Source organism: Bidens hawaiensis, unplaced genomic scaffold, assembly GCF_021521415.1.
Source record: "Bidens hawaiensis isolate Kalapana, Puna unplaced genomic scaffold, B.hawaiensis_p1.1 tig00001382_1, whole genome shotgun sequence".
NCBI classification, from domain to species: Eukaryota; Viridiplantae; Streptophyta; class Magnoliopsida; order Asterales; family Asteraceae; genus Bidens; species Bidens hawaiensis.
This window is the reverse complement of record NW_027491078.1, coordinates 3803194-3947372: the sequence shown is the minus strand read 5'-3', so window position 1 is coordinate 3947372 and position 144179 is coordinate 3803194. Positions and strand designations below refer to the sequence as shown.

Below are 144179 nucleotides of genomic sequence, written 5' to 3'. Positions count from 1 at the left end.
GGTATGGCAGATTTAAACTTTGAAGGTGAGCCACAAGATCTAATCGAAGTCGGTAATGTGCATGTTCATCTTATAGAAAATAAAAACTGTGAAAATATGTTTGAGTAGAGAAGATGGTTTTGGATAGTGTGATTAAAAATAATATTACGATATATATTATGTATTTATAAGGTAATAAGGATATACATTTTTTAATTAAAATCACAAAACCACGGGTAGCTTGACCAACCCAACGGCTAGTTTTGGTTCGGTAGTAGTACTCGTTTAGGGTACTCAATTTCACCATTAAACCACCAGCGACAATGTTTGCTGCGTGAGTACCCTACCCGAATATTGATTACCCACAAACGTCCCCACCTCCCTAAGTGTTTCTTTATTACTATATAAGATAAAAAAAATGTCGTCTTTTTATGAAGTCTGAATCAATTAACTCACTTATTAGCATCATGGGTGCTTTTTATCCAGTTGGGAACCATTTTTCTTCAATATGTTACATTATCTTTAGGATTACGGCGCCGGCGGGTGGCCCATGTCATAATCACTTCTACATTTACAAATAGCAAATACATTTTTTTATCTTGGAAGAAGATAAAGAAATATTGTGTAAATAGTTACAAAATTATTGGAGCATATCCATAATAGTTGTTTGTGTGACATTTGTGGCCCGCGACATTTGACCCCGTTTATCATTATTGGATTGATTTTAGGCATCACGTTTAGGATGTATGGATAACATAAAAAAGTATATGTCAAATAATCAGTTATTTGGATTGTTTGAATTGGAAACCGTGGCGGCTTTAAAAATTCACGTATCTCGATGAAGCTGGAAAAATATGTTCCTTAGGCCTTAATGAACTAAATAGTGGAAACAAAATTTTTTTTAAAACAGCAATCAAAGTTATGCAATAAACATAACAATTAGCAAATTCACGGTATTAGAATGTGACGGCAATGTGTTTATAAGTGTTCGGGCATTTCTAAAAATATATATAATATTGGGAAAATTTTAAATGCCTCATAGTGTTTCGGTGGGAGTGATTCATTAAAATCCATTGGGTGGAGTTGGAGAAAAACTATTATATGAGGAAGAGATAATGATTGTTTCGGATTTGGAGTGTGTGTAAGAATGGAGAACTGTAACTTTCACCATGAGAATGATAACTGGACCATGATGATCATTATCTCATCATGATAGGCTGATTCTCAGTGCAATCGCTAAATGGATTATATTTTGGTCAATCGGATTCCTATTACCATTAACGTTGGTATCTTCACGTGGAAGCTTATGTAAAACAAGATTCATGTTTCTTCGAACCTAATGATTAGAGGTATCAAAGTTCAATCGAATGGGTGTCAATTGTGCCCCCTGGAGATTGAATCGAGTAGAAGGCCTATACAACCAAAGCCCAAACGAGTCATGTGGGCTATATGAGATCTATTCGAGTGGAGGCCATACGACTAGTATTGACCATTAGAGGTGTTCAAAAGTATCCGAATCCAAATCCGTATCTGAATTATCCGATTATCCGTATCCGAAATTTCGGATATTCGAAACCCGGATATCCGAAGATTCGGATTCGGATTCGGATAGCATTTTTGAGATTTTTCGGATAGTTCAGATATCCGATATCCGAAGATTTTATTTATAAATTTTTATTATTTATTATATATAATTATATTTATATGATTTATGAGTTGTAAAGTAAACTGTTTGCATTCCCAATTCCTAACCTCCTCTCTACCAACTATGAGGGTGTTTGGCCTAGCTTTTTTTAATATGCTTATAGCTTTTTTTAGCTTTTTTTACAATTACTTTGGTGTTTGTTTTAGCTTTTAAACTTATGCTTATAAGTTTATATAAGCTAATTTTAAGAAGATAGTTGGAAGATGGTTTTTAAGCTTATTTAAGGAAGCTTATTTGTGTAAAAGTGTAAGTTACTCATTAGCCCTCAAAGAAAATGGTTTAATCCATTTAACTCCATTTCACTCATATTAATTTTTAACAAATCAATTAGTAATTAATACATAATTAATGCATATTGTTTATTTTAACCCGTAAAAAGCATATTTAAAGTGTCATTTCATCCTAACCTATGTTGGACGTTAGAGTATACCCCAGGGCCTAAGAGGCAAATGGTGGATAATTAATAAGAGACAATTTATTACTGTAACAATTTAACAAATTATTGACGCATAATTAATAAGAGGTAAATGATGAATTTTCGGAGAAGAAGCAAGTTGGTGGATTTAAATATCCATCTACACTTTTTGTCCCTATTTAATAAGTTGGTGGAGAGGTATACGTTGTTGGTGGATTAATTGAAGCCTACTTGTGCAGGTATTAGTTGTTGGTGGTAAATTGTGCTAGCATCTATGGCGATTCATAATTATATTAGAAAAAAAAGATACATGTGATGATTGATTTAACAAGGCGTAACAAGAATCTTACACTCCAAACAATGGTATTGATAGTCGAGGGTCTAGTGACATTAATTAAATAGATGAAAACACGAGTACACAACGTAGAATAGATGATTTATACATGAGTGTAGTTAGATATATGATTGCAGAAGATCTAGCCAAACAAAGATGAATGTTTATTGAATATTAATGTATTTTTGTAGAAATTTTACGTCATTCTCGATATAAATATATCCAAAAATGATGGTATAACTCATAAAAATAAAGTAAATACATATAAAATATAAGTTATGTGATAATATGTAACCATGTCCCTTTTAGTCATTTTTCTAATATAAGCTAAATAAAAAAAGCTAGCGCAAACACTTAAAAAGAGCTTATCAACTTGTAGAATATAAGCTAATCCAAACGTATAAAAAGAGCTTATCAAATGGTTATAAATAAGTTATAAGCTTCCATACAATATAAGCATAAGCTAAAAAATAAAAGCTAGGCCAAACACCCCCTATTTCTTTTACTCATGATCCAAAATCCAAACACACCGGAATCCAGCCAGGCAGCCACCACCGCATCGTCTCCGTTCACAAGCCCCAAACTTAGTTTACCATCACCTCCCTCAGCCGTCACAACGAGTTACTCTGGTAACAGATCTGGACCGCCTTCACTGCAACAGATCTGGAATGGAAACGGAGACGGAGATGGGGAACGACGGTGGTTGGTGGCTGACGGTTGTTAATGGCTGTCTCCATAGATAAATTTGCGACCTTTGTTATTAAAAGATTGAAATGAGGCATTTTCATGCTTGTAATTTGCTGTATCATTGAATAAATAAAATCATTAGATTAAATTGTTTTTTTTTTCTAGATTTTCAGGTATCCGTTTCACTATCCGAAAACGGATATCCAAACTTCGGTTAGTAAAATCCACTATCCGAAATGTTCGGATATCCGATTTTGAACACCCATACGAGACAATTAAATTTTCATATACGAGTGGAGGCCATACAAGTTATATGGGACTATGGGCTACAAGATGACAGTTTTTTGAAGCTATACGAGTCATTTGAAGGGTGCCTAAATTTTGAAGTTGGGCGTATATTGATGAAAATTGCTAGATGAGTGGTCATTTTTTCATCTTAGCACAATATATGGTTATCTTCAGATTGAATTTTCAATATTAACCTTGATGCTAATGCTTTGCGTATTTGATCATCATACGAAAAAAAATCCAAATAGACATTCACCATTAAAAGTTCAAATTGCCTGAATACGAACAAGACCAGCAGTAGGGATAAGAGAATGAATATTAACTTTATTAAAAGGATTCAAGTAAAAGTAAAATAATATTTATGAACAAAAATGGTTTAGGGACAAAACTATTGGTATTTATCTGTCAGTATCATGCCCACTACTTTTGATGACGTAGTCACGTATAGAGGTGCACACACAACCCGGTGAACCGGTTTCTAACCGGTTCGTATCTGAAATTGTAATCGGTTACTAACCGGTCCAATCCTAACCGTTTACTAACCGATTCTAACTGCCGGTTAGTTACCGATTTATATTATTGATTTCAAAACCGGTTAACTGATTTTTTTATTATTATTTTATTAAAAACCAGTTTTTTCCGAATACTAGCCGGTTAACTGATTTTTTTATTATTATTTTATTAAAAACCAGTTTTTTCCGAATACTAGCCGGTTAACTGATTTTTTTATTATTATTTTATTAAAAACCAATTTTTTCCGAATACTAACCGGTTAACTGATTTGATCTAGCCGGTCAAACTGTTTCTCTAACCGATCAAAAACCGGTTAGTAACCAACCCGAAAGGTCTAACCGGTTAATTTTTGGGAAAAGAAAAAAACGGTTAGCATTAACCGGTTAATGGTTAACCTTAACTGATTTGTGCACCTCTGGACCTCTAGTCACGTAACCCCATATTGAGCTTAACGTCTTGGCCCATGCCAAGAAAGTCTTGATCCATTGGGCCGGCCCACACTCTACTCTTTAGCCACTTGATGAAAGGCCTCTCCGGCTCTCCCCGAGGACCCCGATTCCCCTTTTTACCAAGGATTTTATATACTGACAACATTAATATATATATATTAAAAAGATGATTTCATCCTCCTGATAAACATACTATTTATTTTACTATTTAATATTTTAATGTATAATTATTTAAACAACACATCAAAACTAGTCCTTTATGTTTGCACGTTTTTTCAGTGGTTGTCATTTGACAAACTTAATGGCAAAAAACATTCTTTATACTTAAGAACTCTATCACGCTACGTCCTTTGACACTAACCCAGTTAAATTTTTTTGTTAAATCCGGTCATATGCCTTGCACATGAGGGTAGGTTTGTAATTTTATAAATAAGTTAATAATAAAAACTAAAAAACTAAAAACATATAAAACACTCATCCACCCACACACACACACACACACACACTCTCTCTCTCTCTCTCTCTCTCTCTCTCTCTCTCTCTCTCTCTCTCTCTCTCTCTCTCTCTCTCTCTCTCAACAACCTCCATCTCCGTCTCCATCCATCTCCAACCAAATAACCACCACCTGCCGTGACCACCTACCCCAAATCCCCTTTCCTCACCGACACCGTTGTCACCACCACCACTACGGCTGTCACCGTCGACACCGTTGATTGTGTAAAATTGGGATGATATGTGAGGGTTAGGGTTTATAATTTGGAGGTTATGGTTAGGGTTAGGGTTTGCAATCTTGAAAGAGATAGAAGAGAAAGAGTAGAGAGAGAGAGAGAATGGATGGATGGATGGATGGAATAAAAAAAGAAGAGAGAGATTTATTTTGTAATATCATTTAATTTTTAATTTTAAGTAAAAAGACTAAATTACCCTCATGTGCCTTGCACATGATCGAATTTAACGAGAAAAGTTAACTAGGTTAGGATCAAAGGACATAACGTGATAGAGTTTTAAAGCAAAAAGGTTGTTTTTTGCCATTAAGTTTGCGAAAGGACAACCATTGAAAAAACGTGCAAACATAAAGGACTAGTTTTGATGTTTTGTCAATTATTTATAACCACAAATTGTTATCCATAAGTTCATAAATACTATTCAATATTCTAATATATAATTGTTTATAACCACTAATTATTATCCATAAGTTTGTAAATAAAAATGATGGCTTTATTTTTTTTATTTTACTTTTTGTTTAAACTAATTAAAATGTTTAACAAATTATATTTGTAAACACTAAATTTGGGAGAGTGTCGGCTTTACATGTTCTATTTTTTCGGTTAAATGATTTTTCTTAAACGTTGCTTTCATATTTCTTGTAGTCCGTCGTCACAATGACCGAAAATTTTTTGATAATTAAAAATATCCCATCTTCGTATGGTTTTATATCCGCGTTTCAACGCTTGATACCTCGCTTTAAAATATTGTTTTGGCTTACTAATTTATGTTTACATATTTGTGTTGGTACCGCTAATACTAACCGAATTTGTGTTGGTTCGCAGCTGTAACTCGCCGGTTTTTTTTGTTCTACATATGATATAATTTTTTGTATTTTGCCATTGACGGGTTTATTTCTTTTGTTTAGTTTCAATGTCGTAACCTGATACAGACTGATTTCGTGTCGACTTGCAACGAGTTTATAGTTTAACTTTTTTTACTTATGTGTTTTTGTTCGATTTAACGATCCCGTCGGGAAGCGCGGGTTCGAAATCCTAGTTCTAATAAATTAAGGGTCCTATAAGGGACATCCCCTTATACGCCTCATATAGGGCTATATGAGGGCTTATACGGTGTAACACCCCGGCTAAAGCGGTAGACGCCCGAGTGTGACGTACAGATTGCTCAAACACACATGGCACTATTAAGTGACCATAATAACATTAATTCATTAAATAGCCAAGTAACACAAGTTCGAAAGTAACAATACAAGTTCAAACCAAAACATAGTGATAACAATAATTCTTTTTATTGAAATACCCTAAGTAATCTAAGTGTCTTCTATACTTCAACCACTAATCACGGTATCTGTAACATATGTATAAAATATGGTCAGCTATAAATATAGCTGGTGAGTTTCCACATTTTAAATACGTACTTAAAAACCATACAATTCATAGACATGTGATAAACGAGCAAGTAAGTCCTTTCTGTGACATCTGACCCGATCCGACCCGACCCAGGTACCCGTTTCCCTTATCCGATCTCTTTCTTTTATGATTTAATATTTATTTATACTTATACTTTATTTTTAATAATAATATTTTCCTTCCCGCCTCTACCTCTCTTTTCCTTTCCGCCGTCCCGTCCCTCTTCTTCTCTCTTTCCGCCTTCTTTTCTCTCTTGTCGCCGTCCCGCCCTAAAGCCTTGAACCCCTTCTCTTATTTTTGTCCTTTGTTTCTTCCCGCCTAAGGTTGTCTGCGCAGCTCCACGCGCCAGACTCCTTACAAGGAAGCCTGCGCGAAGACCAGTTGTTCCTGCGATACGCGAGGCGAACTGTTCCCGCAGCGCGCTAAGAATTGTAGTTCTTCTCGCAGCGCGCTAAGAACGGTAGTTCTTCCCGCGACGCGCTAAGAATTGTAGTTCTTCTCGCAGCGCGCTAAGAATGGTAATTCTTCCCGCGGCGCGCTAAGGATAATAGTTCTTCCCGCGGCGCGCTAAGGTTTGTTCTGTCAGCCTTCGCCCCCGCGCGTGCGCTCGAGCCTTCTCGCGCTAAACCCTTTGAGTTTCCTTCTGTTTAATCTAGCCGTTTGCTTTTATGTTGTCTTAACTTCTGTGCTGTTGACCTAACCTGCCTTATGTCTGAAAAGTTACTTTCGGCGCAGCATGCGCACCAACCCCATTGGTTGACAGAAAAAGTGACTGACATTATCTTTTGAGATCTGCTTTTTCCATGCTTGACCAGTACCTTTATCTGAACCGCCCATGCTTTTACTGTTACCTGTCAGCTTTTCCCTTGTCCCCTGCAGCTGCCATATCTTTCGCTTTTGTTTTCTTATGCTTTTTGATATCTTTTGCTTTTGGAATCTTTTACTTTTTGGAGATCTTTTCCCCTTTTCTAGGGATTGTGTTCCCTAGGGTTTCCCTATAAATAATAATGTTATTTTCTTAACACATCGCACACAAACACTTAATTTAACCTCCTCCTTGCTCTCTCTGCCGCCTCCCTCTCTGCCTCCGTCTTCCTCTCTGTTCTGCCCTGCTTTTCCGGTAATATATATATTATATATAATAATTTACTTATTAATTATGCTAACTTATAATCAAGACTTAAATCAAATCATTAAAACAATAATCTTATTTATAGGTTAACTTGTGCTTGTTTAAAGTTGGTTCTTGCTTTATCTTTCACCGCACCGTTTATCAAGTGAGTAATCTCGTACCTAATCCCTTTTTATTTTTAATGTTTTGGGATGTTCATGTGTTCATACAAACTTAGAGTCTTAAACTTGTTTATGAACTTTAGTCGCGCAGTATCCCATGTGTTGAGGACGTAGACTTGACTGTTTATTTGTATGTGTGGATCATTAACCGTCTTGTCGGTCTATTCCGCAGTTTTCATGGTACCATTAGATGAACACGGGAGAACAATCGTTTATGATTTCTCTTTTGTTTACACTTGCACAGTTTTCTTGTTTTATGCTCAATTGGGAGCACAGATTGACTATGAGCTATGAATCTTAGACTTGATCCCGATCTGATTACACCCTTGTTGAAAACCAGACATACACATGTTGCGCGCAGATTTATTGTTATCTATGTATTGTATTAAACTTGATTTCTCACCAACACGCAAGTGTTTGACGTTTTATTTTAACACATGTTCAGGTTTGCTGTAGCTACATTTGGAGCTCGTGGACACGTAGAACGTTTTTACTTTTGGACCTAGATTAAAATGTATCAAGACAAGTTATTGTTGTTCGAATATTTTGCCTTATAATATATTGAATTATGTTGCTTTATGTTATCTTGTGTTTACGCTGCGCGTGCGCGAATGAATGTATTTATTAAATATTGACACCCAATAGTGTCACGAGTAATGAAACAATATGTGGCGCCCCGATGTATAATCCGCCTTTGGTCGGGGTGTTACACTTTCCAGTTGGTACAACCAACGTACTTGGATAATCGCGCAAGTAAGGTCCTTTCCAATTGGTAACAACCAACGTACTTGGATAATGAGGCCCTTTTCCACTCGATACAAATGGATCGGAGTGCAAAGGGGGGCGTATGATCATACTTAATGAGGCTTACCAATCGTGCAAGTAATATTCGTGCAAGTAATACAAGTAGCACACAAGTCCATATACGAATTGTAGTTTTGTAATAAAAGAAACAATGCTTGAATTTTTTATAAGGATACATATGCTACCCCAAAATATTAAAACATTAAAAAGGGGTGATGAAAAATTCACCTTATGAATAAGGTAATAAAAGAACTTTTTAAGCGTTGAAGTATGCAAACAACCGACCGCGTCACGAAAGCCGGAATGTGTGATCTAAAATAAGTAAGAACAAGACTTAATCGATAACCTTACGGGATTGTATTTATTGTAAAACTTGTAATGAACATTTTATATTATTTTCTATTATTTGATTACAATATTATTATTTAAGCTTTAACGAAAGATCGGTTATTAATACAATTTAAGCACTTTAATGGCGAGGAAACGAAGTTTATATGTTCGAAAAGCTTGAACTATTGTTTATAAGTTATATTTATATTTATTGTGTTGACGAAACAATTTTTAGAAGTTTAAAGTTTACTTTACATTTATTAAACGATTTTTAAATACGATTTACGAAAACGGAAAACTTGGTTTTTAAATGTAAAATAGTGAGATTTATTTTATAGTTAATTTACCTAATTTTTATTTAATTTAAAAAAAAGGTTTTTATAAATTTATTTTGATTTTTAATTGATTAAAAGTTAATTTAAATAAACTGAATTTAATATAAAAAAATGGGGTTTGACCCAGGTCCTTACTAAGTAAACGAAGTGTATTAACCATGTGATTTGGGGAAGGATATCCAACAAGTATGGTTTTCTATTTGTTTTAAATATTACCAAGTTCATTTTAATAATAATAATAATAATATATGCATGTAGCTCAAAAAGAAAATAGCGCATGACCCGGGTCTCTCACGTGTTAACCCTTATGTCTAACTAGTTGAGCTGAGTGTTCATTCGTTTTAGGTATAAGAATAATTATATATAAATAGTATTTCAGGTTCTTCTTGTTCAAGAAGAACCCTAGATTTAGCAATTGATGATTCTGCTCCATGTTTGCTCAAAGAGGTTTAGGGTTTTGTTTGTTGGATCAAAACTAATCAAAAGTATATAACAATTACCTTATATTGTTTTGTTTTGACCGAAACCCAGTTACCGGAAAATAAAGTATAGAAATCTCCCCAATTACAGACAAATCTGTGTATTAGAGGGAAGTGTGAGCGAGCTGTGACGAAGGTTTGGGTTCTATTTATACTACGAATAGGAACGTGTACGCATTAAAGTTTTGATTTGGTTTCCGGATTTTCCGACGGGATCGCGGGTTTGATTAACGCGGCTAAAGGTTGTTATATCGCAATTAATTGGTTTGTTATGATTTTATATCGAAGGAAATAAGTTTTATAATATTTAATTTAGTTTAAAAACGAGTTCATGGAAATAACTTTATAATTAAATTTTATAGTTTTCGGTTTTGGATATTTGCGAGTTTAACTCGCGCAGCTCGATTATCGTTAAGGCTCGGGAATTTAAAATTAAATAACATGCTTTACAATGAATATTGAACAATAAATGTCAGGAATACTTTATTAATGGTAGAAATATACATCGAAACGACCCAATGGGTCGGGTTTACAAATAGAAATCCGAATCGAAAATTGACAAATGTCACATACGGGCATGGTATATCCTCCCGTATAGCCCTATTCAAGTCGTATAAAAAGTATTTAGTGTTCCTAGATTACCCCTAAATTAACATTCAGTAATTGCTAGCCAGTGAGACTTGTTTTGATGACGCATCACAATTTCACACATGATCGATTATGCACACATTACCAATATCAAACTTAAATGCCATCTTTTAAAATTGAGCAATTCTCTTTAAAAGAGCTAGAAATCATAAAGTGAACCTCTTTTAGGGGTGAGCAGAAAACCGAATTAACCGAATCGAAATCGAATTAACTGAAAAAACCGAACCGAAGCATTAACCGAAAGGTTAATTTTTTGTTTTTTTTAAAAACCGAAATTTGTTTTGATTCGGTTATCCATTTTTAAAAAACCAAAAAAAAAACCGAACCGAACCGATTGATGATCTAAAAATTATCAAGATGATGAGGAATGAACTAAACTTTTAATATAAATAAATAATATGATGAATGAAGATCGAGACTAAACTTTGAATGCTTTTTAATTTTCAAACTCTATTTAGCAACTTTGTATTATATAGTTCTACTGCATAACACGTGCCTATTTTTGCCTTTTGAATTCAATATATATGTGGACTATGGTACTCTAACACGTTCTTATACAAGCTTAAAATACGCATCTTCGGTTTTTATTTTTTTTTAATTTTTTTTTGCAATGTCAACATGTAATTGAAAAAAACACTTAAAATAACCGAACCGAAAATGAAATTAACCGAAAAACTAGAAACCAAAAAACCAGAAAACCAAACGGTTTGCATATTTAAATAACCAATTACTTCGATTTCGGTTTGAATTTCGCCTAATAACCAAACCAAACCGAACCGTGCTCAGCCCTATTTGGTAGGCAGGTTTATATCATGAAAACATAGAGTCTCAGTCTTAGAAAAATGTAAAGCTTCTAAATATCTATAATCTTCATGGACTCAATAGTTTTTTATCCCAATTTTCTTGCATCAAATCTTGTTTTTCATGAGCGGCTTCTTGTCTCTATGCCATAGCAGATCCATATCTTGAAACAATCAGAATTTTAGACTCATCAACTTTGAACACAAGGCCACATCAATTGGCTACCATTAACATAAGAGTTTGTAGCTTCTTAGCATATTCATTTGACTCCGAATCCTTTCGATATCCTTCTCTTCTCCATATATGCTTGCTTAAACAGATTTATTCTAGTTATCATAACATTCACAAAGAAAAACAAATGTTAAGAAGAGTAAATATCATTAGCAACAATGGCAAACAAATTTAGGGTTTAAGTTTACATATAACTTTGGACAAATAATAAAAATTATATTGTTTGAATTAACATAACTTTTCATTTACATTAGGTTATAATATTAATTTTTCTTTATGACTCGGTACGTTGAAGAAAAATCTAAAGTGTAATTACAGAATGTGTTAAAACTGACCGAAAATATATACACTGCTAGCTAAGTTACCACCGCCACTAGTATTGGCACCAGCTTGTCTACTCACGAGCGAAGCTCGAGCTTTAAATTGAAAAGCTTTACCATCGTCACAGGAAGTTCAGAAACCTTTCCAAACCTCTCATTCACTTTAACTAATAATATAAAATATAAAATAATAACATTAATCAGTGTGACCAGAGATAATTTGTAATTCACTTCCTGAAAAATGACACATACTACAAGTTTAGTAAACTTTGATTACTATTCACAGTAGTAACAAAATTAACAGATAAGCAAAGTAGGGAGCTCCCTTCAGTCCAAGCGTGACACCAACGGCTAAGCTTCCAACTCCTGCTTCATTGGATCAATAGCACATTCATCCTACTAACTTGAATGTGTTGTTGAACCAATGACTCAGCAGTTGAGCAATTAGCCGTTAAGGTTGTCTCGGAATGGACCGAGGGAGCTCCTTTCTCTACTTATTTTCTTTCAAAACCCTAAAGATTTAAACTTCTTCACAAGGCTTGTTTTTATGGTTTGTTTCTTGAAGCAAACTAATTAATGTGTGTGTGGAGAGAAGATATGGGTAAGAGACTATTGGATTGTTGTGTCAAGAATTTATGAGGCTTTTGTACTACGTTGTGGTGTATTATATAGCAATAGTAGTTGCTGAACCAGCTGTTTACTACATCCCACTTAAAGTAGATGTGAAAACTAGGTGTCCAGTTATTGAATTGTATATGAGGCCATATAAGTTGTTTTTAAGGTCTGATATTTGTCACACCTTTTATAGAATATAGAAATAAAGAAAGCTGTTTCTTAATTTTGTCACATGATTATAGGTTTCCAAAACTATCAAAGCTTATAGTCATAATGTATATGATTTTCTTACACAATATTACCACCCAAAAACTTTTACGAAAAAATAGACTTCAATGACAAAATTGTCGAAAGCTATAATTCAAACGGTATTCAACGTTTAGCAAGAAAAAAAAATTGAAACAACTGAAAATTCACTCTGATTGATGAGTAACTGCCTGAAACGGTCTAGTCTTTACAAGTGATTTTTATTTATTGTTGATGATTATATGAATTGAGTTGGGTGCATTTTATGCAAACGATATCCGACACCTTTAATAAGTTTAAAACATTGAAGGCCATGGTTGAGAAAGAATCACACAAAAGTCATGTAACCTTAAGAAATGATCATCATGATGGGGAGTTATGCTCAAAAGCATCCTATCAGTTTTATGTGGGAAGACAATGGATTTATCAAGAATTGATAACCCTATGCATACCATGATACAACGGTGTTGTTGAGCGCAAGAACATAGTCGTCATAGAAATGGCTCTAACCTCTTTTATATAAAAATGTCATCACATTATTTTATGTTACCTTTTCAAAATATAATTGTGTGTTCTTTTATATTTTAAAATTTTAAATTTAATACAGTATTTATATGTAATGTAATATTGAAATACATTTATTTATTTTTGTAATTTGTTATGACTATTTGATTTGATTTTTTGTTTGGTTCGACCGATCCAGCAATGAATCATTGACACAGTTTGTTTGATTACCAGTCCAATTGTGAAAACATTGATAACAACGTTCGTAAAGGATGAAAGATCGGTATTTCGATAAAATGATTGTATTTTTGAATTTATGACTTATGGTAATGAAGGATATGGTTGCCATTAGTAATAAGTGTCGACACATGAAAGTGGGAAATGATATTAAAGATATTTTCCACATATACATCTCTATGTTTCCTCGCTAAGAAACAAGAAAGTAAAACCATGTGGCATTGGTGACTTCTGAGTTGCCACCATATTCCAAACTGCCCCTTTTTGTAGAAATTTTATCTTTCAAGTGAGTATCCTCGTCCGAAAGCTTAAAAAATCCATTGTTTATAAAAGAAGGTATAACAATTAACCATTTCAAGAACTTATAGAAAAATAGTAAAAAAGTATTTGGTAATTGAAGGACCGGATACCAAGGGCCTCAAATTTAACTTGTAAAAGAATAATTTATCAGATTTTCTAGATACGCCATCTAATTGCTAAAACACCGGCTTATACGTCGTGTATAGGTCTATACGCGGCGTATAGGCCGGTGTTTCTAGAAAATCCAACCAATTTTGTCTTATTATGTTTTTTTTTTGTTTTTTTTCTTTGTTATTTTGTTATTATTATTATTATATATTGATTAATTATTTATTTATTATTTAATATCCTTTCGGTGAAAAACAGTTAACATATATATATACCAAAAATCATTGTTAAATCTGTACAAATAAAAGAAAATACGACAACTAAAACATAAAATCTACGTGAAGTCCCCCATGTCCATGCCCATGTCGTCGTCGTGGCCCACAAGCCCCCTGAACGCGACGCCAACGTCGGCGTCGTCCTCTCCCCTGCGCCTCGGCCCCGAACCGTCCGGGGCATCCACGTCGTCGCCCCGTCCGCGTCTCACGCCAGACGTGCTCGCCTCACGGTCAAAACAGGGGGTAGTGGCGGTGGCACGTGTACTGCTGTCCAGACAGCTCCGCTACCCGACTGGCAACAAGCCAGTCGATCTGGCGCGACATCTGGCTCATCCGCCAGTCCGTCTGGCGTGACATCCGCCTCATCTCCAACTTTAGGGCCTCCAACCTAGCGTCGGTGGCGGGACCCAGATGCACCGCGCGATATGTGCGTGGAACGTGCTGCGTCGGCCCCTAACAACAAAACCACAGAAATACGTTTAATACAAAGTCGAATTAAAAGAAACGATAAAACGATAATATATTAAAACGTACGTGAGATGCGGCCAGATCCTCACGTCCGATAACACCGTCGTCCGAATCCCCGCCGCCCCTTCCCCCGCGTCGACAGGCTCATGGACAAGCTCCACCTCCGGTGCCACGATCGGGGGAGGCTCGACTAAAGGCACCGGAACGTAAGGCGCACGTGCCCCCGCCCCGGCCATCAGTCGGTCCCGCGGGCCATGGGGCCCGAGGAACGAACGCACAATGTGCATGCCGCCACAACGCTGGCGGTCCAGTGGGCAGAGAGGGGTCGGAGTGATACGTAGGCCGTCCACCAGGTCCCCATGGCCCAGAGATATCGCAAGCTGGGTGACGTACCCGCCACCCATCAAGGACCCTCTTCCCTGCCTAAACTGGTAAGCGACAAAATAGTCTGCAAACCCCCTAGCGAGGTTGCAGTGCCTATGAGTCAGCAGACACCTAAAAAAAAAGGTCACGTAGGCTGCAGTGATCCGCGTCCTGATTGCGACCGCAATGGGCATCGCAATCAGCCTGTGAAGATACCTGTGTAATATAAGATAATATAATTTATTAACAACAATAATAATTATATTATATTATATTATATTATATTATATTATATTATATTATATTATATTATATTATATTATATTATATTATATTATATTATATTATATTATATTATATTATATTATATTATATTATTAATATATATTACGTTATACTAAACAATATAATACATTTTAAGAACGAACCTGTGTAGCGGGTCCCTAATAGACGAGACCTTGGAACTGGTGCCCAAGGTCCTATCCCCGAAGTCGTGATCGCTAATGGCCCGCCACCATACCCGCAGCTCGTCCTCCGGCATCTGGTGGATGCTCTCCGTGTATATCGGGCTGTATACCTCCTGCATGGTGTATAAGCCCAGAGCAACCGCGAACTCCTCCATCGAGAGATGGACGTCATGCCCGAACATGCGGAAGTAAACCTCCAACTGTGTCGTATCGGCGCCTGGCACCCTTATCTCAATCTCTGGCGTACCAGGCGCGCGGGGCCTGCAATAATATAATATAATATAATATAATATAATATAATATAATATAATATAATATAATATAATATAATATAATATAATATAATATAATATAATATAATATAATATAATATAATATAAATATAACAATGTGGAGTAAACTTACGTAACGCGTATCATGGAGTAAACCTCCAGTGTCAGCTCCCGGTGAGCTGATAGTGGTATACTGAAGCATCGGCTCCAGGGCGTATCCTGTCCAATGTACTCGGCCACCCGCTGGTGCGCGTCACAGGACTTCAAAAACAACTAGGAAATAATCGTGCTAGGAAACGGGTACATCTGGCGTAGGCGAATGTATCGTGTGTGGGCGTCCGAACCCTCAGCGAACTGCACATGAGGGTAGGTGAGCAACACGTTGTTGCCCTTGGGGGTCAGTGGCCCCGCCTCTGGCCCTGGGCCCCGCCCCTCGCCCTGCCCGAGCTGCTCGAGCTCGTGCTCAATCTCGTCGTCCACAAACTATAATAATAAAAAATAATAATAATAATTAAAACAATATCAATTACAATAATAACAATAAATACTAATAATAAATATTTATAATAATATTTATAATAACATTTACAACAAATAATAATAATAATTATAATAAAAATATTAATAATAACAATAAATACTAATAATAAATATTATTAATAATATTTATAACAAATAATAATAATTATTATAATAAAAATATTAATAATAATAATAAATACTAATAATAAATATTAATAATAATATTATTATTATTATTAATAAAAATAAACAGAAAAAAATTATATCAGACGTGGCGTATAGGGCTATACGCCGCGTCTGACACTCCATGTAAACCGACGGCCGGACTCCGTCCATTTTACGGCCGGACTCCGGTCAACAGTTTTATCCATCCAAACAACATAATCAACATCATCACATCATCAAAAACACATCTTAATCATCATGTTAACCTAATCATCATCACTAATATAATATTAAAAAATTACCTCCATATCGTGTCGGTGTCGGGTGAAATTTTGCCGGCTCGTTTGGTATTCCGGTCGCCGTCTGATATAGGCTCGTGTGTGGATGCTCGATTATTCGCGCGGGAGTTTTGAAATTTGAAAGTGTGGCGTATGAGTAGGCGTCTGCTGATAATAAGGGGTCCTAGACGCCACGTATAGCCCTATACGTGGCGTCTTAGGCCTAAGTCTGGTAGCTGAGCAGATGTCTGCTGATATAAGGGGTCCTAAACGCCACGTATAGTCCTATACGTGGCGTCTTAGGCCTATTATTTTTATTTAATTATAATTATTTATTAGTATTTATTATTTATTAGTTATTAATATTAATATTAATTTGTTATATAGTTATTATTATTTATTATTTATTATTATTATTTTTATTATTTTTTTATATTATTTATTTATTAATGTTAATATTTGTTTGTTATTTAATTATTATTATTTATTATTATTAAAATTATTGTTATTTATTATTTAATATTTATTATTATTATAGATTTTTTTGTCCATTGATACTATACGTGGCGTCTTAGCCCTATATTTTTTATTTAATTATCATTCTTTATTAGTATTTATTATTTATTAGTTATTAATATTACTATTAATTTGTTATTTAGTTTTTATTATTTATTATTATTATTGTTATTATTATTATTATTATTATTATTTTTATTATTTTTTATATTATTTAGTTATTAATATTAATATTAGTTTGTTATTTAATTATTGTTATTTATTATTTATTATTTAATATTTATTATTATTATTATTATTATTATTATTATTATATACTTTTTTGTCCATTGATACAATGTCTTCTATAAGCTGTCTAGATCTACGTTAAAGGATTCCCTTCGCCAACCTTGGCGTATGTCTTCGTACTCCTTCAAACGTTGTCTGAACCGTGTTTTCCATTTGAGCGCCGTCGGTACGGCGCTTCTTTCCCAATTAGGGTTTGGCCTAGGCATTGGGAAATCCCCTACCAGGTTTATATATATCCAGTGATCACCTCCCCAGGTACGGCCAAACTTTCTCATGTATCCCCATACCCACTGCAATTGATCGAAAACCGCAGTTACCGTCTGGGCGTGCGTTTTTGATATCTGCGACGAACGGCTGGGCCCAGCTAGGAATGACGCTCCTAAACGTTTCTATCGCTAGTACTTGCGCAGGCGAAACCATCAAAGGAAACCCGAGGTGAGCTCCCGTAGGTCGTCCACGAGGAGTTTTAAACCGCGACGCTGACTGGGACAACGAACGAGTCAGCGAGGATGGGGTGGGGTTTTCTTGGCTGGGCCCCTGTGACGAGGATGGGTTGTAGGAGATGTGTCTGGGGAGATCTGGAGCGAGGGTGTATGCGCTATACCTAAGGGGATCTGGTTTTTTGGGACGCCCTCGAGGATCCTCTCTTTTTTCTGGCTCCTTCTTTTTAGATCTCCCTGGAATAGCAGACAAGAGCCTGGCCAAAAAACTTTCTTTTGATTAGGGTCATCTATGGACGATAGCGTATATGTGATATCCCGTAGACTTGCTGCGTAGTCTGGCTCTTCGTTCGGCGGACAGGCTGGATCAAAATTAAGTCTCCTCCAGAATGGGTCAACATCCTCTATTGGGATACACGTGTCGTTAACTATGTATCCCTCAATCCGACAAGCACATGGCAGCCCCGAAGACGAATACAAATGGTGGTCGCATGAAGCGTCGCCGTCACGCATCTTGTGTATCAACCCATACTCGTTCACAAGTAGACCCAGAGCGTGAATCGACACCCTGTTTATTAGCTTCTTCAACCAGACGTGCTGTCGATGTCCTTCCATGACCTTCGAACGGGAGGCTTCAAAAGATTTACCGATTTCTTTCATCTGCGAGTTGACCATTTTAAGGATTTGCCTGGCAATTGTGTCGAGCGAGTTGTTGCTTCCATTGAGGTACATTTTCAGATTTGCGTGCTGGCTCTCAACTCGGTTCGTCGTAATTTCGCCGTAGTTTCGGCGTTCGTCGATCCAGCAGGCTACAAACTTGTGTTTGTATGGATCCAGCCAGCTCTTGCGAATGTATTGCCAGACCTCTGAAAAATAAAAGGAAACATTATTAACACGTATGTTTAGGCTATTAAAAACTGTCAGGTGATACGAAGGACTCACCGGCTCTATCGTCCCGTATCAAATGACGCTCCATGTTGAGGCGACGGTGGTCGTATTCCTGAATCGTCGGCGACTAATACAGAACCATCCACCAGTACGCAAAGTCCGTCCCCATTTGCATGCTATATAGGCCTTTAAATTTTCTCCTTATATTCTCGGATATGTGCCACCTGCATAAATTTTTGGTGGCATTAGGGAAGACCACGTCGCATGCGTTCATGAGGCCCTGGTCCGCATCAGTCAGGATCACGCGTGGCTCCATGCAGTCGTAGAGAATTTGTTTAAGTTTCTCCAGAGCCCGGCCGAAGTTCCTCTGCCGTTCCCTGATCACAAACGCGGCGGCGATACAAAATGACTGTGATGTCGAGGTCACACCGATAAACTGAACCAACGGCTAGTCGTACATGTTGGTGTTGTACGTCGTGTCAACCATCAGTACCTCGGGGAATGCACGCCACATCTTATGCGACTTACTATGACAGAAGAAAATTTCCTCCGTCCTGTCGTCGGTATCACTCTCCCAGGTATAGAACGTGAAACCGTTTCCTGGGAGAAAGTTTTCCAGCGCCTGCATTGGATGAAATAAAACTTTGCTAAATATTACAAGCACGACAAGTACACATTAAAACTACAAGTGTTTTGAACTACCTTCATAGGGGTGTTGCCTAGTAGCCCATCCCTCCTAATCTTGGCGGTGTGGTTGTATATATCTTTTAATACAGGTTGCACACCGGGAAACTTTTCGCGGAGGGCTGCTTCAATTTCTTGCAGCTTCACGCCGGCCCTTTGTAAACTCTCAACCATATCCAGCTGGTCGGTGTTCATTTTTCTAAAAGACGCACACCCCTCCTCGAATTCAACGGGATCGTGGTTGTGAGTCTCGTTTACCACTTGAACCCTCCAACATGCACCCCTCGAGTCATACTTGCCCAGGATCTTAAATGGACAACATTTTTTGATGCTGCCGGTACGTCTCACCGTCGCCTTTATTTTGGGTTCGCCTCCACGATTGCATGCAAGGTCCACGGCGTTTTTCCTTGACCGCTGGACCACAACAACAAACCCATGCTCTCGTCCTCTAACTTTTACCCATTTCTCCAGCTCCTCGCGGCTCTCAAAAATCTGAAACAGTTTTACGCTAATTCTTAAGTCGTTTATTAAATAACATACAAACAAATAATATTAACTTAAACAAAACACACGATGTCTTACAGCATCTGTTTTATATGAAACCTTCACCTCGCGTATGTAGTCGTCATCGTACCCATCTTCGTTATTTGGGTTTGGCCCGTCAAAATCATTTCGCCCGTGGTGTGATGAAGACTCGGTTCCATAAAACGGATCATTTGCTACTGGTGGTTGGTACGATGACGTAGCCTGACCTCCGTAATCCGACCAGGCGACAGATGACGGGTACGAAAGCTGTCTAACGTAATCCGACACGAAGTACTCCTACCATACATAAATTAGAAATTCAAACAACAGTGCCAGTGGTAATAATTAATAATAATAATAATACCTATAATAATATAAAATATAATATTTTAATAATAAATAAGAATATTAAAATAATAATAAGATAACCGTATATTTACAAAAAGACTGTATAAGGAAACCTGGTTCAAGTTTGGCAAGCCCGGCGAGCCAGTGTTACCATAAAACTGTTCGGGCTGGGTATCATACCCGACATACTCCTAACAAAACGTAATGCAGCATGTGTTAGTAAAAAAAACTACCAAATTCATTCTAAATAAATATATAACGAAACCTGGTTCAATTCGGGTAACCACGACGTGCTAGGCTGATCGTTAGCGGCGTAACCCGGGTCCTCCTCTGGAAATAAATGGTTAAACCAAGACATTCTGGGTATATATAGTACAAATGTTTGTGTTGTTTTTCGTTGAACGATGAAACAAACTAACCAACAACGACATTTATAATAAAGAAAGGAAAGGAGGGAAAGGAGAGGAGCCGGCCTCCAATAATTCAGCAACATCAAGACGCCATGTATAGACCTATACGTGGCGTCTAAGGTACGAGTTGACAACCTAGCCCAGCTTTTGCAGGGCAGGTTGTAATCAAACTAAGACGCCACGTATAGACCTCTACGTGGCGTCTTAGTCATAAAAAGACGCCACAGAAAGATCTATACGCGGCCGATAGGGGAGCTTTTCTAGAAAAACCCACCCGCTTGTCTTGTTATGTTTTTTTTTCTTTTCTTTTTTCTTTTTTTTTGTTCTTTATAATAATAATTATTAATATTATTTTAATTATGAATAACATATTATTATTCACAATTCAGCAAAGCGTGTTCGGTAGCAGGCCTTATATGGGAAAATTGACATTGCAAAACGACCATTCAATTTATTGGCTGCTATCGTTATGGACATCTTGAATCAGTTACGGTGATTACCTTGGGAAAAACTAACAGTGCCAAACGAACCCTTTCTTGGATGCTCTCAGCATCGGCACCTCAAACCCGCCTCTTCGATATCTTCAAACTCCAACGATCTTGACCTTCGGCCACCACCGGCAACCGTAGTTGTGTTCACTCAAACACATATCAGGGTCGTCACTAAGCTTAAGTTTAGGCTTGTTATTAGTTTTATTTTTAGTTATGGGTATTCTAAGTTGGTCATGTTGCGTATATTAAAGAATTATCGGCGTATATATATACGTATACATATATAGTATATGTGCGTTATAAGAATTCATTGCACCTACATAACCAGCACCAGATCGAGACGCTAGTTTGATGAGTTTCAATCTCTCGGATCCGCGGTATACGTTAACGGCAGCGAGAACGTGAGCCCATACTTTGGACAGATAAGTGGAAATTCGGTCATTGCTCCAGCTCAACGAGCACCAGACTGAGATATTAGCCTGGACCTACCTGAACCGGTTGACACGTATGCTGACGTGGATTTAGGCTCCGTGCTGGCGTTGATATTAACACGTTTGCATAATACACAATGAAAGCACAAACTCAAACAACAATCCATACAATAGCAATTCTCTTCAACGACCAGTCAAACAAGAAGAAGAGAAAAATAACGAAGATAATTGCTATTATATGGATTGTTGTTTGAGTTTGTGCTTTCATTGTGTATTATGCAAACGTGTCAACGAATGCTGTAAACAAACGTGTTAATATCCGGGTCAGCACCGAACCAAAACCCACGTCTGCATACGTGTCAACCGGTTCAGCTAAGTGCGAACTAATATCTCAATCTGGTGCTCGTTATGTTGGAGCAATGACCGAATTTCCACCTATCTGTCCAAAGTAGGGGCTCCCGTTCTCGCTGCTGTTAGCGGATACCGCGGATCCAAGAGATTCAAACTCATCAAACTAGCGTCTCGATCTGGTACTGGTTATCTCGACGCAATGAATTCTTATACCGCACATTTACTATATATATATATATACGTATATATAAAAGCCGATAATTCTTTAATATACGCAACATGAACAACTTAGAATACCCCCAACTAAAAATAAAACTAATAACAAGCCTAAGCTTAAGCTTAGTGACGACTGATATGTGTTCGAGTGAACACAACTACGGTTGTCAGTGGTGACCGGCGGTCAAGACCGTTGGAGTTCGAAGAAATCGAAGAGCCAGATTTGAGATGTCGATAACGAAAGCAGCCAAGAAATTAAAAGTTCATTTGGAAATGCCAGTTTTCCCAAGTAAGCCACTGTAACTGATTGAAGATGCCCATAACGAAAGCAGCCAATAATTTAAAAGTTCGTTTCGCACTGTCAATTTTCCCAAATATGTCCTGTTACTAAACGCCCTTTATCGAATTTCCAATAATAATATGTTATTGATAATTAAATATTATTAATATTAATAATAATCATAAATAACATTAATAACAAAAAAAGAAAAGAAAAGAAATAAAAAAAAGGAAAAAAAAAACCATAATAAGACAACACTGGTAGGCTTTTCTAGAAAAACTAACTAACATAAATATAACATAATACAATATAACATAATATAATATAATAATATAATAATATTATTATATTTTATTATATTATACAATACGCTATACAAACGTACCTCCGAAAGTCTTGCGTCGCTGCCTAACCCCGACATCTAACACTCTGGCGTACATCGGGTACCTTATAATAATAATATTTTAGCACTAATAATAATAGAAAACTAAATGCTTTAATACTAATAATTATATGTTTAGAATAAAAAAAAATAATATAATAATTAATATTTTAATAGTATTTTACTATAATTATTTTAATAATAATAAAAATATAATAATTTATATTTAAATAGTATTTAAATATTATTATTTTAATAATAATAATACTACTTTTAATAAATACAATAATAGTATTTTATTTTACTAACAATATTATTTTCATAACAACAATATCTTAATAATAGTATTAATATTTTAATAGTAATAATTTAACAAAAATTTTAGCCCTAACAGTAACAATATGGGAAATCTATTTTAAGTTTAGGAGGCCGGCGAACTAGGGTTACCGTCAAACGGTCGGTGCCTCGACAAATTTCTAAAGTAAACCATTCACCAAATCTCTGTCCTAACATCTACAACTATGTCCTAACATGTAAAAAATAAAGATAAAACAAAACCCGGTTTAACTCCGACTGACTGTTAGCGCCGTCCGGCATCTCCTCGTCCGACTCCGGAAACATACATGGTTTAACTCCGACTGACCGTTACCCGTCCGGCATCTCCTCGTTCGACTCCGGAAACATATATGGTTGTTGGTGTTGGTTGAATGAAGAGGGTGAGGGTTAAGAAAAAAAAATAAAGGAAAAAAGAAATGGTGGAGAGGGAAGGGAGGGAGCCGGGCTCCAAAAATATACAAAATTCAATACGCCGCGTATAGCCCGTACGATCCGACAACCCTATGACAGGCCAGGCTAGGACGTCAAATCGTACCCCAAAACGCCGCGTATAGGCCTATACGCGGTGTCACACCCCGACCAAAGGCGGCGGAACATGTCAAGTTCTAACGATTGTCCATAAGCACATGACACTAATTAAAGTGACAGTATTTAATAAACTCATTTCATTTCACAACATCGAAAATGTCACATAACAATTATCCCTAAAATAACCATAAACAAGATATCACAAAATATGACAAATTTGATATTGTTCATTTTTTACTAATATCCTAAGGTCTTTGATGTCGTTTTCTTCACAATCATAAATCAACCAAGATGCAAACCTGCAACATTTCATAAAATAAATTTTGTCAACACAAAGGTTGGTGAGCAATTCATAAGTTTAATCATATTAGTATATAATAAAGATAGCCACAAAACTTGCATACGAAACGATAAATAAAAGTGGTAATTTGGATAAATAGATATCGCTAAACACATTAGCGACAGCTAGCTATAAGGGGACGCCAAATAGTCTAGGATTTTATAGTTATCGTTAATTGCATTACGTTAACGACACCTTGCTATAAGGGGATGCCAAATAGTCTAGGATTTTATAGTTCCACCAACCAAAAGCGATAAACACATAGACATATAAGCATAGAACACCAAATCGAGCAATTATTTAGGTAAAGTATACAACTACGTTTGTGGTTTAAGATTCAAATATAAATCATTTTGTTGAATAAGTATGAAATGTCACCCCCAAAATAAAAGATGGAAAATGGGGTATGAAGTACTCACCTTCAAGTAGTAAACTTGAAAGATGATAATTTGGAGATTTGTCGGAATGACGAGTTTAACGCACAACGCCTAAAAAGAAAAGAAGTCTTGAATTTAGAAAGGTTGTCTTGAAGGTCTTTAAACAAAATAAATGTTGAGAAATGTGAATAATTAAAGTTCAAGGTTTTAAAATGTAACTATTTAAGAATTTATAATAATAACCCTTTAAAAATGTAAGTTTGCTCGAAACCGGGTTAAAGTATCTAACCTTAATATTTACTCAACCTATGTTAAGTAACAAGGTGGGTAAAATGCAAGAATGCAAATCCCTTTGGAATAAAGATACTAACACGGTTTTTTTTATCGAGTGTTCTGGTTGTCGGTTCGGGTCTTGATAATTGGTCAAACCCAAAGTCAACTTTCCAAAATATTGAATGTTATGAGATAACTCAATAAAATTTAATAAGACTTAACCAAGTATGTAGTTCCATTGTTTTAGAACTAACAACGCACGTTAAGCGAGTGTTCGGTTTTGTCGGTCCAAACTTTGTTATGAGATCAAGTTGGATCCAACATTTCAAGTACTTAATAAAATATTTAAAAATTAATTTGTAACTATTTTTAAAGAAATATACAAGTCTTGATGGCTAAAAAAAACACACTTGTGTGTCTTAAACGAGTAAGAATCGGTGTGGTTCGGTTTCCATCTCACAACAAGTTCATAGATGGTTTCCACATGTCCAAACACTAAAGAACGTGTATAATAATGTACAAATAAAATACTTTAAGTTTTACAACCAAAAGTTAACAATAAAGTCTTTAAACAAAAGTTCGGTTTTCGGTTCGGATCGTGTTTCGAGTTAAGACCGAGGTAAGATTCTACAAACCCATAACCATAGAATTTGTTAAAATGATTTTAGAAACTTAGATCTAACAATAAGTATGTTTAAACAATTATTTAACAAAACTAGTAACAAAGTCCGGTTTACGGTTTAGAGCTATTTACGGTTAAACCGAAGCATAGACTCTTAAAAACCCATAACCATGGAACTTGTAAACATAACCAACAAACTAAAATAAGCAAGATTAATATGTATGAACAAGTTATATAGATGTATATATATCAAGTACACGAAGTACTCCATGAAGCCATGCCTTATGAGGTCCGAAACCTCACCGACCGGAATTGGAGAAGTAACTACCAAAGGTAAACAAGGGGTGTATATTATATATATGTTGCACAACCATAAACAAGTATTAATAAGGCTACATAAACTAATTAAGATGAAAGACTAAAACCTTCAAGAACACTTAAGAAGATAACCTTGAGTATTTGATGTTTGAGAGAGTTTTTTTTTTGGAGTTGTAGCAAGGGAAAATGAAGAGGAAAGATGGTGTATATATAGGGTAATGTTGGTGGTCAAATATGGGTGTGAGAAACAAGAGTTTTCATGCAAAATGGATCAAGACAAAAACACAAAACAACAAAATAAATAAAAAAATAAATAAATAAATAAATAATAAATAAAAAATAAAAATAAAAATATGATGTTTTCAAGACCCAACAAGTGTGAAACAATATTGTAACATAAATCCATCATTTTGATTATAACATAAGCTTCGGTTTACAAATCGGGTCGGTTGACATAATAAACAAATACAAAAACGAATATAAACAAGACCCGAAATTGACGAATGTAACACGCGACGCCTAGGATGGTGCTGGGGCAGTGTCCCTAGCAGGAACCTAATTTATGTATCTGTGTTTAACTTATCATCAACTTTGATCACTTACATAACTTGTCATAATAAATTTAGCATTATTGAACTACTTTAATATAAACACAAGTTTTATATAAAGCTAGCGACCTCATAATGAGCGTAAATTGAGTCAAATCACTGTGTATGAAACATTGACGAATATAACATAAGTTGATGGTTAGCTCACGCTCGAAACTGTAAACGAGTCGAACGTTCGGTGAACTGTTCGTGGACCGTTCGGCGAGAAGTTCGTTTATATTCGCTTATTTAATAAACGAACGAGCATGAACACATGTTCCGTTCGTTCATTTATGTTCGTGCACGTTCGTTTATTAATGTTCGTTTATGTCTGTTTATTTATGTTCGTTTATGTATTAATAGAAAATAATTAAAAATTATCTGGATAGGTCATCTGCTTAAATGTTTTATATTTATTCATTTGTGTTCATTTAGGTATTATCATTTAAGTTCATATATGTTTGTTTGTGTTCATTTATATTTGTATATATATGTTCATTATGTTCGTTTATCTTTGTTCAGTTATGTTCATTTAGATTTTAAACAAACGAACATAAACGAAAACAAATGTCCATTTTTAAATAAACGAATATGAACATAAATATTTGTTCGATTAAGTGTATGTGTTCTTTTAAAGTTAAATGAACGAACGCGAACATGCCCTTGTTCGTGTTCATTTGATTCGTTTACAAGCTTTAATTATTCACATTGATGAATACATCAGTCTCAATCTCTAGGCTCTGCCAATTTTATTTATGTTTGTTTGTGTTCGTGAACCGTTCGTGAACACACTAATTTCCTTAATGGACGAACACGAACATAAAATCTCGTTCGGTAAGTGTTCGTGAACACATTATTTTCTTAACAAACGAACATGAACAAGACCTTATTCGTGTTCGTTCGGTTCGTTTACAACCCTACGCTCGCATCATGAAACTTAGTAAAACCCCTAACATAACCCATTTAGATGGGTGTAAGTCATTATAGCTTAACATGAGTTATACGACATAATCTAACATGTTAACACCTAATATGAGCATTCACATCCCTTCTCGCATCTCAAAACCAAAAATTACATTAAAAATTACTACATTTTTTTTTCTCGTTTCAATTAAATAATATTTTTTTATACATTTATCATTACATTTTTTTTCTATACTCACAATCACTTTATAAATAAAAAAATATAGAGTTGCAACAATAACTTTTCAAATATACAGAAAAATAATATATTTTCTATATTATTAAAATAACACAACACCCTAAAACACTTCGTATATTATAAAACTCATAACAAATAATCTACTTATACTATTAAAGTAACAAAATTTTTCCACATCCCATTTAATTAGATGTAAGGCCCCGTAACCGGTGGCCCTACTTTAGCGTTGGATTTACTCATAAACACAGTTCTAAATATCAGAGTTAATTAAAACATTTACGCGGAATATAAAACTTTCATTAAACATTACATAATTCATAACTTGTCTCAAAACATCCATTGTCTTTCAACATTAAAGCATTAAAATTAAAACATCATAAGTCTTCAGATGCCAGACTCTTATTCATTGCCACGTGTCTCCTCAAGCGAGCTGCCTCATCCTACTCACCTGCGTGCATACTAAAAGTCAGCTACGCTGAGTGAGTCCTAGTTAATCATACACTATACAATACACATAAACTCATATTCTTTCATTCATACTTTCATACTTTCTTACTTTCATATCTTACGTTATAAAGAGCATTACGCCCTACATTCCTCGAGTATTATTAGGGCTCGGTACCCTCCTTCCTCGAGTATTATTAGGGCTCGGTACCTTCTTTCCTCGAGTATTATTAGGGCTCGGTACCCTCTTTCCTCGAGTATTATTAGGGCTCGGTCCCTCTTTCCTCGAATATTAGTAGGGTTCGGTTCCCTAGTTCTCGAATATTAGTAGGGTTCGATTCCCTCTTCGTTACCATACAACCATACATCATACCTCGAGTATTATTAGGGCTCGGTACCCTTTTCGTAACCATACAACCGTCATTTCCTTCTTTTATTAACTTTATCACATTCATACACATAAGCATACATATCATACTTACCTTATACAAAGCGCTACAACCTGACAGTACGTGCAATATCCGAAGATCGTTCACGTACCATCAAGCAATCATTCATACATATCATATCATTCACATAAGGCATACACTTATCTCTTAGGATAAGCGTATTAACAAACATATCGAGTATGCACACAGCCCCGAAAACATAACACATAAATGGGGCTAGAAACTCACCTGAACACGGTTACGTTCACCGTTAATCGTAATCCCTTTCTTCAGTTGTGCACGGCTGACTGTATAACAAGTATACGTATCAATTAACTATCACTTCTCATACTGTATTTCTATCTTTATATGACCCACAACGAACGGGGGTCCGGGGGCAGTGCCCCTGGGTCTAGGGGCGGCAGCCCCTAGCAGGGTCCAAGGGGCAAAGCCCCTGGCTGGGGTCGAGCTGTCAGGTCAGCTTGGAAAAATTTTATTTCCATTAACTGTCTTAACACATTTTTCATTAGATTTTTAATTTATTTTCTAATCGAACTTGACTTTAGGCGAAGTTAACCCTCGGGCGAACTTAGCTCTAGGCGAAGTTAACCTTAGGCGAACTTAGCTTTAGGCGAAGTTACCAGCTAGGCGAACTTAGCTTTACAGCGAAGTTGCCATCAGGCGAACTTGGCTTCAGGCGAAGTTGTCATCAGGCGAACTTGGCCTCAGGCGAAGTTACCAGTTAAGCGAACTTAACTTTACAGCGAAGTTGCCATCAGGCGAACTTAGCTTGCAGGCGAAGTTCATCAGGCGAACTTAGCTTGCAGGCGAAGTTCATCGCTTTGAAGGCGAAGTTGCCCAGTTGCAGGCGAAGTTGTCCAGATCAGCCGCTGTTCGGTTTCTGACCAGCATTTCGAGCGATTTTAACACCCATGCTATGGTTCAACATCACCTACTACGCTTCCCGACCATTTTCGGTCGCTTATACACTAAAAAGCTTGGATCTTTAAACTTCAAAGATCAAGAATCATACCTTTTTGAGCTTGTTAGGATCTCGTTTAACTTGTTAACACACTAATCGCTCTCTCTCTCTCGGATCTGCCCGGTTCTTCCCTTGGTCCGGCCGGCGAAGTGTGGTGTGTGGTGTGTGTGTTTTTCTTTTTGGAGTATTAGAAAATGAAAGGAATGAAAGATATCTTGGGTTTAGGGGATATTTATATCCCTTAGATCCCATTCTCATTTAACCCATCTCAATTAATCTAAGTCCATGATCCGCTCCTTACCCGATATTAATTAATAACGCGAAATCACTAAACATAGCTTTCTTTATTCATCATTAAAATTTTAGGATGTTACATTAGATCCTCCACATTACCAAGTGTACAAGTTTCCATTTTTACAATATGTTGTTGATGATAAAATGAAAATATGTTTATGAACTCACAAAATTTTTCCACCTATACTATTAAAGTAACAAATTTTTTCCACATCCCATTCAATTAGATCCTGATCCACATTACCAAGTGTACAAGTTTCATTTTTACAATATGTTGTTGATGATAAAATGAAAAATATGTTTATGAACTCACAACCTTTATGAATGATAAAATGAAAAATATGTTGTTAATAAGAATTGAACTCATTACCCTTCTTTTAAAATGTTTATTACTTGCCAACTCAATTAGAAATAATTAATGTTAGTATTTTTTTTTTAATTGGTATAAATTCACAGCTTTCTATTTTATTTTTAGAAAATTATTTATATCTTATGAACCATAAGATAAGCTAACATGTATATTAATAAATTTAACTTTTTTATTTTACTGTTTAACCATATGTGTATCACACTGGTTCGATCCTAACATATAATATGATGGATAGGATGTAATTAGTCATTCTCCATGATTAAAAGATATCATGGCCCTTAAAGACCCAATATGACTCCTTATTGCATACTTCCCATTATAACAACCCATTTAGACTTAACATGGCCCACTACAACCCAATCTGATCCAACATCGACCTCTCCAGGTTGTCTGAAATTATGAAAGCTACACTATCTTAAGACTAATTAAATATAGACACCTTAACTAAATGTTTTTTTTTTCTATGGCTAATGAAACCACTTTTGACACCAAATCATATTTCACTATTCAATATTTCTGGTGTTGTTACAGTCATAATTCCATCACTCGGGTTATCTGGTCATATCATCACTCACATCATTCGTACTCTCAATCTTACACATACTAGCAGATGGGATTTGAGGCACTCAGTAAATCTAGATGCAGATTTTGGTGCAGCCAGATATATATATATATATATATATACATACATACTGTTAAATTTAGGGTTTGTGAGCTAGACATGAAAAGATATTTGTAGACCTTCCAAATTATTCATATATGATATATCATCTCTTATAGTTGTTTTTGATGTTGTATATGTTGGAAATAACACGTTAATGTGACCTTATGGATTATCTGAGTAACCTTATCAACGTAATATAACTAGTCCCTAATAATTACTTGATTAGCATTGATAATAAGAGTTATAAACTAAGAACATAACGGGAATCAATGACTTCATCGTCATCATAGAAGATCACGTTCCCACTAGTAAGTGTGACTAATTTGATGTCTAAGTTAATGTCCGTTATTGAATCTACATAATTAGGGTTTATGTTTTTGCCTTGTCTTATATTTTTGGCATTCGAATTAGTTTTTAAAGTTGTGATATAGTAATAGCCAGTACAACACCAGCTGTTTTCCTGCATCTAGTCAAACTAGCTGTGATATGTACATAAAATTCATAATATTGCATGTGGCTATATGTATGAATGAAGAGGTCACTCAACAGGCCTGTCTCTTTGTTTTCTGCGAAATAAAAAGGAATCATTATTTGGACGCACATGAACATGATTGTATGTCCAAAGTAGTAAAATCTCTTTTATCTTTTTCTAGTTAGGTCAACCTTGGTTTCACTAATTCATCATTTAGCACTAAGTATTTCATATTAAGTTGTGTTTATACGGGGGCAGGGGTACCTTCAGGTACCCTCACCTGGTTTTTGTTCAGAGTATCCCCAATGCTTCGCTCGCCCTTAAACGTCCTTACTTGTCACGTAATTTGGCACATAATATCCTTATAATTCCTAAAAACCCCAATTCATCTCCAACCCTGTAAATACTCTTCCTCTCTTTAAGTTTCACTTCATTACATACTCATTGTCTAGCGGTTAATGCGAAAAAATATCAGATATCGGTTAAGGACTAATATCTGAGATATCGGTTATCATAATGAGATATCGGTAATTTTAATATCATGTAAAATTCATATTTATAGCAATTTAACACTAATAATTCAGTATAGTCTCCTACCACTAATAAATTAACCTTTTGCAAATTGCAAAACACTAACAATCATAGCAAGTAAGAATTGATTAAGGCTTAAAACACTAACATTGAACACTAAAAGTTGATAATTAAGACTTAAAATACCAATATCGGGAATATCAGTGATATATCGGTCAAATATTAATCCAATATCGGTCAAATGTTGGTCAATATCGCTGATATTATCGATACCGATATTCTGACCGATATTTTTTACTGATATTTCAAAAAGGGATCGATAACCGATATATCACTAATATATCAGTGATATATCAACGATATCGACTGCATAGCTCATTCTACACAATATTTAAATAAAACAATTATTTTTTTTTTACTTTGGGCCCATTTCATTGCATGAACCTAGGAAACCGATGCCCTCTAGGGCTGACAATTTAGAGGATACACGAATACAAGACACAAACCTACACGGCTTTAACAGGTATCAGATATGGCCTTAACAGGTTTCATATACTAAACATGTAATCGACCTGTTAATTTTCGTGTCTAGACAGGTAAAATACCCGTTTATCTGTTAACTATCCGTTAGTACATGATTTGATTTTTCTAATAAATGTAAATACATTAATAATATAATATGCTATATGCCGTAAATAGTTAACCTTAAATTTTTATACCAAAGAACTGAAAACGGCGCACATCATTCCTATCCATCATCAAGCAGATGGCGCACAAACCCTTCTCCGATTCTCCCTTTCTGAATCTCCGGTAGGCCGGTTGTTTCCCTCCACATCTTTGGTAGTCGCAACCCTTTCTCCTATTCTTTAACAGGTTCGTGTATTATCGTGTATACCTGATATTAACAGGTTCGTGTTCGGGTTTGAGATACAAGTACACGATAAGTTTTCGTGTCGTGTACAGGTATATATGTTTCATGTTCGTGTCTTATCGTGTACGATTTTACACGATATGCCAGCCCTAATACCTCATGCAAGGGCATCTCACTAAGGGTTTCTATGGATGGATACTCTTCAATGGTAAGGGCATTGAAGGGCCGTTAAGTATTGATCTTCAAGGGTCTATTGGAGATAGTCTTACATAGCGGCTACACCACCCTTACCAATTCGGGTAGGGGTTGAAACGTCCATTATTGGCTACTATTAACCGATGAAACAAGATGTGTGTGTGTGTGTGTGAGAGAGAGAGAGAGACAGCCATGTGTGCGTGGAGAGGATCGAGAGATAGAATATTAAAATGGTCTAAGGTGTTTAAAGGATGAATGGCGCCACTAAAGATGGGGTTTTATGGTAGTTCAGGATAGCTGATGGATAAAAATGAAGTGATATTATAGGATTGGTGGAGTTCTAGGGTACTCCAAGGTACTCAAGAGAAGCAACCCACCCCTAATCACAAACTCATTTACATTATCCTATGTTAACTCAAAAGTTTATTCGTTTTTGTATATCGTAGAATTTGTTTAGCGTTTTTCATGTTTGGTTTCGTTCTTGTGATATGATTTTAACCTAATTTGCTTGATGGTGTTTTTGATCAAATCATACCCGTTAAAGTAATCGATATTGTATATTAGAGTTAAGCTCGTTAGGGTTTTTGTATATCTTTCTCTATACATACATGTAGATTTGTTTGTTTGAACTCAGAGAACATACAAACCGTTATGGTAAATTAAATCATATTTCATACCATTCCAAACATGTAGGTGATTCAAAACAGTACTAACTAGCTTGTTCCATTTCAACTAGTAATTCCAATCTAATATAACCATAAACAGGAACAGAAGAATAGTATGTGGGCTCTAAATCAATGTTGGAATATAATGGGCTTATATTCTTGTAGGGACATATAATAGGATCATGAGTTTTTAAGAAGGAAACATTGATCATCGAGTATTTGATTTTAAATGAAATGAGAAGTGTGTTGTCCTTTCATTTGTCTATTCATTTCCCTTTTTGCACTGTTACCTCGTTTAGGGTTTTGAATTCATCGTTTTCTGTGTTCTTGATTATTGTTTACATAAATCTCATGAAATGAACCTTTTAATTGTTTATTAGAAGCCGGTTTTAATATTGAAAGTTGAAACTATAGAAAATCTGAATTAATCTAATCTAGCATTCTAAAGTATTAAGAGAAACTATTATAACGTGAAAAACTAATGTAGAACTTCATAATAACGTTGTAACACCTCTCCACCTCCCTCACCTTCACTGATCGGCTTCCTCCCTCACTCTCATCATCATAGCTACATCGGTCTTCTGCATTCGCATAAACTGTTATACACTCTCCCACATCCTGCCACCTCACCCAAAATACACCCCTTCACCTTACCCTCCCCTCCTCGTTCCAGCAAGACACCGAGCACACTTAGAAAACCTAATTTAACTGACGTAAATTGGAAGTACAAAACAAAGAGAATTATCAAAGAAAGTTGTTATATTATTGGAAGTAGATGCTCAATGTTTACATACCCAGTCATCCATCATCTTTATAAGTATTTTAAAAAGAATAGTGGTTTTGGGACACTTTAAAAAAGTGTTGCTAGTGATTAAGGAGTTTGTATGAGAGTTGATGTATAAATGACATGAAAGCGTAAGATTTGTGGAACTCATCGTTAACCTTTTTTGGGAATCATTTAACATTATCGTAAGCTTATCTTTCGTATATAGTGTGTTTATACATTGTGTTATTCTCATGCCCAACTAATTGTGTGACCTGAATTTTAGACATGTAGAATTAATTCCAATGTGATTGCGTAACTCCTATGACGCAGATATAAGCTAGTGTGAAATAGGTGTATAGTACAATAAGTTTTAGCAAATGTTCAAAAAGATAGTACACTAGCTAAGGATAGATGAACCAAGTGTTCATGGAAGAAGACATTCTTTCTCAATCATTGCTTCACCATTTTATTACTTTTTACAAATAAACATAAACAACAGCTAATATGGTAAACTAAAAAAAAACAAAGTTTTGCAAAACCAGGTAAAAAATATCAAAGTTGTCAAAGTCAATATAAAAAACTAATTCATAATCAGAAACACAACGAAAACACACACTTTAGAATGAACTATCGTATTATTATAATTTAAAAACCAACTCAAAATTTGATTAAAATAATCCCTATACAATAACCTTAACTATGGCTATGGATTTATAAGGATAATCAGCAACAATAATACAACATATAATAAAACCTGATTGCAACACCCTTATAAACCCATTATATTATCAAGGTATGCTAGTTTTAAATAATCCCAACTATTACTTTTTGGTAGCTGTCGGTTCTAACTAACAAATGGCTGGTTACAGTCCCATCTTTTAATATGCTTTATTCTAACGATCAACGACTAATAAAGCGTAACTCCATTAGACACCAGTCGTCGGAAAACTCAACCTTTTCATCCCAAACCTCCTTGAAACCTTAGATCAGACCTTTAAGAACCCTTTTTGGTTAAAACCCCGATTATTGAGGTCGCTGGAACCCTAGATGGTGGTCACCGGAAAACCTTTTCAGCGGGAAAAATCGTTTTTCAGGTGGAAGCCGTCGGTGGTGGCATTCAAATAGCGGTGGTCAGCAGTGGTGGTCAACGATGGTGTTCAAGTGGCAGTGGTGGAGTTCAGGTGGTGGTGTTCAAGCGCTGATGGTTGTGTTCAAATAGAGTTTTTCGGCGAAAAAGGATGATTTTCTAGCAGTCGGAGACTAACGGTTACGCTTCCATTAGTCGAGGATCGTTGAAAACAAGCATGTTAAAAGGTGGGATTGCCACAAGCCATTTCGTTAATTGGGACCAACAGTGACCAAAAGGTCATAGATGAGATTATTTAAAACTAATATACCTATTATTAATGAATCATACGTGTTCAAATAGGTTTAACCCGGTCACTTACACGTGACTAACCTATTTTGTGAGAATTATCAACAATCACCCTAATTTCTGACTCGAAGCTAGGAGGTTTTCAATATCAAGAAATGTTCGGATTTTAATAAAACAATAACACTGTTACTTCACGAAGAAATATATATTAACATTGGGCATTCGTCTCCAGACATGCAAAAGGTGCTCCCTTTGCTTGAGGTGTGGGATTTAAACCCTATATTAGACAGGTTAGATGGATTTGTGAGTAGATTATGAATCATTAATTCATAAAAAGAAAAATTCATAAGTTTTTTATTTTTTTTTCAAATGTATACAATAAGTAATTTTATCTGGAAATAAATATATAGATGCAAACAATGGTGAAAATACCAGTTAACCGGTTATTAGGCATTCAGTTATTAACCGACCCAATGATTCGCAACGTATCAAAATCAATTATTCCAATAGCCAATTTTCATATGTAATATATAACTTAGGTAAACAATTAGGTTAATGACGAAACGTGACCTGCATAATACATTTTTTTAAATTAAACCAAATATTAAATACATCTCAAGAAATACATTATATTAGCTAAACATAAACCTTAAAAGAACGAAAATACATTTATTTGATGATATATAATCGTAGTCGTTATCTTCGTTTAGTTTTTAATAAAGGCTCCAAAGCTTTTGTTGATATTTATGCCTCACTAAGATTTTCACCAACTTTCAATGTTTTCCCAAATGAACTCTAAAAATGGAGTTGGACGTGACCCTGAGGAGCATGCTACAATTCTTGCATAGAACCATTTCAGCTTTGTCTTTAACATTAGATATAAATCAAACTTGGTGAAATATAGGTATTCTCTTTGTTTCTAGTATCAATAGTCGTCACCATATTTGCTTCATTTTCCATGTGAACGTTAAAGAACCAAACAAATACACCAAATACGTATTTATACTAACTTATGCGGGGTTATAAAGGCAAAAACCTGGTTTCTAATGGATATATAGTGGTCATAAATGGTCAAACATTTTCATAACATTAATGACCAGCTAACCATTTATTAACCTATTGAAAAAATTTACGATTAACAGATTCCTAAATGGTTTCTAATTTAAAATCCCTAATCAGTCCATAACCTACGGTTTATATACATATCGGTTCTTATTATATTGGTTTCAAACCAGTTTCAGTTTCGGGTCCTAATCGGTTTTGATATCTTAAACGTTTAGAATTTGCATTTTCACATGTAACATGACTATTTGTCTATTTGAGATTCCAATGGTTTCAAATCTTTTTGGTCGAGTATGGGCCAACACTTGAATAATTAGTTGGACATAATTCTTGTCTGTGAATGATACCGTTATGGGCCCAATTCTGGGCCGCGAAATTGTGAATGATACCGTTCATTGAGGCGTTAATATTCGAATATAACTCGTAAACTTTTACTCCAAAAATTCTCAGTTGAATAAAGACTTTAATTAAATATATACAATTATAAAATTACTATATAGTACATAGAAGTATATAAAGTCAATTTAAAAACTGAATTGATATAATTCATAATATAACTAGTATCATTTTATTTATTAAACTTTAGTATATTTGTATTTACTAATTAAAGGTTTTATAAAAGTTTAAAGTACCAAGTCATATTCTACCCGCCGTTTTAAGTACCACTAGATTTTTCCAAATTTGTAATCTTGTAACCCGGTTTGTTATTTTGGTCATATGTAGTGGGGCTTGACCATTAAGTGACCATAAAAAATGGCACTTGGTCACACAACCATCAATCATTTCCACACTACACAAGCCAAGTGTAAAAGGTGCGAGAAAAGATGCGTGACCATGGTCACATATCTGAAGAGAGTTGGGATTCAAAATTAGATTAATTAGAGTGAACCGTTACAAACTAAATTGGAGGTGATAAAATAATGGTCCGTTGCATCTTGCAAACTAAATTGAGGTGTTTTCCAAATAAAGAAAATACTCGATAGTTACATATTTATTTTCAAACGTTTTACCCATTAAAAATTTCAAAACTCTGGTCTACAAACCTCTTTCTTCATACTACAAAATTTTTCTAAAAAAATCTCCAGTCCATGAATTAAGACAACCCCGCGTATTAGTTTTTTTTTTATTTCTTTGAGTGTATTACCTTTTGAATTTAACACATACAATTGTTTTTAATTAATTTTCGTAGAAATGAAAATAACTAAAGCAACTTCTAAAAAAGGAAAAATATAAAAATAAAAAATATAGTTACACAATGTAGAAGTCACAACGATCGAAAACAACTATTCTTATAAAAAAAAACACTGGTTTTATTATGCGCTTTAAGTCTCCAAAAAGATTGAGACGACCTTCGTATGGGAAATGAGCCTATGAGGCTCATATGCTACTATGTTAGTGACCCGAATTGTGCGGATGAGTGAACAAGTTAGAGGGGATCAAATGGATTGGTAGGATTGGATGCTTAAAGTGGTCCAATGATTTGAGACCATTGAACGAGGGTATGGCATGGACCCATGTGAATGGAATCAATGGACTCGGTTTGAAAATCAAAATAGACTCCAACCACTAGGCATGAGCCTTGATTTCATTACATTCCATATCTTTATTCCACAATTCATAACCAACCACTTTTATATCAAGTCATTCCTAGTGACTTTAGAAAGCATCTTGGAATTTTGAAGTAGTGATGTTCTTTTAGAAAGCAATACGAGGTTAACTCATGTAAGTGATGATTATGGTGAGTACATATATATAGTTCTCTTTGGCTGTTAAAAAGAAGGATGATTATGGTGAGTACATAGTTATTTGAATATACATAAATGATCTTAGTAGCAAGTACATTTAGTTTACTTGAAATGATAGTGCTTCGATGTATTTTGAAGCAAACTACACGACAAATCTTGAAACACGTATTAGAAGTTATGATTCAACGTGGTCTTATAGTTGAAAAAATCTTCAAAATGTTCAATTTAGACGTCAATATGACAAAGGAATGTCCATAGTTTCCAAAAGTTCTCAAATTATCCCCTTTATTAACGTAGTCAGTGACGGTTTTACTTGACGGGACGACAACCTTAAAGCCAATGACTAATTTCCACTTGTCATGAATCAAGGCGGCAACGACAGATCTTTGTAGAACACCGATGACGATGACTAGTTTTAGACGGGTTGTGTTACTAGCGGCACAATGGTTGTTGTCGGTGATGGTTTGCTGAAAAAGGGTGAGGAGAATCATTTATAAAATCTAAAACAAAATTAGAATAAAATGGAGATTGAAGAAACACTAAGTGAATTGGGAGTGGTCAACTTAATATCTCGCTTGGGTATTGAAGAAACACTAACCGGACCCCTGACAGATTACTGGTAACCTGGGGGTTAGATACATGTTTCCCACGAGGGGTTAGACCCTTGGAAGATGGTTCTTCTGATAACCTGCAAAACAGACACCGTGAGCTCGTCACTGAGAAGGGGGGGGGGGGGTTCCTCCTTGTGACCACCCTCCGGCGTGAGAATCAGACTAGATTGCTCTTTAAATATAAAAGTATATTAAGAGATTGCTAGAGCAGATATCAGGTATATTATGATGATAATGTGATAATGTATGATGTCCAGATGATCATACCATTTGGGGTATTTATAGCCGAAGGTAGGTTTCCAAGGAGGTATGGCCGGCTGCTACAGTGTTCCTGTTCATCAACAGTAGCCTATGCACGTGCCCTGTTGGTAGTTGGTGGGTAGGCAGCGGCTGATAGTGACCAGGCCTGCTGTGTACTATTCCCTTTCCACCAACTGCCGGCTACGCACGTGGTATGACAGTAGTTGGTGAGTAGGCAGCGGTTAATAGTGATACAGTACAGGAGCATGCTGCTCGCCATACTGTATCAGTGAGCTGTCGTATCTCTGATCAGATCTTTCGCCCATACCTCGTCAGGTACAGTAAAAGATCCTTCAGTATACGGACTGGCTTATTTGGGCGGGAGTATTCCCCCTCCCGCCTCTGTGCGGGATTGCTCCCGGCTTGGCTCATTCCTTTAGGTGACACTGAATGATCGAGAGCTAAGTGCCTTGTGCGTGTAGCCATGCTGCGCGGGTGGCCTTCCCTAATGGCTTGTATCCGAGGCTGCGGGGACAGGCGGAGTCCTTCACCATTGGGAGGCATTTCCTGCGGGACCAGCTTGCGTACTGCGCGTAAGGACGTCACGTCTCTGAGCATGGTTGGTCCTGCGGATCCAGTTGGTCTCTGCGCAGACGTCCCTGTTTAAGGTGAGTCTTGCGGGTCCAACTGGGCTCTGCTGGGACCTACCTCTTCAAGTCCCCCCAGTCCAATGTTCTTCTCCTGAGTGTTTAATAAAGTGAGGTGAACTTTTGGACTTGAGCAAAGGGTTTTGAAAAGGGTTTTGTAAGGTTTTCCATGGGGATTCTTTCCGCGGAAGTCCTTGTCACTTGCAGAAATGCCCGAGTTTCCTGCTTGGTCTTTGGGTATGATGCGGGTAGGTCTGTAACCTCCTCGCAAGTCAGGAGCATTGAGTCCCAGTTGTATGGATTTTCCATGAGGTTTTGGTAGTTTTGAACATAGTGATCAATTATGTTAAGACCACCAATTCCATCCTGGAGCTTCAAACAACGTAGTTCTCGACGTTCCCGCTATGCGGGGATGTTATTTCCGTTTCCGCAAGCATTGCCCAGAAGATCCTTCTTGGTTTCAATTCCCAGCGGAGCGCTAGGTATGTGAAGGGTTTTGCCTTAACACTGTACCTGCGCTCGTCTTACGGTTACTTTACTTCCAAGGTATTCCTGGCGTCAATTCCCTGCGGGTGCTAGGTATGTGAAGGGTTTTGCCTGAACACTGTACCCGCAGCCGTCTTATAGTTACTTGGTTGCCGAGGTACTTGGCTTCAATTCCCTGCGGGTGCTAGGTATGTGAAGGGTTTTGCCTTTACACTGTACCCGCATCCGTCTTACGGTTACTTGTTTGCCAAGGTTTATTTGGCTTCAATTCCCTGCGGGTGCTAGGTATGTGAAGGGTTTTGCCTTTACACTGTACCCGCATCCGTCTTACGGTTACTTGTTTGCCAAGGTTTATTTGGCTTCAATTCCCTGCGGGTGCTAGGTATGTGAAGGGTTTTGCCTTTACACTGTACCCGCATCCGTCTTACGGTTACTTGTTTGCCAAGGGGTAAGGGGTATTTTCCCACTTACTTTTTAATATTTTCAAATTTTTGAATTTTGAAATTCGAAGAGTTGGTGAAAAGATAAGAACAGTCCAAATCTCTGAAACATCGTGCGACGGTTTCTTCTGACTGTGTCAGGACGTGCAGGAAGTTATGGTGACGTGACAGAACATGGTCATTCCAGTCGCTTTTTCAGGCGCGTGGGCGCGATTTTTCGGGCGCGTGGCCGCGAAATTACTGGCATACGTCCTTTCAACAGCTGTTGCCAGCTTGGTTTTTGCCACGTGTCATAGTTTCATTGCACATTCGATTTCTCTCTCCTCCGCATTAATTTCACCGCATTAATTGCGATTACTATATAAAGGGGGGAGAGGGTTACTTTGCAATTCACACTTTTCACTCTTCTCTTCATCTTTAAGGCGATTTCCGGCGAATACTCCTTTATTCAATCGAGCATTCTCTCGAAATCGTTCTCTTCTTTCTCTGCAAGATGTCTTCTCGTGATGCTGAAGCTATAGCTGACGACAGGGGTACTGCTGGCGAGTGCCAGTGTGCTCTGCCCGGCGATCAGTACCGGTATGTTGTCAGGAAGTTCATGCTCGATCATCTCGAGCCTGAGTTTCCTGAATCCCACCAGACCGTGTATGATGCCCCCAGAGGCAAGATCGGGGTTTATGCTGCATTTTTTGTCTATGGGAATCTTAGATTCCCGTTGACAAAATTTGTTTACCGTGTCCTTGAGAGGCACGGTGTTCATTTGACCGAGCTGCACCCCATGGCGATCGCCAAGATTCGCCATTTTGAGTGGGTGTGCCGGATTTTGGGCATCGAGCCCCATGTGGACCGCCTGATGACCTTCTATACCTGGAGGTGCATCCAGGGGTGGTACACCTTGACGACCCGTATTAAGGGTCTGAAGATTTGCGACACCGAGCGCAGTCTTCGCGCGTGGAAGCAGGAATTCTTCTACATTTCTGCCCGCGCCATCCCTCTTGCCATGAAGTTTAAAAATGGCCAAGCGATACCGAGCCTTCACGCCCCCAACTACCAGGAGGCGGAATGGTTTTCGAAGATATCCCGGATCCAATCTCCGGTTTACCGGTTTGCGGAGTCCGGGATGGTCATGTTAGGGATGAGCCGGGTGTGGAAGGATGCGTCTCAGGTTCCCATCCTTCTCGAATACGGTTTGAACTCTATTCCCTATGGTATGTCTTGTCTTTCTTTTTGATACGCGTTTGTCTTCTAACTGTTTATTCTTTCAGAGGGAAATGATTTGGAGTCGCTTCTGTACCCGCGGGAAACCGACGGTCCTGCGCGGATGGGTACTCGTGCTCTGGACGAGGGCGAGTTGCCCAACCTGGAGCAAACGGCGGATCGGTTTGTGGAGGTCTATCCGCTGGGACACGAGATCCTGAGCCACCGGCGGCCAGGTAAGGCGATATTCTTTCCTCAATCCCTCAATGCTGTACCCGCTGCTGGAATTCCTGACCCGTCTTCTTCTGAGGAATCCTCAGATGCTCCTCCGTTGGTGCGGAAGAAGAAGGCTGCTGCCGGCGTGAAGGGGAAGGAGAAGGCCTCCACAGCTGATCCAGTTGTTCTATCTGACTCGGAGTCAGATAGTGAAGAGGTGGCGGGGAAGCCCGGTGGTGAGAAGACCACTGTTCCGGAGGCTACGACCGTTACCTCCGGAGAACCAACGAAGACGACGGTGACCGGTACCAAGAGGCCGGCTCCATCGGGTTCCTCCCCGCCCGTCCATACGTTCAGGGTCAAGAAAACCCGTAAGTACAATCATAATGTCTTTGCAGATTTATTACTTCATAAATTTATCTAACACTTTCTTCTTTGTGCAGGCGTGGATGTTGACGCATTCCGGGGTGAAGCGCAGGGGAGTACCTCCCCGCCAATGACGGTAGGCTCGGTCAGCCTTCCTGAGGCGTCGACCCAGGCGCCTGCGCCTGCATCCGCTGGTCCAGTTGCTCGTTCCTTTGAGCCAACTGTTCCGGCCGAGATGACGTCACCGCCGGCCGTGAGTGCGATTTTTACAGCATCCTTCACGGAGCCGGCGGTTACTGCTGCTGCTGAGGAGGCGGCGACCGCGGCGGCGACCACAACGGCGACCACGGCGGCTGCCACCATGCCCGCGCCACCGGCACCTACGGCCGGACCATCAGGTACGCGCAGGGCTTCCCGCCGATCTTTGCCCCCTTCCCGTCTGCCTGACCTGTTGGATGGATTTCCTTTAGGTTCAGGTGATGGGTTTGGCGGCTATCGGCCTGTCATTGACCCTACAGGTGCGTAGGGTTCCTTTCTTTTTCCCTTATGTTTTTTATCATCTTTTCCTTACTGCCTTTGTTTCTTTTGCAGTGTCGGATTCCAATGAAGTGTATGTTCCGCGATGGAACATACGCCGAGGAACAACCCTTCGTACCCCTGTGGAGTGCGTGGACTGGGCTCGCCACGCTGCTCCTCATGGTGCGTTGGGGGAAGCCATGACTAGCTACCAGGAGGGTAGGCTAACCAATGAGCTTCGGGTTCTCCAAGCCCGGATGCAGCCGCGCGTCGAGCTGCTTTGTCGTGAAAACGACAAGTTGAAAGCAGCTCGCGCCAAGGACGTATCTGAGGCGCGTGCTCTTCGGGAGGAGAACCAACAGCTGGCGGCAGCTGCCGCCGACAAGGAGAAGGCCTTCAAGGCCCTCGAGGTTGAAGTTCATGCGCGACTCGAGGCCCGCTCCAAGGCTGCCCAAGCTGTGAATGAACAGCTTCGGCTGGCCAGGGAGACTGCGCGAAACGCAACCGAGAGGGCTGCCAAGGCTGAAGCCGTTGCTGAGCCTTTGCGTGTGGAGAATGAGGAGCTCAAGGCCAAATTAGAGGCTCTCCAACGCGCTCATGATGCCTTGGCAATGGAAGATGCCAAGAAACTCCAGGAAATCTTGGACCAAAGAGGGGTGCTTGACCACACCGAGCGGAAGCTTAAGGGCGTCGAAGAGGCTGCCGCAAAGGAAGTTTTACTTGCCAACCTTAACAAGAGCAAAGCCGAACGCGCCCATAACGAAGCTCAAGCTGCCCTCCAATGGCTTCTTCGAGAAGCGTTGCCTCAGGTATGTTTAGCTTTATCTTCTCGCTTTTCTTTTGTAAGAAAAGGTTCTAATACTTGTATTTTTTCTTTGTAGGTTGTGCGTCGGGTCTTTTCAGAGACCTCTTACGATGATGCTATGAGCGCAGCCCTCAACGCTTCTCATGAGGATGGGGAAAAGGCCGGCTTCTTGCTTGGTCTAGGGTTTGTTGAGAAAGGCGTCCCGCCTTCCAACTTCCCTTTGTTCGATGTGGATACCGAAGCCATTTATGACCAAGCATTGAACCAATACGCCGCCTTCCCGCATCCAGTGGTGGAAAAGGTGGACGAAGTAGCTGCTGCTGATGATGGGTTAGCTGTCCTCAAAGCGTTCCTCGAACCACCCCGTTCTTCCGACGGAGCGGGTCCAAGTGGAAGCGGCCCTGAAGCTTGATCCTGAAGATCCCTTCCCATTGCTAAGATAGACTTGTATAGTTTTATTCTTTTAGGCGGGTAGTTACCCGGCCATTCTTGTAATATATTCTTGAAATATTAATCTTTTTGTGTATAAGATTGTTATTTCCTTCTTTGGGTTCCTTGCTTTATAAACTTATGACTTGCATACTTAGTTTAAATTAGCAATTTTCCAAGTGTTTAGAATAAGAACCTTTGAACGTGGTTGATAATGGGTTAAAGTTTCGCTTCCTCCTTCGTGATTGTGCGGGTAGAACCGTCACTTGCACTTGGTAGGATGGCTAAACTTTAACCTTCATCTGACCTGCGTGTAGGTTTTCCTTTTCGAAATTTCTAAGGCATTAAGATAAGTTAACCTTTGAACGTGGTTGATAACAGGAAGTCTTGCTTCCTCTTTCGTGATTGTGCGGGTAGAACCGTCACTTGCACTTAGTAGGATGGCAAAACTTTACCCTTATCTGACCTGCGTGTAGGTTTTTCTCATCTTTTTAGGATAAGTTAACCTTTGAACGTGGTTGATAACAGGAAGTCTTGCTTCCTCTTTCGTGATTGTGCGGGTAGAACCGTCACTTGCACTTAGTAGGATGGCAAAACTTTACCCTTATCTGACCTGCGTGTAGGTTTTCCTCACCTTTTGAGGATAAGTTAACCTTTGAACGTGGTTGATAACAGGAAGTCTTGCTTCCTCTTTCGTGATTGTGCGGGTAGAACCGTCACTTGCACTTAGTAGGATGGCAAAACTTTACCCTTATCTGACCTGCGTGTAGGTTTTTCTCATCTTTTGAGGATAAGTTAACCTTTGAACGTGGTTGATAACAGGAAGTCTTGCTTCCTCTTTCGTGATTGTGCGGGTAGAACCGTCACTTGCACTTAGTAGGATGGCAAAACTTTACCCTTATCTGACCTGCGTGAAGGTTTGTCACGTTATTGGGTTCGTGCGGGTAGGACCGCCTTCCCATGCAATGACTTCACGTAATTATGCGGTGAAAACCGGCATATTAGTGTTCAGAAAAGTATGAATGTAAAATCATCAGCTTCGATGTTCTTAAAGAGAATCATTTCCATTAGAAGTGGCTCTTGGCCTTTTCTTTACAAATTGGAATTGATTTACATGCAGACTGTGTAAATGAGCTCCCTTCCATGTTGGGATGGGAGTGCCATCGAGCCGATACGCACCTGGTTCGGGATCTCGTTCTTTACGCAGCATGTAGTCTCGATTTTGAAGCTGGAATTGATTCGTGTCTTCCCAGCTGAGGTTCTATACGCACCCGCCTGCTCAGCCTTTATTGTGCCACGAGGTGTGCGAGCGTCCCATCTCTGACAAATGCTTCGACCATGTCCTTTACGTCTATGCATTCTTCAGTGTTGTGGCCTTTTGTCTTGTGGAAGTCACAGTATTTGCTCCGATCAGCATCGTGACGATGTCGGATTATTGGAGGCTTTGGCCATGGGAGCTCTTTAGTGGCGAATATCTTAGTGACGCTTTTGGTGAGTGGCGTCCATCTGGAGTTCCGGTGCGACTGTACATTATCCCTTCCGCCCACTCGATGTTGCAAGCCGGATGAGGTGTCAAAGTTTACCCTTGACTGCCAAATGCCTAGCTTTCGCTTTTTATTTAGTCTGGCGGTGAGGACGTTGTCTTCTCTCGTCTTCTGAGTGTAGAGGTTTGTGCTCTGTGGGAGATCTCTACCCAGTTGCTTCTCTGTTTACGCATAGCGTTTTGCTGCTGTCATGATGCCATCCCATGTGGATGGCATGCCATCTTTACCCGTTAGGGTGCGGATGAGCTCTGGGTCATGTGCGCCCTGGATGAAGGCAGCGCGAACAAGATCTTCGCTGATATTGCCCAAACTTAGCTTCTTTGAGTTGAAGCGAGTGATGAAGTTTGGCAGAGATTCATCTTCCTCTCGTATGCATTTGAGGATTGTCCATTGCTCCTCGGTATACTTCCGTTGCTGGCTGAAGTGTTGGCTAAACTTCTGCTGGAAGTCTGCCCAGTCGTAGATGTGGTTGACCGGTAGGCGATCAAACCAAGCTCTAGCAGCCCCCACCAGCGTCATTTGGAACATGTAACACCACGTGGGTTCCGTCCAATTGCTGACGGTTGCCCCCGCTATGAACCTGTTCAAATGATCGTCTGGATCAGATATACCGTCATATGTGCCTATGTTGGGTATTTGTTTGGCACTCTTTGGGGCGATTGCTTCAGCAATGTCCCTTGCAAATTTGGACGTTCCTGCATTTGCAACGTTTGGTCTGAACGTTTTAGAGAAGTCTCGTGGACTTCCACCTGTGCCTTTTGGTTTGAAGGCTTGTCCAAAATGCCTTTTCGGTTGGGATTCCGTTTCCTTACGCTTCCCTTTTGCCCTATGGCGAGGGTTCGCGTCGGAGTCGGATTCCTCCGAGTCATCCTCCCAGTATTCGAATTCGTCGGCCTGTTGCACGGAACGCAAGCGTTTGTTCAACTCAGCCTGGAATTCTTTTTGTCGTGCCTCCGCCCATGCCTTAACTTCATCGAGAGTCTGGCGGGGGAGTCTTCGTTTCTCAAACTGGATATCGGTGGATCCCAGTAGGTGATCATTTACTGCACTTGCCCCAGCTTTGGTAAGTGGGGTAGTGTTCGTAAAATTTACTTCACTTGCCCCGGCTTCGGTAGCCGGGGTAGTGTTTGTAAAAACTGTGTTGCCGGTATTCCCTCCAGTAGCTGGGGTTGTGGTTACCGGAATTTCTCTAACCATCTTTGTAAAAGTTTGAAAAAACTGGAGAAAATTGTAGTTCTAGCTTTATGCACGGATGGCGCCAATGAAGAAACACTAACCGAACCCCTGACAGATTACTGGTAACCTGGGGGTTAGATAGATGTTTCCCACGAGGGGTTAGACCCTTGGAAGATGGTTCTTCTGATAACCTGCAAAACAGACACCGTGAGCTCGTCACTGAGAAGGGGGGGGGGTTCCTCCTTGTGACCACCCTCCGGCGTGAGAATCAGACTAGATTGCTCTTTAAATATAAAAGTATATTAAGAGATTGCTAGAGCAGATATCAGGTATATTATGATGATAATGTGATAATGTATGATGTCCAGATGATCATACCATTTGGGGTATTTATAGCCGAAGGTAGGTTTCCAAGGAGGTATGGCCGGCTGCTACAGTGTTCCTGTTCATCAACAGTAGCCTACGCACGTGCCCTGTTGGTAGTTGGTGGGTAGGCAGCGGCTGATAGTGACCAGGCCTGCTGTGTACTATTCCCTTTCCACCAACTGCCGGCTACGCACGTGGTATGACAGTAGTTGGTGAGTAGGCAGCGGCTAATAGTGATACAGTACAGGAGCATGCTGCTCGCCATACTGTATCAGTGAGCTGTCGTATCTCTGATCAGATCTTTCGCCCATACCTCGTCAGGTACAGTAAAAGATCCTTCAGTATACGGACTGGCTTATTTGGGCGGGAGTATTCCCCCTCCCGCCTCTGTGAGGGATTGCTCCCGGCTTGGCTCATTCCTTCAGGTGACACTGAATGATCGAGAGCTAAGTGCCTTGTGCGTGTAGCCATGCTGCGCGGGTGGCCTTCCCTAATGGCTTGTATCTGAGGCTGCGGGGACAGGCGGAGTCCTTCACCATTGGGAGGCATTTCCTGCGGGACCAGCTTGCGTACTGCGCGTAAGGACGTCACGTCTCTGAGCATGGTTGGTCCTGCGGATCCAGTTGGTCTCTGCGCAGACGTCCCTGTTTAAGGTGGGTTTTGGTAGTGGTCCAATGATTTGAGACCATTGAACGAGGGTATGGCATGGACCCATGTGAATGGAATCAATGGACTCGGTTTGAAAATCAAAATAGACTCCAACCACTAGGCATGAGCCTTGATTTCATTACATTCCATATCTTTATTCCACAATTCATAACCAACCACTTTTATATCAAGTCATTCCTAGTGACTTTAGAAAGCATCTTGGAATTTTGAAGTAGTGATGTTCTTTTAGAAAGCAATACGAGGTTAACTCATGTAAGTGATGATTATGGTGAGTACATATATATAGTTCTCTTTGGCTGTTAAAAAGAAGGATGATTATGGTGAGTACATAGTTATTTGAATATACATAAATGATCTTAGTAGCAAGTACATTTAGTTTACTTGAAATGATAGTGCTTCGATGTATTTTGAAGCAAACTACACGACAAATCTTGAAACACGTATTAGAAGTTATGATTCAACGTGGTCTTATAGTTGAAAAAATCTTCAAAATGTTCAATTTAGACGTCAATATGACAAAGGAATGTCCATAGTTTCCAAAAGTTCTCAAATTATCCCCTTTATTAACGTAGTCAGTGACGGTTTTACTTGACGGGACGACAACCTTAAAGCCAATGACTAATTTCCACTTGTCATGAATCAAGGCGGCAACGACAGATCTTTGTAGAACACCGATGACGATGACTAGTTTTAGACGGGTTGTGTTACTAGCGGCACAATGGTTGTTGTCGGTGATGGTTTGCTGAAAAAGGGTGAGGAGAATCATTTATAAAATCTAAAACAAAATTAGAATAAAATGGAGATTGAAGAAACACTAAGTGAATTGGGAGTGGTCAACTTAATATCTCGCTTGGGTATCAAACTACTATCGGATCTTTTAGGGCCCTAATAAGTGATTCCTGTAAAACAGAACACCGTGAGCTCGTTACGAGAAGGAGAATGGGGGGTTCTTCTCGTAACCACCCTCTGGCATGAGAATCAGTATGGTAAGTGATGGATATTGTTGTGAGAGAATAAAATGCCTTTACCGTTGGGTTTTGCCTTCTACTTATAGCCGAAGGTGTGGAGAAGATTTGGCCAGCTGTCACCGTCTTTGAAACGCTCTATTTGTTATGCAGATGCACATTATGGGCCCCTAATTGGGCGAGACGGCTGGGGTATGTATAATGTTTGTCTGCTGATACTACAACGCCGGCCGTTTCTCATAGGCCCATCGTGCATACCTATCCTTTGTGTACTATTTGTCTCCTTGAAGGATTCTAAAATTTGCGTATGGCAACTTTGTTCCCCCATCCGCTTCCGCGGGTTGACGTGTTGTCTGTTATGAACTTTCTGCGAGGCTTGGTTTCACATCCTTCTTGTGAGGTGCCTTACCTCTATAGAGATGGACTTGTTTATTAAATGAGCTTAATTTTATACCCAGAATCGTTTATTAATTTTAGCCTCTTGAATCATGAGCCATTTGGCCGTTTACACACCTATCTATTCAATACATCAGCATCAAACCCTTAAGACCCTGGCATGCTTGAAATCCATGGGTCTGATGTACATATCCCAAGTAAATACGTTGGCTCAATGTATGATAATTATATTATTGCGGGCCCGGCACACTCTTTCAAGAGGCCCATAATTATTAAAAAAAATAAAATGTATATTTTATATATAGTTTTGTTTTAACATAAAAGCATATAAAATGACTCTTTGATTGAATGGAAAGTTTCTTAAACTATGGAAATATAAAGGTTATGTTATGGGTTCAATTCCCACCACTAGCATTTGTTTTTTAATAGAAAAAACTTTAATTTGTTTCATATGAGTTATTTTAGTAACATGTTTATTATTAGTTGTTTGTTTTAGGTTTTTGAAAAACAATCTTATTGGTAAAATTGTCAAGTTATCTATTACATAATTGAAAAGTCGAATATAGAGGCCCATTGATTCACTCGTCCCAGGCCCCAAAATTTCAAGTGGTTCTTGGAAACGCGGCTGTATTATTGTATTATACATATGATAAATATCGATGGTTGGTTGCCAAAAAAGTATCTTTGATATTTTATTTTTGTGTTTTTTTGCTTTTTATGCATATTTTGTTTTTGTTTATTCTTTTATTAGATTTATTAACGCGATGAACGTAATTGATACCGATCGAATTTTTGTCGAGGCACTATTATAAACCCCGAGTGGTATCAAAGGCCTTTTTTTGTGTTTTTTTTCATTTTAAAAAGTTAATTTGGCAAAAAAATTTTGATTTAGTATCAGTGTCCTAACGAATAACGAAGCTAATCGATACCGTCCGAAGAATAATAAATCCGCAGTTGATTAATTCGTCCCAGGATGTTTCACGCTACCATCGGGTTTATTCTTCGGATATGATTCTCCCTATGTTTATTTATTGTCTCCATACAATCCCATAAATCAATACACACCATATCTTCATAACCATCTTTCACATAATAATATAATTATGGCTATAACAATGCCACAAGACGTTACACCCAAAATGTCACAAGACGAATTAAAGAAACTCGCCGCGTACAAAGCGGTCGAGTTCGTCGAGTCGGGTATGGTTGTCGGGTTAGGAACCGGGTCGACCTCAAAGCAAGCGGTTGATCGAATAGGGGAGCTTATTAGCCAAGGAACATTAGAAAACATTATAGGAATCCCTACGTCCGTACAAACGCATGATCATGCTTTGTCGGTTAATATTCCGTTGTCGGATCTTGATACCCACCCGGTTATTGATTTAGCTATCGATGGAGCGGATGAAGTCGACCCGGATTTGAATTTGGTTAAAGGGCGGGGTGGGGCGTTGTTACGTGAAAAAATGATCGAATTTGCGACAAAGAATTTCGTTGTGATTGTCGATGAATCGAAGGTTGTTGATTATATTGGGGCGAGTGGGTTGGCGATGCCGGTTGAGGTTGTTAAGTTTTGTTGGAAATTTACCGCGCAAAGACTTGAAATGTTGTTTAAGGATGCGGGTTGTGTCGCGAAGCTACGAATTTGCGACGAAACAGGCGACCCGTTTGTGACGGATAATGGTAATTATACGGTGGATTTGTATTTTAAGGAAAGTATCGGGGATTTGAAGACGGCCGGGGATGCGATTTTGCAGCTGCCCGGAGTGGTGGAGCATGGGCTGTTTGTTGATATGGCGACGACGGTGATTGTCGCTGGTGACGGTGGTGTCACCGTGAAGAATAAGTTAGAAACATAGACTTTTTTTTTAAAACGACAGCCATATTATAGAAAACTATCTAGAAGAAATTAGATGGATACAAGAAAGAGAAGATATAACATTTTTTTTTTCTTTTTGCACTTTGAGTAGATTAAATATGACAATATTAGGATGTAAAAGTTTAATTATTCATGTTGTTGTGACAGGGTAAAGTTTATAATTAATCTCCATTTTAGTAGTTTTATGCCCTAGTGGGGTTTGTTTACATCAAGATTTTGTTTTCAGTTGTGTGTTTTTAGATGTTGGTTGTATAGTAAATGTTATACTTTTGGAGTTAGTTTAACACATCAAGAATGCAAGAATAGAACACTGGAAAATATGATGTTTGTTGAGGTATTTTAGCTAAAAATGGCCGGGTTGAACCTATTTAACTTTCCAGAGTAAAGATAGAAGGTTTAACATGTGAAAGACTTGTTAGAAAGACAAATGAGGTTGAAACCTGAAAATAATTGTTAATATGTATAAAGATTAATATGATGACCGATTTTGATCTGTTTAGAAGAAAGGAGATTCCTTGTGTAATAGTGGTTTTTGTTATTTTTTTTATATTTATCGAAATGACAGTATTTATTTAAAAAACAACTTCTAGCTAGAAGCAAAGAATTGTCATATGTACATAAGCCGGTTTTTGAGCTACTATATCCAGGAATTTACGATATCGACAACTATATACCATAAAAATGAGAAGTGCTAAATATCATTAAACATTGTCTCTCTCTGGTGTCGTTTCTTCAAATAAACCGGGTTATTTCTTAATCTCCGAATCACTCATCAACTCACGAACAAGACAAACCCGAAAATGACTTTCTTTTAATTCCGCACTTTGAATTTATCGAGCCATCCATCAACAAACCAAAAGATTTATAGACTGGAATTAGCAACCCATGCCAAGCAGCCACTAGATTCCAAATACGAATAGCCATCGAACAACGACACAACAAGCAATCTATTGATTCCCTTTCAACACTACACCAAGGGCATAATAAGAAGGAATATCCAACTATTTATCTTTCGAATTAACTCTTGTTGGAAGCCTATTTATGAGCACCCCGCCATGCTCATATCTTAACCGTCCTAGGAAAAGAAGAAAGCCACTAGGAGAGGAAGATCACCCGATCTTCTTTCCCCATGCTACAAGGATCAGGGAGAGTTGCACGCTTCCAACAGCTTATCGACATTTTTTATAGATCAATTTACAAACCTCTATTTGAATTCTAAATATACTATATAACATTTAGAAGATTTGTCAATGCGGGGCTAGCTCACATAGTAGAGGCACATGTCTTTTAGATGAAAACTCCCAATTTCAAACATGTGCAAGAGAGTAATGTAGATATTTTGGTGTAAAGTAGAGTATGCATAACATTCGTCGTTAAAAAAAAGGAGAAGATTTGCCTACGGTCTATGTGCTTAATTTATATATGTTTTTAAGTTTTAGTTAACCCTTATATTTTGAATAATATACGTTTTTAACCTCTTTATTTTTCGCTCAATTGATAATGTTCGTTAACTTAAAAAAAGAAGAAAAACTTAACATGACTTTGTGCTTTTTTCTCTTTAATTTGCTATAGCGAGTTCCGTTTCCATAACGTAATGAACCAATACTGACCGAATTCACACCACGTCCACAACGAACTTGGTCATATTACAATTCTCTAGTTTTAGGTTTTATCTTTCACTTTCTATAGCGAATACAAACCCCTTCGAGACTATGATTGATATATAGTTCATCCCATTGCGATGCCCTAATTTTAATCTACGTTTGATTATATTAATCTCAAATCATACTAAGTGTGATAATTAATAACTAATCAAACACCTCGCCACAAAATAACTAGTCCTGCAACGAAATCCGGCCTAACATCCTAGTTCTTTAACAACATGGTATCATACATCACAAGCTTGTATAAGATCCACCAATTCCTTCATATGCACATCCACTACACCTTGTTCCTGGAAAGGCCAGTGCACTAAGAACTTGCATAAAAAAGTTTATTATTTTATTTTCTTATAAACAATAAAATTAAAACTGCAACGGGATTAGGAAGATTCTTCCTTCAAATTAATGAATTATATAATGAAACCAAGTACAATCTTTCTGGCTTTCTGCATCATCAAGGTACAGCTTATGTAGTTAATTAATATTTAACACATCATTAAACAAGATTCTATCAAACTTAAGTTTCTTTCAGTTCTTGCTGTATGCATCTTTTTATAACCAACGTACTGATCTCCAACCTTAAGTTCATGGGATATTATATAATAATAAGCAAAAGCACCTGAAACATGCATAAAGCCAATGCACGCATGAATACTATAGTTATCTTTATTTAGTTTCCACAACTAGCATTTTTCTTTTTGATGTGTCATTTTTACATTTTATTCTAAGTGTTAAGTAACTTCATATTTGTTCCGATTTGCTTTCAACCGTTTATGTAATTATGTTTTTTTTGGAGTTTAACAAAGATACACATATATAGATAGAGTGTATATATATAAAGAGGGTTTGCAATTTAGGACAAATAATATATACAATTTTTCTAACGGTGGATATTATATAAGTTACCGACTAGCAAGAAACTAAATAATATATATAATGATTATGCAATATCATAGGGGATCGAAAATTTGAACAAGCGACTCATTGGTGGACCATAACTCACAAAAGATTGGGTTTTGCAATTCAAAAAGAGGTAGCTGCGCAGCTTGTTGCCCGCTTGCCTTCTGTTTCGATGTAATCAAAAACTTATAATTATCTTTAACTCACAATAATAATCATAATAATAATAATAATAATCGTACAAGTAACCTTCTTAATAAATATTGGTTTTTGTTTTAGATGTTAATTCTATTATTTAATTTAATTAAGTCTAGATATTGGCTATGTTGACCGAGCCTAATATTTCGGTTATGGTTTTTTATTTTATTTAGATGGCTTGTTAATATGTAGGTTGAGGTTTCCTTTAAATTATGTTGTCTCTTTAAGGGTAATTCAGGATCACATGGCATATATCTTTTCTTGGATCAAGCCCTGTTTTCAAGTTCAAATGTACATTGTGGCGGTCACTTTGGACATAATTCGATACTACTAATAGGATGAGTGCCTGAAAGTAGTAAAATATCACTAGATCGAATAGGATAAGTAGAAAGCAACCCAACACTAGTTGAATCGGATTAAGACATTTGAATAGAAATTAAGAGGTTGAAAACAGATAGAGAGTACGTGGTTTAATTCGGTTGTGTATAAAATGAATAAAATTATAGAATGTAAATGTCAAAAATTATTATTTTTGTTTAATGCATAACGGTCATATCTCATCTCCTAGCCCCGAGCACTACACCCGGAAACCATGCTCAGTTGCACATCCTACCCAGATGAGGTGGCTGTATGCTAGCCTACTCGCTCAACCTGTAAAGGGGGGGGGGGGGGGGGGGGTTGTTGTCCAAGTAGAACGCCCCACCTTCCCTAAATAGAGATTCATAAGTATTATTACTTAAAAAACAACTTAATTATGATATTTTAATTTTTCTCTCATTTGGGTTTTATCTAAAAGTTTGCTTTAATGCATCTACCATTTTCTTCCGTATTATGATAGGGGAAAATAATTTATACATAACATGTGGTTTTCTGAATCATTTCAGATGTTGGAATGTCTTTTAATATATTACACTTTATTAGGGATACCAAACTGATTATTACCTTCTTATCTGGTGGTCTTTTGGTTCCACCAAAGAGAACACATTTTGCATTCAAAGAAGTAAATTAAAGAGCAAATTATCAAGGCTTGTGAAGCTGTTGGAAAGCTGAAGATGAGGCACAATCCATAGGCTGAAACCCTATTCTCTGCTTCTCCATATCATAAACAACCTCCACATTTTGTTGTTGAAAGCTCCCAAACACCCCAGCTGGTCCATACTCCTCATCATCCATGCTTTGGAACAACAAACACTTGACCACTGTTGAGTTATGTGGTGCACCCATTGCATAAAAGCTGTTTCCTTGAGGCAAAACAAGGCTCACATTGTTCATGAAGTGGAATGTGATTGAAGGAAGAAGATGGTCATCAACATCCATAAGTTCCAAACCATTTGTAATGTTGTTTACACATGGAACCCTATAGCAAAGATCAAACCCCGTTCGCTCCTCAACTTCGGTTGCTCGAGGGTGGATTATGACCGATTCGAGCTCTAACAAAAGCTGAGAGTAGAATGGTTGTGGTAAGTGAGTGTATGTGGTTCCTGAATCTATCAACATACCACCATTGCCTGATGAATCAAAGTCTCTCAAGTTTGTAGGAACTTGGAACAAAGAACCCGAACCAGTTCCTAAACTTATGCCCTCTAATCCGATATAATAATAGTTCGGGTACATCGGATTCGTTAACATTGGAGTGAATTGCATTTGTTCCTTTGAAGAGATTGCAAGATCTCCAACAACTAAAGGGCTTGAAACATTAGGGTTATTAGCAAACTTAAAAGCCAAGAAACAATGAGAGAAACCCTTTTGGATAAACCCTAATTGAGAAGGTAAAGAGAGTGAACCTTTACCGAACCCTGCAATTCCAATAGGCTCCCTATAAGTTGAACCAACACACCCGAATCCGAAATCGGTTACCTCCCTAGTAGCATCAGGGTCCATACTTCCATGGACTCTTAGGGTGTCCCTAGTTAAGGTTCCGGAAACAACACCTTCACCATATGTGTAAACAAATGAAGGACATGGTCTTGAGCAAATGCCCTTAATTAGGGTACTTAATGAGCAACCAGCAATGTTACAAGGGTCATACGAGTTATCGGAGCTATGCACATCAACACAAAACTGGCTGGAGCAAGAATCCCTAACACAAGATGATGAATGTAAAGGCGTGTATCGCGACATGCGCGCAAGATTTGTGTAGTCTTGGCAATCTATGCAATTGAAAGAGAGGTTTCCACAAGGTACCCAAGTGAGATCACTTCCGGTATCCATATACACTTGAATAACTTGTGGAGGTGAGCCTAGGTTTAGAGAAATTATGTATCCATCCCTGAGTTCTCTCAATGGCTCCATCATGTCAAAAGTTTGTGACATCTTGGATAAAACTTTAAGGTTTAAGATTGAGGATTCTTTGGGTAGTTTGATTGTGGTCCTACTATTAGTTAAACCTAGGACTAGAGAGTCTGAGGTTTTTGATTTTGGATGTTGTCTAGCATGGGAATTATTGGCAATGGAGAAAAGAGAGAGGAGTAGAAATAGATAGAAAATGCTATCAAACATGGAAGAATGAGCCATTTTTGTATATTGATGTTAATAAAACAACATGGTATTTATAGACAAGAAATTAACACCTTCATTTGTGTGAAGGGACATATGTCATTTCTAGGGTTTTAGATTAAAAAATGCAACAGCCATCACCTTGACCTTCACACTATTTTCCTTGAGAAAAAGAAAAGATTTAGGTATAGCAATAACATTATGTAAATTGTTAACTGGTTATGGCCTACGCCCTACGGTACGTTCAGTCTCGTATTAAGTTATTAACGTTATGTTATCAAGTCTTTTTTTAAGGAGAAATATGAGAAAAAAAAATGAATGGAAAATGAAAGGCATTCGTGTTTCTAGTTTTTTTAATGGAATGAAATGATGGATGTATTTTCTTCAGTTAACAGTCTTTTAATAAAAGACTTTTATTCATACAGATTTACTCTACATGTTTATAATAGTTTATAATATGTAACTTCTTATAAATCTTGTGGATCTCAATTAAGAAGTGTGATATGTAATTCTGCCTTTTACAAGTGAAAAAAAATGGTAGGAATTTAGTGTCTATTTGGTATGGGGTAATGAAATGGATGATGAAATGGAATATGCGAGGGAATGAAATGAGCAAGATAGTAGAATGGATCATTATTATTCCTTTGACATGTTTGGTTACCAAGTGATAATGGAATGAATTATTAGTTTTTATTTTTTGGTAAGCTAGAAAAGCCGGAATAAAATAATGGTAGTGAGTGACGGTGGGGTGGTGGTGGTGGGTGGAAAGCGGTAATGGTGGTGGTGGGTGGTGGCCATGGTGGGCGACGGTGGCGATGGGGGGAGCCAGGAACGATTGTTGGTGGTGTCAGGTGGTGGTGATAGTGGGTGGTGGTGGCGATAGCGGTGGTAAGCGGGGGGCGGTGGTGTTGATGGCAGGGAGTGATGGTTGGTGGTGGCGGTGGTGGGCGACGTTGGTTGGTGGTGGGTGGTTGGTTGGTGGGGCGGCGGAGGTGGGTGGTGGTGGTGAGAGGATAATGGGTAGTGGTGGAAGTGATATAGTGTGAAAGAGGGATGTAATGAAAAAACCAAAGGGCGAATGGAATGAATTTTAGGTGTTTTATAGAGAATAGAATGCACATGGTAATGGACTAATGGGTGACTCCATTCCATTGACCAACCAAACACATTTTTTTTTTCATTCCATCATCAAGGCCGGCGAAAACAAATTAGGGCTTTAGGCCCACACTTAATTAGGGCCTCCAGGTCCAAAAAAACATTATGTATATATTATAATGATTAAAGTAAATTCAAAGTAATGTATTGATATGGTTGTAGGTTTGGTTGTTAGACCATTCTCATCATATCCCCTAAATTTATGTGAGAGGAATTTATAAATTATAAAGTGAGGTGTAAATAATAGAGAAGAGAGAAAATTAGTGATTTTTTTAAATTGGGGAAACTTTATTTGCCCCTATTTATTTTTTAATGCTTGTTGAATTGGTTATGAGTAGATGAGAGAGAAACCTGTAATAATAAAAGTATAAAAAATATTATTTAATTGAACATGAGAGATAAATGTAGTGTTTTTAGTGTAATTATAGAGATATGTATGAGGGATAGGTTGAGAATGCTCTTACGGAAGTATAGGTCATGAGTTCAAAATTTGTAGTAAACAAAATTTTCTTATCAATTGTCATAAACCCCCCCCCCCAACATTTTATTTCGATTCAGGCATTCACATTTGTTGAACCAACCGTGTCCATCATAATGGTCAATTCCATTTCGCCTCTCATTCAAACATATAAAACGCTACCTTAATTCTTAAATTAGCAATAACTAATGTTTTATCTGACGCGTTACGCCAGACCAATTGGAATCTGTTTATGTAGCCAAACGTTAAATTCCTAAAAATACTTGCGTAAAGCTAACATATAAAAATATAAAATGTTGTGCCTATAAAAAATAAAATATTAAAAACGACGTTTATTCACTCGGTAAAACCCGAGTGTTGTGGTGGTGAACAGGTAAAATCGGGCATTGGTAAAACCTGACCATTGCTGGTTTCGAGCATTGTGGAAGTCAGTCGACGCAAATTTTGTTGGTTTCAGTGACGTTCGTAACAATACCGGAACTAAACAAAAACGGACGGTAAAACCCGAGCATTGCTGCGATGTGTCGGTAAAACCCATATGTTGGTAAAACTCGAGCGTCGCCGTTCCCGGTCATTGTGGCGTTAAGCCGCTAAAACTCAGGTGTTGGTAAAAGTCAAGCGTTGTTGGTCTTAGGTGTTGAGACAATGAGTTGACACGAATTCGGTCGGTTTTCGTTACGGTACCAGAACTTTAAAATATATGAAAATTGGCGTGGCCCAATGGTAATCTGCCATATGACCCAATAGGAACTACTGCGGCACCCAAAAGAAACACATATCAAATTGCATAGTTAGAATTTCTTCTTTACTTCTTCTACCTTACACTGTTATTAAATCTCAATAGTTATAAGTCATAATAAACTTATTCTACAACGGATCCCATTTAAACAACACAATAGTACTCGTCATGAAAGATATATATATATATATATATATATATAACTTTTTTTGTTGAATAGTAAGGTTTTACCATGACAACATACCCATACCATTTGTCCCAACAAAGCATGTTCATTATCCATCTAATGGTTCCGTTGGCAACATTCTTGTAGTTTGACAGCCAGATGTATCATAAGACACCTTGTGATTCTAATGGCAACCTTTTGAGACACCATCTAATGATACCACTTTGTGAATTCTATATTTACTACTATATGTATGTATTCCTATAGCTTAGCAACAGCCACATTGTAATCCAATATACAACTTAGATTCATAACGAACAAATAAGTGAAACGTTAAGTCACATATCCAAACATAGCTTTGATTTTAGCTTATCAAAACTATTAAATGTTGTCTAACTTATCAAAACTATTAAATGTAAATAGTGTTATAGTTATCTAACTTATCAAAACTATTAAATGTTGGTAAACTAGTTCCATTGAGACTAGTCAACAACGATCTTGATTTTAGCTGAGATAGGCTATTGATCTCTTAGTTTCTAAAAAAAATACTATCGAAGCCATGAACTATAAGGTAAAAAACATCATTATACGTAATTGTGATTTCGCATTAAAGAGCTACAAAAACATTAGAATTAGCATTTTCCCGCAGCGCAACATATGCAAACGGTGCCACGACAAAAACTTGCTTTGATTCTTGAGGGGTTAGATACTTTATGTCTGCAAGATTCACCACACGCGTTTCCTTGGCAATTGGGTGTCAAATTAATAACATAAGTACATACATCATGACCTGTTAGCCAAGCATAATATTAAAAATTAGCTGAAAAATGAGTAGATAAATATATTGATATGTTGGTTTTTCGTCTTTAAAGGTAACAAACATATTAACAAACAAATATTAAATGTAGGAGGGTGAAATAAATATAAATGTTTCTTCTATTCATGCCCAAAAAACCTTTTATATAGAAATTAAAATATATAAAAATAAAATAAAGCGTACACAGAACAACAAAAACAAAAGTACAAATTATAGTAGTAAACTATCGATAACAAAAAAGTAGTCATAAACTAGTAATGTACTAAAAGAGAAAATAAAGGAGACAAAAATATGCCATATAAAATATAAGAATTATATATATTCGTCATAAAAAAAAGAAAAGAAAAAGAAAATATAAAGAAGATAGGATTCAACAAAGTATTACCCGTATTTTTCGCATTCTTGAATAGGGGAAAGTGAAGCAACTCCATTCACATGATTCAAAACCACATGTAAAAAAAGAGAACAAATGATGCTTTTTTCCATTGCAAACTCAACTTTTGAAAGTAAATAAAATATTATAGCCTGAACTACGATGATCAACATAGTATTATATCATGATATTTATAGCCTGAACTACGATGATCAACATAGTATTATATCAAATTATTGTAATATTATATCAATTTAATATAATATTATATCATATTATGAATTAATATAATTTTTTTTTAAAAGTTCAACGAATCCTCTAAATGGACTACTAGCTAAATTCACCATATCGGGGTACACTCATCTTTCAATCCAAGGAAAACCCTCACCTAAGGCCATGCCCATGAACACTCACTCGAGGGCATAACAGTGCGGTGAGATAAAACTCTTTCAGTTCAGGGATCCAACTAGTGAACGTCACCTACTTGCCTAGTCACTCGTCATCACCTTGATGCCGCTAAAACTAAATGCTGGGGACAGGAATCGAACATGGATTACATGAAACACTAAGTCTCCCCCTTACTACTTCATCACTAGCTCATTAGCGAATTAATATAACATTAAATTAGTTTACTGATCAACATAATGTTATATCAAGTTATTGTAATATTTATTAGTTTAACATATTATTATATCATATTACAAAGGTGTATTGGTTTTTATTGATCCCAACTATCATATTTTGGTTGCAGCCGGCCCCAACTAATGAATTGGCTGATAATAATCCCAACTTTCATCATATTTGTTTCCAACGATCCGCGACGAACGCAATGTTAACGCCGTTAGTTGCAGGTCGCCAAAAAAACGTTTTTTGACAAAAAGTCAACATTTTTTGCGGGGAAAATCAATATGAACACCACCATCACCAATCGACTCACCACCAACCAATTACCACCACGTGAGCACTACCAACTAATTCTGACGATGGTTATAGGGTTCCAACAACCTCAATAATTGAGCTTTTCACTAGAAAAGGGTCCCTAAAGGTCCGATTTAATATTACAAAGATGCTTGAGAAAAAATGTTGAGTTTTTTGGGAAAAAATGTGAGTTTTCCGGCCAAAAACGTTTTGCCGGCGCCCTGCAACTAACGGCATTAGCATTCTGTTAGTCGCGGATAATTGGAAACAAATATGATAAAAGTTGAGATCGTTATTAGCCAATTTGTTAGTTAGTTACAGCAACAACCAAAAGATGATAATTGGGATTAATAAAAACTATTACGAACCTATTATGAAGTAATATCACATTAAATTAGATTAGATCACCATGATAGAGTTTTGTAATATTTTAGAACTAGTGTTTTACTTGACGCGTTGCGCCGGTTAGGTTGGTAAAACTCGGGCGATGATAAACCCAAACGTTGTTGGGCCCGGGCATTGAGGCGGTAAGTCGATGCAAATTCGGTCGGTTTTGGTTAAGTGCGTTATAATACCAAAACTAAAACAAAAAATAAAACAAAAACATATAAAATTTGAGGTTGATCAATCAAATGGCCTTATGATACCGGAACTAAAAACCAAAAATAAAACAAAAACATATAAAATTTGAGGTGGATCAATTGAGTGGCGCCAGCCGATAACTCTTGGGCGTTGGGAAGATCCGAGCATTACCGATCCCGGAAGTTGAGGCGGTGAGTCTATGCAAATTCTGCTTATTTCCGTCACATTGGTTACGGTACCGAAATAAAAACAAAATGCGGTGAGTCTACACGAATTTGTTCAGTTTCAGTTATGTTCGTCACGGTACCTAAATTAAAGCAATAAAAAAAATCTAGGACCAATACGGTTCCACAAAGTGGCCCAATCGACACATAGCAGCAGCAAAGTTTGTAATTATTATATATAATAATGGTTATGACTTACCGAGAAAGCAATATTGACTTCATACTTAGTATTTAAACCATAAAAACCAGTAATTCATATGATGATTGGAAAAAGCTTCAAAACCCATAAGGCTAAGGCTAAAGAGTATGGTTCATTTGAACCATTTCCCTCATTCATTATGTTTGCGCGCGCATCGGCTTTGTCTTCCTCATTCTTCTTCACCCTTCAACTAGGGGTATAGATCATTCCCTTCATTCTTCACCCATTTCATTATTTAATAATATAAAGAATTAAAAAAAACAAACAAAAATGAGGGGGGGGGGGGGGGGGGGGGGGTTGTGCATTGACCTCATTTGAATGAGGGGGCTGCCACATTGGATCAGTGGGGGTGCCCACTGCTCCATACCCTTTGGCATCCACAACATTGAACATTCTTGTGTCATATGCATAATATAACCAAAATTGACGTAGTAACCTTTTTCAATAATGGTTTCTAGGTTATATTATCATTCCATACCCTTACTACTTGTTCTGCTTTGATCTAAAGCTTTCAATCGTTTATTTTAAACCTTAATCTTCTACAAGATATCGATTGCTTCTTTTCTGTTTCTCTTGTTTATTGTTCTCACCATCACGCGCGAACACATTTGACAATTTTTTTTGTAAAGCTAGTAAAATATTTGATCTTGTCTTTAAATTTTCACTAATTAACATAACTTTCAATCTGTTATTCATTTCGTCCTTGTAATTCTATCTTTTATAACTTAAAGTTTAGTCATTTATAATTCACCAATTATTGTTATTTTCTAACTCAACTTTTATTTACAAGAAACACAATTAAGATTATAAAATAACACACACATTTATGTAATATGATTTTAAATGTTAGACCTAAAATTTTAGGATGTTACAACTTACAACTTCATATCATAAACTAGTTCAATTAGACACCTTGTGTATCTAAACCTACTTCATCAATAGTTTATATAGTGAGTTAGTAACATTAATATACATAAGAAAACACTGTGTCATAAAACGTATTCAATTTAATATTGAATAATATTTTACATATTTACAAGAAATTAAAATAAAACTAAAATTATTTGTTTATTTGATGGGATAAAGGTGGAGAAAAGATTTGAGAAATCTACAAATCCTACCTTCTTGTTTTCTTGCACTTGTGGTACTTTCAGTATTAGGAGTTTTATTTTATTTTTTGACCAATAGAGATTTTTAATGGATTGTTCCTTTATTTTTTCATATCAACAACCAAGTTTTCTTATCAATATAATCTAAACCTTTTTTATTTGGTCATTTTTGTTTTAATATTTTTATTAATTATCATTGATTTTATTATTATTATTACTACTATTATCATCTTAATTATTTTAGAAACGGTTTTTAATTTTTTTTAGGGAAAGTGTATTTTTTTAATTCTTTTAGACAAAGTGTTTATTTTTATAAAAACTGCTTTTTATTCTTTTATTAAAAAAATTCATATAAATTGTTTCCTACAGAAAACATTTTTTTTCAAACAACGTTTTAATTCACTTTTCTTTTACATGAAGTGTATGTTTAATTTTATAAAAAAAATGTTTTATTAAAAAACCATTTATTTTTTATTGAAACCTTTTAATATGCTTTTTTTAAAAACAGTTTGTGTCATTTTTAGTTAATAAAAATTCTTACTTTTCTTATAAAAACCTTTCTAAAATACCTTTTTAAAATAATAATAATAATAAGATAAAAGAAGAAGACAACTAAAAGAAAACAAGAAAAATAATAGTAATAATAATAATAATAAAATTCGAATTAATGTAATGTTTTAGGGGTATGATCGACATGGAATCTACACTATGAGAATAGGGGACAACCACCCTTTATAAAAAGATTTTTTCAGTGTTATTTATACGTAAAAATACCTCATCCTCATAAAATATTTGTTATATCTCTCAATCGCATCTAAAGAAAGAAATTCCAGGTTCACCACTGTTTGATTGATTATTCAAATGTTTTATTTTCAATTGATTGTTTGGTTTCCATACGCTAATAACAACACTCCGCTAAAGAATACTATTGTCTTTCTAATGATGATCTTGTTTTTCTCGTCCAATTATCATTATTTTCTATCTTATATGGCTTTAATGATTAATGCTTAACATAAATGCCTTGTTGAATTTGCAAATATGGTTCATCATCTTCATTAAATCGAACCTCTCCAAATCAATCATTCTCTATAGTAAAAATGGAAGTGTGATTTACTTGTCAAAGTAACTGCATACAACCCTAGCGCATCAAAGAGAAGGGTACAAGGAACTCGTCCAAATCATGAGAAGTATGGTGAATTTTAAGAGCCGCAAAAACTCGTCTAAACTATCAAGCTGGCTGTTTGGTTCATTCAGATCTGAATGAGCCAGATCTGAATAAACCTCTGTCCCATCCAGCAACAACATGAGTCTGAATGATTCAAACCCAATTTTAACTATTCAAATGTCTTTTTGTCTGGAACCAAACAGTCTGAAGTCTGAATGAAACAGATGTTTTCATCTGAATGGTTCCCTTCAGATGTAAACAAACAGCCCCTTAGTTCTTCTCTTTTAGACAGAATTACAAATTTTGTCCTTTAAAATAAGACGAATTACGGTTCGTGTCCTTTTCTAAGTTTCCTTGCAGGCGGTGTACTTTAAACTTTTTTTTCCTACAAGTTTTGTCCTTTACGCTAACTGGGTTAGAAAAAGTCAGTTAAATCCCCTCACGTGAGGTGCATGTGAGGGCATTTTGGTCTTTTTGCCTACCCTGCAACAACTTCTTCTTCTTCTTCATTTACTAGTCAATCAATACAATAGATCTAGCTTTCTACCAAGTCAAACTTACAGCAAACCTGCTTCACAACATCATTTAACAGATTCATACAGTTTACAGATCTACAACTAGCATATAAAACACAGATCTAGCATTCCTATCAAACAAATAAACATACAAATACACCAGATCTATAACTTGAAACACCATAACAAATCACAATAAACATATACCTTGCAGGCAGTCACAGTTCTCAGCCTCCTTCCTGACCACATCAAGCACATAGTCAATCAACTCAGCGCCTTCAGTATAATGCCCCTTGGCCCAATTGTTACCCGCACCAGACTGTCCAAACACAAAGTTATCCGGCCGGAAGATCTGCCCGTACGCGCCAGATCTGATGCTGTCCATGGTTCCAGGCTCCAGATCCATCAGCACGGCGCGTGGAACAAACCTTCCGCCACTCGCCTCATTGTAGTACACGTTGATTCGCTCAAGCTGAAGCTCAGAGTCGCCGGTGTACTTTCCGGTGACGTCAATCCCGTGCTCAGCACACACCACTTCCCAGAACTTGGCTCCGATCTGGTTGCCGCATTGCCCGCCTTGAACGTGAAGGATTTCTCTCATTTTTTTAAGGAAACTGAGAGAAAATTGGGAATTAGGGTTTGAGAGTGATGAGTGAAGTAATTAGTGAATTAGGGTTTTGTACAGAAACAGAAGCTTAAGATCTGTAAAATGAAGAAGAAGAAGTTGTTGCAGGGTAGGCAAAAAGACCAAAATGCCCTCACATGCGCCTCACGTGAGGGGATTTAACTGACTTTTTCTAACCCAGTTAGCGTAAAGGACAAAACTTGTAGGAAAAAAAAGTTTAAAGTACACCGCCTGCAAGGAAACTTAGAAAAGGACACGAACCGTAATTCGTCTTATTTTAAAGGACAAAATTTGTAATTCTGTCTCTCTTTTATATACTATATGGCAATTATAGATACGGAAATAAAAAAAATTACGTAAGTCAACTTCTTACAATATGTAACCGTGTTTGCCAAAATGTGGGCCCAATGATTACACATGTAAATTTTACTACTCACGCATTCTTTGCAACCGCGATTACACATGTGTAGGAAGTCGAATCGGACATATTTTTTTCGGTATGTATAATTAAATATGATACATATGAAAAAAAGTTTGATGGTTTGCACGAGTTTCTTATCATTCTCAAAACTCACCCTAGTTCTTACACACATATATTAAACCTGATTGATGCACGAGGCTCTTCATGCACAGAATCTAGGGTGTTGGGCCAACTTATTCAAACTCGTATCTTGTTATATAAATAATATAATGTTAATATAAGTACTAAATGTGTTTAAACTCATTAGGATGAACAAATTCAAGCCCAAGCACGTCTATTGAATAAGCCTTAATATATTCGAGTTTGGTCATGCTTGTTTAAGTTCACGTTAATTTAAACTTTTAGCAAGTGGATCTCAAATAATTCTGAAAGTCTCTAAGGTTAAATGTAGTGTGGCGGCAAAACCGAGGTGACATGGGCGATAAGAGGGGGCAACAGTGTGTGTGGGGGGGGGGGGTTGTCGCCATGTTTGTGTTTAATATATTATTATTTTATTATGTGTGATATATATATGTGTGTGTGTGTGTGCATGTATGTATGTATGTATGCATGCATGCATGCATATATTGAGCTACAACATCACTAAAACCTTAAAACAAAATCTCCCATTTACTAACTAGATGCCACATGACATTTATCTCCTCAAATTTATAGCCCCCACTACACATATAAATTTATAGCCCCCACTACACATATGGTAGGATACTAAATGTGGAGTCTAAATATATAATATTGCTTAATAAAGTTTTTTAAAGAGAAAACTTAGTGGCCCTCATTCTCCTGAAGAGATCAAGATTCTCTTATGTTGAAACACCCACTTGCTTACATTATAAATTCTTATTGCATGTCTTTTAAGCATGAAACACTTCACATACACATTTGCATTTGCTACTTTTGGTAATAACTTTTTGATATGATTGATCTTGATAGTCATGGCATGGTCAATCAAGAGTTCAAACACTTTGTGGAGCATATATATATTATCTACAACTCATTGTGTGCTCTAGAACCATTTCTTTTATAAAATGGTGTACTTAAACTAATTGATTATTAGATTATGGAAAATGACATCAAAAACATGATTAGCAAAAGGGGGTTTGGCAAAAATTAATGACTAATACTGGTTAATGTATGAGGTATTATTTTCTTAATCATTCGACTAATTAACATTATTATAACAAACAAGTTGCAAATAACTATTTGGTTTGGCATCCTTTTGTTCTATCTTAGTTAATGATGATGTGTTTGGATCTTTTGGATTGGAGGGTAAAAGCAAGTTAAAGGTACTTTCTAGACCAAACTAGACTCGATTATCGATAAGAGCAAACAATGTGACGAAATAAACTCTTCCCACACATGAAACACGTTTCTCATCTTTACATTCATCGAGGTCATCTATACATGTAAGTAGGGCTCCAACCAAAGAACTCTGTCCGCAAAGGGGTGTTCGTCAAGGTTATCCTTTGTGATGTTTCCTATTCATAATTGGTTAGAAGCTTTGAATGTGGCCATCAAACAAGATTACACATTCGGAATATTTTATGGCATTCAAACATACAAAATGGCGGGGGCGGATATAGTGTTTGGTCAGGGAATGTATAGGCACCCCCCCCCCCCTCAAATATATAGTTTCCTTTATAAACTTCTAGTATATCAGGCTCAAATCCAAGTGTCTCGTTCTTAATTTTTTAGTGCCCCAAAGCCATCTTTTTGAGCTCAAGTTTAATTTTATGTTGTAAAATAACAATAAACCTCAGATTACTCAATTGTCTAACCATCTCAACAATTGAAAATTTGCAATCTGCAACTTATACGAGAGTGGGATATGAAAAGGTGTCTTATGTTTCATATTCCATGTATGTACGGTGTGCGAAAATACGAAAGATGTAACACTTTATAATTTGTAGTTGTTGAAAAACAAACGCTTGCAAGTGTTACAAATAAAGCTGTAATTAACCGTTTTCAAAAGATGAAATCACGGAGAGGCCAATTGTTATATTTGTTTTGTTTATTTTAGTTAATGAAACTTGTTGCTTACATTTCTATACGTAGTTTATTTAATGTAATTTTTTGACCCGATCCATTTTGGTTTGACTCATTTTAGTTTGACATGGGCCATTCTAGGTCGACTTTTTTTGCACCCACTGGCTAAAATTCCTGATTCGTCACTACAAAATGGCTCAAATTTCTAATTTATCCTATGCACATGATGTAATCGTAAAAGAAGAATGGCGATCGCAAAACAGTTAAGAGTTGGAAAGGCTATTCCGTTTCTTCCAAATGAAACTGGTCTTAGAGTAATCCTTGAACATAGTCGAATTTTTGGTACTGATGTGGAGCACATTTCCTTTATCTTGGTTTATTAGTAGGCGCTAACATGAACCTCATTAGACATTAGAAGCCGACAAGTGAGTCGTTTTGAATCAAAGCTCTTGTTATGGAAATCGAAAACACTCTCATCTGTAAAAAAAAATTGCGGGGGCATAGAACCGACATTTGGAGTTTTTGGTCTAGCGTTATAAATTCAATTCCCTTCAAAAATAGAAAATTATACAAAATAGTGTAACACAAATAATTTAGATTATAGTAATTAATTAACAAAAACAATTATATCCGGATTCATTCTCTTTGTGCCAATTTCTTTTTCCTAAAAATTTCAAGCACTTAATGCATAAACAAAAACATCAAAACCGAAACCAAATAGTTTTCAAAAACTCATAAACCAATTGTTCAATTTGAGCTTAAAACCAACCCAAACCGTCTTGTGACTGAAGGCCTCGGGATCGATTAATAAAATGATTAAAACGTAAATAACAACAATTAAACAAGAACGAATTGTATTATTGATTTGTAATTGAAAACGGGATAATTACAATGGTGGTGGCCGGAGGTATTTATAGCCTCGCCGGCGGTTACATCCGAACACGTGTGTCGTTTCACAAAGGAAGCGAAGTTCCGGTATAAGTTACAACATTTACAAATTAATACACTAATTATTACTAATTACACTTTGTACCCTAACTATACCAACAAAACTTTCTAACAAAGTTTAAATTATTCTTTAATAAACTAACGAAACTTTAACCAGATCGATGATTAACCAACAGTGACTCGTCTATGATTTTAGATGCTTTCAAAACTACTGCTTGTGATTTCTATTAACCAAAATCTGATAAACACTAATCCTGTGCCCAACTTAAAATACTCATACAAATCTAACATATTCTAATATGCTAAAGGGAGTTCATTTTTGTGCTTGCACCAACGGAACATTTTCGGCATATAGAAAATAACACATACAAAGAGAAAACATAACCGGAAAGAATATCAAGTAATCATCACTAACCGAAACAACTACCACTATTGAGATCAACTAATCTATACATACCATATATATTAAAAAAAATATAAAATAACCTCAAGAGCATGCAAAACAACACTGAGGCAGTGTTGCCATTTGGTTTTCAATTCTAGCTCGAAATGTTTACTCGTTTCAGCAACTTGATCATCGTGCACGAATCACAAATCTCTGCTCCAGCTTCTCCTTGGCCTGAAATTCGTTTGGAACAAGTTTAGACCGAATCTCCCAATCCAATCACGATTATGATTAATTAAACGTTCTTTATAAAACGAGGTGTGTAAAAATACTTCCGGCTCCTCTGTTGTGACCGCCAAATGTAAGCCATGGCTCCAAACAAACAGCTAGCCACTGCAATCGCCATAGCCGCACCCACAGGCACTGCAACCGCGTTTCTGGAGGCTAACAAATCTTCTGAGCTGGTGTCCACATGGCTTGTGATCACCGAGTCATTGTCCCTGTAACGGCTCACAAGCATGGGCCCGTAGTAGTTAACCAAGAACTTGGAACACCTCATTATGGTCCCAGTTGATAATATTGTGTTTTGTTTGGTTTGTGTAACAAGATGGACAAAGTTTTTCTGGAGGCCAGATTATTTTTGGGAATTTGGGGTCACCGGTTCCAAATGATGACTCGGTTTTCATGACTCGTTCGTTGACTTTGTTGTGTGTTGACCACAGCCAGAGTGCATAGTCGCGTGTCGTGTTGAAAGGTGTTGTGACACTAGAAGTTTTTAACCATTTAAGATATTAATATGAATAGTCACCAAATTATGAAAAGATTATGAAAATGGTGATTACCTTGAGCACATTTTATAAAAATGTTGACTACATTCTTCACAGATGAAAAACTTGTGAATGAAATCGCACGTTGCAGTAAACGCCAGCGGGCTTTCTTCATCGTCGACTCTAACAGATAGTGAATGTAACAGAACCCATAATCCACAACTGCATAAAGCCACATATTTCTGTTATTTTCTCATAAATGTGTAGAAAATAATGGTTTGAACTGAAAAAAGAAGTATAGTCGGTTGCGTACCTGAAGCCCCTAGCATCGTCCCGGCTGCCACGACAAAACATCTACATTTCAAAAACCGGAACGATAATTTAAACTCAAGTAAATTTCATAATTTTCATTTTCATCCTTGCGGTTTGTCAAAATTGTTACTTTAATACACCATATGTTTTATGTTAAACTTTTTGTGAAATGACGAGAATACCCTTGTTAACGAAAAAATACATAAGCGGATATTTACCCAATATCCACGAGGAACTTGTTTTCCACAAATCTGAAAGGTATGCATGTTCACCTTTGTTAACTGACAAATTATTCGAAGGGTGTAAATCGTCAAAGTTCACGAGTATTTCAGCAGTTCCCTTTCGGCACCTTATTGCATATATGTGTAACATATACATAATCAACGATAAAATAACATTAACAGAAAATCCAAATGAAGAAAAGGTAGATAGATACAAACCTCCTGGAAGGATTATGAGCAACCATAATCTGCAAAAACTTTATAAATGTAACTCGAGTATCCGATTTGATCATCTATCAAAGATTCACATAAAAAAGTTTTTGTAGTCAGAAATTTAATCTGCCAGGGAAAACAGAAGTAGCAAGTAAAAGATATCGGCCTGCAAAAGAGCCAAATGTTCAGTGAGCAGTTCGTGAACCATTCAGCCGGAAGTCCATTTATTAACAAACGAACGAGCATGAACACGGACGGATTATGTTTACGTTTGTTTAAGTTCATCAGTTTACGTTCGTTAATGTATTCATAAAAAACTTTTTGGCCCGTTACAATTTAGTTTAGTTTCATAACCATTTAGGCTCAACACATTGCTTTTCACATTACTTTTCAATTTTAGCTCAGTTATGTTCGTTTGTTTACATTCGTGAACCGTTCGTTTATACTGTTAATGAACGAACATAAATGAACAAGAACATGTTCATTTTCTTAACAACAAACAATAAAACCTGCTCGTTAAATTATTCTGTTCAGTCTTTTGTTCGGTTGAAGTTAAACGAACAAACACAAACATAATCCGTCCGTGTTCGTTCGGTTCATTTACAAGCCTAAAAAGATGTAAGAAAACCTGATTTTCCAAAATAATGTCAAATGCAGCATTCGTGGCTTCTTCAACGTCATATATAGCGCGTGCAATCTAACACATTTTAAGATATACTCACTTGCCTGATACATTCGAAAAAATAATTTTCATTTTATAGTTAACCTGTCCCGGTTCTAAGACATTCGACTGAAAAAACTTCTCGTCTTCAAGGCGATACGAGCTATACAAAAAAAAAACAAAATTTTAGTAACATCACACGCATATGTATAGCAATCATACTGCTTACTAAAGTTATGTTTGTTTTTGCTTAAAAGGTCTGAAATGGGCTTATGTCTGCGGGCTGATGTTCGGTTTATTTGTACATATTTATTTGGGTTAACGTATTTGTTTTACTCGTTTATTTTAGGAACTTTGGTACTTCATACATTTTTATTGTGTTTCAGGTCACAGGTACTTAACGCGCTTAATTTGGACCTGTATGAGCATGGAATGAAGACCCGGGATGTCCAGCACGCTTACCGAGGCAGTTAAACGAAGTTGCTGAGAAAAGAGGCCCATCGCGTAGCGCGATGGGTGTTGAAGGTGGGGCATCGCGCTACGCGATGCCCTGTAAGTTCCTGGGTTGATTTTGGTCCATCGCGTAGCGCGATGGACCAGGAGAGGAGGCCATCGCGCTACGCGATGGTCCCCAGAATCGTGAAAGTTAGGGTTTGTTTTATATTACGTTCTTGATGACCCTAAACGGATTTCTTCACCTTCCAGGCGATTTCCAGAGCAAAAGAGCAAGTCCCGATCATCCCCAATCATCTCTAAGTGTCCTACATGGCCTACCATATCATAACCGAGGCCCGAGAGATGCCGATGCGAGGCTAGTTTCTTCGAGTCATGCCCGGGATGTAGAGTATTGTATCTTTTAGTTTTTCTCATGTATTTAGAATGAATTGATTGTAATGATCTTTGATTAATCTATGAGTATTGATGTCTAGTATTATTGTGCACTCAGTCGGTTTAGGTTTATTTCGATCAGAACGATTATTGTGCCAGTTGCTATGATAATTGCTTATAGGATTGTTTTAACTAGTTGAATGTGATGAAGCATACGCTTTCCCTTAGTTGAGTCACACTGGCAGGGACTGTTTGATAACCAGTGCCGTGTGTTAGTAAGCGTTGATGCCTAAGGTTTGTCTAGTTAGTCAATCGGTGTTAATCAGTGATTGTTAATCTGTTAAGTTGCATGAGTTTGCTGTTAGGTTAATTACTTGGATTCCCGGGTGTGATTTGTCTTTGTTAATTGATTGAACACGTGATTACCTGCTTGCTTGCTACAACATATAAACCAATTGCTAGTGTGATCAGCACTTTAATTGAATTACTTCATAAGTTTAGAAATTGATTTCCCTTAACACTGACCACATACTCCTGGTGGATACGATAGCTGACTTACCCTAGCTGCTTAGGTTAATTAGGTTTTTGCATGACTCAAACGACGGTCAAAACGGGCGCGCAGACATAAGCCTCTGAAGACAGTTTGTTTTTTTCTTAAAAAAAGACCTAAAAAGTGTTTTTACGGTCTTAAAAAATAAGCTAATATCCAACTTCTTCAAACATCTTCACACCCTACCAACACCCATCGTCCACCACCACCACCACCGTTCTCCACCAGCACCATCCCACCACCCACCACCACCACCACCATCCATCACCACCACCACCACCCACTGTCCACTACAACCACCGCTGACCGCCACCCCCGTCTACCATCATCGTCCATCACCCCCACCGTTCACCACCTACCACCATTGTCTACCACCAATCGTCCACCACTACCACCGTCCACTACCACGGTTCGTACACCACCACCAAGTTTTTAGCAGTCTACAAATATTAAAAAAACAACCAGTCTTCTTGTAGACTACAAAGGTTTGGTCAACATCTTCTTCTACAACTGTCTGCAGATGTGGTCTGCAGACCGCAGACATTTTACCTCTATAAAAACAAGCGGCACCTTGTCTCTTCATAAATAGCTAAATACCTTGTTAACTTAGTATTGATCCATTTTAGCAGGCGATCCGCAGTCCTTCCATCAGCAACAGGAATAATTTCACTTCTTTCTCTTTTGCCATTCCAATGGCATTCAACGAATTTGGAAGACGGGCCCCACAACAGGATCGGATAATGAGAAATATGGAACTTAAGACAAAGTTTTATATTTATCTGTACTGCCAAACATGTATTTAAAGTGAACCAATCACTAACATACATTATAAAAACAGCAACTGAAAATTGAAGTAATGATACCTTATTAGCACAGTCTACTCTTGCTAATAATATTATTCCAGGGTGAACTGCATTTGCTCCATTGAAAAGCTTAGCAACCTTCTCATATTGAGGCTGCAAAAGTAAAGATAAGAAACACAACAAAAATGTATACTATTTTGAGATAAAATGAATAATAGTGAAATAGATATACCTTATAGTTTCTGCAAACTGGACACCTGCACATTATTATTAGCATGCATAAGCCTAAAAGATGGATGACTAAAAAAAGTTTACCTAGTTAATAACAGGGGTGTAAACGAGCAAGCACGGGCTACACAAGATCGGCTCACAAAAAAGCTAGAACTGAGCCCGAGCCTGAAATAAGCTTGTTTGATAAGTGAGCCCAAGCTTCATTTATCGGGCTAGAGCCGCCTCACGAGTCTATTATTTATATAGTTTTTTATTTAATATATACTTATTTAATAATTATTATTATTATATATAAGATTACGATAAAATAACTAAATAATATATATTATGTTATATATAAAACTATAATAAAAACATATTAACAAAAACAATTATTAGTTTATAAAAATAAATTAAAAAAGTTGTAAACGAGCCAAGCTCGAGCTTGAAAAACTACTCACGAGCCGAGCTCGAGCTTTAAAAATGTAGCTCGAAACGAACCGAGCTTGGGCTCTCTGTAAGTTAAGCAAGCCAAGCTCGAGCCTAGTCGAGCTCAAGCTTGACTCAGCTTGTTTACACCTCTAGTTAATAAAATTTATTTAATTTGGCTAAACAAGAATGGTTCGTATTTTCTTTATAAAATTTATATATGTTAAATTTACATGCCTGTTAACCTTAGTTAAGGGTCCGATGAGTGTGAAGGCTTTCAGTTGGTAAATACACCAAGTATACATGCAATAAAACAATATTACAAGATCGAAAATATTTGTGCATGCTTTCTCACCCAAAAGGAGGAAGTAAAAGAGAGGGGTTGTGAAACTCACCTCGACTGCGTGTTAAGTAACTAAAGTCAATTGTTAAGCGTGTGGTGCATGCTTGTTAATAGTTGCTAAATGCTAATTTTATCAAGTAATTAATCACATAATACGCGTACATAATTTTCTTATAGCTAATAATTTTGTTTAAATCTATATGATAATACTTAAATAGTCATTAAAAATATAAAAAACCTTTTATGAACGAACAAAAACGGACGTAGACGAACACATTACAACCTAATTAAGAAAAGTTTTATTTGATCTGGCTAACAAGAACGGTCAACTTTTTTATTTAATTAATAGTAACCAAGTTTCAGTTTTGTTCCAAACAGGTTATTGGTGTAAAGTTTTGTTCTAGTTGGGTCACTTAACCTTTATTTAGTGTTTCAATCGTCAATATTTGACCTGGATAGCAGGTTATCTAATTTTTATTTTTTTTTTTAATATTTTAACATTGCATAATATTTATTAAAATTTAGTAAAAAAATACAAAAATCATTTAAATGTGCGAAAATGTGCGAAAAAAAGTTGAAATAATGAAAAAAACTTCACCAATTTCCTTATAAAAATACGGTTTTTTTATAAAAAAAAAATACCAATGTTATTTATAACACCGTAATTTTTTTTGGATGCTACGCACATTTTCGCAATTTTAAAATAATTTTTTTGAATTTTTTACTTTTTTTTTGCAAATTTTATAAAATATTAAACAATGTCAAAATATTTGAAAATAAAAAAAAACTATATAACCTGTTATCCAGGTCAAATATCTAGGATTAAGACACTAAATAAAGGTTAACTGACCCAAATAGAACAAAACTTTACACCAGTGACCTGATTGGAACAACACTGAAACTTGGTTACTATTCTATGAAGTAATCCCTGTATAAATTAATCACATAATACTCATACATAATGTTCTTATAGCTCATAATTTTGCTTAAATGTATATGATAAGACTAGAAAAGTCATTAAACATATAAAAAACCTTTAATGAATGAACATAAACATTCACAAACAAAAACGAACATAAACGAACACATTACAATCAGAAACAGAAACAGTTCACCTAATGTTCGGTTCATTTACCGCTACCCGCCCTAGGCATATTATGAATCAAATTAAGTGTAATTACATTCATAAACCTTAACGTAGGGGTGGAAAATGTGACCCATTAGGTTGAATGGGTTGTAATAAAATGTATACAATGAGTCAGAATGGGTCAAACTAAAAAAAGAAAATGATTGAAACGAGTTAAAACAGGTTGACATTTCTTGAGTTTTTTTTTTTTTTTTTTTGTAACGAAACGGAGGAAACTTTTTAGTTTTTACTTTTTTAGTTTTTAATTTTATATTTCGAGTTATGATTTTTTTAATTATTTTTTTTTTGAATTTTTTAACGAGGGGTTTCTGAAATCTCAACCCATTTTGACCTATTTCAAAAACCCCTCATTAAAATTCAAAAAAAATAATTAAAAAATCATAACTCGAAATATAAATCAAAAACTAAAAAAGTAAAAAAAAAACAAAAAAATTCCCTCCATTTTTCTCGTTCCATTAAAAAAATGTCAACCCATTTTGACCCATTCAATCGTTTCTTTTTTTTTGGTTTGACCCATTCTGAGTAAGGGTGCAAACGAGCTGAGCTGCTCGCGAGCTACTCGAGATCGGCTCGTTAAAAAGCCCGATCAAGCCGAGCTTAATCAAGCCCGAGCCCGAGCTCAAGCCTTAAAAATAAGATCGTTTAATAAACGAGTCCGAGCCTGAGCTCGAGCTTCACTTATCGAGCTCGAGCCGGCTCGCAAGCCTAAACGACCTTGTCATTTATATAATTTTTTTAAATATATATATATATAATGATATGAAAAAATAAATAAAAATAACTGAATAATATATATATTATTTTATACATAAAATTATAATAGAAAAAAATATATAAAAATAATTATAATAATACAAAAAATAATTGATAAATAGTAAACGAGCCGAGCTCGAGCTTTGAAAATAGAGCTCGAAACGAGCAGAGCTCTAATGAGCTGAGCTCAAGCCTACTCGAGCTTGGGCTCGGCTCGTTTGCACCCCTAATTCTGACCCATTATATGCATTGATTACAACTCATTCAACCACGTTTGTATTAAATAAAATAAATAAAATACATTAAAATTATAAAAAAAAAAAAAAAGAATTACTGGGAAAAAAAAACATTAAAAAAAAAACAAAACTTTGTGCATTTATTTAATCGTTGTTGTTTCAATAATTTGGACTCTTCGGTACCCCTATGAGACGAGGTACTAGTAGTCGTCTCGTTCTATTTGTTGCAATTATTCGCGGGCCCTCACATCGGCTCGTGTTGATGACGAACCAGTCACATTTTTTTCCATTCTTTTTTCTTCCTCTCACCGGGGTCGAGCCAACTTATGTATGTCGTCGTCCCTTGAATTAAGCGCTTCTTCCTTCTCTTCGTCAACGAGGTGGAAGTTATTAGAATCGGAGGGTGTGGCGGGTGTGCTCGGATTTGTCGAAGACGAGGTCTTCGACCGTTTTAGAGCCTGGGATGATGCATGTTGGATTGTTTCTAGGATTTATTTTCATAAGTGTTTTTGGAGAAGAGATGTGGTCTTTTTTATTTGAAAGATTGAAAATATTGAAGATGAAGTATGAAATTTTTGGAGAAGAATACATGTATGTGTATATATATATAGTTAGTTTTTTTTATATTTTTTGACTGTTGAACCAACAGCCATATTATTAAAACAATAATTTTTTTTACCTTATAGCCCCTCGTATCTCCTGTGTGGGGGGGGGGGGGGGGTTCTCGCCCAACGTTACCCCTATTGCCGCTACTAACTTAGCCTTAGTGTAGTGTGAAATGACTAATATGTATTTACTAATTACTAAAAAATAAATATAATAGAGTAAAATTGTCATTTGTGTTTATATGGTTTGATCACTTTTACTATTTTATCCTATTCATTTTTTCAACTTATTACATAGAGATGTAAATACTTACCGTTTGATCATACCAAATAGAAATCGGTTACAAACTGATATTAATCATGGTTAGGGTTCGGTTAGGCATTTTTGAACATGAACTGATTAGAAACTAGTTCATCGAAATGGTTAATTATAATAGGTTAATAACCAGTTAACTGGTTATTAACGTTAGGGATACTTTTTTAACCGTTTTCAAACAGCTTTACAGTGGTTAGAAACTTGCTTTTGCCCAGTTGTCATGACGTGTTTAGTATAAATAGGTATTAGGTGTATTAATTTGATTACACTACTTATCTAGTTCTCATCATTTTAAAAAAACAAAACCGCTCATAACTATCAAGTCTCGATTCTCATAGGCTAAAATGCAAATGAAACAAACAGGGTGTTAAAAATAAAAAAAGCAAAGAGAAACCATTGAATCTCACAGTTGACCTATAACTGGTTATGAAACCGTAACTCGTATTTCCAAAACCCGACTAACCGATGTTTGCACCTCTAGAGATAAAGTTGATGAAATTAGGTGAGGAAAAAGAATCTTTGTTTTATAGAACTGACTAGTGAAGCAGCCGGACCCAAACATTTAACGTTGTGTTTCTGAATCCTCTTAGCGAAAGAAATGCCTTTTTTTTTTCCATTCCGTTCCTTTTCATCTCTGTCATTTCTTTTCCTTCTAATGCCGTCCAAAATGAAAGGAAAGTGTTTACTCTTTAAAACCTCTTATTTCTCCTCATTTTATTTCTTTTCTTTTTTTAAATGAAACTTGAAAATGAAAGGAAAGTGTTTACTCTTTAAAACCTCTTATTTCTCCTTATTTTATTTCTTTTCTTTTTTTAAATGAAACTTAGAAAATGAAAGGAAAGTGTTTACTCTTTAAAACCTCTTATTTCTCCTTATTTTCTTTCTTTTCTTTTTTTAAATGAAACTTGAGAACAGCACAAATTTATGCTTCCTTTCATTTTCTTTTCTTCTTTTAAAAAATTTTGGAAAGCACACATTTGTTTCTTTCCCTCCATTCTTTTCCTTTCTTCTATTAAGTGGAACCGAGGAACATTGGGCCGGTAACGAATGGGCCTATTTTGATGGATTAATTGTAAATGGTTGAAAGTTTTAAAATTTAATGCAAAACATTAGCTATAGTTCAAAGTTTAATGATGGCTTTTTTACACTAAAAACTTTATAAAATATTATTAATATATTGTACTATATGTATACACATCTATGTATACTTCAATGCCAATTATACAACAACACTAGTTTATTAACAAATGTATGACCTCTTTTAGCCTTTGTTGTTCTTTACATCTTGCTAGTAGGAATACTTTGTTCATTCCTAAAAAAATTATCCGGATCAACTGTGTTCTTCATCTTCACCAATCTATCAAAATTCCCCTTCCAATACTTCTCCCCGGAAACCTTCCCCAAGTTAAACTCGTCCCCTGAGTTCACACCGATGTCAAAATCTCTATAATTCGTTTGAATACGCCCCTCTCGGGTTCTTCGACACATAACTCGTCATACATCACCCTCCCCTTCTTCATATTATCCTCACTCGCTTTCAGGTCCGCTTCCTTCCAATCCGCCGAGTACTGAACCTAAAACAAATTCCCCGCTCGGTGAGGCATTGCGGTTGCATTCCCGGGTACCTCACTCATCTTCCCCCGTACGGGTTGAACCCAACCCACACCCCACCCCCAAATTCCGACACCTTGTTTAATATCGCGGTCCACCCGGGTTTTGGTATAGGCGTTTGCACGAAATCGGCCTTTCGTTTAAAATGACTTAAACTCGAACTTCGGTCTAGAAATTTTTCGGGTTTTGTTGTATTAAGATCAAAGTTAGCCCAGTATAGTAAAGATTGAAACCAAGTTACTTCAGTGCAATCTGTTTTTTTTAACCCTAGTTCAGGAAATGATTTGGTCATTAATGTTAATAGTCTAGTGGAGTCACCTAAGAAGTGTGACACAAATGTTACCTTTACTGTTTTTTTGTTATTTACCGTAACCGCATTTAACACGACCCGAATGTACAAATCGTTGTCGATCGTGGGCATAATCGACTGCCATTTCATAATATCGGCCGTGTTTGGTTCGAGAATTCTCTAGCCGAAACACGGTGGTAACTTTGGGCACGACGACTAGTTTCAGCGTGAACGATAATATCACGCCGAAACTGCTGCCGCCCCCGTCACGAAGGGCCCAGAAAAGATCCTCGCCCATTGATTTTCGGTCGAGGATCTTTCCGGCAGCGTTGACGATTTTCGCGTCGATCACGTGATCGATCGAAAGGCCGAATTTTCTAATCATGGTGTCGTACCCGGCCCCACTTATGTGCCCCCCTATACCAATAGTCGGGCACACTCCGGATGGGTACCCGTGCACTTTACTCTTTTCCCAAATGCGGTAATAGAGTTCCCCGAGGTGGGCCCCGGCTTGGGCCACTTCGGTTTCGGTCGGGATGTTAACCTCGACCGACCGCATATTAAACATATCGAGTATCATGAAACTTTTTTCGGACGAGACGTATGATATCGCCTCGTAATCGTGTCCGCCGCTGCGGATTTTTATTTGGACGCCGAGTTTTTTGGCGCATAGGACGATGGCTTGCACTTGGGTTTCTTTGGTCGGGGCAGCGATGATTGTAACACCCCAGCTTTAACCAGAATACGTCCGGGTGTAACGTACAGATCACTCATAAGCTCGTAACGCTATTAAAGCGACAATAATTATATTTATTTCATTTCATAGTATAGCAAGTACACAAATTGTTCATAATAGTAAAAGGAACAATAAACACTTCATCAAATCACAAATAAGTTCTTTATTTAAATAACCTAAGGTATACTAATGATCTTCATCCTTAGCACTTCATCGTATCAACCTGCAGCACGTTTAAAATAATATATTTTGTCAACAACACATGTTGGTGAGTTTTCATAAGTTTTGCATATATATATATATATATATATATATATATATATATATATATATATATATATATAACTCGCGATTCAACAATCGTCATGCAATAAGTATTCAAGCGTAAAGTGAATGAAATCAAATAGTGTCGTCCTCCCGTTCATTTAGCCGAAGCCGTTGAAGTCAGGGAAATGAGAACCACCTTACGTAAACAACCGAGGTCGTAACGTTAAACGGCGCGGGTACGTCTCATCGGACCCTCCACTATGTGTATGCGTTTGCGTTTGCGTAACTTTCACCATAAAAACAATAAACACATTGCAAGCAAGTTCACGTATAATCATAAACAATATGCACGAATAATATTAACATGTATGATGTGGTCTAAAAAATATATATAAATATATAAATATTCCCTACGTTTTGGATACTTTAGAGCCAAGTTTTTAATGAATATTATTATTATTATTTGGTTCATGTGTAAGTTTAATGGTTTTTAGAGACTATGAGCTAAAATGGAACATTTTCAATAAATTTGAGACCGACGAATGACGAGTCTAGCATTTGATATATAATACTTTATTATAACTATATAAAACACTTACAAAAAAAAGAGAAAAGAAAAGAAATAACACATAATATAATATAATAATAATAATGTGAGGTGATGGTTAAATGCTCGGTGGAGAAAAAAATAAATAACAAAGTTAATATACTTGAATAAATGGAATGGACCATTCATCGAACTCGATATTTAAAGTTGGTTATTGTAACTAATTGAGTTATTTCTTGTAGGGTGCAATTGGATGGGGCCCAAAAGGTTTGCACTAGCCCACGAAAGGAATAAAAAAAGGCCTTCGGAGTTTGATTTCTTTGGCGGCTACGTGGAATGCAAGATAGGTTTTCATAGATCCTTATTAATTTACCACCACATAAATTATTGGTTGGTGACACACAGCAGCCGAAGTCAAACAGAAGAGCAGATAGAAGTCAGTCAAATTCTTGGAGCCATTATAAAGAGAGATTGTTATTAGTTTTCTCTTTTGGCGGAGTCACAAAAGCACACATAAGCCATGGGATATTGTTTTTGATTGGTGAGAGGTGAGACAACAAGACGAACATCGGCCGCAAGTCAATTATTTGAGGTGTTAGGGTTCTCACCTACTCACTCAAAAACGGTTTTCTTATTTTTAATTCTATTATTTTTATTATGAAACTAGTTGAACCAATTTATTTTATTATTGTTTTGAACATGATTATTGGCTAAACTTTTTTAGTTATCTAGGCTTGGATTGATGTTTTGTAATTGATTAAGGGTTTAAACGGTTTTCGGGAATTGTTTGTTGGATTTTGGTTAATTAAAAGTTTCGATCAGATTTATTGGATGTTATTTATGCGTATTTACTTTTGATTTGTGCTTGAATGAATGTTTCACATGTCGCTTAATTGAATGTCTTTCGATTATAGGTGCATGTTAGGGTTGTTTACTGTATGTTTGCAACTTGTTTATGGTTTATTGAGCGCATTCACCATAGAAACTGATTTTTTTAGCATATTATTAGAAGTTTATATTCTTACTTGCTTAGATATCCGACGGGTGATAAGTTGTCGGGTTTGTCTTTGTTATTAGGGTTTTAGGTTGAACTGTCTGACAGGAAGTTTGCCTAGTTTTCCCTAGTTTCACGATTTACCCATGTCTTTTAAATCTCTTCTAGACCACCCCGTGTACTTAAGTGCATTGAGATAGTGAAACCGACGGGTTAGCTATTTTTTAGGGTAATTAATCATAATTGGTGAACTGTCAAGTGAGCTAATAAGCCGGTGTTTTTACATGATCTTTAGGATTTCCTCTTAGGTGAACCTTGAGAGTGATTAGGGATCCATTAGGTTTCCTAGGGTTCATATTTTTAGATTCCCGATTCCAATAGCATTTTCCCGTAACCGATAAAAGCACGAGTCATCACAATTCGGATTCCTTGCCTAGGTAACGCCTTTCTCATTAGTGTTTTCGTCTAAGTCTTAGAATTTTAAGTTTAATTTATTAGGTTAAATTAGTCTAACTAATAATTAGTTTTATAATATAAATAAATAAAAATCTAAAAAGAATCTTTTTCTTAATTATTAGTTTATTTAGCTTTTAGAATCTAAGTTTGTTAATTTAATTAGTGTCTCTAGGGTTCGATATTCCCGGACTTCCCATAACTATTCTACACCCGATAAGTTCACTTGCCTGTTGCTAGTGGTTTGGTTTAGGGTATTCTAGGTTTTTATTACTTGCTATGCTAGGTTGATTTATAGCATTATTTTTATATACCACTTTAGGTACATCAATGTACGATATAAGTGAATCGGTTTGTAAACAATCACATAACTAACGAAAGAAAAACTTGTGACGTGCTAGAGTAATTGCATGTTCTCCGATAGCGCACCGGCTAGAGTAATTGCATCCTCAAGGTTCTCGGGTTTGCTACTCATGACTGAGTCCCGAATTAGCATGGGTAAAGCCCCGATGTATTTGTCGATTTTACGTTCGAGCGGGGTAACCAAATGAGGTACAAGGGTGCTCAATTCATGAAAACGGAGCGAGTAAGCGGCATTATCACCACTTTCATGTTTCAATTCCCAAAATTCGGCTTCAAGCTTTTGGAGCTCGTGTTTGGGACAAAAATTCTTCATCATGAGTTCCTTAAGTTCGGTCCATGGAAGCGCCATGGCAATTTCCCCCCCTTGGAGATGCATAACACTACCCCACCACGTAAGAGCAGTTTCCTCAAACATGCTCGAAGCGAAATTAGTTTTCTTCGCTTTGGGGCACTCGCTGTGTCGGAACACACTTTTCATCTTTTCAAACCATTGCAACAAGGTAGTCGCACAGTTCGTACCAAGGAATTTGGTTGGGTTAGCACCTGTAAATTGTTTATACAAGTAGGGAGCGGGTGTGGGTTCAACGGGTGCTACAACGGGTGGAGGTTGGTTTGCTTGCAAGTGAGTTAGGAGTTTGGGAATCACAGCGGCGACTTGTTCGGCTACTAAAGCGGCCATCTTGCGTCTGGAGTCCTTGCGGTAGTGGCGTCGTAGCGGAGGCATTCTAAAAATTATAAAGAATTGTAGTGAGTTTGAGGGCATTGAGTTTAAAATAGAAGATGTGTGTAACCATTTTTTTTCACGTGAATCCTAGTGTCATAAGGATGAGAATGTTAGTAGAAATAAAGTTTATACATAAACCAAATGATAAAAACGTATATATAAGTATATGTTTCAAAGTTTCGAGAATTTAAAATTTGGACGTTTTGAAGTGTTGAAATTTGTATATAGTCGAAAAAATCGTACATGAACCACCATGATTTGATATTCCGAAAAAAAATAACAAAATTTCTTGTAAACATATATATAGTTGGGAAAATCGTACATGAACCACCATGATTTGATATCCCGGCAATAAAAACTTATGTAAAAGTAATATATATGGAGTCGAACAGGTGCACTTATCACCGCGTCTTTCATGTTGTTGACTCAAATCATGATAATAACTTACAATAAAACGGAGATACAACGAGATGTTAAAAACACTTGTCCACGTATCACCGTGGCTTTAATGTTTTCAACACCAAAAAAATAAGGAGACGATCGGAACGCTCGAATACGACAACTTAAAGTGTCGGCTCATATAACTCGAGTTGCTTGACTTAGAAACCAACACTAAACCCAATCATCCCAGGTAAGTAAATCACCTTCGATTCTTGGAATCTTTTTGTCAAATGATCGAATCAAGTGTTTCGTTCCCTACGATCGTCACAAAACAAATTGTAGAACCTAGCTTTAAGGAGATTGTAAACAACGAGATCCAAGTTAAGCTTGTGATCTATAAAACACAATATAAAAACTAATGTTTTGTTTTAAGATAAAAATACCTTAGAATACTATTGGAAATGTGTGTATGTGTACATTTATGATGAGATAGATTTTTAAACAAGTTTATAAATAATTAATAAATGCAATAAACAATCAAGTAGGGTAAACACGTATGAGCACACGTATAGGGACCCTAGAGCATAAACTATACTAGGCTGTTACGTCTAACCACCTATCCTATAGTCGATGGCTCTGATACCAATCTGTCACACCCCGACCAGTGAAGGCGGAAACGTCGAGGCGCGACATGATTTCTCATTGCACAATGACACTATAAAGTTAGAATATTTAAACAACTCATTTAAATCCATATCATCATAAGTAACACAACAATTGTTCATACAAAATGTCAAATAGATAGATAAACAAATAACTTGTTCTTTTATTTTCTAATATCCTAAAGCCAAGATAATAAGTTTCTTCAAGTAATCCAATCAAGCTAACATCAAACCTGTAACATTGCATAAAATAGAGTTTGTCAACACGAAGGTTGGTGAGCAATTTTCATAGTTTTGGACAATAAGTATATAGTATGAAATCCACAACTACTATATGAAAACAATAAATAATAGCAACAATTTAGAAAATAAAACCGTAAATAATATACATTGACGACAATAATGAAATCGTCAATAAGAATACATTGACGACACCTTTCTATATGGGGATACCATATATACTCGGAATTAACGTATGATCATACTTTGATGAGGCTACCCGCCTTAGCATTCAAGAGGCTACCCGCCTTAGCATTCAAGAATTTGCACCTAATCATGTAAAGCATATAACACCAAATCGAGCATTTATTTAAGTAAACATATACAATACGTGTTGTGGTTTAAGACTTAAGTATAAATCGTTTGAATTTTAATAAGTATGCAATGCCACCCCCAAAACGAAAGATGAAAAACGGGGGGATGAAAAAGTACTCACATTAACAAGAAACTTGAAAGATAGTGTCGTGAATAATCGGAGAGATCGGTTTAACGAGCAAGACCTATGTTAAACGGGTCTTGTGTTAGTAGGTAGTCTTGGAAGGGTTTAAAATAAAATACATGACAAATAAAGTAAATAAATAAAGTTTAGGATTTAAAATGTTAATATTTGAGAAATTAAAGAAATGAGTTTTGTAAAATAAGTTTACTCGAAACCGGGTCTCGGTATTCTATTCATTAGTTTTTTTTTCTTTTTTTACTCAACCTATGTTAAGTAATAATGTGGGTTAAAATGCGATATTGCAAAACCTTTGGTTATAAGAATACCAAAACGAGGTTTAAACGAGTGTTCGGGTTTGTCGGTTCGAGACTTGATAATTGACCAAGCTCACAGTTAACTTCCCAAAATAATAAATGTTATGAGATAACTCAAAAAAATCAAAATAGACTTAACCAAGTATGTAGTTCTATTGTGAAGAACCTTAACGTTCGTTAAGCGAGTATACGACCTTATCGGTTCGAACTTGTTATAAGATCAAGTTGGTTACCGACATGCCAAGTATGTTTAGAAATTAACTAAAATTGATTTAAAATATAATCTTGAAGAAAAATATGAGTTTTGGTGGCTAAAAACACACTTGTGTGTCTTAAGTGAGTGAACTCGGTTTAGTTCGGTTTTTGGTTCGGTCCTTGACTCGGAATAAGACCGAGGATGGTTACCACATACCCAATTACCATGGAACTTGTAAAATAACTTATAAATAATAATACTCAAGTTTTACATTCAAAAGGTTAACGATAAAGCTTTTAAACAAAAGTTCGGTTTTTGGTTCGGTCCTTGACTCGGAATAAGACCGAGGATGGTTACCACATACCCAATTACCATGGAACTTGTAAAATAACTTATAAATAATAATACTCAAGTTTTATATTCAAAAAGTTAACAATAATGCTTTTAAACAAAAGTTCGGTTTTTGGTTTGGTTCTCAACTCGGGATGAAACCGAGGCTAGTCACCACATACCCAATACCATGGAACTTGACAAATATGAAAAATAAACTAAAATATGTAGAATTTAAGCAAGTATAACAAGTTATATGGTTAGATTTGTTAAATATATAAACAAGGACTACAAAGTCCTCCATGTAACCTTGCCTTACTAGTCCGACATTTCAACCGGCCGAGACCGGAGAAATGAAAGACCGAAGGTAAACAAAGAGTGTATATTATATATATGTTGTAACATCAAGCTTTAAATATTGAGAAGTTAGTTAAAATGAAAGATTAGCTTATGAAGAACAACCTTAGAATTCAAGAATTTGAGAGAGAAATGAAGAAATGAGCAAGCACAAATGAAGAATATGGGTGTGTATATATAGGGTAAGTTGAATGGGACTTTCATAAAGGGTGTTTCATGAAAATGGGTTGGTTATAGACCCAAGAAAGCACAAACTACAAATGGGTCCTTCAAGTCTCCATTTTGGTAGTTTTAGTCCCTGGAGTTCGTTTTGAGCGTTTTCGGAGAATTTTAAGAACCGAAAAGGGTGTTTTTTTTCAACAACTATTAAACAAATATTTAACATACAATTCATCATTTTGATAATATCGAAAGGTTCGGGATACAAAACGGGTCGGGCTTACATTAAGAATACAAGTATAAAATAACCCGAAATTGACAAATGTCACACTGTAAGTTTATATTATTATTATAATATAATTTAAATCAGATTTTACACTTTGGTCCCTTAAGTTTCTATTTGTTGTAAAACAATTTTAAAGTATATTTACAAGGTGAACCTTGTACTTTGAAATGTTAAGAATGAAATAAAGTTATAATATTTTGGATATATTATACCCGTATAGTTGAAGGGTCATTTAACTAGAAACTTTAAATCTTGGAATTTCGTAAATTGAACAAACGAATATAAAAACGAACGATCAATAAACATGAATCCTCGAGAATATTATTAATGTGTGTGTGTGTGTATAAACAAAACCGAAAATCGAAATGGGTCGGGTTTTCGGGTTTTAAAAGTAACGAATGTTACAATGATGGCGGGTTTGGCTGCGGATGGTGCATCGTAACGAAGGTTTCTAAGGCGGTCTTTTAGTGTTTGAGTGTAGGTCGAAGCGTTGGCGGTGGGGCTATAAACTATCGACGGGAATGAGGGGGGTCGGGTTGAGGCGATTGTGTCGGGAGACATTCGAGGAAGGATTTGTAGATAGAGTTAGGGTCAGAGGAAGTTACGGGCTTCTTCTGGCCCGCAGGAGGGGGTCCGGGTTTTGAGATGGAACAATGAACACAAATGAACAGCAATAATGAAAAAGATATAATTGAAGAAATGATTGATTTTTTATGTTGTAAGAGGTAATATTAATGATATAGTATATATAAGTAGCTTATAAGTAATGGTGTTTGGTAAACTTTGATTGGATATTGTATGAACCTCATTGCAATTTACTTAAGTTAGGCTAATATTTGGTAAATGTTAGTAAATGTTACCTATGGTAATAGGATTGGATATTTCTATAGGGGAGGGATATTTTGAGAATCATGTTGAGTTTTAAGAACTTGAGAATTTCATTCTAGGCCACACATTTAATTAAATGAATTAGAATATGTGGTTGAGATTAAATCTGGCAAAAAAGTCAAAATAGGAGAGAGAATAAATATGTAACTAATTACACTAACTTTTACGTCCGTTACACATGTATAAAAAGTCGACTCGGTGCGAAAAAATTCTGTAATTTTTTTACATATATATAACCTACATATACTACGCATGTGTAAAAAAAATTCGGAAAAAAAAATCGTTACACTAAGTTCTTTCGAGTTCTTAAAACTCAAAGGGGTTCTCATTTGAAATTTCCCCTATATATATATATATATAGGGTTAGGTTAGAATAAAAACTCACTTGAGTTGTGAAAACTCTATATATATATATAGGGTTAGGTTAAATTAAAAACTCACTTGAGTTGTGAAAACTCTAGAAACCCATTTTCAACCACATGTTAATTAAAGATTAAATCTTGTGGTTCATAATTAAAGTTAATAAAAAAATGTAAAAGTTTATTTACATTTTCTCTCTCCTGAAGACATATATAAAAATTATTTAAAAAATGTAAAAAAATAGCAAAACATATTTTTTTATGTTTTCGGTGTTTTGTATTAAATGTAACAACATATATTACATGTAACAAAAAAAACGATGTTACATAAGGTTTTCACGGGTTTTCTCAACTCAAGAGGGTTTTCAAACTATACTTCTCATATATATATATATATATATATATATATATATCACTCATATTAAAATGTGCATAAATTCCATAGAAAATAGTGATGTGTAAAAATTAAATTGCATTATTACATAATAAAAAAACACATAGGAATCACAATACACATTTTTTACATGTTTAATATTGTTTAATAATTAATCGTTTTCGTCGGGCTCAAAGTACTGAGTAGTTCAATGTCGAAAGCGAGTCGGCTCTCGTGATGCCTCCTCGTTGTATGTGTTTCTCTAGTATTAGCCTTCAAGCGAAACTAAATGTATGTTGTATTTGTTCCTTCGCACTCGAACAATGCAAATTTTTAATGGTATGTGTGTGTTTCTCTGGTGTTTTGCCTTCAAACAAACGCAAATTTAATTACTTGTTTATTTATTATGATTTTTGTTAAGATTGGATTTCTAGACTGCTACTAGTACTTGATGCCAAGGCCACTGACTCGTGTATCGATGGTGTCACATCTATTTTGATAGATGAACGTTAAACATATATGTTAAATCACTAGTATGATTTATCGTGGCAAGATGACCTTGTATACAGTAGCAGATTTAGACTATAATCTTAGATGTAACGTTCAAAAATAAAAAAAAAATCACCGTATTTCATACAATGTAAACGAATTTTTTTTACTGTATTTTGTACAATAACCGCATTTTTTTTACGATATTACATACAATAATTTTTTGTTTTTTTTTAACTTGCCTATGGATCGATATCATCATTTTCTTGTAATTTTTATTTAAAAAGATTGCTAATAAAACTTTGTTATTTCATCTTCCAAGTTCTTTAATTTTAGAAGGGTCAAAATTTAAACTATAAATCCATAATCAATTTCAATTTACACATAAACCCTAAATCCCTAATCAATTACAATTTCTAATTTGTATTATCCGTATATTCAACAAACCATAATCAATCATTCAATTGTTATCAATGGGGTGGTGCTCCATTGCCAAAGATAAAACCTTTAAAGCACATGAGTTTGGAGGGGAGGTCTTGGGTTCAAATTCTAAAGACAACAAAAATTAAAAGAAGTTTACCTATAAAAAATCATTTAATTGCCCATTAACAATTTATATAAACAAATAAACAATTATAATTTTAAGTAGAAGTAGAAGAATACCTATATATAGGATGGTTCATACGAGAAGTGATATTACAGTGAGAAGTGTGAGAAGTGAATCTCATCTATTGATTATACAAATCAATGGTTTAAAATATAGAATAGTATTTTTGTAATTATTTTAAGAATGTCATTTGTGTTTTATGTTTAAAAGGACAAATTTGTCTAATAATAATATAGGTATAAATGTTATAACATCTGCTTTCCATCTTTCACTCACTTGTCTCACTCCCTTTTAGTTTTAGTATTTTAATAACTAAACCTAACATAAAAAAGTTTACTTGCCGTTAAAATAAAAAATCATCCAAAGATTATTTAGTTAAAAAAATACATATAAATAAGTTATATATAAGAGAGAAGATGGAAAAATAAAATTAAATGGTTCTGTCACACTCCGACTTAGGGCCTAGGCGTGTGACCCAAAGTTGGTATATGTTTTGAAAATATATCAGAGTTGCGGGTTGATTTAGCGGAAGACTTTATTAAAAATAAATTATTATTATTATTATTATTTTGAAAACTTCTCGGATATTGAATATCCGAGTGCTTATAAATAAAATATTAATTTCTTTCGAAAACTTTTCGAAAAAATGAATATCCAAGTATTTGATTTATAAAGTTTTGATAAACCTGTTTGTAAGGCCCCGTTACCGGAAGCCCTACTTTCGCGTCGGATTTACTCATAAACACAGTTCTTCAAATCAGAGTTTATTAAAACTTTTCGCGGAATATAAAACATCAATCATTTGTTACAAATCATTCAATCTTTTCTTTGATACCATAACACAAAACTTTATATTTAAAACATCTTTACTTCTTTCTTCAGATGCCAGCCGTTCAATCCATGCCGTGTGTCATCCTCATGCTAACTCTATAATCAGCTCACCTGCGTGCATACTAAAAGTCAGCTACGCTGAGTGAGTTCTAGTTAATCAAGCAACTTATCATACAACCACTTCATACAATATATATATACGTATCCGAAGACACATAGTCCACTGTCTAACATGCCACTGTTTAACCACTTAATTACCCCTACAGCTTAGCCACTTAATTACAACGGCACGTATAGGCTTTCCCTATCACGCACTCACGCTATGCCACTTAATAACGAAGGCACGTATAGGCTTTCCCTATCACGCACTCACGCTATGCCACTTAATAGCGAAGGCACGTATAGGCTTTCCCTATCACGCACTCACGCTATGCCACTTAATAACGAAGGCACGTATAGGCTTTCCCTATCACGCACTCACGCTATGCCACTTAATAACGAAGGCACGTATAGGCTTTCCCTATCACGCACTCACGCTATGCCACTAACACCCTTACTAGACTCCTGCTACCTCTAACACACTCTACCTCAACCTGCCTTGGTCACACTCATATTAGTTTAGTATTTACGTAGTGAACAAGTCACATCACATCATTCATACACACTATCAACCACTTGGCAATCGCTATCCTTGGCGATACGTGCAATATCCGAAGATCGTTCACGTACCGACAAGCATTATAAATATATACCTCATATAACATCTATAGCATACACTTACCACTTAAAGTAAGTGGATTCACACTTCACATCGAGTATGCACACAGCCCCGAAAACATAACAAGGAAATGGGGCTAGAAACTCACCTGAATACGGTTACGTTCTCCGTTGATTGTAATTCCTTTCTTTAACTGGGCTCGGCTAACTGTATAATATTTACACATATCAATTAACTACTACTACTCGTTTTCGATAACTGCCTTAACACATTTTCCATTAGGTTATTAATTCATTTTATAAACGAACTTCGCTTCAGGCGAAGTTAAACCTTAGGCGAACTCGGAAACAGCTTGGTTCTGGCTTGATTCGATCGAATAGGAACACGTTCGATCGAATAGGAACACGTTCGATCAAACAGGAACACGTTCGATCGAATAGGAACACGTTCGATCAAACAGGAACACGTTCGATCGAATAGGAACACGTTCGATCGAATACAACACTCATTCGATCGAATACAAAACTCATTCGATCGAATGAGTTGGAGACTATTCGGTTGCTTCCCTATTCGGTCGACTGGACTTGTTCGATCTACGCATTCGATCGAATGGACTGATTCGATCGACTGGTTCGATCGAATGAGTCTGATTCGACTCCTTCAAGCTGGGCGACGGAGAAACCCACGGGTTTTCCAGATTTTCCAGATTTTTGACCCAAAATCGAAGTTTTTGACATGGAAATGCTCGGGATTGAAAGGGCTATCGATTCCTTGTACTTTTAAACACAAAAGCTTGCATTTTGACATCAAAACAAGGCGGTTTTTGACCCGAAAACTCAAGTTACGAAAATAGGGAGTTTTTGCTCGATTTGAGCTCGAAAATGGTTATGAAAACGGATGATTTTCGAGAGGGACTTACCAAAAACGATTAGGAACTAGATTGTGGACTCGGATTTGTGATTTGAGAACTTTCTCTCTCTAGCTTCTCTCTCTAGAAATGAGAGTGTTTGGGTGGGTGTAAGTGAAGGAAGATGGTGAAAATGGTGGAAGTGTCAAGAACTTTCGTTTATATACTACGGGTTTGGTTAGGCTCGGGTTGGCTTCCTACGGGTCGAGACAGGCCGAGTTCATAAAATAACTAAGCCCAAGACCCGTTCCTTACTCGACATTAAATAACTAAAACGTGAAATTACTAAACATAACTTTCTTTTATTTATCAAAATAAAAATTTCGGGATGTTACAAGTCTTCCCTCCTTAAAGAGGTTTCGCCCCCGAAACCTAACTTATTCCCTATAAACGGAAAACTTCTTATATTTACACGCTTTACCATCACACAACTATTTATTATAACCAACATGCATTCAAGTTAAATTCATAGATCGTTCATACTAAAGCACAAGAAGTCACAAGTACTTCATAACATAAAAGGAAATCATTCAAGCTTGCTAAACAACATAGGTTCAACTGTAACATAAAACACTCTTTAACTACTAAACATAAAACAACTGTGACATGCCACTTATTCTCCTGCAACCTCCTCAGCAGCTAATAGACCATCCCTTCACGCGTTTCCTCTTCCTTCCCTCACTGCCACGGCTTCTCTACACTCCCTAGCTATGTGACCTGACTTACCACACCTATAACACTTCTGGTCCTCGGTGCATTCACGGGAGAGGTGCCCCTCCCTCCCACATCGGTAGCACTGGTTTGGACCAGCCTTGCGTTCCCCCAAGTGCATCTTTCCACACACCTTACATGCTCCACTCCCTGCCATCTTCTGTGTCCTTCTCCCTGCATGTTCCACGATATCCCCAGCTCTTTTAGTTCCTTTCCCTTTTCCCTCATCTTCCACTCCCACATCATCCGCCGCCAGATCATCATAGACTATCTCCGCCAACTCGACCGCAGACTCAAAGGTAACAGGTTTGTTGGCCCTGACCAACATGCGGACCTTCTGGGGAAGTCCTCTAACGTAGCACTTGATCCGTTTCGCCTCGGTGTTCACCATGTCAGGTACCAACCTAGACATGCGGTTGAATTCAGTGGTGTACTCACGATGTGTCATCTTGTCCGCCTTTAGATTCAGAAACTTCATCTCGGCCCTCTCAACCTCAGCATCAGCACAGAACCTTTTCATCACTAACTCCTTAAGGTCATCCCACCTCATGGCCTTAATCTCCTCTCGGGTCTTCCTTTGTTCGACCGTTTCCCACCAGTACATGGCCTCATCTTCAAATGACTGAGTGGCATAACCCACTGCTTGGTCAGGACGACACTCGCTAATGCGGATAACCTTATCCATGGCGGTTATCCACTGAAGGGTAGCGATTGCGTCTCCCAAACCAGTCAACTTAGGCGGGTCACAACCTTTGAAGGACTTATAGTTGCAACCGCCTCGGCCCCTCTTCCTTTCATCATCTTTCACAGACTTTACCTCACTCGAGTTATCCCTTTCCCTCTCGTCATTCTTTCTATTATTACCACCTGCCCCTTCAACGGTTCGTTCACGGCTTCCAGCAGACCCTTCGGGATTCAGGTTCTTCACAGCAGCAGCTACAGCTTGAACAATGGCTGCTTGAACTGCAGGGCTAAGTTGAACTTCTTCGTTGTTGTTCTGGTCTCCTCCAGCTGCGCTTCCTTCATCTTCGGTGTGGGAAGCTTCTTCCACCGAGGGTTGCCGGACAAGACGAGGCCTGCCACGACGCCCAGTGCGACCCCCAGTTTCAACAAATTCTCCAGCTCCAGCCATCGTAATCTAAAAGGGAAAACACAAACATCATCACTCAAGGATCTATCTAGTACAAGGATAGTAAGGCTAACAGGTAATAACAGTGGCCAGTTGTGATTAGCTGATCACGTTACTTTCCGTGTCCTATACACTTCCCTTTATGAGTCCATTTGTGCTGGTTCTACATAAGCAGTTTGTCAAATCAAACAATCAATTATTCCTATCCCTAACGTTCACGTATCTTTTCTTTCTCATTAACATATATCATTTAATCATACACTTTACCTTTACTGATCTTGCTTGAGCGACACATGGCATTCTTGAACTGGCATCTTCTTTCTTTCTCATTTTAAATCTCATTCTCTGTTCGAGTCTAAGCATGTAGGATGCTTAAATCTCTCGAACTTATGCTCTGATACCAACTTGTAAGGCCCCGTTACCGGAAGCCCTACTTTCGCGTCGGATTTACTCATAAACACAGTTCTTCAAATCAGAGTTTATTAAAACTTTTCGCGGAATATAAAACATCAATCATTTGTTACAAATCATTCAATCTTTTCTTTGATACCATAACACAAAACTTTATATTTAAAACATCTTTACTTCTTTCTTCAGATGCCAGCCGTTCAATCCATGCCGTGTGTCATCCTCATGCTAACTCTATAATCAGCTCACCTGCGTGCATACTAAAAGTCAGCTACGCTGAGTGAGTTCTAGTTAATCAAGCAACTTATCATACAACCACTTCATACAATATATATATACGTATCCGAAGACACATAGTCCACTGTCTAACATGCCACTGTTTAACCACTTAATTACCCCTACAGCTTAGCCACTTAATTACAACGGCACGTATAGGCTTTCCCTATCACGCACTCACGCTATGCCACTTAATAACGAAGGCACGTATAGGCTTTCCCTATCACGCACTCACGCTATGCCACTTAATAGCGAAGGCACGTATAGGCTTTCCCTATCACGCACTCACGCTATGCCACTTAATAACGAAGGCACGTATAGGCTTTCCCTATCACGCACTCACGCTATGCCACTTAATAACGAAGGCACGTATAGGCTTTCCCTATCACGCACTCACGCTATGCCACTAACACCCTTACTAGACTCCTGCTACCTCTAACACACTCTACCTCAACCTGCCTTGGTCACACTCATATTAGTTTAGTATTTACGTAGTGAACAAGTCACATCACATCATTCATACACACTATCAACCACTTGGCAATCGCTATCCTTGGCGATACGTGCAATATCCGAAGATCGTTCACGTACCGACAAGCATTATAAATATATACCTCATATAACATCTATAGCATACACTTACCACTTAAAGTAAGTGGATTCACACTTCACATCGAGTATGCACACAGCCCCGAAAACATAACAAGGAAATGGGGCTAGAAACTCACCTGAATACGGTTACGTTCTCCGTTGATTGTAATTCCTTTCTTTAACTGGGCTCGGCTAACTGTATAATATTTACACATATCAATTAACTACTACTACTCGTTTTCGATAACTGCCTTAACACATTTTCCATTAGGTTATTAATTCATTTTATAAACGAACTTCGCTTCAGGCGAAGTTAAACCTTAGGCGAACTCGGAAACAGCTTGGTTCTGGCTTGATTCGATCGAATAGGAACACGTTCGATCGAATAGGAACACGTTCGATCAAACAGGAACACGTTCGATCGAATAGGAACACGTTCGATCAAACAGGAACACGTTCGATCGAATAGGAACACGTTCGATCGAATACAACACTCATTCGATCGAATACAAAACTCATTCGATCGAATGAGTTGGAGACTATTCGGTTGCTTCCCTATTCGGTCGACTGGACTTGTTCGATCTACGCATTCGATCGAATGGACTGATTCGATCGACTGGTTCGATCGAATGAGTCTGATTCGACTCCTTCAAGCTGGGCGACGGAGAAACCCACGGGTTTTCCAGATTTTCCAGATTTTTGACCCAAAATCGAAGTTTTTGACATGGAAATGCTCGGGATTGAAAGGGCTATCGATTCCTTGTACTTTTAAACACAAAAGCTTGCATTTTGACATCAAAACAAGGCGGTTTTTGACCCGAAAACTCAAGTTACGAAAATAGGGAGTTTTTGCTCGATTTGAGCTCGAAAATGGTTATGAAAACGGATGATTTTCGAGAGGGACTTACCAAAAACGATTAGGAACTAGATTGTGGACTCGGATTTGTGATTTGAGAACTTTCTCTCTCTAGCTTCTCTCTCTAGAAATGAGAGTGTTTGGGTGGGTGTAAGTGAAGGAAGATGGTGAAAATGGTGGAAGTGTCAAGAACTTTCGTTTATATACTACGGGTTTGGTTAGGCTCGGGTTGGCTTCCTACGGGTCGAGACAGGCCGAGTTCATAAAATAACTAAGCCCAAGACCCGTTCCTTACTCGACATTAAATAACTAAAACGTGAAATTACTAAACATAACTTTCTTTTATTTATCAAAATAAAAATTTCGGGATGTTACACTGTTCATATTATTTTACTAATTAAAACTGAGCCATCTCCATATAGCGATCTCTATGAGTAACTCAATTCCCTGCTACGTGTACTATACTTGTTTTCCTGAAATGTTGGGAAAAATACGTCAGCTATATGCTGGTGAATACGCTGACACAAAACATTTAAGTTACTTAGTTATCCCCTCGGGTATCTTATGACCCGGCCCATCATGACTTATGAAACAAACCAAGTTAAATTTACTATTATTAACCTCCAGTTATACTTGAAACCTCTCAGCGATACCACAGCATTGAGGTCTTAGCAACTATCAATATACACGAGATAATCCCCTCTCTGACATTACTTAGGTCCGGCCCAAGTGGCGGAGGCATTAGCAAGTGGTGCGGTGTGCCCACCGTCTATCCACATATGTAAGGATCCAGACAAACGTATACAATAGCCTGAGGGCCAGCATTACTTTTGTTTATAAAGTTTTAGGGATATATAATCCCATGCAAACATTCAAGACTTGTTTTATAAAAAGTTGGACGTATTCACCTTTCTTCTTGTTTGGTGTTTCTCACCGATTTGTCTTGTTACCTCTGACCTATAGTACGAGAATAACGTTTTTTATAAGTACTAGATCAATGATCTAGCTTCAGACCTTTAGTCCGATTGCATAACCTTTACCTTGACATTTATCTCTTTTATAAAATGTAAGGACCTATAGTCCTTACTTTTGTTAATCATTTATAAACTACGTTTCATGAAGAAACGTACATGTCACATTTCTTTTATCGTAAGAAATATTTATAAAAATCTTTATAATAAAGACATAATATTTTATTTATAATCTGACTCATAAAATCTATTTTCTCATTTTATTATATAATCAAGGTATGGGCTATATCCCCGACTAGAGTCTAAGCCATTTATAATATAATAACCGGGCAGAACCCCTATCTTATATGGCTTATTATACGAAATGCCTATGCTCTACTTGGACATCACTTCTACTTGAAGGAAAGTCGAGAGAGCAACTTTGGAAGAAGTCTAGCACGAACTTCGAGGTCAAAAACATCATAATATCGACATATCAGGGTTATGGCACGTTTATCGAGGTTGTTTATGTGTTTTGGAGTGTGTGGGATGGATGTGAAACACCCCACGGCTGATCTATTTATAGAAAATTTTCTGCAACTTCGCGATACGCGAAGCATCTTTGCGATACGCGAAGATGCACTAGGCTTGTTGAGTTGCCTATGTAGGCTTGCCACGTATCACTTCGGCCTGCCACGTGTCACCGCGTGGTGACACGTGTCCCATGACGTGTCCTGCAACTTCACGATACGCGAAGATGCAACTTTAATTCTTCGCGATACGCGAAGATGCAAAACTTTAAATCTGTCCATTTTTAGTCCCTGATCTTTTGGTAACTCGCCATGTCTTGATTTCGTCTCATCATCCAAACTCTCGTGCCATGTTATTTCTACGAGCTCTCTACACTCCCACACAAAATTACCCATCATATTGTGAACTAGATTATGATGGACTCAGTAAGTCATTCCTATACATATAGATATTTAGTAGTTCTCTCTTTTGAATTTAGAGGTTCAGATGCATGTCTACATATGGCGGCTAACTTAGTTATTATATATTGATATTTATTATTTTTTTTTCTTTTTGTTGCAATGTTACATAGATGGAGAAACAGATGTTGATATATTACGTAATGTTGGCATTTAACTAGGGATTAGTGGCATGAACAAAATACGTGGCCCTTTATTTTTGAACGAGCTGTTAAAAAGGGTAAGAAGCTTCACTCTATATTTTATGTACATATAATCTACCAATAATTGTTTCTTTATATTCTTTATATATATACTTTTAACTAGTTAATATATACATACTTTATCGTTGAATATGTATATTTTATATATAATTATTTATTAAACTTCAATCTTTTATTTAATGTTTTATTATATCAAGTTTTCGCTTAAATGTCTCGTATCTTAAAACGGTCGTCTTATCTGTTAATGCTCGAGTAGTCATATTTCAATTATAAACTAAAATATTTTATTTATATATGATTAAACGACAAACCGTATACTCACACTACTTATGTATGTCTGGTAATAAATACATTTTGGTCCTCTTAACTTTACTAGTTGACACTTTTGGCTCGAAATTTTGACGGTTGTTACATGTTCACTCCTTATGCATTAAATAGGCACGATTGTAAGACAATCGTTTAATTATTATTTATTACCCTTTATTTGTCACACTTGATATCAAGCCTATGCTAATAAAAAATAATCAATTTGATAAGTATCTTTTGATTGAATAGTCGACACAGTTGAACTCAAGAACATACTATTATATGGATTAATATATGAAATTTAAATTAAAAAATTCAATATAGTCAAAAATTGAAAACAAATAAAAAAATAAATTAGTTGTAACTCCCCATAAATTATGATTTGCCAAATATTAATAAAATACATTTTTTTTACTATAATACCCTTAACTTTAAATAAATGATAAAGAAAAAGGAAAAAAATATGGTTGGTTCGATTCATTTCTCAAACTTCTCGCACTAAGAAACACTTCTGAAACGAACCTAATCCTATATATATATATATAGACACATATATATAGGATCAGGATCATGTGAGAACTTTTTAGGAATTGAGAATTATGAGAACCATTTTGGACCACAAAAAAACCCAAAAATAAAAAAAATCATAAAACAAAATAAAAAACACAAAAATAAAAAACGTAAAAAAACTAAAGTTCTTATTTATCATCCCGGTTTCTAAAAAAAATCTCGATTTAGCTAAATTATACATATATATAATATGTACATATATGTTTTTTTTCCTATACATATATGTATAATTTAAGGTTAATGATAATATACATATGTGTACATTACGTAACTAGAGATTAAATGAAAAAATACATATGTGTATATGTTTAATACGAACTAAAAAGAAAAAAAATCAGTTTTTTTAAAATCTCGGTTTAGCTAAATTATACATATATGTATAATATGTACATATATGTATAATAAGTACATATATGTTTTTTTTCCTATACACATATGTATAATTTAAGGTAAATGATAATGTACATATGTGTACATTACGTGCCTAGAGATTAAATGAAAGTATACATATGTGTATAGGTATAATACGAATTAAAAAAAAAAGAATTTTGGTTTTTTTTTAATGAAACCGGAATGAAATATAAGAATTTTGGTTTTTTTACTTTTTTTTTGTTTTATAATTTTTTAAATATTTTTAGAGGTTTTTTTTAGTGGTCCAAAATGGTTCTCAAAATTTTTAATTTGCCAATGGTTCTCTTAGGATCCTTACCCTATATATATCCTCATAAAATCTTCTTAGTATATATGTTTTTGGCGCCTTTTAAACAAAGTATTGTAATGCAAAACTTAGAAGGATTAATCACATAAAATAAATTTTGACAACGATATATTGTTACCCTTTGTTGAAACTGCTACACATATGAGGTTGGGGTTATAAGTTGATTCGATTAAATAATGTATTGGTATTCCCTAAATAAAATATTTTTCACGAAAATTAGCACTATGATTATTCATCATTAACACTCGACATCTTCCTCATTGTGAGCAATACTTTTAACGTGTTTAGTTTTTTTATTTTCAAGCGTGGAAGAAAAGTTAATGATGTTGTAGTAACTATTATTTATTATCTTTTAGGAAGCAAAATTTAATATTATTGTGATTTTTCGAATTACTTCCAATGATCATAGACATTTACAAGTGTTATCCTTTTGGCAATCACCACCGAAGAGGCAATGCCTAAGGCAATCCTTATCTGTTTTACAAGAATCATCAATTTTAGTTTCACTCATAGATTGTGTTTGGTCACTCACTAGCGATCCTTCATCAGCAAAAACATATGATGTCTGCAAACCTGCAACATATGAGTCGCTATCAACAACTAGAAAAATGCTATAATATTAAAAGAAAAAAAAAGATCAAAAGATAGAGAGTACCATAGACTAAAAACAGCATTACGAACAAGAATGTCATCTTCACTACGCTTAAGGTAATGTTTGAACACAATAAAATCAATAAGTTGAGAAGTAAATAGTTGTTTTGTATTGGATGAAAATAACTTCTTACGCATGCACCCATATATATAGGCTCTAAATCTTCATGGGTTCATAAATGTTATGTTATGCTATGCTATATGTTGTGTTATGTTATGCTATATGTTATGTTATGCTATGCTATGTTTCCATGTAAAAACTACTCATATAAAACAATAACGAGAAGAAGAAAAAGAATATGTGGCACTACGCTAAACAGGTCATTTTCCGTACAAGCTTAATTATGATTTCTATACCTTAATTCCCACTTGATTAAATTTTATTAAATTTAATACAACTAGTCTAGCATAAGCCTACATGACATTGCATTTAGGTAATTTATTATTAATTAAATTACTCTAACTTTTGGATATATCCAACGGATACGAGCGTTGGTGAAATTTTTAAATGACTTGCGCGAGCATATGTTTAAACGAACTAGGAGCTTTGATTTCTATGTTATACGAATAGATTTTACAATTATGTTTATAAATAAATCGTATTAAACACAAAATGAGTTACAGACGTCTATTATTTATTTTAGAAATTCTACGTTATACGGTGCTAAGCGCGTAAACATTTAAGATTAGTGTTTAACATCTAACCTCCTATTAACACGAACTAATAGTGCCTTTCCCCTCGATTTTGACTTGGGAATTATCACCAAAACGGACTCGGCCTACCACTCTTTCATCAAGCTTAGAAAATAATAACCGCTCTCCCGTCATGTGGTTGCTAGCACCATTATCAAGGTACCAAATCCCTCATTCCTGTCTTTCGGATTGGTACCGGCCTGGTAAAACTTTCTCTTCGTTTAAGTAAACTGACTCAATAACTTGTTGTAACATCATTAGGGTTTCTTTGGCCTCAGTTAGATTTGTTTCCTTTCTTCGTTCGGGACACAAGGAAGCGAAATGACCCATCTGGTCACATCGGTAACATTGTAACTTTTACCGATCTTTACCCTTCTGTTTTTCATCGGTTTGTTTGAAATTGTCTTGGGTTCCCCGGCTTTGGTTATTATCTCGACCTCAACCTCGACCCCTACTCCGATTTCCACCGGTTCCTCGTCCCCTTCCTCTACTTGATTCATAATTCCGGTTATCGGAATAATGAAACAGTAGCTTACCTTGATCTATGGATTGGGGTTCTTCATCTTTGGTTCGTTCTTTATAAGCCTTGAGCTGACCCACTACATCTTCACACCCAACCGTCTTTAGATCTAGGATTTGTTCAAGCGAAGCAACAATATAAACAAATCGACGAGGTAAGCTTGTGAGAAATTTCTTGACAATTTTCTGTTGCTCGAAAGTCTCCCTGAGCGTGGTAGAATTCGAAGAGATCTCTGATACTTTGTTTGCGTAATCATCGGATATCAAGATGAGCAAAAAAAGGGAAAAGCTCACGGGTAGGGATGAATTCACTCAACCTGTGCTTTGATACCACAATGTTGGATATCAAGAGCAATAAAGAACAAAGTATTGAATCAAATTAGGGTTTTCTTTCTTTCAACTAGAATCAGATTGCAGCGTACATTAAAATTGAAAATATCAAAGGCTTAAATAGCCACACACATAATGTAAACAAACATGAAAGTAGGAAACAAACTTGAAAACTAATCTTAAGCAAAAAAAAACCAAGTCTTCAAGTGACCCAACTCTTGATGTATTGAATAATTAAATAACATTCACTTGAGAGAAAACTATGTGCCAATTACTCATGTGAATTACTTTCAATAGACCGGATGTAAGGCTTATGGTTTAGTACTTTAGTGGTTGAGATATCTGTACTACAGCCATTATTTTTTATTTTCATTGATTTTCATAACATTTATATATAGCACGTCCATGACATTTTAGTGCGGGGTGAGCAAGATAAGGGTAAAACCCTTGAAACCCTTTTACCCGACTTGTAAAACCCTTAATTAGACCCAAATATATAATATGGGTCGGGTAAAATGTATTTAAATTTCACCTTAAAGGGTAAAAGGGTTTCAAGGTTCCGACCATTTTTCAAACCCTTGACCCGTTTACTAGTTTCTAGATAAATATACATCAGATTCGCGATTAATCTGAAATGTAGGAGAGGTTGTATTTTATATATGATTCATCATAAATTTCCCAACTAGTAAGAAAAATAAAAATAAAAGGCCATACTATTCATTGGAAACATATATATGTGAAAATCACGGAATTGTTCTCTACATGTAATTTGTGAATGTGAATATTATTTGCATCAGTTCAAATGGTTAATAAACTTTCGAAGTTAGAGTTTATTGTGTTATTAAATGAAAATATAATTGTTCTAGGATTCATATATTAAAGTCATATATGAGATATGCAACTAATAAATGCAGAAAATGAGCTGCGATTACCGCTTTAAAGGGTAAAGAGTTGGACCCTTGAAACACTTATTTATACCCGACTCTTTTATTGTTTAGAGGGTAGGGTCTCGGGTCCACATTTCTTCCTAAAAGGGTAAAGGATCCGGGTAGGATATTAGGTAAAAGGTAGGGTCTTACCCTTTGAACAGTCCTATTTTAGTGTAATTTGCGCAACAATATTCACCAATTTTCCGCTAATAGAAAAAGAAAGTATCCAAAATGCTAGTTACATAACCCTCTTATTGTTCAACTCGGTTAAAACCGCATTTAATTAATCTACAAACAGTTAGCCACCCCATCAAGCTGGTTGCTAACATCACATTACATAAAACAACCAGCAAGTGACCCCCTAGTCCACCTTTTTAATATGCTCAAAGCAGCCTTTGGTTGATCCATAGAAACAGCATGTCCAGCATCATAAACCTTGAGAAAAGTGAGTGCGCCATAGGTTTTGTATACGCCAGCTTTAAAACCATCAACTTCAAAAGGAACGTCCGCAGATGCAACAAACTCTTTTTGGCCACTCCACGCCATTGCATGAACCCATCTTGAAACACCTATATAAATTTGCACATTTGAACACATATTATACTAGTATTCAAACATATGACAAAAACTTGTGCCAATAAACACTAACCAATCCAGTTGCATTTAAGATCATATTGTTCGGCATATACAAGCAACTTAATCCCATCTTCTAAAAGGTGTGGAATCCCAACTTCAAGATTCCTCATGATATCCATACTCATGGCTTGCAATACAACATGACTACATGGAAAAAAGTCAATGTGTTTGACTCCAAGAGTTTAAAAACTACTATATATACAACATGACTTCACGGACTGAGATCGAGTTTAAAAAACTACTCAGGACTTAGCTCAACTCGTTTACACTATTATATACAAGACATGCTCTCTCTCTCTCTCTCTCTCTCTCTCTCTCGTCAAGCGGGTCGTGTTCTGGTCAACCCATGAATATGTCTCTTGTTCAATTCGAGTCGTGTTCAAGTTCGTGTCACGTTGGACCTGCCAGCCCATGAACATGACCCTTTAATTAACACTCCTACTTGAAAGGGTACGCTTTGACCCGAACACAGTTTGACCCGTTACCCGACCCCAACTTGCATTGTTTGCCAGGCTTACTTGAAGCATGTTAAGTGTTTCTTATGGCATATGAAATATTCTTACCACAAAGTTTGATAGCTTTCTCGCATGCAGGAACTAATTTCTTGTTAATATGTTCATAATCAAACTTGTTAATTAACTTCATGTCGAGTGCGTAAGCAGCGTAAGATTTGAATTGAATTAGCGGATCAGTGAGTCCATTTCCCATAGCAAATCCCTGTGTGACAATTCACAAAATAAATAAACTCAAATGCTTACAAAAAAAACACAAGTTTATACCTTAAGGTTTATGTGGATTCCTGTTTTAGCTTTGTTTTCTTTATGGACTTTAGCTGCCAAAGCAGGACAGTAGTGACCACCATACGATTCTCCGATTATAAAGAAGTCATTTTTCGCATATTCAGGATGTTCTTTGAAGAAAGCCTGCGTCGTAACATAATAAATTCATGAATATGTAGTGTTGCATACTTGCATAGTTACATATTGATAGAGTCTAGAATCTGGACTCAAACAAACGATTCAATTACTGGAACATAATAACCCGATTCGAGATGGGAGGTCTCCGATTACCAATTCGAGATGGGAAGTCTCCAATACAAGGTTAAAGAAAACCTAATACTTAGATAATAATAAAACATTGACCCCTTCCTCACTATAACGAAAGATATAAATAAACACTAGTAGAATGGTAACTTGCCCTAAACTTTAGCTACCCTTTATTAATAGAATAATAACCGGTCCTAAATTTCAGCTACTCATTAACCCATTATCCCCTCTTTTATTAATTAATTTGACCAAGATATGGGACCGTATCCCCATTTTAATAATTGATTTGACCAAGATATGGGACCGTATCACATGTACTTAACAACAATTCATATATAGAACAAACCTGCAAGAAGTCATATAAGTCGCTACTCACACCCTGCTCATCATGTCGAATGTCTCTACGATCAGAGGTGTAACTAAAGCCGCTTCCAATCAGTTGGTCAACAAACAGTATGTTGGATGCCTAAATATATATTATGTCAACAAGTTAACAATCCTGTTAACTTAAGGCATAAAATGCATAATATAAATAACAAGTTATATTAATGTGTTAACTGGTCCCAGCCATACTCATTCCAAACAAGAGATAAGTTGTTTCGAATTTTGAATGGACCGTTTTCATAAAAGACCGCAACCTCACTGCCACATCCGGGGCCTCCAGTTAACCAATGAACAACCGGGTCTGTTTTATGGCCTCGTGACTCGAAGAAGAAATAGAACATCCTGCATATAAAACTTAAATGAGTTAGCTAAAGTGAAACACTAAAATCAGGAAGACAAAATTAAAAAACTAATGTAAGGTTATACCGAGCATCATATGAGTGTTTGATACGATAATAACCGGCATGATGGCCTAACTCTTTAACAGTTGCTCCATCCGGATCAATAAAACTAGGGAACTTAAACCGCTTTTCAACCAGCTTCTTCTCACCATCACTAAACGAGCGTAACACATCACTTTCGTCCTTCACTGTGTTTTCTGAATGAAACGACGTTGTAAAAGCGATGGGAGCAAGTAGAACAAGAATGAGAGAAGAAATGAACTTCAAATTCTCCATTGTTGAGAGATAATTTGAAGGTTTTGAGCTAGGGAATGATGGTTATTTATAGGACATTATTGTTAAGTTAATAGTAAAATAATTGTGACATTGTATAAGTTAAAAACAGATGTTTATGATGTTACATATATGTTTTGCGTGTAACAATTAAATAAATAACTACATATATAGATTAATTCTCCTTGTAGTTTAGTAATACTTTGAACTATGCAACTAAAAATATATGTAAAAAAAAACAAAAACAAAAGAAGTAAGTAGTTTGAGTAATGCTTTGTAACACTTATAATCTGAAGATTAAATAAAGTCATTTTGTGGGAATTGCATTATATATCTCTATTAATTAAAAGCTAAACGAATGGTACTCTCACTCTATTGGGCCACGTGGACCACCATTTTTTAACTATTGTTTTAATTTTGTTTATATGTTGATTTGGTGGAGTGTGCCTTTTTTTTATTGCGTATTAGATAGAAGTTTAATTTTTTGATCATTATTATAAATTTGTAAGTTCATTAATGTATTGATATTAAATTTGTAAGTTTATTGATTTGTTATGATTGTTGGATTTGTTTACACTACATTAATTTTGTAAGTTGAAGCATATTCTTGTTTAGATCATGAAACACTACATTAGTTTTTAGCTAGGCATGCAGTATTTTTAAAATCTAATACATATACATGTTAACTGTTATATTTTTAGTTTTGTGAAGTAAGAAAAAAATATTTCTAAATTTCTTAACAGTAATAGGTTAACTTAATTACATTTCTTGTTATCTTAGTAAAGCATTGTTGTTGTACTCGCATCGGGTCTTGTTTACAAACTCTTTAACTGTCTTTATTCGGAGTCTAACTTTAAAAAAGTTTCTTGTTTGAGATATATTTTCTTCTGCCACAATCGTTTTCACATCGATGAATTTGCCGGTTGCACATTCGTCGTTACCTTGCATCCATTTGGACATCGAGTTTCTTGGCGCATAGGACGACAACTTGGACATGGGATTCTTTGCTTGGTCGGGGTGACAATGTTGATGGGTTTGGGTGTAGATGCAATAATATTGTAACGCCGGTTATTAATTTGATCTTGTAGGGTATTCATGTAGGCGGAGGAGTTGGCGGTGGAAATATAAACTATGGAAAGGAACGAGGGGAGGTGATTGCGTCGGGAGGCATTCGATAAAGGATTTATTATTGAATTAGGATCAGATGAAGGTTCAAGACCCCTGGAATCAAGGGTCCTGGTTCAAGTACTCCAGAATCAAGAGGACCTGGTGCATGACCCTTAGGACTGGACGGTGGTCTAGATCCATTTGAAATGGATGGCCAAGAAAAAGAAATGAACAACAATAGTTAAAAAAAAAAAACATAATAGAAGACATCATTTTGTTGTGTGTTTTAAGGTAATGACTCGTATATATGCATTTGAAGAAAGGACATAATATGCATAGAATTGACTTGTTTAATTACGTCCATAGAATGTAGCATTTGATCAGGTTATTAATTATTATGCTGGTGTTTAGTAAATGTTATTGCTAGTTATTTGCATAGATATATGACATCACCAGATCACTTGGCACATAGCTTTATTTCCTTTTTCTTATATGTGCAATATATTAAACCGTAATTGGTCATTTTTTCGAAAAATGACCGCTATATAAGTTTGTATGATAGAAACAAAGATTTATGCATGGTTGTTGCGGCCAACTTGATTTTGCTTGAATCAACTTACTTGGGTTTCATCATCATCGTACTCAGTAAATCTCACCGATAGCAAAGCTATGGTAGGGTTTGAGGAGGGTAAGATGTAGACAGCCTTACTTGGGTTTTGAATCCTGTAATTTCATGCGTCAATCGATTTCTGAATTCTTAATATGCAACCAAAGTTCTAGTTTTTCATTCCATTTAAGAACAAAACATTCGAAAAATTTTATCTTTTCTTGATCACAAGATGCAAAAGGTAGAATCCAAGCATAAAGTTGTTATCGAAAGATTTGGTTTATCAAATATTAGAGCCTTAAGAGGTTAAGATTAGAGGTGCACAAATCGGGTTTTTCAAATACCCGGGTACGGGTTTGAAACCGGGTTCGGATATGACCGGGTATTGGAAAATCGGGTATTGATAATACCCGGGTTGAGTTCGGGTCCGGGTATTGTCTCTAAAAACATACTCTATGCATCGGGTTCGGGTCGGGTATGGAATCGGGTATTCTAAAACCGGGTATTTGAATACCCTATTTTTGGGTATTGAAAAAACCCTATTTTTGGGTTTTTTGGGGTTTTTTTCCCGGTTTTTTCGGATATAGATAGGATTTTTTTAAGGGGTTACAATTTTTAGGGGGGTTTTCGGGTATTTTTTGGGTAATTTCGTGTATAGATCGGGTATTTGAAAAACCCGGTTTCGGGTATTGGAAAAACCCGGTTCCGGATATGTACAGTTCCGGGTTTTGGGTATACCAGGTATAAATCGGGCTCGGTTCCGGGTATGGGTTTGGTACTAAAATGCATATCATATCCGTACCATACAAGTAAGGTCAGGTATGGGTTCGTGTATTAAAAATCCAGGTGTAAAAAAAACGGTTTCAGTTTTTTTTTTTCAGGTCCAGTTCCAGGTTGGGGTTTTTTTTGGCACCTCTAGTCAAGATTCATTAAACACAAATGGGCCAACATGAAGTCAATAAATGGGCCAATAGCAATTCAGCCTAACGTTCATTTAGGTATTTTGGAAACATAAAACATTAAAACCCATTCGAATTGCAACAATGCAACATTTAAATTTTAACTAGGATTTACGCTAAGCGACGGGACCATTAAATAAAACATTAAAACCCATTCGAATTGCAACATTTAAATTTTAACTAGGATTTAGGACCCTGCGCTACGCGACGGGACCATTAAACCAAATAAAAAAAATGTGTAAAAACGTTAATCTAAGAGCGCGCTGTGAGTTGATGCGAAATCATCCTGTATTGGGTTATGACATCGAAATTAAACAAAAGAAACAAACCTATCAATGCCAAAATACAACAAATTATCATATTATCATTGTGGAACAAAAAAACCAACACGTTACAGTTGTGAACCGACGCAAATTCAGTTAGTATTGGCAGTACAAGCACAAATTGGTAAACATGAATTAGTAAGCCAAAAAATCATATTTTAAAGTTGTGGTATCAAACGTCGAAATGCAGATATAAAAACATGTGACGATGGGATAATTTTAAATCATGAAAAAGTTTTGGTCATTTTAAAGACCAACCTTAACAAATACGAAAGCAAAGTTTAAGAAAATTTTAACCGACAAATAAAACATGTTTTATTTATAAAAACACAATATATGTAAAAAGCGACTCAAAACTTAATAGTAAAAAAAAGTAAAATGAATAGTAAATTGAATAGTAAATATGTGAGTGAAAAGAAATCCCTTTTTAATATATATAATAATGTTGTTTTATTCCAACGTTTAGTTGTTATTATTATTATCAGGGCCGTACAATGGCACGAGGCCCAAATTTTCAAAGGGCCCAATAGATTTTAAAATGTTCTTTTATAAAATACGCAGGCCTAAATTAAAAACCTCTTAAAAACTACGCTAAAGAGAGAACGACTGGAGAATGGAGATTAGGCAAAGCAGCAGAGGCCAAGGGAATCAAAGCCATTCAAAGGTATGATTGATTGATTTCTATTCGTTAATCGATTCCCATAATCGTTACTGTGATGAGTTAATCTAATTATATGGCCTGCAAAAATTGAGTCTGGATTGTAGCCTTTTAGGTATTGACGTATTGCTAAATGGTATATTTTTATTTTGCAGAATCGTTTTTTATGCTTGACCCCTGAAATAATATGGGTTTTTGATGATGAAACATTTGACACTTTCATGAAATCTTTGGGGATTTTTTTTAAGTTCACTTCTTTTTTTAGGGAAAGTATTCACTCACATTCACTTAATGAATTTTAAATTTGTTTCATTTAAAGAAACTAGACAGTCCAAGTTTTTGATTTAATTAACTAATCTGGATGTCATAAAATGTATTACTATTTTGCATTTTGAACATAATGATACAATCTATCATTTTGATACACTACTTATGTTTTATTTATTTTATAACATTTATATATGCATTGTGGTTTTTTAATACATAATTGATGAGTTCATATTATAAGGAGGCCCAGAATTTGTTTCGCACGAGGCCTAATTTTTTTTTTATCACTCTCGGGACGGCCCTGATTATTATTGTTGTTGTTGTTGTTGTTGTATCATTCATTTATCTGTTATTTTGTTAAAGCTTAGATTTTTACTTGATGTTTGGTAGCTTAAGTTTTTGTAACAACACACTACCTTTAATTCTACTCTCAAATCTAGACCATCTACTGTGTACTGCTCGTTATGAGATTCAAACCATCAACTTAAAATAGGAGACATTGTTTAACACAATGATTCATATATGTCTTAAGAATTTTGAAGATAAAGTAATTTTGGCGTGAAGTATGAAATTAAGTTCATAAGTAATTGCAAGTGATTAATAACCTATTGTTACTCTAATTTTAAGTCTTCACAAAAATGTACCCTTATGTAGTATAAGCGGAACTAATTAAGTATAAAAGAGTTTAAATGAATTAGGGGTTAACTTCAAATTTGAGTTATTCAGACTCAATGAGTTAAGTTTTAACTTCAAATCTGAGGTATCATGACTCAATGAGTTATGTTTAACTTCATATTTGAGTTATCCCAACTCAATGTGTTAAGTTGTAATTTCAAATTTAAGGTTTCATAACTCAATGAGTTAGATTTTAACTTCAAATTCTGGTGATTGACCAAATAAAAACTCTTTCCTAACAAACTTTTGAAAAGTGAACAATTTTGAACCTAGTAAAAAAATATTTGATTCCTACACCAACCCTTTGTAACATTCGTTATTTTTCAAACCCGAAAACCCAACCCATTTTGAATTTTCGGTTTTGTTTATATATATATATATATATATATATATATATATATATATATATATATATATATATATATATATATATATATATATATTAATATTGAGTTTCATTACATGTAATTTATGTGGCATTCGTCATTTTTTTATGTATTGGATTCATATCCGTTTAAACAACCCATTGGGTCGTTTCGATGTATTTTATTTATCGTGTTTCCAACAATTGGTCTTATTTGTCGCTCATTTTCTATTTTGTTCTATTTATCGCGATTTTAAGGCTTATATGTTCAAATAATTCGTTGACTACTCGAGTATAACTCGAAAGATATAAAGTTTACATATGCATTTTCAAAGTTCAAGGTTCATTCTATAAATATAGTTTAAATTTGATTTTAATAGTTTATGAAATTAGAGGGACCTGAAGTGCAATTATGACATTTAAAATATAATATAATAATAATAAATTAAAACCCACCCAGCCCCTCCATCCCTACCCCGTTTTTTCGGCACTTCTCCGGCCGGCGAGCCGAGGAGCTCCGGCGACCTTAGAACAACACCCAAAACGCCATTTTTTAAGAACAATGATGTACCCAACGTCCATCTCCACTAACTTATATCATTAAAAGGCCTTAATAACGAACATTAACAAGTTATAATATCGAATTTAAAGGCCCCAACGGCCGGATTTTTATCGAAAACCCATTAACAGCAATTAATCGTCCAACGGCTAAATTGAGACTATAAATACACCGACCTTCTTCGTGCTAACTCGCTCATACAATCTAATTTCGCTAAATCTCTCTCTAAATACTCTAATTTCCGACCAAGCAACAACTTTCCGGCGAGTCACCGTACACCAACAACAGGGACAAATTCCGGGTAATAATTATATGTGTTATACTCGTTTTCATCTGCTTAACAAAAGCCCTAACGTTAATCAGCCGTTCTTGAAACGAAATTGGTGAATTAAGATCCTAGGGTTTTAAGGAAGAAGATGACCAAGAGTTATTATATAAATAATTTGGGTTCTGTTAACTTATCAAGTATCATGCTAGTTCAAATGGCTTGTTCACTTGCTTACAACCTGAAGAACCAGGTCTTGTTTTCTTAATTTTTTTTTTAAATCGGTTTAGTTTAGTATATTAACCAAATAAATTATTTAAAAATCATAATAATTCAAATCTCTTTAAAACAAACAAAATTTTTATAAATTAAATATAAATTATATTTCACCATTTTTCTATATAAAAATCAACTTCCAAACTCGTTAACCTGTTAATTTTAATTTGTTCGTTAATATTAATCCGTTAACTCTAATTATCTAACATTAATTCGTTAAAACTTAAAATTAGTTTAACTCGTGCCTTTCAAATATCATATTTCCGTTAAGTTATTAATAACATAATATTAAAGCGTTAAAACATAAAATATTATTAAAATAAGTAGATGCCTTAAAATTAGTAAAAAAATTATAATAAAATAATAATTATTTCCCAATAAATTTATACACTAATTAACCTTATTAATTCCATTAAATCGTCGTTAAACACTCGTTTTATTTTACTTATAGCTCGTGAGATTCAATCGACTTGATTCACTTGACGCTTTTCGGTGTTTACTTACTTCTCCATATCAAAGGTGAGTTTTCATAACCCCTTTTTACTTTTACACGTTTTGGGGTGTAGCACGTCCAAACTTACTTTTCTAGTGTCAAACTAAAATTCACATGCGTGTCTTGTATGTATTTGTTTTGTATCATATTATTTGTAAAATGTGTGATTATGTGCTAGTTGTTTACTGTTTTTGTTGGTGGATACACATACTCATAGCGGGAGGGCCCGACGGGACGTACCTGCACCGTCCATTTATTAATGGCGTTATCATACACATACTCATAGTGGGAGGGTCCGACGGGACATACCTGCGCCGTCCATTTGTTAACGGCGATATCATATTCTATACTCCAAGTAGCTCGGCGAACGGGGGTTCCTTAGTAGATTTGGCTTATGTCAAGCAAACAGGAATATCATGTATTTAGTTTTCTTTTGCTATATGATTAAGACTATACATCCTAACTTGTGAATTTTACACTTTTGTATTATACATATGCAAAACTTTATCAATTCTCACCAACATTATTGTTGACAAATTATATTATTTTAAACGTGTTGCAGGTTGAAGTCTAAGGGTTAAGAACTAGATTAGTTAGACCATTAGGGTATTAGAAGTACAACGTAATGAAAGTCAATGTTTATCGTATGGTTATTTGATTGTGTATTTGTGATGTATTGAAATGAAATATATATAATTATTGTCGCTTTAATAGCGTTAGGAGCTTATGAGTGATCTGTACGTCATACCGAGACGTATTCCGTTTAGCCGGGATGTTACACCCTTATTCCACTGAATTTGGCGAATATAATGTTTCCCATCATAAGTCTAAAACGCTAACGTGGAAAGTTGAAAGACACAGAGTTGTTCTTCGATTCAATTCTTATCCGGTGGGTAAAACATCTATCCACTTTGCATGAGGCGACAAAGTGGATCTGCTAAATCTTGAAACCTTTGTCATTTAATACTTACGGGGTTGTTGTTCTACTCACTTCCCAATGTTAGGATTCTTCAGCCGTGCTCCGGTCTACAAATTGTTATTTAAAAATGTATTAATGTTTAAAAAATTGGGGAAAGTTAAAAAAAAACGTTAATTTCAAAATAGTATTTCATCTATCTTTCTTGTTATACAATCAGATCTGATTCGGTCGAATAGGATCCTATTCGGTCGAATCAGATCCTATTCGGTCGAATCAGATCCTATTCAGTCGAATCAGATCCTATTCAGTTGAATCAGATCCTATTCAGTTGAATCAGATCCAGCCTCCTGTTTTTTTTTTTTCAGCTTTAAAACCCAGTTTTTGCTCGAGGTCGCGTAGGCTTGTACTCTTAGACTTATAACACGTTGTTAACCTATTATGCCCTATTCTAGACTTAGAGGATCAACAAATTGGATAGCACTCGTCGCCTCTAGCAGCCTTACTAAACCAACAAGGTGAGTTCATAGCCCCTATTTAAGCTTTTCAAAACTATGGGGGTGGAAACATGGTAACTTTACACGGTTGGACAAAATCATTTATGCAAACACTCTTTAAACTATAAACCTTTGGATTTCTACACACGTGCGGAAATCCACAAGCTTTTTGGTAATCTATAAACTTTGGAAATCTATGAACATGGGGAAACCCATCAACTTATGGAGATCTAAGAACATTGGAAATCAATGAGTATGGGAAATTCTATGAACATTGACATCATGGGAATGGGAATCATATTCATGTCATCATAGTCATCGTGTCAGTATGGAAATCTAGAGATCAAAGCATCATGAGTTGAATTGGACGTGAGAGTCTATTCTACTCTCGGTAGAACTCACGACCATGAGTGGCAATTCTATTCTCGGTGGCACTCGTAACTCATGGGATTCTATACTAGTCTCGGTGGAATCCATAACTCTTGAGGACCTATACTAGTCTCGGTAGGGACCAAGAGAACCCAGGATTCTTTGGGGAGTCTATCCTACTCTCGGTAGAACCTAGCTGAGTCCTGGATGGCAAGAGCGAGGTAGTCTTGGTTTAAGTCTTGCGTGGGTTCAAATCAAGTCTTGTGTGATCATTGGGCTTCGTCATCATTCATCATCATTCATCATCATTCATTCACCATCATCTTGGATACTAGTAACACTTGGTATCTTGGCGTTGGATTATCTAGTAAACTTAGTATGCTCTAATTCATATGTCCTTGTTTATGCTTAACTGTTATGTGCTACATGTACCGTTGGGAGACCACAAATCTTTGAGTAATCTTATCACATACGACTCTAGTGGGAGAGTAATAACCTCGCTGAGAGTCCAGGAGAACATTTCATGTTTTACTTACTACAAAAACCTCTTTGGGAAAACCAAGAGATCTTTTCTTACAAGCCTTTTTTTTTAAAACCGGGTATTATACCCAAACATAGTAGTATAAATTGTAGGAGTGGTGGGTTAGCCGCAGGTACACCCTATATATAAACCCCTACAACCTATACTAGTATGTTTGTGTATAAACTCTTTTTCTTTAAACCTATGAATTCACTCATCTACTTTATGTAGTTGACAGTTTGTTACATGTTTTCAGGAAATAAAGCAGCAGGAAATCCCTAGCAAGTTTAGAGGCCTTAGAGAGATGAAGGCTAGGCTAGAAGTTGTTTGGAACTTGATATTTTGTTTTAAAACAATTTGTTTCATGTTACCTGGTTGATGTAATATTTGACATTTTGGTTATGTTTATGCATTTAGACTTTTATACTATTGTGCTCAACAATCACGACTTCGTCGCCGCGCCTCGATTTTTCCGCCATCGCGATCGGGGTGTGACAGATTGGTCTAACGAGTCACACAATTAACATCAACACTTGAATATGGCATTAAGCTAAATAACCACACAAGTCTTAAATATAGTACAAACGATACCATAATTAAATGAACCAATACCGATGGATTTTTTTGTCACATCCCGTCGCAAGATACGGGTTCAAAGCAACTACTTAATACTAAATGACGAAATTGCAATGTTGTTGAGACCGGGCCGGCCGGTTGAACCGGTCCGACCGGGATTCGGTCCATCGACCGGTCCGATTCTATGTAGTTCGCTCGGTTCTCAGAGAACCGGCTAGTCCGAACTGGTCAGACCAGCCCGATCGGAAAACCGGACCGGTTGAACCAATTTTACTATAAAAAAAATTTGAAAATTTTTTTCAACCCTAATCGTTATTTTTTAAATTCGGCCAGTCGAACTGGTTTGACCAGTTAAACCAGTAAACCAGTTATCCGTCTGGTTCACTGCCCAATCCAGTTATGAAAACATTGCTAAATTGGATAGTGATTATTAGAGAACTAGTTTTAGAGCCCGTGTCACACACGGGATAATTCAAATTATAAAATTATAAGTAAAACAAATAATTGCATAGCATATATGAAAAAAAATGTATTACATCTATGCTTTGTATCTATACAATGTGTACATAAATTGATTTTATTTATATCACAAAATTATTTTTTTAAATGAACTTAATAAAAAAATGTCCGTGCAAAAACGTACCCGGGAATATTTCTTTCTATTGAAAAATTCATTCTCGGTGCCATATATGTATAATTGAAAGACTTTTGGTTATGAACCAATTTCCGAAATAAAGCTTCTCATACGATAGTAGTTCTAACCACTCAGTCTAAACACAAAAGGAGCGTTACCTTTATTGATATATTTATCAATTTATCACTCATTAAAAGAAAGTAGAACATTAAATTATAACAATGGATGTTTTTCAAGAGATATGTTTTTCTGAGCTACACCATGAAAAAGATTCTGGTAAGTTTCAGAGGGCTTCCCGACTTTGTCATAATACCAACATAAAAAATAACATGTTAACCCATCCAAATTTGTGAATATTTTGTTTCATGTGAGCATAGTTTTTCATGATATGCTTCCCATACAACGTTCTGATCACCATTGAAGGAAAAAGTAATGTTAACATAAATATTTCAAAATTGATAAAAGTCAGAAGCATTAATAGGCATGGGGGTGGTATGTCGAAATTGTTCGCGGTCTTTTCTTACATTTTAATAGTTGAGGGAAAAATAGTCAGTTTGCCAAATCCCGAATCTTTTGATTATTTTAAAAAATGACCTTAAAAATAAAGTTGAAACCTGAATCATATTTAAAATTCTAACTTTCATACTTTTGACATTTCAAAGTCTAACACTTGGAACTCATAACAAATTTAACGATAAATTTATTTTGCATTTTCAAACTTTTAAAAATACTCAAAATTTTCATTTTTAACCCGGAACAAATTTTGACCTAAATGTAGTTAACTTGTACCAAATAATCTATTTACCAACTTGTCACACCCCGACCAAAGGCGGCGGAACATGCCGAGGTGTAACGATTGTCCATAAGCACATGACACTAATTAAAGTGACAGTATTTAATAAACTCATTTCATTTCACAACATCGAAAATGTCACATAACAATTATCCATAAAATAACCATAAACAAGATATCACAAAATATGGCAAATTGATATTGTTCATTTTTACTAATATCCTAAGGTCTTTGATGTCGTTTTCTTCACAATCATAAATCAACCAAGATGCAAACCTGTAACATTTCATAAAATAAAGTTTGTCAACACAAAGGTCGGTGAGCAATTCATAAGTTTAATCATATTAGTATATAATAAAGATAGCCACAAAACTTGCATACGAAACGATAAATAAAAGTGGTAATTTGGATAAATAGATATCGCTAAACACATTAGCCACACCGAGCTATAAGGGGATGCCAAATAGTCTAGGATTTTATAGTTATCGTTAATTGCATTACGTTAACGACACCTTGCTATAAGGGGATGCCAAATAGTCTAGGATTTTATAGTTCCACCAACCAAAAGCGATAAACACATAGGCATATAAGCATAGAACACCAAATCGAGCAATTATTTAGGTAAAGTATACAACTACGTTTGTGGTTTAAGATTCAAATATAAAGCATTTTGTTGAATAAGTATGAAATGTCACCCCCAAAATAAAAGATGGAAAATGGGGTATGAAGTACTCACCTTCAAGTAGTAAACTTGAAAAATGATAATTTGGAGATTTGTCGGAATGACAAGTTTAACGCACAATGCCTAAAAAGAAAAGAAGTCTTGAATTTAGAAAGGTTGTCTTGAAGGTCTTTAAACAAAATAAATGTTGAGAAATGTAAATAATTAAAGTTCAAGGTTTAAAATGTGACTATTTAAGAATTTATAATAATAACCCTTTAAAAATGTAAGTTTGCTCGAAACCGGGTTAAAGTATCTAACCTTAATATTTACTCAACCTATATTAAGTAATAAGGTGGGTAAAATGCAAGAATGCAAATCCCTTTGGAATAAAGATACTAAAACGGGTTTTTTTTTATCGAGTGTTCGGGTTGTCGGTTCGGGTCTTGATAATTGGTCAAACCCAAAGTCAACTTTCCAAAATATTGAATGTTATGAGATAACTCAATAAAATTTAATAAGACTTAACCAAGTATGTAGTTCCATTGTTTTAGAACTAACAACGCACGTTAAGCGAGTGTTCGGTTTTGTCGGTCCAAACTTTGTTATGAGATTCAAGTTGGATCCAGCATTTCCAAGTACTTAAGAAAATATTTAAAAATCAATTTGTAACTATTTTTAAAGAAATATACAAGTCTTGATGGCTAAAAAAAACACACTTGTGTGTCTTAAGCGAGCAAGAATCGGTTTGGTTCGGTTTCCATCTTACAACAAGTTCATAGATGGTTTCCATATGTCCAAACACTAAATAACTTGTATAATAATGTACAAATAAAAAAACACCAAAAGTTAACAATAAAGTCTTTAAACAAAAGTTTGGTTTTCGGTTCGGATCGTGTTTTGGGTTAAGACCGAGGTAAGATTCTACAAACCCATAACCATAGAATTTGTAAAAATGATTTTAGAAACTTAGATCTAACACTAAGTATGTTTAAACAAACAAAACTAGTAACAAAGTTTGTTTTACGGTTTAGAGCTATTTACGGTTAAACCGAAGCATAGACTCTTAAAAACCCATAACCATGGAACTTGTAAACATGACCAACAAACTAAAATAAGCAAGATTAATATGTATGAACAAGTTATATAGATGTATATATATCAAGGACACGGAGTCCTCCATGAAACCTTGTCTTATGGGGTCCGAAACCTCACCGACCGGAATCGGAGAAGTAACTACCAAAGGTAAACAAGGGTTGTATATTACATATATGTTGCACAACCATAAACAAGTATTAATAAGGCTACATAAACTAATTAAGATGAAAGACCAAAATCCTTCAATAACACTTAAGAAGATAACCTTGAATCTTTGATGTTTGAGAGAGTTTTTTTTTTTTTTTTTGAGTTGTAGCAAGGGAAAATGAAGAGGAAAGGTGGTGTATATATAGGGTAATGTTGGTGGTCAAATATGGGTGTGAGACTCAAGAGTTTTCATGCAAAATGGATCAAGACAAAAACACAAAACAACAAAAAAATAAATAAATAAATAAAAATAAAAATAGGATGTTTTCAAGACCCAACAAGTGTGAAACAATATTGTAACATAAATCCATTATTTTGATTATAACATAAGCTTCGGTTTACAAATCGGGTCGGTTTACATAATAAACAAATACAAAAACGAATACAAACAAGACCCGAAATTGACGAATGTCACACAACTTTTGACCCATAATATCAAATTTAAGTTCCATAAAAAGCCCGAAACAGTTTTCATTTGAGAAACATGATTTGTTGTTAATTTTTGAAATTCACCAAGTATTTTGAAATATGTAGTAAAATAATATTTTAATATTTATATTTATAAAAATATATAGATATTATATAAATATAGTGTAAAAGGAAAGTGAATAATTATTGATTTATTATATATATTAGGATAAATTAGTTTTGGAGGGAAAAAATTGTGAGAATTAACCAAAACATGACAAGTGTCCACATTTATTTTGCTTTATTAGAATACTAGTTTTGGAGCCCGTGTTATACACGTGATAATTCAAATTATAAAATTACAAGTAAAAACAAATAATTACATAGCGTATATGAAAAAAAATGTATTACATCTATGCTTGTATTTATACTATGTGTACATAAATTGATTTTATTTATATTACAAAATGATTTTTTTAAATGAACTTAATAAAATAAATGCATGTGCAAAAATGTACCCGAGAATGCATCTTTCTATTGAAAAATTCATTCTCGGTGTCATATATGTATAATTGAAAGAATTTTGGTTATTAACCAATTTCGGAAATAAGACCTCTCATACGATAGTAGTTATAACCACTCAGCCTAAATACAAAATGAGCGTTATCTTTATTGATATATTTCTCAATTTACCACCAATTAAAGGAAAGTAGAACATTAAATTGTAACGATAAATGTTCTTCAAAAACTATGTTTTTTTGAGCTACACCATGAAAAAGATTTTGATAAGTTTCAGAAAGCTTCTCGACTTTACCATAATGGCAACATAAAAAGTAACATGCTAACTCATTCAATTTTGTGAATATTTTGTTTCATTTGAGTATAGTTTTGCATGTCATTCTTCTTATACAACGTTCTGATCACTATTGAAGGAAAAATTAATATTGACATAAATATTTCAAATTTGATAAAAGTTAAAAACATTGATAGGTAATCTTTTCTTAAATTTTAATAGTTGAAGGAAAAATAATCAATTTGCCAAATCTAGAACCTTTTAATTATTTCAAAAAATGCACTTAAAAATAATTTTGAAATCCATCATATATAAAATTATAACTTTCATACTTTTAACATTTTCAAGTCAACACTTTGAACCCATAATGAATTTGACAATAAATCTAGTTTGCATTCTCAAATTTTAAAAATACTCAAAATTTTCATTTTTGACTCGTAACAAATTTTGACCTAAGTGTAGTTAACTTGTACCAAACAATCTATTTACCAACTTTTGACCTATAAAATAAAATTAAGGTTTCACAACAAACCTGAAACAATTTTCATTCGAGAAACATGATTTGTTGTTGATTTTTGGAATTCACCAAGTATTTTGAAATATAAAGTAAAATAATATGTTAATATTTATATTTATAAATATATATATATATATTATATAAATATAGTGTAAAAGGAAAGTGAATAATAATTGATCTATTACATATATATTAGTTTTGGAGGGAAATTTTTTTTTGAGAATTAACCAAAAGATGACAAGTGTAACATTTCAGATTTTCTAAACCCGTATTTGTTTACGATTAACCCGACCCGGAATGTTTTAGATAATTATTTTTAATTAAAAATCAAATGTTTATAAGTTTCCTCTATATTCAATTTAGGCCCTTATACTTAATTAATGTTAAATTCCTAATTTTATCATAACTATTTCACTAATTTAGCAAATAACAAAACTTTAGGGGCTAATCTTGCCAAAATGAAACATACACCCAAAGAGGGCCGGGGCGCTGCGCGACCACCATGGGTGGTGGCCGCCGCGCGGCGCTATGGCACCACTGGTCAGATCGTTTAAGCCTTAATTCGTTTTCTAGTTCGTTTAAGGTATAAAATCGATTATATTAGGTATGTTTGAGTGAATTAAGGTCCAAGTAATCATCATACAACTAAAATATCATTCCCAATTCGTTTACCTCTTCCCAAGATCAGATCTTTATGAATAAATAAGTGATTCTTTCATTAAAATCGTATATTCTTACTTAAACTGGCCAAAAGCCCATAATTAGTTCGTTTTAGCTATTCCTATATAAACACATCATAATCCCCTGCTGTAAACTTTAATCTAAACCTAATACACCTCTTCCAGCCATCACCTACCTCTGTTCATCCTCCAACCCTTCGTTTTTTGCATGTTCGTTAAAGGTTCAAGACTTGTTCGTTGACTTTGCAAACTCAAGGACCTTTGACTTTCGTTTCTCATCAACCTTTTACTTTCCGGGTAAGTTGTAAACTGTAAAATCGTTCATACATATTCCCTAGCCAATAACCTTCAATCAATTTCGGTGGTTGAAGGGTGTTAACTGGTCAATTGCTAAAGGGCAAAACAGTAACAAGTTTGACTTTGCGTTTTCTCATGCTTCTGGTCGGATTCAACGTTCGGTCCAGAAGACTTTTATTCTCGTAAAGTGATTTAAGGCTGCTACCCAAAACCCGACTTCCGACTCGCTGTTCGGATTCTGGTCAGTACCAGCTCGCTTAAATGTTTAATTCAACATAACTAGAGTTCTACTCATCCTTTTGGATTGATTCTAGCAGCATTAAGTTCGTTTTTATTTATAGTTTCATATCACAAAGTTTCAGGTTCTGATCATTTATCTCGTTTGACGCGTATTTGACGACTCGCTTATCCGTTTACTCATTTATTCTTAATTATACTCGCTTGCCTTTAATCTAAGGTGAGTTTTATCATTCCCCTATTTTACTCGATTTTCATAAAAGTTTTGGGGACATATGCGTATATAATACTATACATACATATCAAAAATAGCAAACGTGTAATTGTGTATGATTAATCAAATCTACTTGTTATGTGCTTATGTGTTATTGTATTCATTCGTTTGACATATCCTCTTGAAGAGGGTTCTCATTCTATTGACCACCGCCCGATTCGCTTGGCAACGATCCATTTATATGCTTATAGTTGATTTACCAGCGTCCGATTCGCTTGGCAATGGTTTAATCGACAACTTACTTGCTTATGGTTTGATTTCATTACCGCATTTATTATGTTTTGCTTATTTATCATATTAACATTATTTTGGTGTCAAAACTTGGTGGTAAACTCACTCAACATGTTTGTTGACAAAAACTCCATTTTCTACGCATATGCAGGTTGTTTGAAGTTGAATTATGGACACTTAGAAATACCTTAGGGTTATATTGAAAACAAACTTAAAATTTAATTGATTGTATTTATTTATTTGTATTGTATTGTTGTATTTGAATATTGTGTATTATTTGAATTAAATAATTAATTAGATATTGTCACGTTTTATAAATGATAGTATTTTCGAGCTGTGAGCAATCAGATCACGTCCCGACATTTTCGTCTTAGATTGGGGTGTGACAACAAATGTCTACATTTATTTTACTTTGTTAGAATAGGTAGATATGTAGTTGACATTATTAGTACATGTTCAATTGGGGATAGAATAGTCAAAACCAGTGGACCACCTTTGACTTGGTGAACCCTATGGCTCGTGGCTACGTGGTTGTTAGTTTAGCGTACAAAGTGGCTCCACTTGGAGCCAATAGTGGGCTGGCATCGAAGCTCAGTTGGTTTAAGCCGTGTGGCCGCGTTTGAACCCATTGACCAAGTTGATATGCCTAAATATTTGAATTTTAAACATTTGATTTGGTCAGGTGAGGAACATGGGAAATTTTACTTTTTTATTATTATTTTTTTAACAAAATAGCCAAAACACATCCTTTATATTGGATCGTTTTATCAGCAGACGTCCTTTATCAAAAGAAATAGCAGAAAAAATCATTTACGTTTAAAAACTCTATTACATTATGTTCTTTGGCCTTAACCCGGTTAACTGTTATTGTTAAATCTGGTCTTGTGCAAGACACATAAGGATATTTTTGTAAATTTACATATTTATTTAATATTTAAAATAAAAAATAAAATTAAAATCTACACTCCTCTCTCTCTCTCAAATCCATCGTTCGTCATTCTTCCTCCATAGCCTTCCACCGTCTTCTTGTTTCCATCAAAGGACATAATGAAAAAGTTAATTGGGCTAGGGCTAAAGAACATAATGTGGTAGAATTTTTAAACGTAAAGGATGCTTTCTGTAATTTCTTTTGAAAAAACGATCAAACATAAAGGATGTTTTTTGCTATTCTGTTTTGTTTTAACATCACCCAAATTTTTATTAGATTACTAGCAAGGCATTAGAGCCACCGATTATACAAAGACAAGAAAATCCAGCAATAAACCTATTGTCCATGTCGTCACCAAGTATAAATATCATACATAAAAAACAGTTTACAACTGGAACACATCCCAATCCTTCCATGATAACCTATTTCGCCTCGATTTACTCTTGATCCGTAGGAAGCCAAAAACTTTTATTTCTTCGATCAAGCTTTTAAGCGAACGAGTTTCCCTTGATGGACTAACGCATTCATTTTCTTTCAAAGACACCGAATTATCAAACATGAACAATTTCAATAAATATTGGGCTACAATGTTTCATAGTTAATTAAAAATGTACAATTATAAAAGCAAAATAAGTAAATAAATATATATACACAAGACAATATAGCATACCAACTATTAATAATTAAATAATCATATCAATTACAATGTTCTTTAACTAAAAAAATACTTCTAGCTAGCTATTTTTATTACTATAAATATCATATTATCATGCATACATTTCCTTGTTAATACACAACTAAATCATGTTTACAAACTTATCCTATTTTTTCATTCTTCCGTGCTCTGCTTGTTCATTTTTACCCTTAAATGTATTCCAAAAATCTCTCTGTATGATGTATTATGACATGAATACTCAACAAAATAGTTAGGTTTTTAAAGCAAATTAGAAATAAATATTCCCAACTTTTGTGTATTGGTCGATAATAATTCCAACTTTAAAAATCACTACCAGCGGTCTCGACTTTCTACTATTTTTGTCTCAATTGACCTCCGTTAAAAACACTTAGCGCTATTAAGTTTTTTCCCAAGTGTCAAACCGATGTTTTAAGGCTTTTAATCGAAAGAACGATACGAGTCGACCGATGTAAAACTTATCTCAAAACGGTGATTCAAGCAACGAAACAATGTTTCAATTCAGGTGTTTGAATTTCCAATTTAACAAAAATCAAGTCATTTGAATCACCGTTTCGAGATAAGTTTTACATCAGTCGAATCGTATCGTTCTTTCGATCAAAAGCTCTAAAACATCAGTTTGAAACTTAGGAAAAAACTTAACGACGTTAAGTGTTTTTTAACGGAGGTCCATTGAGACAAAAATAGTTGACAGTTGGGACCGCTGGTAGTGATTTTAAAAGTTGGGATTATTATCGGCCAATACACAAAAATTGGGATTGTTTATTTCCAATTTGCTGATTTTTAATTGACATATCTAACCGTTTAAAAAAATAATTGTGTTTGGGCTGACGTCTCTAACTCATTTTGGTTAAACAGATTAACCCGTCAACGTGTTTAATTAAACACATCAGCCCACTAACCGGACGTTTAAACATTATTTTATAGTTTACCAATCTAATTAGCACGTTTACAACTTGATTATTACTCATAAGCTCATTTGGCGCGTTAAGTTATATGGGTAAAATGAGACGTGTTTGAAGTACACTATTTTAAGTGTGTATGGGCTAGGATTTATGTTTTTGACCCAATAAATATATAGAATTTATGTTTACAACTTAATTAGTACTCATTTACTTGCAACCCGTTAACTCGTCAAACCTTCACAACACCTACAATTCTAAAATAGATATAAAAATAGAGTAAATTAAGTAATCGAGTGAGAAGATAGCTGATCAAAATAAATTATGCCAACCGGTAGCGTTTAATAAATTTAAAAAATATAAATATAAAACTATTAGAAAAAGAAAAATAGTAATTTTAAAATATAAATATAAAACTATTAAACAGAAAAAGTAATTGTATAAACATTTAGATCTAGTGTATTAAAATACTATACTGCAATAGACGTCGTAAAAATGACACAATTAAAATACGTCTTATGTATTACATCTAAAACTTAGATAAGTGTTTCGATACTCATGCTTATGTAGTAAACATCCATATATTGTTAGAAGAAAATTTTATATTGTATTAACATCTATGATGCTCGAATATGAAATGGTTTAACCTCAGTTATAAAGTCATAACACATACATGATTTCTTTGTCATTGCTTTTATTATTATTATTATTATTATTATTATTATTATTATTATTATTATTATTCAGACAAATTTCGGTATTAAATAAATATCCAAAAATTATATGTCAACACTCACGTCTAACGAGTTATGTGAAATAGTCAAACTTAATTAGGAAATTATAAAATAAATGATGCATGTTGAACGATGCCTTCATGGTGCTTACTTTTCTTTGTCGACTCCATAAACTCTTAAGAAAAATCTACATTTCATTTATTTGGCTTATCCTTATAATAATGGCATCACTATTAAACATATTGATAAGTCAAAAACATTTTGTATTTCGTTATGACAAATCAAACTTACATTTTATCAACTTAACACAACATTCTAGAGGGGGTGATGAATGAAAACAGGGACGGATGTAGCTTATAAGGAGGGGTAGCACCTGCTACCCCTCTCACTTTTCCAGTAAAGTGAAAATCTTTACGTTTTATGTATTACGTTACCCCTGAAAATTATATTACGCTACCCCTCAAAAATTTTGAAAAGCTCAAAACTTTACCTTTTAAGGTTTTAAAAGCCTAAGATGATTAAAAGTCTACTATTTAATTAAAACTTAAAAGCCCAACTTAAATAATTAGGTGATGGACTGATGGCAGGCATGACACGGGTTACCGTGCGCTGCTACGAAGCGCGTAACTAGGCACCTATATGCGCTAAATAGGTAACCAGGTATGGAGACGCGCGTAATGCTAAACTAGGCCTGGTATGCGTAAAACGCATAACAAGGTGGTTGTATGAGCGAAACGCGTTACCGGGCGCCAGTACACTAGAAATGCATTACTAGACCCTCGAAACTGGTAACTGGGTGCAAGTACACGCGAAACAAGTAATCTAACTTCGGAAAGTGCAGCGCGTAACTAGGATGGGGAAGTGCAAAACCGGCTACCCGTACGCGCAAAACGTGTAAAAAAAATTTCGTTAATGTACGATAAAAAAAATTTACGCTACCCCTAAAATTATCTTCTAGATCCGCCACTGAATGAAAAACTAACTAGTAAAAAAAGTCACAAAGCGCGTGTTTATAATTCCAATAGTGTTTTAAATACAATTTATATCGAAAATACAAGGCATGTCAAACAATATATATATATATATATAGGCTAAGTATAAAATGAAAACTCACTTGAATTATGAAAACTTTAGAAACTCATTCTCAACCACATGTTTTTAATTAATGTTTAAATCTCGTGGTTCACAATTAAAGTGAATAAAAAATATAAATATAATTTTTCTCTCTCTCCTGAAAACATATATAAAAATTAGTAAAAAAATGTTAAAAAATAGCAAAACATTTTTTTTTGATGTTTCGATGTTTTGTATTAAATGTTACAACATATATTACATGTAATAAAAAAAACGATGTTACATAGGGTTTTCACGGATTTTCACAACTCAAATGGGTTTTCATTTTAACCTTACCCTATATATATATATATATATATATGGAAATGAATAAAAAAAACCAATGAGTGAGGGAGGACCGGAGGACGCACACGCTGAAGATTGAACCTGGATGTTGCATTTTATAGTGGGATGGTATATTCAGAAGTCACCCCATAATGTATGTAAAGACCTATCCTATTCGTATAGGCATATACGACTCGTATAGACATAGCCTAATGCATGTGCGACATATGTACAGAAAGTTCAGGCTCACAGCCTAATATAATTTATATGGGTCGTATAGGCCTATACATTTTTTTGAAATTTTTGTTTAAATTGTTCAAAAAAATCCCGCTTTTAATTAACTAAAACTTCTAATAAAAAAACACAAAATTTAAGAAATAGCATCTTACATATATATAAAAAAACACATAATTAATTAATAAATGTATAAAGTATATATCTTTTCCATATTAATTGAATACTTACGAACAACATGAGCGTTAATTTTGTGTTTTATTAAAAATTTCCGTGTTTTTAAAATCTTGTGTTTTTTTATTAAAGTTGTAATTAATTAAAAATGGAATCTTATAAAAAAATTAAATAAAAACTAAAATAAAAAAATCTGGAACGTGAGTCTATATTAGATATAGGAATAGAATCTGACGATATCTAACAAAAATTATCCATATATAACTCGTATAAATCTATACTAATCATATAAATGACAATAGTGTTAGAATATATTACCCCATGCTCAAATATCATGTGCCTTTGTTCAGGCATCTTAAACATTATTTAAAGCTAATAATTATTTTAAAATAATCTAGTTATTTTTATATTTTATTAATAGTTTTATTTTTGAACAACAAACACATAAGAACCCCACATCAAAGGTTACGTTAACAAATTTTCGTCTCTAAAAAGACTCGAACCCCCGCCAATCTAAAAACAAAATCATTAAAAAACCCTCTGACCACTTCACCAGAGGAAAATGACAAAATAATCCAGTAATACACCACATATTGTATCGGATATATTTCATACATACATATAATTTTAATAAAAAAAAAGAAAAAAAAAGACTTTTCAAAACTTCACCTACAAATTCTGAAACAATATCTCCTCACCTTTGTAAACAAGAACCTTCCCACCATTACCGACGACCTTAAAACTTAAAAACACCACATGGTACATGGGACCCGACAACAAAGTCTTCCAACGCGCAAACACAGATCTAAAGTACTTCTAAATTATAAATACCTTAACACTTGCCAACATTAAAATTATAAACACTTAACCATGAATCCGTTACATATACTTGTTCCCCTCACACTTATATTCTTATTCTCATCCTCTAACGCCGTTATGGATCCTGACTCCGTTTACCAATCTTTCATCCAATGCCTCCCGTTAAACTCAACCTCCGTTATCTATAGCTCAACGGCCAACTCATCCTCGTATACAAACATCCTACAAGAATACATTAAAAACTACCGGTTTAACTCAAGTTCGACTCCTAAACCATTAGTTATTATTACTCCTACATCCGAGTCACAAGTACAAGCCGTGGTACTTTGCGCGAAAAAAATCGGGGTTCAGATAAAAATAAGGAGTGGCGGACATGATTACGAAGGGATATCGTACGTGTCGAGCGAGTCGGATTTTGTTGTACTAGACATGTTTAATTTTCGGTCGGTTGATGTTAATTTAGATGATGAGGTGGCGGTTGTTGGCGCGGGTGCGCAATTAGGGGAGCTTTATTATAGAATTTATGAAAAGAGTGGGGCCCACGGGTTCCCTGCGGGCGTGTGCCCCACAGTTGGTGTTGGTGGGCATTTAAGTGGGGGCGGGTACGGGACGATGTTACGAAAGTACGGGCTTGCGGTTGATCATGTGACCGATGCGCGGATTGTCGATGTGAATGGGCGGGTTTTGGATCGGAAGGCGATGGGGGAGGATTTGTTTTGGGCGATTTGTGGTGGGGGCGGTGGTAGTTTCGGGGTTATTATATCGTATACCGTGAAGTTGGTTTCCGTGCCGAGGGTTAATACCGTGTTCCGGATAATGAAGACGCAAGCGGAGAACGCGTCGGCGTTGGTTTACAAGTGGCAGACGGTTATGCCGAATATTGATGATGATTTGTTTATTCGGGTTTTGTTACAACCCGTGACGGTGAATCGCACGAGGACCGGCCGGGCGTCATTTATCGCGCATTTTTTGGGTGATTCGGATCGATTGGTGGCTTTAATGGAAAAAGAATTTCCGGAATTAGGTATAATTAAACTGTTAATTGTGATATTGTATTGATAATTGTAATTAGGGCGTTAAAAGGCTTGGGGTCATATACTTAACCCATGTTTACATAAAAATACGTCTTACATTTACTAATTACATTTTTGTGATACAGGTTTAAAAAAGGAAGATTGCATTGAAGTAAGCTGGATTCAGTCTGTCCTTTACTGGGGTAACTTCGACGTAAACACGACCGCGCCCGAGATTCTCCTAGACCGACACTCTGACAACGTTAATTTCGGTAAACGAAAGTCGGATTATGTCCAAACCCCGATTTCCGAATCGGACATTACATCAATTTTCAACAAACAGGTTGAGTTGGGTCGGGTTGGGTTTGTTTTCAACCCATACGGTGGGAAAATGTACGAGATTCCCTCAGACGCAACGCCATTTCCCCACCGTGCGGGAAACCTATTTAAAATTCAATATTCGGTTAATTGGAACGACCCGAGCCCGCAACTAGAAGCGGATTACTTGAACCAAAGCCGGGTAATGTATGATTTTATGACACCGTTTGTGTCGAAGAACCCGAGAGGGGTGTTTTTGAATTACCGCGATCTTGATATCGGCGTGATGACCGCGGTTAATGGGGAGAGTAGTTATAATGAAGGTAAGGTTTATGGGGAGAAATATTTTATGGGGAATTTTGATAGATTGGTAAAGGTGAAAACCGCGGTTGATCCAGATAATTTTTTTAGAAATGAACAGAGTATTCCGGTTCTTGCCGGAAAAACTTCCAGCAAGTCTAGGAAGTTGATGAAGTGAATGTAATATAGTAGTTTTGTTTTTGTATTGGTTGTACGCTGTTAAAAGATTTGTATTTTTGTTAGCACAATAGGTTTAAAGGGTGCATGCCACACATGATTATTTGTATTCCACATATGATTATTTTTATTGATGAATATAGTATATGTGTTTAATAAATAATGAGATCACAAGTTTTAGAGAAGCTGTGGTGGGTTAACTAAAAAATTGTATAACGTTCTGTTATATTATTATCACGTAGATAATGAATGGGCTTAACTATCATGTTGTGATTTAATTAATATTTAAATAAAAGAAAAAAATTAAATAAATGTGTGTGTTTTTTGTAGTGTGATTGATGACCCCCTCCCCCCTTCCCAAAAGTTTTGTAGAATGCTAACTAGCTAACGCCCATAGAAAAGTATAATGACAAAATTTGTTAGCGAACTATTTAAATAGCCGCTAGTTCGGAAACACTAAAATAAATGCCGTTTAAAATTGGGCTTGTTTTTAAATGAGATAAGTTTAACTCAAGATTTGCTCGTTTGTCGACTAGCTTAAATTAACCTCGTAACAAAAGATCAATATATGGGGGTGTTTGGGATTGTTTATTTTATCTCATTATGACTTATAAGTTATAGGTTATAAGTTGTTTGAGAAAGTTAGATTGCGACTTATAACTTATGACTTATCTATATAAGTCATAAGGAGGTATAATAATGAATCCCAAACACCCCCTATGTTAAATCCACTTCACACCAAAAACAAATTCTTTCTTTTATGTTCTAACATTCTAATCGAACAAAAACTAAGTTGAACACATTAACCGAGCACAATCGATTAAGAACCTAGCCAAGCTCGAGCTTAGCTTTTCAACTCAGTTCATATCGAGCCACGTTCTTCTCACCTGAATCTTGAACCGCCCTATATGTAGCGTGTAGGTGTGATTGTGTAATTGCTTCTTCAAGTAGTTAATGTAAAGAAGCAAGAAAGATGATGAAGATTTCATTGTGTTATTCCTATGGTTGTGCCAAAACTTCTTAGGTTGACTTTGAAATAATAACGTGTATGTCCGATAATATAGAAAAATCAATGTCATCATGGGTCCTATATTATTTACGTAGGGAACTTGTCGTTATAGTGCATTTATTTATGTTTAAAATATCTTCGTTAAATGTCAATAATATAGAAAAATCAATCATTTTATCTTTTGTCCTCGAACGATATCTTTTATCTGGCTCAAATTAATATAACTTAAAAATAAGATTGTTTTCTTCTATTTCTTAAAATAATGATTTGAAATTTAAAGGTGAATGTTTTAGTTTGATGGGCTCTTTAAGATCAGGCTACCTACGACTGACAATTTGATATAAAGGAGCATCCTATCCAGGTTGGGTATATTCAGTTGTTGTATGGCTTTGGGTGAATCTGCATATCACGTGTTTACTTCATGCTACATTGTTTCAATCGTTTGCAAAGCATTAGTTATGGTGTGGCATTCCTTCAATTTTTGTCTTTTCAATTCATAGCATCTTTGACATCCATAAATAGGTTCCGGGCATAGGGCATAAGAGAAAGATAAAATTACATCCGTTACTGATGGTATAGTCTAATTTACTGCGTAAAGACATGATTTATTATAAATCTTATCAAAGACATGATTTATTATAAATCTTATCAAATATCAAAAAAGTTACTAAAAAGAATTTATTTTACAATTTTTTGTAAATTTATGTTTCTAAATATTCTTTTCTCTATATGATATTTTGAAAACAAATTCGAAACATTAAAAATCTTGAAAAGTCCCAAACAAAGACTTTACTTGTGTTTGAAACACGCACGACATCGATTCATAGCTTCATAGATGTTAATGCTGAGTTTACCATAAGAAAATCATACTTACGGCAATAATGGTCACAAACTTTATCTAAACGGTAATTCAACTAATCACAAAATAGTCTAGTGATAAAGCACCTAAACAGTATTTGAAGAGTCCCAGGCTCAAGCCTTTTACTAAGCAAACATTTTGGATGATCATCGTCGTTAAAACACGGTAATTTCACTGTTTGAAAATTTGTCAAATGACACTGTTTACATAGTCGAATATATTCTTAACCTATGAGAACAAAAAATTTGTAACACCAATGCATATATTATTTCATTAAAATTTGTTGAGATATTGTAACTTCTGTTATTGGATTTGTGACCAAAATTCATTATTTGGGCTGAAAATTTATTCTCAAAAGTCAATTTGTTAACAAGTGAGCAACAAATATTTTGACTAAAAGTTTTGACCGGATTTTATTATTTTGGGCCAATTTTTTCGCTCGAAACATTTGAAAGTTGAACCCCAAATGTAAAACCAAAAATTCACTTATAACCAGACCGAACCCATACATAAAACCGAAAATAGATAATTTTCTTAAAACCAGGAACATAGATGAAATCACCAATACAATAACCATCTATAACATGAACAAATCGACTATTCGAGCCAAACATATAATAACCATCTAACACATGGCTTAAACAATGATCAGCTCGCCTAGTCGCATCATGGATCGAATCGCTTAACAAACGAACATGCTTACAGCAGCAAAAAAAAAAAAATCCTGTTTCATCATTTCATGCTCATACAGGTCCCATTGTACAAGTAAAGATGAAACATTTACATATATAAAAAACTGAATAAACAAACTGTACATGAAGATTTCAGAAAACCGCAATATAAAACACTTTCAAGATACCTTATGCATAAGAACACAAAATCTAACCTTGATGGGTGCATATTTAACAACTCAATTAACAATGAGCTGCACATGCTCTAATCTGAGTACCACCTTCAAGAAAACTTGATTAACGGTATAAATCGAGCCAAACACGAGTAACTAGCACCATTCCAATTTGTGTGCAGGTAATGCTACACTGGTGTTGAGCCAGTTTCCTCATCAGAAGAAGACAAAGACGACGTCGATGAATTTAAAGCCTAGCAAAAGTCAACACAAAACAATATCAGTTAAGGGTGATGCTATAGATACAACATCCTCAATCTGCAGACCACAGATTTTTAAATCTGCCACATCACACGGGTGTATGATATTATACGGCCTGTATGACTTTTACAGACCACAGACTTGTCAAAATGATCACATCATATACTGTATAGAGTAGACTTTCACATCATAAAGGCCGTGTAACTTTTAACACAACACACCATTGTCAAAACAGTCGATTTCAATAAGTTTATACAGGTCGGTATAACAGCTCGTATAACACCTTATACAGGCTCGTATATACATTTTCTCCATATCATATAGTCCTACGGCTTATTTACCTAGACGGTAAAGGTGACCATTTTGACCTATTTATATTAAAATTAATCTAAAAAAGATTAGAATTTATATAAAATTTTGAAAAATTTCCCAAAATCAAGACGGGCCATTTGGCCAAACGGGTTGAAAGCTGGGAAAGTTTTATACTTCACCATACTAAATCAATTTATTCAAAAAACCAATATTAATAAGTTTCATGATTATAAATACACTATTCAAAAAAGAACAAATGATGGCAGACGGACCAAGATGACCCGACCCACCCGTCCCGTTTTGACCCATTATCCAACCAAAAGAATTGTAGATTAGAATGCTCACAAGCTGGTGTCGCCGATGCAGTATAGCTGTGAAGGCTCTTACGATGATGTAGATCGGTACAATGATTCCTGAAGCTCTTATCAATAATAACTGTCACAAAATGGAAAACAGTTAAAGATTGCATCTTTTTCTTGTAACATACAAAATATTATTAAAAATATCAAAAATAAATAACTACCAAAAACACGGGTAAAGAGTAATTGCTCGCTCCATTAGCAAACACGGGTAGCGTGTGACGCAAGATCAACAGAATCATAAACTGCAACGAAACCAACAAATGTCACAATATTATAAGACGTTACAAATTTAAAATATAATAAAATGTATGTTTATATATAGGAAGAAAGATTACAATAACAGCAACCGAACGGAAACACAAAATACTTCTAGCGGTGGACTCTGCATACTCATCATATTCTTGATCAAGAAAATTATGATCAGAAGAAACGACCGTCATTATCTGTTGATTATTGTTCATATCCCTCCTGGAAATCTGCCAATGTCCCCTGAATAACAACAAAAGAAAAGTATACGGTTTGACTTTTAAAGTCAAATAAACGTAAAATGAGACTTTGACCTCAAAAGTCAAAAGCTTTTATACTTACCTAAAACTTGTTGGAATTTGTCCTAATCTGAATACAGGTGGTGGTGCAGTATACCCTGGCTTGAATTGCTGAAATTAATTTATATCCAAAACAAGATTATTATAAATTTTACTCACAATGTATTAGCTAAATATAAAAGATTAAAAAGAACTTAAATTAAGGAAAATAATAGATTAAATCCCACCTGGTGGCATATTTCACATATTATGTCACCCTTCTCATTACACCATCTTTGGACGCATCTACGGTGAGCATACTACAAAAAGTAAAATCATTTTTGTATTATTAATCAACTATATATAGAAATAAAATAAGTCATATTTATAAAGTAAATATAATCAAGATACAAATAAGATAATTATTTTCTATTTTTTTTATCCAATAACCCTAATACGCGTAATAAAATATCTAGGCACGTTTTAAATTTACGAGCTTACTTCTAAAGTTGAAACCAGTTATATATTATTAATCAACTATATATAAGTAGGGGTGGCACGTTTTAAATTTACGAGCAAATTCTGAAATCTCAACCCATTTTGACCCATTTAAAAAAACCCTCATTAAAAAATTTAAAAAAAAAATAATTAAAAAATCATAACTCGAAATATAAATCAAAAACAAAAAAAGTAAAAAGTTTCCGGCGTTTATCTCGTTCCATTAAAAAAAAGCTCAAGAAATGACAGCCCGTTTTGACCCGTTTCAATCCTTTTCTTTTTTAGTTTGACCCATTCTGACTTATTATATACATTTTAATACAACCCATTCAACCCAATGGGTCACATTTGCCACCCCTATATATAAGCAGTTATGTAATATTAATCAGCTATATATCATAATAAATGACATGATCACAATTTAAAAAAAAAAACTAGTTGAATCATATTTTCTAATTATGGAAAGCGGTTAAGTAGTCGGATAGTATAAACTTGCCTTTAAGCTACCGGAACAAGAACACGGAGTCTCCATATTCAAATCATAATCTTCATCCTGACATATCCTACATTCAAACAGCTTCTTATTACCATAAACAGCTCCAGGATTCGTAACCGAAGAACAGTCGATCACTGCATCATTTGCAGGATATGAAGGCTTCGTGCTTTCGATTGCAGCCTCTAAAGTGGACTCGGTTAGTAACCGATCAACCAGAAATACGAAATGATCTCCCATTAATCCTGAACACACAAGCATAACTTTAATCAGGTGTGTGCACGGCTCTGTACGGGTCGGTTTTGGGCTAAAACCGAACCAAAAGCCGAAACTTCGGTTTTTGAATTGTTGAAAACCATCCTGTTTCAGTTTCGCCTTTTAAGGTCGAAAATTATGGCCCAAAAGGATAACTTGACCCAAAATAATGAATTTGGGCCTAAATCATTTTGTTGGCTAATAAATAATAATTAATTAATCATTATACATTTGGGCTAAAATATTTCACTTGCATATTCATTAAATTCTTATAAATTACTTCAAATAAAAAATGAAAATCTATAAATTCAGTTCGGTTCAGTTTTTATTACACTAAATCCAAAACCGAACAATAAGTTCGGCTTTTTCAAAAAAATAAAACCAAACCGTCGGTTTTTTGTTTCGATTCCGTTTTATAGGTTCAGTCTTTTTAGTGTTTCGCTTCTTATAAATTCTTCAAATAAAAAATGAAAATCTATAAAATTCAGTTCGGTTAAGTTTTTATTACACTAAAACCAAAACCGAACACTAAGTTCGGCCTTTTCAAAAACACAAAACCAAACCGTCGATTTTTTGTTTCGGTTCGGTTTTTTCAGTTTCGAAACACGTAAACATAAGTTTAATCAGGTGTATACAACTGTACACAGTTTCGTTTGGTCGGTTTTGAGCTAAAGTAAACAAAAACCGAAACTTTGGTTTTCAAATTTTTAAAAACCATTCAGTTTCGGGGAGCTTAAAAATTTTGGCCCAAAATATAATGAATTTCAGACTAAATCATTTTGCTGATTAAAAACTTATTGATTAATATACATTTAAGCTAAAATAATTAAGTTACATATTTTTTTAATTCTTAATTCTTATAAATTACTAGACATAAAATATAAAATTTATAAATTCCATTTAGTTCCTTTTTACAACCAAAACCAAAATTCCATTTTACAAAAAAATAAAAGTAAAAAAAAAAAACCCAAAACGTCAGTGTTTGTTTCACAAAACCAAAACTAAAATTCCATTTTACAAAAACATAAAAGTAAGAAAAACCAATCCGTCAGTTTTTGTTTCCGTTTGGTTTTGAACGAAACGTAATTTAAAATTTAAAAAACAGGAATATATGAATCAAAAGGTGAATTAATTAATTAATTAACTTACAAGAACACAATCGAATCGATGTATTTGTCACTCGTGAAGATGAATCTCAGTTATTCAAATTCGTATTGTTTTCTCTCTCTATTCTCTCTTTCTCTCTCTAGATGAACGTGGGTTTTGCCCATTTTATACTAATCCAATAAAACAGTTATTTTCATTTTTTAATAATAATATTATTATTTACAAACGTGACTGCTGACTGGATTACCCCTATTGTGCGCCACGTGTCTTAGTGCAGATGGTATTAATTTCATTTCAATTTCTACTAGAGTAGGGATGGAAAAATAGCCATTGCTCGACGGGTATATCAGAAACTCGAAACAAGTAGACGGGTATGTCCGAAACCTGATGTGTATGGGCCGGTTTTGGAAGATTAGATAATACTCTGTCGGATTACCCAAAGATGCATGCTTGTTTATCCGAACTATATACCGGAAAAATTCTTTGTATTTTGTATGTTTTGAGATATATATAAAAAAAAGTTACATAAAAATTATAATTATACTATTTTTTATTGTAACACTTATATATATGGAGTAGGGATGGTAATGGGTCAGGTTTGGGTTGGTTTTAGGTATTCCTAAACCCATATCCGGTTATAAAAGTCCGTCCCAAACCCGGGTTTTAGTCGGGTAATTACCCGTCGGGTTTCGGGTTTTCCCATCGGGTTTCCTATCGGGTTTTGATAAAATACCCGTCGGTTATACCCGACTCAAAACCCGTCGGGTTTATACCAAGTTTTAACAAAATATAACTAATCGATTACAAAGATGGTTATTATAAAGGTAAAATATCTCAAATAATTGACATAAACAAGTTTCGCAAATAATATATTTGGAATATAATATATATATATATAGGGTAAGGGTCCTAAGAGAACCATTGGCAAATTGAGAACTTTGAGGACCATTTTGGACCACTAAAAAAACCCTCTAAAAAATATTAAAAAAATTATAAAACAAACAAAACCGAAAATTTTAAAAAAGTAAAAAAACCAAAATTCTTATATTTCATTCCGGTTTCATTTTAAAAAAAAAGAAAGAAAGAAAGAAAGAAAAAAAACCGATTTTTTTTCTTTTTAATTCGTATTATACCTATACACATATGTATACTTTCATTTAATCTCTAGTTACGTAATATACACATATGTACATTATCATTTACCTTAAATTATACATATGTGTATGGGAAAAAACATGTGTGTATATATTATACATATATGTATAATAAAAAAACCGATTTTTTTTCTTTTTAATTCGTATTATACCTATACACATATGTATACTTTCATTTAATCTCTAGTTATGTAATGTATATTATCATTTACCTTAAATTATACATATGTGTATAGGAAAAAAACATGTGTGTACATATATGTACATATTATACATATATGTATATGTATAATTTAGCTAAACCGAGAAATTTTTTTTTTAGAAACCGGGATGATAAATAAGAACTTTGGTTTTTTTACTTTTTTTGTTTTTGTGTTTTTTTTTGTTTTATGAGTTTTTTTTTATTTTTGGGTTTTTTTATGGTCCAAAATGGTTCTCATAGTTCTCAATTCCCAAAAAGTTTTCACATGATCCTGATCCTATATATATATATATATATATATATATATATAATATAATATAATAAGCTATATCGGGTACATCGGGTATATAATCGGGTAAATGGGTCTATGTTATCGGGTAATCGGGTATATTAGAAACCCCAAACCCGTGCCAAACCCGCGAAAAATTTCAAAACTAATCCCAAACCCTAATGGGTCGGGTATTACCCGTCCCATTTATGTCGGGTTTCGGGTTTTTCCATCGGGTTCGGGTTTCATTGCCATCCCTAATATAGAGTGTATTATATTTTAATTTGTAATAATTATGGTATGAATAAAAGGTATAAAATAATTATAACAATAAAAAAAAAGTTCTTGAAAATCCCAATGAGTATACATATCCAATAGGTAATTACCGACAAATATCCGACAGGTAATGGGCCGGGTATTGGACATGCTTTTACAAACGGGTATGAGCATGAGATTACCTATGCTCAGCCGAACCTGGCCCGTTGCCATCCCTATACTAGAGGGTGTCAGGCAGGTGTGTTCAAGAACCGACTGAGCTGAGCCTAAACCAGAGCTGGCTCGAGCTCAGCTCGAATTTTGATCAAGCGAGCTCGGCTCAAGCTTGAATTCGAAATCGAGCTGAAACATGGAGCTCGAGTTCAGCTTGTTTCGAAACTGAGCCGAGCCCATTTTCATACGAGTTTTTTTCAAGCGAACTTCGAGTGAACCATGAGTCGCTAGCTTTTTGAACAACTCTAGTGTCATGTAACACCACGGAGAGCAAGGTCTTATGGTAATGCTATATTTAACTTAAAGTAAATAAAATGCTTGTGTTTTATGGTGTAATTTAAAAAAACAAAAAATATTTACGTATGAAAAAATTATAGTTGAAAGTTAATTTAAAATGAAATAAAAATAAATATATGGCTAAAAACGAGGGAAAAAATGAAAGTAATTTTTTAAATAACTAACAGTTGAGTAAAACTTAGATGGTAAAGATGTAACTTATAGGTAATTACCCGAATAAAGTAATACAGAAGACAAGCTTGATTACCTTACCCTGGCATTGTGCGTAATAAGCTATAAGTCTTGTAATTATTTAAATTTTGTAGCTTCTTAATTTTTCCACAGAAAATGCATTATATAAACAGTATATATTAAATTAAGGCATTTTTAATATTGCATAGCCATCGTAAATATTATAGTTGGTAAATTTTAGGATAAAATTACATCCGTTACTGATGGTATAGTCTAATTTACTGCGTAAAGACATGATTTAATATAAATCTTATCAAATATCAAAAAAGTTACTAAAAAGAATTTATTTTACAATTTTTTGTAAATTTATGTTTCTAAATATTCTTTTCTCTATATGATATTTTGAAAACATATTCGAAACATTAAAAATAGCCATAGCTCGACGGGTATATCAGAAACTCGAAACAAGTAGACGGGTATGTCCGAAACCTGATGTGTATGGGCCGGTTTTGGAAGATTAGATAATACTCTGTCGGATTACCCAAAGATGCATGCTTGTTTATCCGAACTATATACCGGAAAAATTCTTTGTATTTTGTATGTTGTGAGATATATATAAAAAAAAGTTACATAAAAATTATAATTATACTATTTTTTATTGTAACACTTATATATATGGAGTAGGGATGGTAATGGGTCAGGTTTGGGTTGGTTTTAGGTATTCCTAAACCCATATCCGGTTATAAAAGTCTGTCCCAAACCCGGGTTTTAGTCGGGTAATTACCCGTCGGGTTTCGGGTTTTCCCATCGGGTTTTGATAAAATACCCGTCGGTTATACCCGGCTCAAAACCCGTCGGGTTTATACCAAGTTTTAACAAAATATAACTAATCGATTACAAAGATGGTTATTATAAAGGTAAAATATCTCAAATAATTGACATAAACAAGTTTCGCAAATAATATATTTGGAATATAATATATATATATATATATATAGGTAAGGGTCCTAAGAGAACCATTGGCAAATTGAGAACTTTGAGAACCATTTTGGACCACTAAAAAAACCCTCTAAAAAATATTAAAAAAATTATAAAACAAACAAAACCGAAAATTTTAAAAAAGTAAAAAAACCAAAATTCTTATATTTCATTCCGGTTTCATTTTTTTAAAAAAAAAAGAAAAAAAGAAAGAAAAAAAACCGATTTTTTTCTTTTTAATTCGTATTATACCTATACACATATGTATAATTTCATTTAATCTCTAGTTACGTAATATACACATATGTACATTATCATTTACCTTAAATTATACATATGTGTATGGGAAAAAACATGTGTGTACATATTATACATATATGTATAATAAAAAAAACCGATTTTTTTTCTTTTTAATTCGTATTATACCTATACACATATGTATACTTTCATTTAATCTCTAGTTATGTAATGTATATTATCATTTACCTTAAATTATACATATGTGTATAGGAAAAAAACATGTGTGTACATATATGTACATATTATACATATATGTATATGTATAATTTAGCTAAACCGAGAAATTTTTTTTTTAGAAACCGGGATGATAAATAAGAACTTTGGTTTTTTTACTTTTTTTGTTTTTGTGTTTTTTTTTTGTTTTATGAGTTTTTTTTATTTTTGGGTTTTTTTATGGTCCAAAATGGTTCTCATAGTTCTCAATTCCCAAAAAGTTTTCACATGATCCTGATCCTATATATATATATATATATATATATAATATAATATAATATAATATAATAAGCTATATCGGGTACATCGGGTATATAATCGGGTAAATGGGTCTATGTTATCGGGTAATCGGGTATATTAGAAACCCCAAACCCGTGCCAAACCCGCGAAAAATTTCAAAACTAATCCCAAACCCTAATGGGTCGGGTATTACCCGTCCCATTTATGTCGGTTTCGGGTTTTTCCATCGGGTTCGGGTTTCATTGCCATCCCTAATATGGAGTGTATTATATTTTAATTTGTAATAATTATGGTATGAATAAAAGGTATAAAATAATTATAACAATAAAAAAAAAAGTTCTTGAAAATCCCAATGAGTATACATATCCAATAGGTAATTACCGACAAATATCCGACAGGTAATGGGCCGGGTATTGGACATGCTTTTACAAACGGGTATGAGCATGAGATTACCTATTCTCAGCCGAACCTGGCCCGTTGCCATCCCTATACTAGAGGGTGTCAGGCAGGTGTGTTCAAGAACCGACTGAGCTGAGCCTAAACCAGAGCTGGCTCGAGCTCAGCTCGAATTTTGATCAAGCGAGCTCGGCTCAAGCTTGAATTCGAAATCGAGCTGAAACATGGAGCTCGAGTTCAGCTTGTTTCGAAACTGAGCCGAGCCCATTTTCATACGAGTTTTTTTCAAGCGAACTTCGAGTGAACCATGAGTCGCTAGCTTTTTGAACAACTCTAGTGTCATGTAACACCACGGAGAGCAAGGTCTTATGGTAATGCTATATTTAACTTAAAGTAAATAAAATGCTTGTGTTTTATGGTGTAATTTAAAAAAACAAAAAATATTTACGTATGAAAAAATTATAGTCGAAAGTTAATATAAAATGAAATAAAAATAAATATATGGCTAAAAACGAGGGAAAAAATGAAAGTAATTTTTTAAATAACTAACAGTTGAGTAAAACTTAGATGGTAAAGATGTAACTTATAGGTAATTACCCGAATAAAGTAATACAGAAGACAAGCTTGATTACCTTACCCTGGCATTGTGCGTAATAAGCTATAAGTCTTGTAATTATTTAAATTTTGTAGCTTCTTAATTTTTCCACAGAAAATGCATTATATAAACAGTATATATTAAATTAAGGCATTTTTAATATTGCATAGCCATCGTAAATATTATAGTTGGTAAATTTTATGAACAATTTCTATGTTTTATAAGGCTAAGTAACAAAATATATATCAAATAACAAATCAGATAATATTCTTTTTTAGGAAACATAAAAAAATTGATTGGTAACAGATTTAACGTTTTATGTTATTTGTGGCCACTCGCACCTATAGAACTTAAGTTTGTATTTGATAATTAGTAAAAAAAGAATTAAAGGAGTAGGTGAAGTTTGGAATAAAATAGAGATCATGACTCTCACTCTCTTGTTGGTTTGGTTGGTGACCTTCTCATTACTGATGTTGGTAATAATTTATTAGACTTTGTTGAATGGTTTTGCTTGTAACATTTAATTTAGCTTCTTTTTTTTTAGTTTAAATTCCATATCGTGTTATTAACAAATAAAAAACCATACTTTTATGTGATTTACTACATAATTAAATATATATACATATATATATATATATGTAATAAAAGAATACTTACATAAAACCGAAGATACAGAATTTGATTTAAATTAATTAAATTACTTTTAAACAGATAAATCGAATACATTTAATTAACAGCTGAGTATTGGGTTATTATGACGAGTTCACGTATCAACCCACTTATTTTTAAATGACTAGGTATTTAACGTCAATATCTAAAAAGTTAAAAGATATATAAGTGTCAAATCTTGTAGTGAAACACAATTGTTTTACAGACACTTGTATTTTATTTTGTGCTACTTTATAACTTTTAAGGTTTTAGATAATGCATAGTAAAAACTAGACATATCGGGGCATTTTGCGTCATGTGTCGCATAGTCAGCTTTTGAGCATTTTGCAAAAAGTGAGTGTAGTACGAAAATACCTCCAAAACACCCCCCCCCCCCCGGTTTCTACCTTTCTCTCACAAAACCCTCAAAATTCGAGCCAACATAACGTTACGCACATAACGCTCCTTAGCATAATTCGAAAAAGGTATTTTTGCCACTCTTAACTAAAGGAGATATAACAAAAAGACTTTTGACTATTAAACCCGAATTAAGAAAATCAATGAACATGGTGCATATATGAGCGGTAAAAATCTTACTAAAAGCACAGTTTAGAGATGGAATTAATTTTCCTATAAAAATAGCTGTTGTTGATAATAGAATCATTAACAGACAAGATGCTCTCTTATGGGCAATATAAGGAAATTTAGCTTATGGTAAATTTATGTTTACCGTACACCCTAAATTTGCTTTACATCGAGATTCAAGAGATTTCGACAAAACTCTTAATTTCATACATCAGTGCGAAAGAACTGATCTAATGGAACCAGGAAATAAAGTATTTACGATTAATTATCTAATATCGTATGCTATTACCAACAGTACTCATTCAATAAAGTATAAAGTAAAAAGAGTATAACAATCGAAGATATATTCTCAGATATAGGAACAGTAGAAGAAAGTAAATTCACTGAACCTTCACAACTTCAAGAAAATTGGGCAATAAACATAGCTCGAGATAAACAAATTTTAGAGTCTAGACCTAGACAAAGTTTTTCTGGACACACTCTAAGAACTAGAGAACCAACTTCCACCTCTACAGAAATACAATTAATACGATCTATGTCAGAAAGAATAGATAAGTATGGAGAAATTCTTAAAGAGGTTATAGGAATATAATGCCTTTAACGCCAATCATAGAAGCAGTTAAAGCTCTAGATGATGCAATTAACTTTGAAAAAAGTGAAATTCTGAGATACGAATGCCAAATAAACCAAACTAGATATAACTTTATGTTACATGATAACATAAAAGATCAGAATATAAGATTCTTCAAACAAGAATTAACTGCTGCTAAAAAGAAACTCTCTAAGCTTAAAGCAAGAAGAACTCTAATAACCACAACATGAGTTCTCTTCTAAAGTTAGAAGAATTAGTTAGAGATTTAATTAATAAAGTAGAAAAATTATCTACCAATGAAAATCTAGAGACTATAGCTGCAAAGAATATTAAGGATGTCTCAAAAAAGATTGATAAAATAGAGGAAGCTAAGCCTCAAAAGATGGAACAACACACAAAAATCTTCAACGAACGAGGAATATTTCAAAAATACTCTTTTCCTAACTTTAATGTAGGAAATCCGTCATTAGAAAGTTCTAAATGTCCAAATGCATTAAAATGGCCTTTTGGTACGAAAGAACCATAGAATATTAAAAAATACAATTCTTTAAAAAACTGACATGAAAGGACAACGCCCATGTGATAATCTTTTAAAAGAACGCCCATGTGATAACCTTTTAAAAGAAAAAAGAAGCCCATGTGAGATGTCTAAATTATTAAAAATTGGGCTACAAAAGTGTCACATAATTCAAAAATTCAGCATAATTCAGGATGACTGGAGTATGCATCCAGGTGACAAATTAAAAACTCTATCCGAGTTATTAAAGC

At 35.3% G+C, this 144179-nt stretch overlaps 4 protein-coding genes and 4 pseudogenes across 4 annotated transcripts; 2 read left to right on the top strand and 6 right to left on the bottom strand.

Annotated features, from left to right (window-relative positions):
• Positions 1-50349: 50349 nt before the first annotated feature.
• LOC143572932 (putative ribose-5-phosphate isomerase 2 pseudogene) lies at positions 50350-51148 on the top strand (annotated as a pseudogene).
• A 3799-nt stretch (positions 51149-54947) lies between these two features.
• Positions 54948-56516, bottom strand: LOC143572922 (putative aspartyl protease At4g16563). The gene has a single exon (XM_077057949.1). It carries the CDS (start codon positions 56439-56441, stop codon positions 54948-54950), a length of 1494 nt encoding a protein of 497 aa, XP_076914064.1. The 5' UTR covers positions 56442-56516.
• A 7813-nt stretch (positions 56517-64329) lies between these two features.
• LOC143572910 (tubulin beta chain-like) lies at positions 64330-65464 on the bottom strand. Its single transcript, XM_077057940.1, has 3 exons — positions 65071-65464; positions 64910-64916; positions 64330-64492 (listed from the first exon to the last, which is right to left on the bottom strand). Exons 1-3 carry the CDS (start codon positions 65462-65464, stop codon positions 64330-64332), a joined length of 564 nt encoding a protein of 187 aa, XP_076914055.1.
• A 4024-nt stretch (positions 65465-69488) lies between these two features.
• LOC143572899 (sulfhydryl oxidase 2-like) lies at positions 69489-73905 on the bottom strand (annotated as a pseudogene).
• A 5039-nt stretch (positions 73906-78944) lies between these two features.
• Positions 78945-101789, bottom strand: LOC143572889 (berberine bridge enzyme-like 21; annotated as a pseudogene).
• A 1543-nt stretch (positions 101790-103332) lies between these two features.
• LOC143572878 (serine carboxypeptidase-like) lies at positions 103333-105810 on the bottom strand (annotated as a pseudogene).
• Positions 105811-128001: 22191 nt separating this feature from the next.
• LOC143574127 (berberine bridge enzyme-like 21) lies at positions 128002-129788 on the top strand. The gene is made up of 2 exons (XM_077058837.1): positions 128002-128975; positions 129111-129788. The coding sequence occupies exons 1-2, from the start codon at positions 128003-128005 to the stop codon at positions 129758-129760; spliced, it is 1623 nt and encodes a 540-aa protein (XP_076914952.1). The 5' UTR covers position 128002; the 3' UTR covers positions 129761-129788.
• Positions 129789-132554: 2766 nt separating this feature from the next.
• Positions 132555-135161, bottom strand: LOC143572867 (uncharacterized). The gene is made up of 7 exons (XM_077057912.1): positions 134925-135161; positions 134179-134250; positions 133995-134062; positions 133742-133895; positions 133568-133648; positions 133390-133479; positions 132555-132725 (listed from the first exon to the last, which is right to left on the bottom strand). Exons 1-7 carry the CDS (start codon positions 135159-135161, stop codon positions 132660-132662), a joined length of 768 nt encoding a protein of 255 aa, XP_076914027.1. The 3' UTR covers positions 132555-132659.
• Positions 135162-144179: the final 9018 nt, after the last annotated feature.

Coding starts and splice junctions, on each gene's coding strand:
- LOC143574127 (XM_077058837.1), top strand. CDS start 128,003: ATGAATCCGTTACATATACTTGTTCCCCTCACACTTATATTCTTATTC. Junction 128,976..129,110: donor AAAAGAATTTCCGGAATTAG/GTATAATTAAAC, acceptor TTTGTGATACAG/GTTTAAAAAAGGAAGATTGC.
- LOC143572922 (XM_077057949.1), bottom strand. CDS start 56,441: ATGGCTCATTCTTCCATGTTTGATAGCATTTTCTATCTATTTCTACTC.
- LOC143572910 (XM_077057940.1), bottom strand. CDS start 65,464: ATGAGAGAAATCCTTCACGTTCAAGGCGGGCAATGCGGCAACCAGATC.
- LOC143572867 (XM_077057912.1), bottom strand. CDS start 135,161: ATGGGAGATCATTTCGTATTTCTGGTTGATCGGTTACTAACCGAGTCC. Junction 134,251..134,924: donor CTTGTTCCGGTAGCTTAAAG/GCAAGTTTATAC, acceptor TACTTTTTGTAG/TATGCTCACCGTAGATGCGT. Junction 133,649..133,741: donor TCCGTTCGGTTGCTGTTATT/GTAATCTTTCTT, acceptor GTTTCGTTGCAG/TTTATGATTCTGTTGATCTT.